The 144,179-nt window shown below is 38.4% G+C and overlaps 1 protein-coding gene across 1 annotated transcript; it reads right to left on the reverse strand.

Annotated features, from left to right (window-relative positions):
* Positions 1 to 9,030: 9,030 nt before the first annotated feature.
* Positions 9,031 to 83,567, reverse strand: LOC110223882 (polypeptide N-acetylgalactosaminyltransferase 11-like). The gene is made up of 9 exons (XM_021009612.2): positions 83,337 to 83,567; positions 72,930 to 73,230; positions 60,436 to 60,556; positions 56,015 to 56,181; positions 45,351 to 45,476; positions 37,707 to 37,956; positions 16,115 to 16,232; positions 14,105 to 14,257; positions 9,031 to 9,320 (listed from the first exon to the last, which is right to left on the reverse strand). Exons 2-9 carry the CDS (start codon positions 73,213 to 73,215, stop codon positions 9,156 to 9,158), a joined length of 1,386 nt encoding a protein of 461 aa, XP_020865271.1. The 5' UTR covers positions 73,216 to 73,230; positions 83,337 to 83,567; the 3' UTR covers positions 9,031 to 9,155.
* Positions 83,568 to 144,179: the final 60,612 nt, after the last annotated feature.

Here is a 144,179-nt window from a genome sequence, read left to right on the forward strand (position 1 = left end):
ATGCTTGTCTAAGGCAGCAAAATGTTAGTTATCTATATTAATTCAAGGGAACTTTTACTTAGGATTTAGTTTTGAGCCAAAGAAGGAGTCCACACTTGCTTTTAAGTTGACCGAGGTTATTTTTTAGAAAGGACACTCACCAAAAACGTGTATACCTGAGTATACCTGACACACAGTCACCGCTGGCCACAGATTCAAGTATATAATGAGATGTATTATAACATAGGGCAACTAAGTAGCCTAGTGGATAGAGAGCTGGGCTTGGAGTCAGGAAGACCTGAGTCAAAATCTGGCCTCAGACACATACTAGCTGTGTGAACCTGGGTAAGTCACTTAACCCTGTTTGCCTCAGTTTCTTCATCTGTAAAATGAGCTAAAGAAGGAAATGGTAAACCACTCTAGTATCTTTTCCAAGAAAACCCCAAAAGGGGTGATGAAGAGTTACACATGACTGAAAAATGACTAAACAACAATTATCACAAAATTATTACATAATGTCTGGTTTTGATGGGAGCTAGTAGTCTTTCATAAAATGACAGAATACATACTTGAGTGGCTTACAGATATAACATTCAGTATTATAATTCAGTATTGGCATTTTCACTCTGGCCTTGATACTCAGCTAGGGAAACCATTGCTTAAGATAAGGTGGTATAAGGGTCTAGATAAATGTGCAGCTTTTTATCTAGTCTCTAGTAGTGTGAAGTAGCGGAGATTATGATCCTGAACTAATCAGCCATTAAGTGTTATGAAGTAAAGAAAAGCATTACAGACTGTCCTAATCAGAGACAAGCATTATAAAATTATGCATTTACAAGTCAATTAGGGCTGTAGAATTACAGCTCATCTCACTGAAAATGGGATAAACACCATCTGGTTTAGGGCAGGGAGTCTTATCTAGATCAGATGGGAGGTGCAAGCACAAAGAACAATTCCATGAAATGCTAGGGTGAGTGCCATGTGTGGTGGAATATGCTGAGTCATGAAGCTAAGATGACCAGTCCGAAAACATGTCTCACTAGGCACGTCAGCCTGTGATGATGACCAGTTCTGGCCTGCTTCACTTATATCACCTACTTCTTAGAGTTGTAATGAAAATCAAATGAGAGAATATATGTAAAGTATTTTTTAACCATTCAATTCAGCAAATAGTTAAGTTCCTATTATGTACCAGGCTGTTCCAAAGAGAACTTGTGAGGCATCCTTTTACAGAACTAGCTCTTCCTTTTTTTTTGCTTTGTTTATATCAAGAATATTATGGTTAGTACAACTTGTTTCTTCCAATATTGTTGAAAGAATAGTATTAGCCAATTATTATTTAGCCTTTGGACAAGGATTTCACATTTGGAGTACCAATAGCTAAATTAAAATTTGTAGGCAGTTTGAGAATTGCTATCATTCTTAGCACCCTGTGCCCCCTTTCTACTACTCTGTCACCACTACAGCATGTGCAGAAGGAGGCTTCATGGCCCGGGGGCCATTTTGTATTTTCTTTGCTTCATGGCTTATCATAGAAATAGCAGAATTGGTTTTTACTGAGTGCCCAAAGGCAACAAGAAACATAATTTCATGGGTCATTTGGCCATCTCATATTGCAGGGCTCATGATAAGCATTTGCAAAAAGACCACCATAAGAATAATTATGTCATATATACCAAAATTTGCTTCAGAGCATGAAGATCCAGAGAAATTCTATGAAAAACTCCCAACCCACCTTTTAAATCAACATAAATTCAACATGTGGTAACTTCAATGTGAAGATAGGAATAGGTGAGGATGTCAAGAAATATGTAGGAAAATATGGATCAGAAATAAAGAATGAGAGTGCCAAAGACTTGTAAACTACACAGAAGCTTCATGCTTATGCAAAACAAATATTTTCTTCAAGAAAAGAATCAGAGAGCTGGACAGAATAAGCATAGAAAAATGTCACCAAAATGAAATTGATTATGTTTTAATAAACAAGAAATGTCTTTAACTAATGTAGGAGTCAGTCCTGAATTAGGTTTCTCTATATACTCAGCCCACCAACTTGCCAGAAAGAAGATTGAAATCAGTACAAAGCTAGAATATATACCTGAAATTTATGGTATTGTATGGTCTGAACCCTGAAGCACCACTCTTTTCCACTATATTGTAGCCAGGTTTCCCAACTGAACAATTATTGCTTTCCTCCCTGCCTAAGAGAGCTACATTTATCAAATAATAACCATTTGCATACTTTGGAATTTCCTTGTTATAGTTTATCATACAAACTCATTTCCAGAATGGTATAAAGGAGGGTGATAAAAATTATAAGCAGTATAATCTGAAAAAACAGTTAAAAAAACAATGCAAGGGAAAAGTAGGCAATTAAAAAGTAGGCAGCTAGGTGGTAAAGTGGATAAAGCACTGAACTTGGAGTTAGAAAAACCTGAGTTCAAATAAGTTGTGTGATTGGATGGACAAGTCACTTAACCTCTCTATCTCAGTTTCCTCAACTATGGAATGTGGATAATAATAGCACCCAGCCTCACAGGGTTGTTGTAAGGCTCAAGTGCTTTGCAAACCTTATAAATACTGTTATTATTTAAAATGTTGGTATGAGATTCAAATAAGCCAAATCATCTCACGATTTAACTGTGGATGAAACCAGAAGATAAATTCGAAATGGAAGAGGTGCAATGTGACGTAATGTATAATGTGTTGGACTTCGGGCCAAGAAAACCTGGGTTTAAATCCTGCCTTTGGTACTCATTAACCATGTGACTATGAGCTGTTCATTTAACGTTCCAAGCCTCAGTTTCCTCATCTGTACAATGGAGACAGTAATACATGTAGTACCTACCTCACAGGGCTATTGTGAGGCTCAAATGAAATAATTCAACAAACATGTTTAAAGTTCCTATTATGTGCCAATAATAATAATAATAATAATAATAGGCATGATGTTCCTATTATTTCTATGATGTAAATGTAGCTTATTTGCCAGCATTATTATGCAAATCTATTCTCATCACAGATACCAGGTAGTGAGTTCCTCCTCAATGAAAATGAAAGGTGAGCAATCATCTATTAGAGATGTTGCAGAGAAGATTTCTGTTCAGATAGCGGCTAGACTGGATGACCATGAGTTCCCTTCTAATCTGAGATTCTGTGTCTGTTATGGTGATACCACTCAATTCAGTTTCTCTAACGGTGCCACATGTGCTGTGTGAGGAAGTGGAAATAGCACGAAGTGGAGGAGTATAGCTGAACTAATGCATACAGAAGATATTGGTGCTTGAGGTGACACAACCTTCAAAGTACTGAGGGATCAGATTTCAAGATATCACAGAGATGAGAGGATGTCAAAAGAGTAACAAATATCGTAGAGAAGATTGTTCCTTTAAAAGAAAAAGTGACCTTGAGAATATCAGCAACTACCAATCCATTAGATTTTCTCATTTATCAAAAATCTTTATGAGATGGTGTACACATATAACCATTGTATTTTTTATGGAAAAAAAAAAGAAATAGGAACATCTTTGCCTTTCCCAGATCTTTTTTTTCCTTTTGTAAAAGACTTATCTTTATCTCACCACACCTTGAGTGAACACCTTATCACCTTAGCCCACTGCAGCTCAGAACTCCCAAAGTTCAGGGATTTGTCATCCTAAGACTCTGGCAAGCAGGATTTACAGGCATCAGCCACCACAAACAGCTCTTAGATGATCATCTAAAGCAGACTGTATCTTCACAATCACTTAACAGTTCCACTTCTAATGTCATGAATCCTAATGAGTCCCTGAGAACCCTCTCCTTGAGCCATCTTCCTTGCTTTGGGGCATTTAAAACTAGGGAGATCTTGACATAGAGTGTACCAGGCAAATACATACCATACTTTTATATGAGTAGTTTAATGTTTTACTTATTTCTAATGTCTTTCTTGGCATGGAATAACATCTCTTTGGTCTTCTGGCTGCCTTTAGTGCCTGTACCTTCAGTAAACACACTGCAATAACTGTCATATCTCTTTTTGGCTCATCACCATGGTGTCATGAGGCCAAAGCACCGTGAGCTGGGCTCCGTACCAATTTTCTTTGTGCACTGCAATAATATCCTTGATTTTTCCACTTATTCGGTAGCGACCCTTTTAAAAGATGTTTTGAGAATTGATCCATCCTTCAATGTCTGGCACATAGCAAGAGAATGTTTATCTAGGTGGGAATAACTTTGGAACCAGCTGTCTGTATAAGTCCTATATGTTAAGATATAGGCACCTTGCACAAAGAAAACTAATGTAGCCAAAATTAGAAGGAAAATAGGAAATTGGGGGGGAAATTTTACAGCAAGTTTCTCTGATAAAGGCCAAATATATGAGGAACTAAGCCAAATTTATTTTTAAAAAAGTTTTTCCCCAATTGATAAATGGTCAAAAGAAATGAACAGGTAGTTTTCAGAAGAAAAAAATCAAAGCTATCAATATTCACATTAAAAAATGCTCTAAATCACTATTGGTTAGAGAAATGATCACCTCACACTCATCAGATTGGCTAACATGGCAGAAAAGGAAAATGATAAATGTGGAGGGGATGTAGAAAAATAGGGACACTAATGTACTGTGATGGAAATGTGAACTGGTCTATCCATTTTGGAGAACAGTTTGAAACTATGCCCAAATGGCTATAAAATTGTGCATACCCTTTGACCTAGCAATACTACTGCTAGGTCTATATCCTAAAGAGATCCAAAGAAAAGGGAAAAGAACTCATTTATAGAAAAACATTTATAGCAACTCTTTTCATAGTGGCAAAGAATTGGAAATTGAGGGGGATGCTCATCAGTTAGGGAATGGCTGAACAAGTTATGGCATATGATTATGAAGGAATATTTATTGTGAAATAATGAGCAGGATGGTTTCAGAAGAACCTGGGAAGTCTTATGTGAACTGAAATAAAATGAAGTAAAGAGAGCCAGGAGAACACTGTACACATTAATAGCAATAATGTAAGGATGATCAACTGTGAAAGAAATAGCTACTCTAATCAAGGAGAATTTTTTTTTTGGCAACTGGGGTTAAGTGACTTGTCCAGGGTCACACAGCTAATGACCGTCAAGTGTTTGTCTAAGGTCAGATTTGAACTCAGGTCCTCCTGACTTCAGGGCCGGTGCTCTATCCACTGCGCCACCTAGCTGCCCTGCTATTCTGATCAAGACAGTGATCCAAGACATTTCCAAAAGACCCATAATGAAAAATAATATCCATCTCCAGAAAGAGAACTGATGAACTTTGAGTTCAGATTGAAGCATATTTTTCTTCCTTCCTTCCATCTTTCCTTTCTTTCCTTCTTTCTTTCTTTCCTCTTTTCTTTTCCTTCTTTCCTTCCTTCCTTCCTTCCTTCCTTCCTTCCTTCCTTCCTTCCTTCCTTCCTTCCTTCCTTCCTTCCTTCCTTCCTTCCTTCTTAGTGTTTCGTTCTGCAACATGGCTAATATAGAAGTGATGTGTTTTGTATGACTTCACATGTATAATTGATATCATATTGCTTGTTTTCTGAAGGGGTGAGGGAGGTAAAGAGTTTGGAACTCCAAATTTTAAAAATGTAATTGGAAAATATTTAACAAAATAAATAGAAAGATATATTAAAAAGATAGAGATAACTATTTCTTGGGATGTTATTCCATATTGACCATCTCCTGCATCTCCTAACTTTTTTCTTGAACAAAGTATTTATACACTTACAACTGGAAGGGACCACAGAGGTCACTTAGTCAATCAACAAACAAGCATTTGCTCCTGTATCATTTTCTTATCAATACTATTTACAGTTAATTGATTTTGCTTCTGCAACTACCTAAGTCATAGTTCTCTGCCTCTGAACTTAGTTCAGAATTCAGCTGGCCTGTAATGGATTAAGTTTAGAAATCCAGTTCTCTTACCAAACAATGTTCTATTCTTGCCCCAAGGAATTCTGCTAACCTTGGGGGATGAAGTTTGCCATAAGGGAGTCAGGCCTAATATCTTTATACAACCAAACCATCCTTCAAAGATGTCTGGTTTGCTAACCAAAGAAGTCTAGGCCACTATCTTGCAGGGAGACTCATACAATGATACTTCTTCATCACGGACAGGAAGGAGGGGGGTTGTGGCTAGCTCCCATTTCCAACTTCCAGCCAATCATATTATTCTCCATGCTTCAGCCCTATAACCAATCATGTTGTCCTCAGCCCCATGATGTCACCTACTCTGTTCTGTTCTTTGTTCTGTACTCCTCAAAACCTATAAAAGGGGAGCTGTCCTTTTGTTCAGAGTCTTTAGCATAAGTGGAGGGAAGCCATGGATCCATTTTATTCTCAGGATTCATACTCTGTGAATAAAATGCTATCTTGCTTGGAGAAATGTACCTCAGTTTACCTTTTTGTTTAATTTCATTCACAACACTACTCTGTGCCAGGAACTATACTAGGCACTAGGGATGCCCAGATAAAAATCAAACAGTCCCTGCTGTTGAGTTTATATTCTATTCTGAGAGAACAGGTCTACATACAAATATAATGCAAAGTAATTTGGGGAAGGGAGGGTAGGGGAAAGGTATCAATACTAGTTCAACTTCCTCTTTTTACAGATAAGGAAACAGAGAGAATAAATGACTTTATCCAAGGTCACCAAAGTAAGAAGGGACAGAGCCAGAATTCAAACTCAGAGTCTGACTCTAAGCCCAGTAAGTATATAAGCATGAATGCCATCTATGGGCATTTGAAACCTTTTGTTTCTTGATCTTGAGCCATGTTTTCCAACATCTTTTTACTATCTTCCTTTATGCCCATCTTTGCAATTAAATCATTATTAGAGTAATAATAATAATATTTAGCATTTATATCAGACCTACTATGTGGCAGATACTGTGTTAAGTGCTTTACAAACTAACTCATTTTGTCCCCATAACAACACTGGGAGGTAAGTGCTTTTGTTATCATCATTTTACATTTAAGGAAACTGAGGACGACAGATGTTAAGTGACTTGCCCAATGTCATACAGCTATCAAGTGTCTAAGGCTGGATTTGAACCCAGGTCTTCCTGATTCCAGGCCCAGAGCTATATCCACTGTGCCACCTAAAGTGTATGTTGATTTAATTTGGAGGAACTTAGCATGTTCTTTATGGAATTTGTGTACAAAAAAACAATTTATGGTTAAAAAAATCCCAAGGTAGATGAGCAATCAACAAATGTTGAATCTATTAAATAATTAATTTCAAGTCCATAAGAACTTAAATTTTTTTCATTGCATTACACACACACACGCATGTGTGTGCACGCACGCGCATGTTGTGTAATCAATCAATCTATATATATAATATATATATTCATATATATATATAGCAAAGAAAGCAGATATGATTCTGTACTTGTCTGTCACTACAACTTTTTTTCTTTTCAAACTCCTTTTGGACTGCTTTGTGGAATCCCAAGATCCCACAGAACACAATTTAATAAATACTGCATTACAGCATATTGCCTCCTAATCCTAGTACTGATCCTTCAGAAATTTTACTTCTCTCTCCAGATACATGTCTGCTTATTCTTACCCTTTGTTTTCTGCCCATATGCCAATTCTATATCCATAATAAAACATTCTTCTAATCCCATTGGTGACTCAATTTTTAAAACAGCCTTTGGTATAGGACAGCATCAGAGGTTTTTCAAAAGTATAAAAAAATTGTATATACTGGTAACTCTTTATCTACATATATTATTTTCCCCCAGAAAACTTTACAGTCGTGTTTTCCCTTAATAAAAACCATAGTCTTCTTTCCAATTGTTCATGTTGATCTAAGTATTAAATAAGCCTATCCTTTATTCTTTTTTCTTTTCCCCCTTTCTTCAAATTATGCTCTTTTTCTTCCTTTTCTCTCATTTTCTTTATTATTTTAGTGAAGAAAAAGACATTTCAAAGGCTTTGTCACTTCCACTAGCAGGCACATAGTAGCTTTTCCCCATGACTTCACCAGCTCTTGATGATGTATGTTGTAAAAAATTTAAACATCTGAAAGTGTGGCACAGTCAGGCAGACTGTAAAAACAATGGATGAGGGAAGCTACATGATGATGTGAAGGGTCAGGCCAGAATTCAGCAACTTTAAGGTTAATCTAGGCTTGGATTCATATAAGTAATGAAGACAGAATAAGCCATGGGTCATTAGGTAGTATATTAAGATATGTATTCAGGGGTCAGGTCAGCAAAATCTAAAACTATTAGTTTGCAAGCATATACATTGTGAGAGAGAGGACAGGGAAAATAAGGAAGGAAACAAGTATCTATGTCTTAAGTACCTACCATATGCCAGACACTAAGCTAAATACTTTAAAAATATTGTCTCATTTAAACCTTACAACAATCCTGAAAGGCATGTGCTGCTGTTATTATTCCCATTTTATAGTTGAGGTAATTGAGGTAGACAGGTTAAGTGACTTGCCCAGGGTCACAGAGCTAGCTAGTAAATACCTGAAGCCACATTTGAGCTTGGGTCTTCCTGACTTGAGGGCTAGCCTTCTATCCACTGCGCCACTTAGCTATTGCTAAACTGAGCTAGGGAGTAGGACAAAGCCAAACAAGGAAACTGACCAGACATCAGTGATCAGAAAACCAGATGAGTAGGCTATAGAAATTGGGAACAGAAACACAAATCTGGGAAAAGTGGTATTAAGAACACAGTCAAAGAAATCTGGACAATAGGTACAAGGTTGAGATGGTAAGAAAGGAGTTTGACTGCCAGAAATTGTTCCCCATATATTTCTGTGGCCAGGAACTTACCGTAGATCACCTGGTCAGATTAGTGAATGAAAATCATTACAGAGTAGAGAAGCGTGGGAACTAATTGTATAGCGTTATCTCTATCCCAACCCATGATAAGACCTAAATGTGAATCGTGTGACAGCCCTACCTGTATATGAAATTTCAAAGTCCTTGACCTTGGAAAGATGAAGTCAGTATCCTTTAGGCCAGAGCAATAACAGGCATTATAGGTTATCATTAAATAAATGAAGTTAACATTTTCTTTTAGAACACCATTTATTGCATCTTTCATGTGTTTCACAGCTTTCAAAATGCACAGCAAGCTCCCTGATAGGATTATTTTCTCATTCTTCCATGTTGCAGAAGATGAGGTCATTTTGATTTCCTCTTTATTCAGAAGGGTTAATTTTCTTTAGCAGGGAGTGGAAATACCTTCAATTCTGGATAGATGTTATCCAAATACCATTGAAATGATTTGCAACCCAGTATTTTTCTCAATTCTACACGCTCACTGATGTTTCCATACTCTTTCCTCCTCAGGTCAGGTCTTTGTAAAAAAAATTGCTCCTAAATTGGAAATTAGGGGGGAGGGAAAATCCAGAGGGTTAAGATTAGGGTTGTATTAGGATTAGAAACAGAATTAGGGTTACAATGTAGTTCTGAGGACATGGAAAAGCCGGAAGAAGTGTATAGGAGGTTAATCAGGATGTTGAGGGGACAAGAGACCATGTCATGCAAGATTCAATGGAAAAGAACTGAGGAAGTTTAGCATAGAGAAGAGAAAAGTTAGGGGAGACATGAAAGCTATCTCCAAGGATCTGAAGGGCTGTTATGCAGTAAGAAGCATCATATTTGTTCTGCTTGACCCTAGAGGGCTGATCTAGGAACAACAGGTTTTAACCAGAGGGGTGGCAAAAGTTTCTAACTTATTAACTCTAAAGCAGAATATGTTGCTCTAGGAGGTTGCAAGTTTCCTGTTACTAGATCTCTTTTTTTTTTTGCTTTTTTTGATGAGGCAATCAGGGTTAAGTGACTTGCCCAGCATCTACTAGACCTTTTTTAACAGAAGTTGGTTAGCTACTTGCTGAGGATGTTGTTGAGGAACCTCTTTTTCAGGTGCTAATTAGACTAGATAACCTCTGAGGTCCTTTCCAACACCGAGATACTCTGATTTGGTGACATATGACCTCATTTTGAAAGTTAAAACATTAATATTGACATAAACTTGAAATACTAGGAGCTCATATTCATGTACTCTGAAATTCTTGTCTGATCGTGATCTTTTATCATTCTATCTTTCCCTATGCTTTACAACTCCAACACTGTTCTTTGCTGTCATTATGATTTCCAATTCCTCCACTTCCAGGTTCTTTCCCAGGCTATCCCTTCCAGACTGATTATACTCTTCCCCCTTCCCTACTTGACTTCTTGAAGAATCAACCTTTGCTCTAACTTTTACATAAATCCCTTGCCCCCTTATTCCTGTTACTGATCAAGTCTTTCCAAACTCAAATGTAGATTACCTATACTATTGACCTGCCTCCTTTGCTTCTTCTTCACATGCTACTGAAGACAGCTGGAGAAAATCATTGAACCATGCTGACTGGGTCTACTACAAATTTGTTAGATAACCTCGACTGGACCTTCACTATGCAAAGCAATCTTTCAATCTCTTAAATCGAACTGTCATCCCATGTGCCATAACTATTCTAAACATTTTCATACCTCTTCAGGGTCATTACAGTACCCCTCCCCCATTCTCTTGGCTGAGGTCCTTGCCTTATATTTCACTGAAAAAATTGAGGCCATTTGCTTAGAGCTGCCTCTTCTCTCTTCTTCTTCTCACATCACTCAGATATCTTCCCCCTCTATCTCTCCCTTCACCCAGCTCTCACATAAAGGGGTAGCCCCAGCTCTTTTTGTGGTGGCAAAGAATTGGAAATTGAGAGGATGCCCGTCAATTGGGAAATGGCTGAGCAAGTTGTGGTATATGAATGTAACAGAATACTATTGTGCTATAAGAAATGATGAACAGGCTGACTTCAGAAAAACCTGGAAAGACTTGTATGGTCTGATGCTGAGTGAAGTGAGCAGAACCAAGAGAACTTTGTACACAATAACAGCCACATTATGCGATGACTAATATTGATAAACTTAACCCTTCTCAGCAATAGAAGGATCTAAGACATCTCCAGAAACCTCATGGTGGAAAATACTATCCGCATCCAAAGAAAGAACTATGGAATTTGAATGCAGATTGAAGCATACTATTTGCTATTTTTTTCTCTTCTGTTTAGTTTTGTTTCCTCTTTCTGGTGGTTCCTCCTATTGGTTCTAATTCTTACAATGTCACTAATGTGAAAATATGTTTAATAGGAATGTATATGTATAGCCTATATCAGATTGTGCACCATCTTGGGGAGGGTGGTGGGGAGGAAGGGGGAGAAAAATTTTAAACTCAAAAGCATATGGAAGTGATTATTGATAAATCAAAATAAATTAACAATAATAATAATAAAAGGAAAAAAGGGGGGTAGTCCTGATTTTTGGCAAGGCAGACCTCTCAATGTATACCCTTAATCCCATTCCATCCTGTCTTCTCCAGTAGGTTGTCCCAACCATCAGCCCCACTCTCCTCCTGCTCTTCAATCTCTCCCTTTCTACTGGCTCTGTTGCCAATCCACATGCCCATATATTCCTCATTTTTAAAAAACACTCATTGATCATTATCTCTCCTTCTCTTCTAGGCTAAAATTCTTGAGTAAGCAATCTACAATCCCACTTCTCTCACTCATTTCTAAATCCTCTATAATCTGGCTCCCAAACTAATAGTGCAATTGAAACTGCTTCCCCCAAAGTTGCCAATGACCTCTTAATTTCCAAATCTGATGGCCTTTTCTCAGTCCTCATCCTTCTTGACCTATCTGCTACCTTTGACACTGTTGATCCCCTTCACCTCCTGGATACTCTTTCATCTCTTGGTTTTCAAGACACTGCTCTCTCTTGGCTCTCCTCCCGCCTATTTGACCATTCTTTCTCAGTCCTCTTTGCTGGATCTTCAGCCAAGTTATACCCACTAGCTGTGGGTGTTTCCCAAGGGTCTGACCTGGTTCCTCTTCTCTTCTCCCTAAACCATTACACTTGATGATATCATCAGTTCCCATGGAACTAGTTATCACCTATATGCAGATGATTCCAGACCTATGCATATGTACCTCTACTTTCCCTCCTGAGCTCTAGCTTTGCATTAATGACTGCTTTTTGGATATCTTAAACAGGTTGTTCTGTAGGCTTCTCAAATCAAAACAATATCTTTCTCCCAAACCTTCCCTCTTCCCAAATTTCCTACTGCAGTTAGGGACACCCCATTCCCCTAATCATCTAGGCTTCCAACTTCAGTGTCATCCTTTCCTCCTCACTTTTACTTATTCTACCTATCCAGTCTGTTGTCAAGCTTTGTCATTTCTACCTTCACATCATTATCTCTTATTCAGGTCCACTTATCTCCATTCACACAGCCACCACCCTGGGGCAGGCTGTTATCCCTTCTTGCCTAAACTATTTGAAGCAGTCTTCTGGTTAGTCTCTCTGCCTCAGTTCTCCCTGCTCCAATCCATTCTGCACTCAGATGCTAATGTGATTTTTTCCTAAAGCACTGGGCTGATCATGTCATCCTCCCTACTCAACAAATGTCAATGGCTCCCAGTTACTTCCAAAATCAAACATAAAATGCTGTTTAACATTGAAAGCCTTTTACAACCTGGACCTTTCCTATTCTTCTGCCTTTTTGCACTTTACTCCCTCCACAAATTCTCTGATCCATCAGCCTATTTGCTGATACTAGCACAGGATACTCCATCTTTCACTGTTTGTCTCCCACATTCGGAATACTGTGCCTCCTTATCTCAGTCTCCTGGATTCTTTCAAGACTCAGCACAGATTCCACCTTCTGCAAGAGGTGTTTAAACACATTGTATATATCTTGTATATAAACTTTTTTACATGTCTTCACCATTAGAATGTGAACTCCTTGAGAAGAGTTACCATGTTTTTTGCCTCTTTGTATCCTTTCTACGGTGTCCAGAATATAATAAATACTTAAATAAATGGTTTTTTTGATTGACTCCTTCCTTATATTCTGGCAGAAACACAACTGATGTCCAGTTACTTTCCACATTTCTACTTATTTATCTAAAAAAATTAGTTTTCAGTTTATGGATCTAATGAAATAAAAATCTCTATGTTTTCTGGGTATGCATTCTATCTGATGGCCAGAATCATGGACTTTAATGGAATATATCAATGGAGATGAGCATCTTGCTCATTTTTGATGCTGTCAAACTTTTGACTATGGCCGAAGGGAAAACAGGTCCTAGCCAGCTGAGGTGCTGGCATTTAAAGATCCTGAGAAGGATGTGGCAGCTAAAAATCCCGTCGGTCAAAACCCCTCCCTCAAAACCCCTCCCTCAGACATAGAGTCCTTTTGGTGAGCCATGGCTGCTTCTATTGTCTACTCTGATGACTTGTCTGCTTCTCCTGATTTTGCCTTCCTTGACTCTAGTTCTGACATCTTGATGAATTATACTCCTGTTGGCTCCCTTCAAGCCTTATTGATTTGTTAGACTTCTTTCCTAGGGTTTGGACTCTAGGGCTGTATCCTAACTATGCTCCCATACTACCTTCCTTCTTTTACATCACAGGGTACACTCTCTAAGCCTCTTCCATGTACTCCTCATTCTCCATCAAGTGACACTTCCTTAGCACCCACTTTTGTGGTTTATTGCCTTGTTTCCCCGCTACTCTTTTGGCTATAACCAAAACAACATCACTGCTGGGGCATTGCTGCCCTCTGCTGGCTATGGAAACTGGAAACATCAAGTTCCAAAACCCATGTGTCCTCCCTTGGGCCCTGGCAGAGAGAAGATGGGAAATAGAAACTAATTAGAGATCCAATAACTGATGGAATGGAGCTAGGCCGTGTTGGCTAGGGATACATTCATTTACTGTGAGGAATAGATCCAAGGGAATAATGCCAAGAAGAGATGAAGTGAGTAAGAGAGAAAAGGAACTTATATTGACCTCTGCCTGACTTACCTCTAAGGAATTTAAAGTTTCTTACAGAGTAAAGTAAAAATAAGAATCAGAATTGACAGGGAGGTGAATAATGAAGATGAATAAGCAGGGAAAATAATGAAACCTCCTCCCCAAAGAGGAGGATAGAAATAAAGAAGATGCCAATCAAATGTGAGCATAAATGGATTTGAAACTGGAAGAGGGAAGGAATAGAAAGCATAACCATAGCAGTTACTGTGCCTCTCACTCCCCTTTTCAAATTAGGCATTAATTCTTACCTTATATTCGTCCAACCAAACATGTACCAGCCGCAGAGAGTTATACTGCAAAGAGTCCACGATTTCATGAGCTTTGTGTGATAACATTTTACGGGAAATGTGTCCAACTCTAGAGCAAGGAATGATGAAGAGCTTGCCCCCACACATCCAGATCTAACCACAAGAAAAGGAACACAAACTAACATCTTCTGACTGTGAGATGCGATTACTGTTCTTTGAAAATGACTCTGATACAGATCCTCACAAAACTTGGCAGACTATTGTATCTAATTATATTGAAATATTACCAGATAATACTCTGAGGGTTGAATACTCTTATATATTATCTTAATCGAATCATAGAATATAAGAGTTAGAGAGGACCTTGAGTTTCATCTTTTCTAATCTCCCAACTAATGCAGGGATCCTCTCTGACAGGAGAAGGGATTCAGTGCTCATAAGATTGCCCATTCCATTTTAAATAGTTTCTAATGGTTAAAAAGCTATTCCTTATGTTAAACTAAAATCGGCTCCCCCATCCCTGTAATTTCCATTTAGTTCTGCCTTCTTCTAAACAAATTGTCTAATCCTTCCTACATATGGCAGCTCTTCACAAATGAGTTTATTAATCAGGGTTGCCTTACATAGCTTATCTAAATCAGCTAAGAGCTCCTCTTATTCTGTTTCTGGGAGTGCCTTTGTTGGAGTGGGAGATGATGTGGGTATAGGACAGTGAGTAGCAATAATATATTTTTATGCAAAGCCCTGGAGCTTCAGTTGTCTACTCCTATCATTTCTACTTCCAAATCTGTCCCTTTCTTTCCACTCTCACCACAACCATTCGAGTACAAGCCCTTATCTCATTTCATCTGAAAATGAAAAGAGCTTCTAACTGGCTCAATAGGTTTTCCTGTGTCAGGTCTATCCCCTTTCTTATTCATTCTTCACGCTTGATGACCTAGTAATTTTCCTCATCCATGGCTCTGATCCAGTCACTCCTCTGCTCAAAAATCTGTAATGGATCCTCACTGCCTAAATAATAAAGTTATTGTCCTAGTGTAGCATTGCCAAGGGTGATAGGAAGGAATGACTTGTGCTTTAGGCAGAAGTCCCAATCTATGATTCTTCAGGCCTCCTTAATCCCCTTCTGAGTCACACTGATGATTTGGCCAGATTTTGACTGACAAACTAACCCCTCCCATCCTAAGGGTAAAGTCAAACCTGCAGCAGGAGTGAGGTGTTAGTATGAAAGAAGTGGGCAGTGAAAAAGGGCACCTTGAGAGCATCCCAAACAACTGGTAGAGTGGTAAACCTGGACAGCAGAAGCAAGTGCCATTCAACTGATCAAAGCTGCAGAAATAAGGTCACCAGCATTGGACTCCAGGTCCAGGAAGTGTATCTGAGTATATCCTATTGGTGCTGAGCTCACCCAGAGGGGCTGACCCAAGGCTGGTGAGTCCTGGCTCTGTCACTTCCTGTTTGCACAAGCTTGGCCAAGTCACTGAACATGTTTGGGGCTTTCTTATCTGCAAAATGAAGAGGCTGAACTAGATAATCTCCAAAGTCCCTTTCAGCTCTAAACCCTATGATAACCTATAAGTGACAAATTACAGAACCAATTTTCATCTTGCTTAGGAGCATTATTAATGACCTGTAGGACAAGATAAGAACTTTTTTTGTGACTCTAATATAGAGCTTTTTCCTCTATTCATAAATTTTGGAGGTTAAGAATAAAATGAACGCTGCTTGTGATCCACATGGTGCATTTGTTACAGAGAAATTTAAAGTCATAAGTATTGTTCCTAACTCCCTTTCCTCTTACTTTTTGTTGTTGATACCATTTTTCTTATATGTAATTAATTACATATACTAGTATAGTTCCAAGATATATATTCACTGGCATCGGCTAAACACAGTTTGGTGATAATAATGTGGGAAAATGAGTAGAAAGTGGGGAACCCTGGATGAATAGCAGACTCTGTTCTCTAACATAGAAAGCTATTAATCTAACAAGCATAAAGTCTGAGTTACCCTAAATGAAATTTCCAAATTTTCTCCTCCCCAGGTATTCATACCACCGTCATACTGTCCGATTTCAAAGAAATACTGTCTGTTTATAGCAAAAATACCTCCAGCCATTGTAGGGGACCTAGAAAGGGAAAACAATTATTAAATAGATTCTATACTATGTATCATCATTATCTTGGCTATTTTTCCTTAAAAATTATGACTTTTGGGGATTAACCATTGATAGTAAAAGTAGATTTTTACTAAAATAATACATTATAACTCTGGTTTAAAACTTAGGATATTTTTTCAGGAAAAGCTACCAAAATATAAATAACCATCATTCACACATAAGTAGCTACTTTCGATTAGCTTGTATCAGATTCTTTCAGGAAAATAAATACTGATTGTCAGTGAAAAGTGGTTTCAGCTTACAAATGAGGGCAATTAAATAGAATGATGCAGTTCAGGTGATGATTCAACTGGCTAATCTTTTACCTCCACAGGCCTTGGGGAAGGAGGGCTGTGCCTCTCACCAGCTGTCTGGCAAGTCCTCCTTTTCCCTTGTCTATAAAATAAATGAGTTGGACTTCTTGTAGGTCCTTTCTAGAACTAACATTCTGATTCATGTGTGTGCATGCATGTATGTATGTATGTATATATGTATGCATGTATGAGGACCACAAACCAAGAGAGTCAAGCTCCTTGACTCCAGACAACAGTAGCCTGGCTAAACTTTTCAAGCAAGCAGCATTGAAATGACGGTGATAAACTCTATTACTTTTTAGTTATTTTACTGCTGAAAGAAATTTATCACTATGTATTTTTCCATGTTTTTTTCAAAAGTTGTACTTAATGTAGTGTTGAAAATTATATAGAATCTATTTACTACTGGGAAAATTCATTCAATTCAGGGTTCTAATTTCCCCTTAGTAACATAAGGTCTAGGCCTGCTCTCAGCTACCCCTGACTAGCTGTGTGACACTGAACGTGCTACTGCCTCTTTTAGTTTCCTCTTCTATAAAATAAGGAGGCTGAACATGAACAAGTTGATCTGTAAGGTCCCTTCTAGTGCTAAAATTTTATGCTTCCATGAATATCTAATAATAGCTATGTAACATTTATATAGTGCTTAAAATCATTTAAAGAAGGGATAGCAATACTTATTTATAATAGCTAATATTTTTTTCCTTAGTATATTTTATTTTCCCCTTAAGTATGTGTTAAAACCATTTTTAAACATTTGGGGTTTTTTTTAAAGTTTTAAGTTCCAAATTCTATCACTCCCTCCATTCCTCACTTCCCTCCTCCCCTGAGATGGTAAGCGATCAGATATAGATAATACATGTGCAATCATGTAAAATATTTCCATATTAGTCATTTCATATAAGAAGACACAAATAAAAGAAAAAGAATGAAAGAAAGAAAGTGAAAAATAGCATGCTTGGGAGGGGCAAGATGCAGTGAAAATTTGGAATTCAAAATCTTGTGGAAGTAAATGTTGAAAACTAAAAATAAATAAATTTATATTTAAAAAAATTAAGAAAATCTTTAAAATTTTAAAATTTTAAAAAAGAAAAAAAGAAAAAAGGAAAATAGCACGCTTCAATCTGTATTCAAACGATATCCATTCTTTCTCTGGAGGCAGATAGTAGGCGTCATCATTAATCCTTTGGGATTGTCTTGGATCATTGCATTGCTGAAAAGAGCTAACTCATTGACGATTCTTCATCGTACAATATTGCTGTTACTGTGTACAAAGTTCTCCTGGTTCTGCTCATTTCACTTTGCATCAGTTCATGTAAGTCTTTCCAGGTTTTTCTAAAATTATCTTGCTTGTCATTTCTTATAGCACAATATATATCACAGTCATATACCACAGCTTGTTTAGCCGTTCCCCAATTTCCAATTCTTAGCAACCACAAAAAAGAATACCTAGCATTTATATAGCACTTTAAGGTTTGCAAAATGCTTTACAAATATTACCTCATATGATCCTTCACAATGACCCTGAGAGGTAGCTACAATTACCATCATCCCTATTTTACAGATGAGAAAACTGAGGCAAAAAGAGGTGACGTACTTGTCCAGGGTCACACAGCTATGAAGTTTATGAAGCTGGATTTGTACTCAGGTCTCCAAATACATGAGCATAAATTCCTGAAATGATGAAGGATGTACCTCTTTGTGTATGTGTATATGTACGTAATATAATTTATATATTTTGTGTATTTACATACATCAATACAATTTTTCACAGACATGGGAATAATGTATTCTGAATGCATTCTAAAGAAGTTCATCTAGATACAGTGAGTAGAGCCTCAGGTAATCAGAAGAGTTATGGGATTTGGTTTTCTGGATAAAGGAATTTTTTGGATAAATGAATATTGTCCCTTTACGTACCAAAACTTTTGTTTCAATTCTTTTTTTGTGAAAACCTTTCTCATGTGTATTGTACACACCCTCACCTAGGTGACATTGAAATTGTTCTTTATAGTTGACAAAGTGCTTTCTACTCATTTGAGCTTCACAAGAGTCTTGTGAAGTGGGTACTACAGGTATTATTAACCTCATTTTACAAATAAAGGAAATGAAGTTCAGTAGCTGGTCATGTAGCTGATACTGGAGGCAGGGTTTGAATCTGTCTTTCCTGACTTTGGTTCCATCTTTTCCCTCTATACCAACTGGCTCCTCTTGGGAAAAAATATAGGAAAATCTAGATTAGCTTGACGTAATCTTTCTGAAACTCTCAACCATCTGAAATGACCTCATTTCTATTTTTTCAAAGCACATTTCCTGGATTCTGTCCTTCTCCAACATTATATGATAAATCCAGAAAGGAAAGGGTATATTATATCTGTCTTTATATCTTCCCCAGTGCCTAGCAGATTGCCTTGCACAAAATAAATGCTTAACAAAACTTCCTTAGGTTAAATTAAAAACCTGGAACTAAGAAAAAACAAATCTTTGGCCATGAAGAAATAACTTAGTACCATACAGCAATCAAAAAGAAGTTGTTCAGTCATTCTGGCTGCTTTTGACTCCTCATGATCTCGTTTAGTCAGGAAAGACAGATTCAAACCGTGGCAAAGACAGTGAGTGGAGTGGTTGGCCATTTCCTTCTCCAGCTCATTTTACAGATGAGGAAACTGAGGCAAACAGGGTTAAGTGACTCCCCCAGAGTGATACAGCTCGTGAGTGTCTGAGGCCAGATTTGAACTCAAGATGAGTCTTGCTGACTCCAGGCCTAGAACTCTAACCACTGCACCACCTAGCTGTCTCATTAAAAACACAAGTCAAATAATAGAAGGTAATGATAAAGTAAAAAGCAATTAGTTGTCTTATTCTCTTACATACTATGTGACGTCCCAATATATGTTCTGAACAGCAGCAGCGTGAGGTACGTGTTCCCGTGTTTAGTCACATAGGAAAATTCTCAATATATCGTAAACAGGTCAGTAAATTTTGTGCTGGCCATTTTTTGCTAAACATCAGTATTGCTCATAATCCTGTTTTCTTAGGTGTTTTTTTAAGTTTGTAGATGTTGGTATGAGTCAATAGAGCAGGCCATTGAGACAGAAAAATCTAGGTTAAGTCTTTTACATGTGCACACACACACACACACACACACACACACACACACACATATACACACACACACCCCAGGGGTCTTTGGGGCATGCCCAGAATGTCTAATGTGGAGGCATCCTGAAGGGCTTGCCTTAGACATATCCAGATAGAACAACAGCTAGATTGATAGATATCTATATAAAATCATATATGTATATATATAGTTATCTCTTCCATACCATGACTTTCCACATCACAGTTTTGATATATTGTTGGTCGACATAAGAAATTAAATGGGACTTTGGGGGGAGTTTTGTGGAAGCTGCAGATGACACATGAAGGCCAGCAGATGACACAGAGCCTATGACCAAATACTTAACCCAATTTTACAATAAGATACTGTATGGGACAGGTAGGTGGATAGAGTATCAGCCCTGGATTCAGGAGGACCTGAGTTCAAATGTGGCCTCAGACACATAACATTTACTAGCTGTGTGACCCTGGGCAAGTCACTTAACCTCATTGCCTAGCCAAAACAAACAAACAAACAAATAAAAACCAAAATACAATAAGATATTGTAAACACCCCACACAAGAAAAAGCTTCAGAGTTCTTCTCTGGTATGAAGGGAGGGCCAAAACAATTTTACATGGATTTTCCAGAATGCGGTGGTGCCATACCCCTAACCCCTACGGTGTGGAAGGGATAACTGCATATGTTTATGTGTATACATGCAATGTGTATATGTATCTATGTGAATGTATATATACATGTACAGATACATGTGTCTATATATATGCAAGTGTGTAAGCTGCATAACAAATGACTTTGCACTGATAGAGGAAATGTCCTTTTTGAGAGTTCCTTCCACCACTGAAATCACTACCCTGGACAAAGAAAAAAAAAAGTTGGCATGCATTCTCTGAAGTATGTCTGGTTTGTCAATCAACTGGATAGTTTTTATTTTGTATGGGGAAGACTAACTTTTATAGCTCAGGGACAAAACTTTCTCCTCTAGTTAAAAAAAAAACACATAAACTTTATTTTGGCTTAATATGGTTGAACAAGATAAGGCTTAGTTTCCTCACTCGTGCTCTATCATTTATGCTAGATTACCTAACCACATGGATCTCATCACACGCTTTTTGTAGCTCTTATGATTTGGAGAGAATAAAATGCCATTCAACAAAAGGACATTTTTGCATAAGAAGTTTATCAAGAATCATCTCCAAGCCAAAAAATACTTATACAACAGAGGGGTCAAACTCATGGCCCATTGGCCACATTGTAGCCCACAACACTCCTGAGTGCTACCCAAATCAGATTAAAATGTAACTGGGGAATATTTAAGAAAAATAAATGAAAATGCAATAGAACATAGATAATGCTAATATGTGGTTTTCTTAGTCAATAAGTGGCCCACAGGGATTCTTATATACACTGTAATGGCTCCCATTTCTATATGAGTTTGAAACCACTATTATACAATATCTAAATTTACCATCACCTATAAGACCTGTTTTATACAGCGAAGTATACTATATACTGTATATAAAAAGTATACTGTACTGAAACCACAGGTAACTTGAAATTTAAATGAAGATGAATGTGATGATTTAGATTGTAATAATGAAGCTGGGGATGACAAAATACAGTGGCATAATGTAGCCTATACAGTTACTTATGCACAAGCTGAACAACAAAGCAAATAGATCTTAGGAGCCACCTATTTGTAATGCATATTACAGACTTCTTCTGGTGCAGGGGTTCTTAATCATTTTGCTAACGAAACCCATGGACTTCTTCCCAGAATACTTTTTTAAAAAAAAATAAAGCCCATTGTTTATTTTATTTATTTTTGAGGCAGTTGGGGTTAAGTGATTTGCCCAGGGTCACACAGCTATTAAGTGTTAAGTGTCTGAGGTCATATTTGAACTCAGGTCCTCCTGACTCCAGGGCCAGTGCTCTATTCACTGCACCACCTAGCTGCCCCCAGAAAAATGTTTTTAAGTACACAAAATAAAACACTTAGGATTTTTTAAAAAGTAAACTAAATATACTGAAATACAGTTATCAATATATATGTAAATATTAAACAAAAAAACCCTCATGAACCCCAGGGTTAAGAACCCCTAAAAGTTGTAAACGGTAAAGAACAAAAATACAAGAATGTTGTACTTTGCAGATGGCTTGAAATGGCCACGCACAGAGTGAAATCTTAATCTTATTGATAAAATCATAAATCATCCATATTAAATAGTATCCAGACTTGGAAAGATCATCTTTTCAAAGGCTTTGACAATGTTGATTTCATTTTGAAGGTATTAGGTTGCTTTGTGTCATAAATAAAGCTATATGTAAGCATCGAGACCAGGTTTTATCTGAGTGATTCTCTGTTAAAAGAGCAGAAAGCTGCCCCTATCTTAGGCATCATGCTAAAGAAAAGACAAACGTGTTTTAACAAAACACTGTTGATTGAGACACGTTTTTGAAATGTGGCTTTGGTGTTTGACACTGAAACATGGCACTAAAAGGTTAGATAATAGCTAGCGGAAACAGTCACCAACTCAAAAGACCACAGAATGATTCCATGACTTTTTTTTTCAGAGAACTCAATTCTGAGCAGTCTGAATATAAGTTAACTTTTTTTGAAAATGCATGACAACTTCTATCTACACAGGTGCTAACAGATCAATTCTCCTTGGATTTAAGCAGAATAAATCTGGGGAGAGTATTGAATAGGCAAATGCTGCAGTTTCCTATTAAATAAAACCTTTTTCTGTGATGAAAAAAAAATATCATCATCCAAGAGCCTTAGAAGGCATTAATAAGTATACCTGTTGTCTACAGAGTATGAGCTAACACGTGAATAAACAAAGGAACGAAATATCTTTTCTGACTAGTTCTATTACCTTTTGGTGCTTTCTGTGAAAGATCATTTGAAAGCCACATTCTTAGCCAAGGATATCAAAACTATTCCATTGCTAGATAATTGCCAAGCTTACTTTAAGGAAGCAGTGTCAGTGTCTGGGAATATACATATAACATGGATGTGTGTGTATGTATATATATTTTATGGCACTATATGTATATATAATATATATGCATGTATATATGTGGATACATAGATAGGTAGATAGATAGATAGATAGATAGATAGATAGATAGATAAATAGATAGACAGATAGACAGACAGACAGACCTTACCATTTTCTGTCTCCCTATGTTTCTGGCTTTTTTTGTTTTTGTTTTTTAGGCAATTGGGGTTAAGTGACTTGCCCAGGGTCACATAGCTAGTAAGTGTCAAGTGTTTGGTCTGAGGCCAGATTTGAACTCAGGTCTTCCTGACTTCAGGGTCGGTGCTCTATCCACTGTGCCACCTAGCTGCCCCTCCCCCTATGTTTCTGGAGTGATGCAATCTAATGGACCAGAATGTTATTCAGAATATGAAATGTTATTTATTACAGATGAGATCTGATGAACAAGTTGATTCAAGATACTAGACTTTGAATTTTGTCATGACATTAAAGATATGGTACTTTCAATGTTGCTTGTGCCTGGAATTCTGTTCCAAGTCACATGTTATTTGTTGGGGGGGGGGGGTTGTGTGTTTTTTTAGGCAACTGGGGTTAAGTGACTTGCCCAGGGTGACACAACTAGTAAGTGTCAAGTATTTGGTTTGAGGCCAGATTTGAACTCAGGTCCTCCTGACTTCAGGGCCGTTGCTCTATCCATTGTGCCACTGCCCCTCAAGTCACACACTAAAGGAAGCTTGGAGGAAATTATGACCTGGCATCATGTTGGTAGAAGTATCGGTCAATTATCATTATGATAATAATAATAATAATAGTTTATATTTTATACAACTCCTTAAGGTTTACAAAGTTTTTCAACACCATAATCTTGGAGCAAGTAGTATAAGTACTATTATCTCCATTTTATAGGTGAGTAAACTGAGGTGAAGAGAGGGGAACTGACTCGTGCATAATCACAAAGTGTCAGTACTAGGATGCAAACCCCTATTTTTTTTTACTCCATGGCTAGCATTCTTTTCTATTATGTCAGATGGATGAATTTATAGATTTATAGATGAGAGGTTATTTGTAGGCTTGGCAGTAAGCTACCTCCCCCACCAAATGCCTGAGCACAAATTTCTGAAATGGTAAAGGATGTACCTTTTACAGATTCCATGAATGAATTTACTTGTAAGTGATGAAAATAGAAACTTATGAGCCTGTGGCCCATTGAGTTTGTGACGTAGAAATTAGAGTAAATATTTTAAATGAGATTGACTAGTCAAAAGACATAATATCAAGAGTGGAGAATAAAATTCTCTGAAGGTTGAGAAAACTACTTAAGAGAAGGCTTTAATAATTGGTCTGATCACTAATTTTTCAGAAAGGAAGCCATGGTAGCCTACGGTTTTGTGGTTTCACATGTTTCTTTCCACCTTTATGAAAAAAAGGTAACAACCAAAAATTTTTTTCAGGAAATCAAGTTTTCAAATTGCTGTAATAGTTTTCATTCAACAAAATATTATAATTCAATAAACACATCCCAAACATAGATATATATGCATGGAACATTGTATTGGCATACCCTACGGTACGTTCTGGGTAGTATTTCCAATTGTCCTTGCCTTCAGGGAAAGGAGAAGAATCAATAGGAATACTTTCCTAGGCTGTGCATTCCACACCATCTACAAGTGATGCTACTACTGACTGTATCAGCATAATAATGCTCACAATGATGGCTCTGAGTTATTAAGAAAAAAAGTGGCTTATATTTATTGTTTAAGAAAGCTGGGAATATGACACATTTTAGATTTCTGTTAAATTGTGAATACCAATGCTGGAATCTCCTATTTATAGAGAAAATTCACTTATCTATAAAGCTGTCAGTACTAGGTAACCAATTATCTACTGTGATGTAGGTGTATAGGCCACTGAACTGAATCTGTACTGATCCCAGGACATATTTTGGAACTTGCTTCCTTGAACAAGAGCCTTATATTAGCTTTTCACCTACATTTTCTTATTTTACAAAAAATCCCTGAAAACAAGCCAAAATACAAAACTCTAAAAACACAATGGAATGAAGAATGTGTCTCATCTGATCTCTGGGCAATATAATAGGTTGCTTTTCAGTGAAATTGCTTATTAAATTATAAACTAAAGAAGCTTTCTCTAAAGCTATTTTCTCCTCCTCAAAATAACAAATTCAACTTCTTTGTCACTGTAATGGAGCTTTATGCATGCCCAGATCATCTAAAATGGAGGCACCCATATAGGAGATACCAGAGGCCTGCTTCTGGGAAAAGACATTCTGCATTCCCCTACCATTTGAGTGGCAATAGCTCTTTCCATTGACTGCCTGTCCAGGTTCTGTCCTTCCAACTACCCAACTGGGACAATGTTTCTCTCTTTCTGGCAATGGTCAGGGGGTGACAGCCCTAGTTAATCATATCACTGGGTCACAGGGCCTAAGTAGGGGAGGTTGCCCTTCCCCATACCCAGCTTGGTTCATGGCATGCTGTGGGTGATCAGGATTGTCACCCTTTTTATACTGCTGGAAAGAGAGAGAATAACTATTACCATCTGCCTGTTTTTTTGGTTTTTTTTTGTTGTTGTTGTTTTGGTGAGGCAATTAGGGATTGAGTGACGTGCCTAGGGTCACACAGCTAGCGTCAAGTGTCTGAGGCCAGGTTTGAACTCAGGTCCTCCCGACTCCAGGGCCAGTGCTCTATCCGCTGTGCCACCTAGCTGTCCCACCATCTGGTAGTTTTAAAGATAGCCTCGTTCACCTATGCAGCATTGAAAGGAAGCTATTCCTCCCCCAAATCCTTAATGTCCTCTCCTGGAAATGAGTCTCTGTTCTGTTACATCACTTTAATTTGACTATAATAATAACAGAAATAGAATTAACTTAGCACCTTAAGGCTTGCAAAAACATTTTACATATATTACTTCATTTGATCCTCACAACAACCCTGTGATTTAGGTGTTGTTATTATCATCTCCATTTCTATAGATGAGGAAACTGAGGTTCAGAGAGCATATATGACTTGCCCAGGGTCACACCAGTAAGTGTCTGAGGTGGTGTCTGAAGTCAGGTCTTCCTGATTTTCTATGCCCAGAGCCACCTAGGAGCCACAGTATAGTTTTTACATATTCTTTCTATAATCCTTAACATTCTTTTATTTTCGTGTTAGTAACATCTACAATGGACTCTTACAATGTCATTTTCAATTCACACCATATGTCATCTTCATTCATTTTTTGATCTAGAAACTGTGACATGTCTTGCTTTATTTGGAACTTGATACTGTCTTAATTTATGGGCAAACATCACAGTCTCGTAAACTTTAACGTTATTGTCACTAAGGACCATGAAATGTAAAGTTATACATCCTTCACATCTTTAGGCCTTCTCCGTTTCATTCCAATTCAATTAAGTATTTAAGTGCCTAGGTACTGTGTTAGGTGCTGGGCATACAAAAACAAAAGGAAAAATAATCCCTGCTTTTAAAGACAGTCCACTGTCCTGACAGGGTGTTCGTTTGACTCACTAACTCCAATTAGGGAACAATATGGAACAACAAAAAAATGTCTCATTAAGGTAAGCTCCTTGAATTTCAGTTCTTGGTCATGTACACTACAAGTTGTTTGAATCCCCTACTGTGTGCAGAGCTATTTCTAGAATGATTTTGGTAAAAATAAATGCCAACTCTGTTTTGGAGCCATATTTTGGCGAGGGAGCTATATTAAATTAGAAGAGCATCAAGAATATTCCATTTGTGAGGTCACCGCACTTTGCAAGCTAACCAAATGATGGATACTAGATTATGGAAGCATCTTCATTGATTTCCAAATACTAGATGATAGGTCTTACTGTACCTTTTGGTTCACCACCATACTCAGCAATAACCTGAACTACATTAACCTGCCTTTTAAAGGTTTGCCATCCACCTTGATTTCACCCTACATACAAAGCTTTGTGTTGAAGGAACGAGTAGACAAATGCTTCAAGGTGAAACTGCCCATCACTGCTTAGAACTGGTCACTGGAGAGCAATGTGGGCAGCAGGAGCCCTTCAGCTGCAAGGAATTTAGAGGGAGCTAGATGTCAGAGCCAGCTACACATGTGCTAACATTAAAATACGCATGAACGGGCAGAATGTTGAGAATGGCAAACTGAGGGGGCGAAACTTGAATTCATACCACCCTCCCACAACTTGCTTGTCTCACTGTCAAATGCTAGAAACCTGATTTCGGACACTTTGACAGTCTGTCCAAGTACTGTATACTAATGTCTGACTCCCATTTATCCTAAGACAATTCTGCCTCCAAACTCCATGACTTTCCTAATTATGTCCTTCCCTTGCTCCCCAATTAAAGAGGCTTCAACCTGCAGCGTGGGATCCACATAGACTCAAATTATGAGACATCTCACTCCCGTTCCTATCCCCACTCAGGAATAGGGTCCAGAGGATCAGAGCAGATCATTCATTCTGAAGCAATAAGGCACCCCAAGAGAGATGTACAGAGAATCAAATGATCATCACCTCAACTACCAATGACCAATCAAAGCAGTCAAACTCAGGACCCTAAGTCAAAGAGTCCTGGGAATAGCAGTGTCTCGCAAACCATCAGCCGTCTTCCACTCTGGGCCCCAGAGCTGTCACCAAGAGGAACAATCACTGCAGAGAAGGGTCCCACCTTCCTGACAACACCAACACTGTTAACCAACTGCTGCTAACAGTCATGAAGCCCAAGAACCCTGAGAAGGACAACGCCCCCACCCCCACCCCCACCCCAGCTCTTGCAACCACTGATCCCAGAAGCAACCTCTGTGGAGGTGCAACCTGCCAGTGGATTCTGTGGGCACTTCAGCCACTGCTTCTTTAGCAGCCACAGCTACAGAAGACCCAGAAAAGAAATGTCTCACCACTAAAGTCCCTGGCATTGTCAAATGGCTTCACATTAGAAACAGACATGGCTTTATCAATAGAAGGGACATTAAAGAAGAAGCATTTTCCACTGAGCCCTAAGGGCCATGAGAACCTTCCACATGACTTGAAGCTAAAACCTCTTACATGTGTTGTCTCTTCCCTATGAAAATGTGAGCTCCTTGAGAGTATGGACTATCTCCACTTTTCTATTTGTATCCTCAGCCCTTTGCAAAGTGCTTTATGCATAGTAAACATAATTTTTTTCATTCATTTATTCAAAAAAGTGTTCTTGAGTGCCTAATTTGTTTGTCATCATATTAAATACTGAGAAGGATGCAAAAGAAGTCCAAGACACTATCCCTATCCCTCAGATGTGAAAAAGACAAAGCGAAAAAAATTGAGGAAATATAAATGATGTTCCTTCCTATTCTTACCATACCTCCCTCCCCAGGCTTGGGCTTTATTTTAATTGTCAGGAAAATTTTAAAAAGTTGGATTTTTTTTACATGATGAATAACACACTTAACATAGGGCTATTTCTACCCACCTTCTACCTGCCCCCCACCCCACCCCATTCCAAACCTTTTCAAAAAGCCATACAGCAGGAATGGTCTCAGCAGAGAGGGCACTGCTCTAGGAATGAGAAAAGCCCTGGGTCAGAGTCTACCATTGTACACTTTTTAGTTATGTGAAAATGGGCAAAACATTTAGTCTCTCTGATCCTCAGTTTCTATGTATGTAAGATGATGATAATAATAGTACTTACAGGATTGTTGTGAGGATCAAATAAGATAGTTGTAAAATGTTACATAAATTTCAGCATTACTGTGTCCTGAGAATAAGCCATTCGAAACAATCCTTAAATGTAACAGCAAGAAGCATTTCTACCTCCAAGGTACTGCCATTTTCAAATGAGACTGAAGAAAGTTTCTGTGTCTTCTTTGCTTGTGAGCTTTCTTTGGTTGCCTTTGGATCAAGTGGTTGGTGGATATTTCTCCCTATACCTAACTAGACATTGAAAAGACTCATGCATCTGTTTACTCCTGTAGAGATTAGAAAAGATGAATTTACTGCTCTCCTTGTTAAAAAGTCTCAGAGAAGAAAAGATAAAATCAATTATTGATTTTAGAGTTGAAAAGAAGCAAAAACCCTAAGTTTTCCTTAAGATCTACAAATGGGTCAACTCATTTATTTGTTGAAAGTTGAGAACTTAAGTTTATCTGAATTCTGAATATTAAACCAATATTTATTTGTTTTAACATATTTTCAGAGTTTGTATAAATGAAGTTGAATTGATCCAGACTAGATTTTTCACCCATTTTTGTCTCATATAAGATAAAATTGTTTATGCTGAACAAGCTACTGGACAAATAAATTTAATTCGTAACTCCTCTCTCACCTGCTTCAGCCCAGGGGGAAAAAAAAACTTCTGTTTGGAAATAATAATATTAAACTAAGAAATATAATGACATGTGAAAAGGTAGAAAAAAACCAAAATTTCAATTTTAAGAAACCCATCAAAATTATTTAAAGAATTATTTCCATAAGCTATAACAATATAAGGTCATTGAAATCTTCTTTAATATTCTAGATTCAGATATATTCACATTTTTATCTTTTAATAAAAAATAAAACATCAGAGGAAACAGAAACCACTGACACTGACCATTCAGAAAAGGAGACTGATTTGATTAGACAGAATTCCATAAGATAAAAGTTCTATTCAGTGAGTTTGGAATTCCTTCTTACCCCTTCCTTTTTGCTTGAGCTCCTTTTATGAAAATGAATGTGTCTATTTGGCATATTTTCAGGACTTAGGGCCCTTTCTGGGAATACTTCTCTTTGTTTTCTAATAGCGCTGATAGTCTCTTCTATTCTCAAAGTTTTGTGCACAAAATACAAAATTCCCTAAACTTTATCAGCTTATGACTCCATTTGTAACAAAACAAACAAAACATTTAAACATAAATTCCATTAGCCAATGTGTGTTATTTAAATAAGCTAATCTAAAACTTGATCATTTTATAAGCAAACTAAATTATGCCTAATGCATTTTTTATGTTTTGAAACTAACATAGTGAATTTAAATCTGGACAGAGCACTAAAAACATGTATTTTATATATATATATATATATATATATATATATATATATATATGTATGTATATAATATAATATGTACATATATATATATATATACTTCCTTTTCCCCAAAACTATCTGCTTCTTTTTTTTTTAACAACAACAACAAATAGGAGAGTAGTTTGTTTTTTATTGACTTCAAAATTTTTGAATATTTTCTTTTTCTACCTAGTAAGAATTTTAAAAACCTTTCAAATTCAGAATTTCCCAAAAAAGAATCTTGGCTTTCATTATTCTATATCTAATTTCTCTAACTCAGGGCTTCTGAAGCTTTTTTCCACTTGTGAACCCTTTTCATGTTCTGGCAGCATTAGTTGGCATAGCGTGGCCTGAGGGCATGCGCAGTGCAAAGTGCGCATGTTTTGTATTCAGAACCAAGGCTGCAGTGAAGTTGTGCAATGCAGTATGGGCAAGCGCTGCCAGAAACACCTTGGATTCATTTCGCTTTTGATTTTTAATTAATTTTTGGTCGTTGCATGTTCAGAAACCTTTTACTGTTGCCAAATTTTTGTTGACCCCATATGGGGTGGCAATCTACAGTTTAAGAAGCGCTGTTCTAACCCACTGTGGTTAGACCCATGGAATCTGAGAGTTAGAGGCGATCTTGGAGGGGATCTAGTCCAACCTTTGCTTGACAAATCATTATTCAACCTCCACTTGAACACTTCTAATGAGAGTGAACTCACTCTCTATTGAACCAACCCATTTCCTTTCTGGCGTCTTTAATTGTTAAGAAATTCTTCACAGAGTTAGAAGGGAACTCACAAGTTATATCCAGTCCAACCTGTACCTGAACCAAAATCCTTCTCTAAATATATTCACTGCAATCCACAAGAAGTGATCATCTGCTCCCTGGCCCTTTCCCCACCACCGTTACCCTTTCTGTGCCCAGAGGCCAGATGGAAAGAACTCCATTCCGTCTGAAGCAGCCAACACTGTTAGACAACGCTAATTGTTAGAGAGTTTTTCATCATTTGGAGCCAAAAGCCTTGAGGCTAACTTTAAGACTTTACTTTATGCCTTCAATTTAGCCATGCTGTCACTAGATGGCAATAATATGATACTCACTGCTACGGTCACATGGTTGGGGGTGAAATGCATAACTTGAGACACAAAATGCTGGCTCTCTGGTTTACCACCTGCACATTTATAAGAATTACTTTTTGTGACAAATTAATATCCCAAATACAGACCTTTCCATTAAGAAAATTAAGCAACTTTAAACAAAATATAAAAGGGAACACTTTAGAGGTAGCCATGCATGCTTTAACTAGTATATGAAATTATTCTGAGTAACATTCATATAGTCAATTAACCTCCAATTCTAGGACATGAAAAAAACACCTGACTTTATTTCATCCCCTACCTTGGAGTGATATTACTCTGGTCTCTGTTGTTATGCTGTGGCTGGAAAAAAATTTACCCTGGTCAGCTGTTCTGCCAACCCCATAGTGTCTCAGATATTTTAAGTGTTGATTATTAGTATAACATTTCAAGATTTTCAAAGAAATTTCCTCACACATTGTGAGGTGAGTAGTACAAATCTTATCACTTTTCACTGATGAGGAAACCAATTCTGAGAAGTTAACTCTCATGGTCAAATACCTTTGGAGTGTTTGAAGCAGGATTAGAACTCAGGTCTCCCGACTTCAGCATTCTTTTCCCTAGGCCACACTGCCTCTAAGTAAATGTTGAGTTGAAATAAAATTTGCCTTTGGAACTGAGTGCTGAATATTGAGAGATTAAAAAATTATGAAAAGTGGTTAATCGTTCTGATATTATAGCTCTTTCCACATTGGTGGCAAGGAGAAGCTTTTTTGTTGTGAGTTTGTCTTTGCTGGTAGCTGTGGTGCAACTAAGAGACTAGCCAGGTTCTGATTAATATGAATAATAAATTCCCCCAAGGAGATCACATTGTTTGAACTTGCACTACATATTTCCATTGGACTGGAACAAGGACCATATTTTACATAATTATAACTTCGAAGCAACTTCAAGTGCAAATTCAAATTCATACAACCACTTTACAGACAGAATCCATTATCGGCAGTAATCAGAACCTATCTGTGTTATAATAGTCCAACTGAGAGGTGATGAGGGCCTGAACTAGGGTGGTATATTAATGGAGAAAAAAGGATATATGGAAAAGTTGTTGTGGAGATAGAAGGAAAGAATTTGGCAATTGATTGGCTGGGGATGAGGGTGGAGAAGCCCTTGATAGAAATAGGGAAATTTGAAAGGCTAATCTAAAATCTGTATCTTCCTTGGCTTTGAACATAGTGGGTGCTTAATAGATTTTTGTTGAATTTTCACTTTTTTATTTTAATTTTGTTATTATTTTTAAACTTTCTTGAAAATAGGAAAATACTACTCTTAATTTAAGAGGAGTCATTTTGAAGAGAAAAATAAGAGTGGTTTTCTGGGGAACTCTGCAGAGAACAAGCATGGGGAATGCATGCTCAAGGATTACAGTAGTCTAGACTTTATAGCCCTAGGCCATATGGCCTCTAGATCTCAGAGTTTAGATGTTTGTCTACAGAAATAATTGGAGAAATCAAGCTTAATCAAAAGGTCAAAATCAGCCAGAATAACCAGCTAACAAAGTTGCTTCAGGAAAATCAATGGCAGACTCAGGAGGGGACCTGCACTTAGGGGTAGAATTTTAGGATGAGGAGTGGTCATAGGCCCTAGATCACATAATGATCAGGGAACAAGTTTAGAAGCAAATAGAACCTACCTGTGTGGTTTTAACCTCAAGAATAGAGCAAGGATGCATTTCTAGCCTCTAGCCAAGTTTGAAGTCTGCAGTAGAATAACCAGAACAACAATCCCAGACCAAAAGGAACCCTGCAATTTGGCCACTCTGGATCTACAGAGTTTTTCAGCTGAATTATAGTGGCAGAATCCAGCAGTAGGGGAACTTCCAACCAGGAATAAGTCTACAGACATGTTGCTGGATCAGAGCTCAGGCCAGAAAAAAAAAACCTAGACATCACATTTCAAGATATCATAAAAGGTAACTGCTAATATCTCTTAGAACGATAGGGCAAGATGGAAATAGAAAGAATCCATTAGTCATCTCCTTAAAGAAACCCCAAAATGAAAACTCCCAGGAATTATAGCCAAAATTCAGAGCTTTCAAGTTAAAGAAAAACTACTGCAAGCAGCTATAAAGCATTCAAGTACCAGGGACTCAAATCAGAATCATTCAAGATTTAGAAGCCACCTATAGAAGCCAGTCAATCAGTATGCATTACTATATTCTAGTGGTGAGGTAGAAAAGAGAGCTTGAGGCAGATGGAGCAAGCAGAATGTGAGATAGGAGATAAGATGCAGGATGTGACCAGACAGAAAAGTGATCAAAGAAAACTATGCATTGGAGCCCCCACTGTGGATTTATCTGTGTGCTTTCACAAAGCACCCTCAATTCCAGAACAATTCTTTCCCCCCATTCCTGTCCTCTTTGTTTATCACCTCCGGACTACTTGACATCCCAGGCATTTTGGAACCATGGTGCTCCTCTCATTCTCTTGTCCCCTTCCTCCTATTACATAAAATTGTATTTAAACCATACCTTTTACCTGGCTAACTGCCTTTGCCTCCTCCGGGAAGCAGGGGCCACTCTGCTCCCTTAGGGGAGGAGAGCCTGAGGTCTATGTGCTGCCAGGCACGTAGAGTAGAGCCCACTGGGACTCTGCCTCACAGGGAGCAGTCCTGCTTGGGTGCATCACCCTAATAAATGCCTTTCTTTAACTTGCAGACTGTCCAAGTAAATTCTTGCAGGATACTAGGACACACATGTCTATTCCTCACACCTCAGGCAGCACCCCAACATTCTTGGGATATGCCCTGAACTCATTACCAATGTCTACAGAGAAAGTATGATGAATTCTTTCACACCTGAACCAGCTCTCCTAACTCTAACCTCAACACTAGGATATTGTACTAATCACTGGGGATATGACAATTCTTGGCCTTAAAGAGTTACAATTTAATCGTGAAAAACCTAATCTGTATCACCATTAGAATGAAACATAGGGCTTGAATTATGTTCCAGAAGGCAAAAGATCTCGGTTTACAGCCAACAATTATTTACCCAGTAAAACTGAATATAATCTTACAGGGGGAAATGGACTTTTAATGAAATAGGATTTCCAAGCATTCCTGATGAAAAGACCAGAACTATGTAGAAACATCGAAATACAAACATAGGGGATAAGAGAAATATAAAAGTTAGCTATAAGTGAGCAATCATAAGAGACTAAACAAGGATACATTGTTTATACTCTAACATATGAAAATAATATACGTATCCCCCTTGGATCTTTATCATCAAGGGTCACAGAGGGAATCTAATCAGGCAGAAAACCTTTTATGTTTTGATGATCTTAAAAAAAAAGAATGGAGGTGGGGGGGAAGAGGAATGCACTGGGGTAAGGAGAAAGAGGAAGGATGGGGAAAATAATCTCACATTATTGGAGTATACAGGTAGTCTATATGAATAAGGAGGAAGCAGAGAGCAGGCAATACTTGAAACTCACTCTGAACTGGTCAAAGGAGAGAATACACTCACATAGTTGTGTACAGAAAAACATTTCACTGGACGGGGAAAAAGGAGGGAAAGTGGTTAAGAGAAATGAAGGAATAAGAGGGAGGGCAACTGAGGGGAGAAATTAATTATAGAAAAAAGCAGTTCTCAAAGAGAAGTTGAGAAACAAAGAGAAGGAAAAATATAAGAGACTAGGATGCAAGGAAATGCATGATGTTTGTGAAAGATGTTATGAGGCCAAAAGGAATAATTTTTGGAGAGCCAATCAGATTAGAAATACCTTTAACAAGCCAAAGGGTCACACATCCAGAACTGAGGCTAAAAAGCAGATTTCAGCATGTCTGAAACTCCTAGTATCCTTGCCAAATCTATTTTGGCTAAAATACCTAAGCTTGATTTACAACCAATGTGGAAGTGAACTGGCTGACTCTATAGACAAGATCTGGAAAAAAGAAATTCAATAAAAAGAAAATTTAAATTAAAAAAGTTAAAGTCTAGTTCCCTGTAACTTTTTAACTTTGCCTTTGGTTTATTATGCTAATTTCCTGTTTACCTGCAGTAAATATAGCTATAACCTGCTTAATTGTTTTCCTACTCAAAACCATTTTACAATGTCATTAATATGGTATGACCAAAACCCACTAACATTACATCAATAGCATTTATATTTACCTTATTGAATGTCCCCTATAATTCTGTTAAAATATGTTTTTGCAGAACCAATTAATGACATTAGATAGAGATGTTTCTGTCATAGTAAAGCCCTTTCAAGAAAAATGTTTAAGATAGCAGAACATGACAGAAGGGTAAAACTGGGCATGTTTTAAAGCTGCATCTTTTCTCTCTGCTCCATATCCTTTCTTCTTCCTGCTAGCTGAGAGAAGAAAAGGAGTAATGATTCTAAATTAGCCTCAAACCCAGAGAGCCACACTTATGCTGAGGAGACATTTGACAACTAGCTAAAACAGTTAATTCTTAACAGAAGTTAGAAGAAGATGTAGTGGCAGCAGTAAAGCAAGCACAATGAACCAATGATTTTGAAGCTTAATGGGAGGAGGGGGAAGTATTACAATAAACTAATGAGCATTTCTAATAGAAATTATAAGAGGTGATAGCACTTTGAAACCTACAACATAAAAGAATTTAGGATATGACAAAAGTAACTCATGGTGGCTCTTACATTATCCTTCAGCTTTTAATTAAAATTATCTTCACTTCTGCAGGTAACTGCTTCAGAATATGAAACTTCTACTGACACAACTCTTAAGGAGCTATCCTTGGTCCTATTTCAGCAAGGTCTGTTAGACTATCTAGCTGCTTGAATCTAATTTTTGCCTGGCACCATAGTTACGACTTTGAACATTGCTAAGCCTGGATTTTCTGCTACTGCCTTAAACTGTCTTTGCACCAGACACTAATATCCAGTACAATGTACCTTTTGCCTCTTATATTTTCCTTCTACCCCTGTCAATTAGTTTTCCTTCTATCATTCCTTAAACTGACTGTATGAAATACACACACACACACACACACACATACATACACACATGCAGATACGTATGTTTTTGTGTTCCCCAATCTTGATTTTAAAACTGGATGAGTTTATCTTTTTAAAACAATATTAAAAGTAAATTGCTTTTTACTTCTATGTAGTCTTTAATTAATCTTCCTCCTTACCCCCTTTGTGGATCAGATAATCTCTGTAGAAAAGTTATGTCTAAAAACAGCATAGGAAGTTCTAAAAATGTGTTATATACTTACCCAAAGAAGATTATACACATTGACAAAAACAACAACAAAAAAACCAACCTTGCCATTTAAAGAGTTAATGCTCATATTTTATTAATTACTCGGGAAGGTGGTTTTCTCTTCCCCTCCTCCCTTCCTCCTTACTATTTCAATCTTCCCCTTCTACTTTCACTTCTGCATTATAGTATTCTCTCCCTCCCCTCAATTTCCTTCTTCCCCATTCTCAGAGAGTAACAGGAAGGATTGGGGGGTAGAGCATAAAATGTAATACAGTTAAGTTTCTTTCTCAGCTAGCCTAAATTTTCTTTTAACCTGTTCTTTTACAGTTTATTATAAAGCTCATATTAATACAATAATCTTGATTAGAATTATCCTTTATAATTCACCCTGTTTTAGCTAGTTGTCAAAAGCCTCCTCAGCACAAACTTGGCTTTCTGGGTTTGAGGCTAGCCTAGAATTATGACAGCTTTGCTCCTTTCTTCCTCTCAGCTTGCAGGAAGAGGAAAGTTTATGGGGAGAGAAGAAAAGATGCAGTTTAGGGGGCTGACATCTCACATCCCTGTGAAGAAAGATGCAAAATCTCTTTCTTGCAAGACAGAAAGCTCCTTGACCAATTCCATATAGTCACAGATGGCCTTTCCCCTGTGCAGTATCTCTGACTTTTACTATTTTTTTTTTAAAGAAAACATTCCTGATCCCATTCCTCTGGTATTTGTTTCAAATCTACATGTAGCTTTGGTGTTACTTAGCCAAGGTTGCCCCCTAGCAATTGCTTTAGCTATAAAGTGCTTTACTTTTTATAGCTTCCATGAGAAGCTATTTCTATCAGAAGCTTTCAGTAACAGAGAAATCACAAACTTCAGACTTAGATCATTTAAAGCAAAGAATTAACAGCAAATTAATTTTTCATGATATATATATGTTTACACATATACGTGTGTGTATATAAGTCCACATACATTATTACAAACAAAATTTACAAAGACAAGAATTAGGAAAATTATATTAACTCCAATACAAACTCTAGGCCATAAATCCTTGATGACAAAGTCTCTGTTTGACCTTGACAAGATGTACCTTTTGTGCAGAATTACAGCAACAGGGCCATATAACTAATTTGATTAATATGCTCACATGCACCTGAATATAAGATCCAAAATAGAGAGAGCTAGGTGACATAGTGGAGAAAACACTGCACATGAAGACCTGAGTTCAAATCCTGCCTCAGACACTAGTTATGTAACCCTGGGCAGATCACTTAGACTCTCTGTGTCTCAATTTGCTCATCTATAAAATGGTAGCATTGGACTCAATGGCCTTTTCTCTGCCTCAAATGATGCTTTAACAATTACTCATACATCTGTGAAATTAGATGAGGCACCAATAGCATGAATATTTTGGAGCATAATGTTCATCTTGAGTTAAACGTGCAGAGAACTAAAGCCTTCCAGGTGGCTGTCAAGTGTTAGGTCAATGCATGTTTCTGGAAAAGTTGTACACCAAGAATTTCAGAAGGAGCAATCCATCTGAAATCCTAACACTTTCTATTCTTTAAGCACAAGAAACTGAAGGAATTGCCTCTGTAATAAATAGTTCATTCTTTTCTATAAAATACACACTAGTTAGTTTTCTATCTATTAAGAGAAATCTTACTTTATTGGTGCAGCAGCTCCTTCTGGTCCTAGTAAGTAAGATCGAGGGACATGTTCCCATTTAAAGTGTAGATTCCAGGTGAACCCTCCACGGAGGATAGGAGATGGCATGTAGTTGAGAGTGTAAGCACTGATTGCATCAATTAGAGGGCACACCACCATTCTGTGGTCTTTTTGGATCGCAAACAATAAGGGCTGTAGCCACATTTTATTCACCTCACAGTGGCTGTCTAGGAACACAAGAACTTCTCCTAGGAACATAAAACCAAAGGTCTAGTAGGTCCTAATAACATTCACCTTGGATGCTACTATTCCTTCAATCCAAAATACCCAGGTTAAAATACAATTAGATTTGGGAAGCTAGGTGGTGCAGTTGATAGACCACTGGCCCTGGAGTCAGGAGGACCTGAGTTCAAATCTGGCCTCAGACACTTGACACTTACTAGCTGTGTGACCCTGGGCAAGTCACTTAGCCCCACTGCCTAGCAAAAAACCCGAAACAAAACAAAATACAATTCGATTCAATGGGCATTCTTGAGCACCTGCTACATGTTGTATTATCAGCAAAACAATAAACATATAGTAAGCACCTGATGTGTGCCAAGCACTGTGCTAAGTGCTGGGGATATGAAGAAAGATAAAAACAGTATCTTCCCTCAAGGAGCTCTCAGTGTTGTAAGAGTTTAAGACAATTATAAGACACAGACCCTGTATTCAAGGACTTTGCAACAGTTAAATAACAAAACAAAAAATGCAAAGTTATATGCCATTAACATTAAGTGCAAAAATAATATAGATAATAAGTACCATAGAGCTTCAGAAAAGAGAAAGGTTACAGTGGGCAGGAATGGAGGAGGATGAAATAGGAATTGAGTTAGGTCTTGAAAGGATTTGAATCAATTAAATAATTAGAGTATTGCCCTAGATGTACCAAATACTGTGCTAAATGCTTTGGAAAATACAAAAGAAGCTTCATAGATCCTTGCTCACTAAGAGCTCATAATTTAGTTATGGTAATATGTCTAACACATATGAAACAAACAGAAAATAATAATGACATTACAGAATGAAGTCTAAACTGTGTGATATGATATAATATAGAAGAGAGAGATCACTCCAGTCAAAGGAGGTTTCTTGAAGGATGGAATGAATGAATGAATTATTGAAAAAAACATTTATCAAGTATCATGAGCAAAGCATTGTGCCAAGCACCAGGGATACAAGCAAGGCCATTTGTGTTCTCAGGGAACTTGCATTGGATGAGAATGGAAGATTTGAGCAGGCGCTTAAAGGATGAATGGGACTAGTTAGATGGCAGAAAGAATTAATTCCAAGTGGGGTAGAGAAAAGAGTAAAGAACATTTTTATGGAAGGAAAGCAAAGGTAACAAGGTAAGAATGAATTTATCTTCTTTAGGCAATATCATCATCAGAGTAGCCTGGCTAGAGTGGAGTTTGTATTAGGAAAGAGTAGGAGATAAAAAATTGGGGGCAAAATGTGGAAGGCTTTGAATGCCAGATCAGAAGAGTTCAAGCTTTGTCCTGTGGGTAATGTGAAGCCCCTGAAAAAAAATTTTTAAGCTGAAAAGTGTCATGGTTAATGAAATCCTCTATTGTCATTCAACTGCTTTTGCATATATGTATATACATATACATATATATCTCAGAATAAAATGTTAAATATGAACAAAACTACCCATCACAAATCAGGTCCAATGTGGGAAGTTTAGTCAAAAATTCTTTCTGAATGGAATTGTTGCTTATACGTTGGCATACAAAACTCTCTTAATGAATTTAAGCCATATTCCAATTTAGTTACACAGGTACCTCTGTGTCTGATTCTTCCAAAGTTCCCATGGCAACATGGAGAGCTAAATGTGATTATTCCTGAGAACTAAGTGACCATAGCAACTGGATGACTGGAAATATGAGAGATTAGGTTAATTTGTTTGTAGTCATGTCAAGCCATCAATCAATACTTATTAAATGCTTATTACATGAAAGAAACTGTACTGAGTGATGGGACACAAAGACTAAACTGGAACAGTTCCTTGCCCTCAAAGAATTTACATTCTAATAGGGGAGACAACTCCTCCGTATATAATATACATGTATATATACATGTTTATATATGGCATATACACAAAATGAATACAAAGTAGTTTGGGGAGGAGGTGCCTTTGTAGCTGGATGGAAAGGGACTAGAAAAGGCTTCATGAAGAAGGTGGAGCTTGAGTGAGTCTTGAAAGAAACCAGGGACTCTGAGAAGTGGAAGTAAGGAGGAAGTGTTTTCCATTTATGAGGACTGTCCAATGCAAATCCATGGAGATATGAGGTGGAGCACCGTGTGTGCAGAACAGGGAGGAGAGGTCAGTAGGGTTCTCCTTAAGTTTCTGGGTAGGCAGCCAGCTGAAGTACTGCTCCCAGGAATCTATAGTAAAAGCTCACCATCTTGGGAAGATGTGGGTCCAATTTAGCTGGTGCTACTTTGAGTTAGACTAACCCTTTCTCCAAGCTCCACAAACTTGTATAAGTCAAAAGGCAAGATTTCCATGATCATAGAACAGGCCAGTCAATTAAAGTTTGTCCTGATTTGGGACTGTGTTTCATAGGATCATAGATTTAGAGTAAAGAAGGGGCCTTGGGAATTATATCAGATGGTGGTAGAGTAGGTAGAATGCTGAGCCTGAAGGCAGGAAGATCTGAGTTCAAATTGACCTCATACTAGTTTTGTGACCTTGGGCAAATCATTTAACCTCTATCTGTCTCAGTTTCCTCAAATATAAAGTGGGGATGATAATAGCACCTACCCCAAAAGGTTGTTGTGAGGATCAGATAAGGTAATACTTGTAAAGCACTTATAATAATAGCTAACATTTTTATAGTGCTTATTATGTACCAGGCACTAACACTTTGTAATTATTATCTCATTTGATGTAGGTACTATATAAATCCTTTTTCCCTTCTCTCCTTAACTCTTTCATTTTATAGATGAGGAGTTGTTGGTCTTTGCCATCTCAGTTTGGATGTAAGCACCCTTTGACAAATTATTCAATTAAAGCCAGCTGATTCCATAATAAACTCTAGACAGGACCTGGAATACATTCATATACTCTACCACTGATTCCAGCACCAATGTTAGAGCTGGCAACTCCTCTGGTTGTCTGACTCCACACAAAGATGGGGATCCAATGTATGTCAGCATCATTTCAGAAACTCCTCAAAGTTGCTAAGCAGCAGGCTACCTCATCAGATAAGAGAATCACCATCTCAGATTTAGAGGGGACTTCATAGGTCTGCTTCATCCAACCCATACCTGACCACGAATTCTGTCCTCAACACTCCTGATAAGTTGTCATCCTGACTCCATTTAAAGGCTTCCCACTACCTCCCAAGAGAGTCCGCTTCCTCCAGAATCAAGATCAGTGTGGAGGGGGATCCATAGAGGTATCAATAGCAATGATGGGGTGCACCAGTCACTGCTACCTCTCCAGTAATTCTCTGAGGTCAGGGACTATGTCTCACATTTCTTCCTTGCTCTCCCTAGTGCTGAGCACAGTAGATTGCATAGGGTAAACACTCGAATGTTTGTCAATAATTTAGGGTAATAGTTGAGGTGTTTCCTTCACTGTTGCATCATGTAAAACTTATGCATTATGTAGACCATTGCATCAATTATGCATTATGTAGGACATAAATGATATACCTACCCTCTTCCACCACTGTAGTCAACTAAAGGGAGTCTAACACAGAGTCAATGTTCATAGAACTATTCTGATTTGCCTAACAATGCTTCTAGATGTGAGGAAAATCACCTTTTATCTTTTTTTTTTAAAGGCAATCAGGGTTAACTGACTTGCCCAGGGTCACATAACTAGTAAGTGTCAAGTGTTTAGTCTGAGGCAGGATTTGAACTCAGGTACTCCTGACTTCAGGGCTGGTGCTCTATCCACTGCACCACCTAGCTGCCCCTTTTTATCTCATACCTATTTAATTTTAGAGAGATTCACTGTTCATGTGAAGTGTTTTTCCAAGCTGTATGTATTTGTGGGGCAGCTCAGTGGGGCTATATATCCAATGCCTGTGTTAGGGATAATTCTTTGAAGCGGTATAAATCTTATTAAAGAAACTATAGTGTTCTGGGGTTTGATGCAATCAAAACAATGTAATCCACAAATAAGAGTATCTGAAGGATCCCACCAGCTAAAGGAAATCCACTCTGTGCAAGGCATTCTCCACGAGCGTGGCAAACATATTTGGTAAGCATTTGTCTCTCTGTTCTATCACTCATTTGTGGGAATAGGGAGAGGAACAATATAAGGACAGTGCAGCTAAATGGAAATCTATATATGTTTTCCATGGAGAAGCAACTAAAGAAGTCCATGGAGTTGGCTCCACTGGGCATACAAGGGTAACAACAAAAATCATTTCATAGAACACTTAGCCATCTTGCCTTGTAATACTCATGATGAATACTAAGCCCAAAGATCACCATGGGGATCATTATAATTTACGTACCAATTATCTGTCGCAAAGGATAACAAGGTAGAGAAATGCTATGAATAACTCAAAGCCTTCTGACTTAATCAAACCTAAGCTATAAAGCTTGATGACTTTGATATAAAGGTGGGCAAGGGGAGAATGGTGAAAATAAGTTGGTAAATATGGCTCAAGTTCAAGAAACAAAAGAAGCAAAGATTTGAAAACTGTACAAAAGCCTCTTGACCCCATGTCTTTGGACTAGTAATTGAAAAAAAAAATCTGTCTTCCAAAGACCCTAAATTATATTGTTATTGTTCAGTCTATCCAACTCTTTGTGATCCCACGGACCACAGCACACCAAGTGCTTCTATCCTCCCCCATCTCTCAAAGTCTGTCCAAGTTCATGTTTATTGTTTCCATTATTTTATCTATCCATCTCATCCTCTGCCATCCCCTTCTCTTTTTGTCTTCAATCCTTCCCAACACCAGGGTCTTTTCCAATGAGTCCCATCTTCTCGTTATGTGACCAAAATATTTAAGCTTCAGCTTCAGTATTTGACCTTCCAGCGAATAGCCTGAATTAATTTCTTTAAGTATTGACTGATTTGATCTTCTTGCTGTCCAAGGGACTCTCAAAAATCTCTAGCACAATTTAAAGCATCAATTCTGCTGGCACTCAGCTTTCCTTATAGTCCAACTCTCACAGTCATACATCGCTACTGGAAAAAACCATAGCTTTGACTATACAGACCTTTGTTGGCAAGGTGATATAGCTGCCTTTTAGTATGCTGTCCAGATTTGCCATAGCTTTTCTTTAAAGAGCAAGTGTCTACTCATTTTGTAGCACTATTTTATGGTTTTAGAAGCCTTGGGAATAGTTTTGCCTCAGGGAAGAAGGGATTAGCATATGTAAATACCCTACTTCTTTCCAATTACCTTTGTTTTTCCTCTTTCTCTAGGCTGGCTTCTTCTAAGTCCTGAGCTGGAACAACCACTGTGACCAACACGTCTAGCTTGTTAGGACCCTCTAACCTTCTTAGTTACATTCCTAAAGGTGGGGAAATCTCCTTTTCTCTTAATCTAAGGGAAGCATACTATTCTTCACTACTGAAATTTCTTCAGTTCCACTCTTGCTCACATTGCCACCTGTTGAGATCTTTTCTATCATTCCAGACTCACTCAGGTGCTGTTTCTATAATGAAGCCCGTCAAAGCTCTCATAACACTTTTTCTGGAACTCCCTTAGACATTTGCCAGTCAGTCAGCCAGTCAGTCAGTCAATAAACATTTATTAAGCACCTGCTATGTGCTTAGTGCACACCTACTATGTACTATTATGTGCCAGGAACTATGCCAAGTGCTAGAGATTAAAAAAAAAAAAGCCCTGACCTCAAGGATCTCATAGTCTAATATGGGAAAGGGCAAACAAATATGTTCAAATAAGTTATATACAAGATAAATAGGAAATAATTAACAGAAGGAAGCACTAAAATTAAGAAGAATCAGACAAGGTTTCCTGTAATAGATGAGATTTTGGTTGGGACTTGAAGGAAGCTAAGGAAGCCAGGAGCCAGAGATGAGGAAAGAGAGCATTCCAAGCACAAGGGATAGCCAGAGAAAATGTCTAGAGCCAAGAGATGGAGTATCTTGTTTTTGGAACTAGGTCCTAATTTGTACTATAGATACGCAGATCCTTGTCATCTCCTCTACTAGACTGTAAACACCTTGAGAAAAGGGACTGGGTTTAATTCATCTTTCTATCTATAGCATTTATCACACAAATACGCAGTACATAACTGTTTATTGAGTTGGAATTTATTCAAGATTAACTTTTTACTAGGAGATGGAATAAACAAACAATACCAAAAACCAAACCAATGATTTTTGGCCAATGTGATTAAAGTCTAACCACATGTTGTTTTAACTGCCACAAATTAATGGGATACTTTTCTTTTTCCTCATTTTAACCTCATCCTGTCTTGGTTAGACTAAGAGGGGAAAAGATTGATAGAATTTTATCTGTAGGATATACTTCTGAAAATGAATTCAACATTACAAAAGGATTATTGAAGAAATAGTTAAAGTCCCAGGCCTTTCTGTTAACCCCCAACAAGGAAATTTTTAAATTTTCAATTCAGAATATCCTTAGGGAATATCAGAATTCAGAAACAAGATTTGGTGAAGGAAAAGCAAAGAAAGGCAGAGAAGTAATAGTAAGCACAGAGGTAGTTTTTAAGACACAGGGTGATAATTTTCCAGTGCATTTTAGGAGATTAAGAGTCTGGATATAGAGGACAATTGAAGGCTAAGAATGGCACACAGCAGATGCCTAGAAAATATTTGATTTGAAAAACTAAACTGAATCTAAGCCATTAAGAACTAGTAACTTTTCTTGCTGTTCAGGCAAAAAGTCATGAAGAGCATTCAGGTAAATGAGTCAAAGAAAGTGAAGTAAAAATAAAATTTCACTTCACGTTAATTTGTTTTCAGACTCATTCCCTCTTCTCTAATCCACCTCCTCACAACCCAATGGCACAGAATCTGTCGCTAGCAATTTGTATTTGGTACAGTTGGCAATACTCTTGCCTATGACAAAAATCAGTCCTATTTTCCAAAGCCTTTTACAATTAAAAACACACTTAAGTTAACTGTCTTTTGGCAAGGATGAGTCAGTCAAATCTTATAATTATCTCTTACTCAGATTTGCATATGAGAGGAATCATGCCTCCAAATGGAAAGCAGATTATCTCTAACTTGGGGAAAGTTGGCCCTAAATGCAAGGTCACAGAATGTATTGGCCATGTCTGAGCAATGGAAGCACACACATTTTAATGCTCCAGATCAACCAAATCAAAGCAACAGTGTTCAGTTACATTTTAGCATTAACTGCTGCTTATTCCAGGTTGATGTTATGTGAAAGGCAAATAATAGCATATGGGACTACTGAGCTTGGCCATGCAACAAATCCTGATTAAAGTCCCAAACATCTATGGGGTGGGCCAGAATCCATTTTCAGAGCTATTCAAAGGTTGGGTGCATCTCCTGATGTCTATCTCTTTAAACGAAGACAAAGGAGGCACTAGTGGACTTTAAATATACCCACACACTGTGTCTGAGATATACATGGCCATTTACGCAAGGAAAAAAATACACAGTACGTCATACCTGTAGCATTAGCTGCTCCGATCATTCTTCCTCGAATCAGTCCCTCTCGTTTGTCATTTCTTATTAATTTAACATTTTCAGGAAATTTTTCTTTCATATATTTACGTAGGTTTTCTTTCAAATAATCTAAAAATAGAAGAATAATCACATATTTATGAAACACAACCACACAGATATTCCCCCGTAAGTATTTAGTATTTGCTGGAATACATGACATAATTAGATTGGTCCACAGACCAAGTGAGTGTTAATTTGTATTAAGAAACTTTAATCTACTTTTAAAAATTTTGTTGAATAACAATAATAATAGCTGGCATTTATATAGCAATTTAAGTTTCGCAAAGTGCCTCACATATGTTATCTCATTTGATACTCACAACAACTTTAGGTAGATGCTATTATTATCCCAATTTTACAGATGAGGAAACCCAACACTAAGAGAAGTTAAGTGATTTGTCCCAGGTTACACAACCGGTAATTGTTTGAGATAGAAGTTGAACTCAGCCCTTCTTGATTGAACCCAATATTTCATCTGCTGTGCCACTTGGAAAAAAGAAGAGGGAGGGCAAGCACTTCAAAAATTTTTAAAAAATGTTTCGCATATGTAGCAATTGTGTACTTTGAGGATTCAATTGAAAAGAAATCCACAGTCTTCAAAGGAGTCCTACTTATAGTGAGTGACTGGAAAAAGGCCTCTATATATACATGTAAAGCCATGAACTGTGGCCATCGGGCCACAGTAAAGAGAGAGGAACCTAGAACTAGTAACCAAGTGAAACCATGACGTTTCAGAGCTAAACTGGGACCTTCAGGAGCTACAATAATCTGGAATTTCAAGCTGAATGCACTGAAAATTATGATATATGCTAAGAGATGTCAGCCAAGAGCTATTACCCTGGGAGTGAGTCTGGAGCAAGAAAATCAGCAGGAGCCATAAGGAAATAGGTAGGTAGAAAGAGGCAGAAGCTACATTCCATCCAGACCCTTGACTCCATTCACACTACTAGAACTTCACCTATTGGTGCTGAGTTTGCAGTGACTAAGATTAAACCTCTTGGGGAAAAAGGAAACTGAGCTCCAAACCAGATAGAGGATTATAACTTGATATTTCAAATATATATATATATATATATATATATATATATATATATATATAATATATATGCATATATATATGTGTATATATATATGTATATATATGTGTGTATATATGTGTGTGTATACACACACACACACACACACACACACACACACACACACACACATATATATATGCTTTGTTTCGGGGGCTTTGATATAGCCACCAATCTTTATGTGTCATTAATAATCTTTCCTATGTTTACTCCATTGGACTCATTATGCTTGCAGAGGACACTTAAGAGACACAAGCCACATTATGAACTTCATGTAACTGAGGGAAATGTACCATAGATATAATTATTAGACAGAACTCCCAAGATTAAATTCAGTCCATCTGTCAGGGAAGAGGGAGCTCATTAACATATAAATCACACATAACATCGTAATTTTAATTAATTATTGGTATCACAGTAGATCAGCAATCTCATTATTTTGTTCTTTTAGGTACCAAATATTTTTCATCTGCTCCTCTCATTACCCTCTTCATTAAACAAATTTAAGAACAAACTAAAAACAAATCCCTCAATAAATATCTACATAGTCTTGTAAAACAAATTCTTGTATTAGCTATGTCTGAAAATGTTTGTTCCTTTCTGCATTGTAACTTCTTCACCTCTCTGTCAGAAGTTAAGTGGACTGTTTCAGCTTCATTTTTTTGGACCTATGGTTTATCATTGAATTGAACAGAGTTCTAAATAGTGTCGAAGTTGTTTTTCTCTATAATATTGTTATCATCATCTAAATTGTGCTCCTAGCTCTGCTCACTGTGCTCTGCATCAGTTCATAAAAATCACTCCAGTTTTCTCTGAGACTGCCCATTTCATCTTTTCTTAGGGCACAATTATAATTCATTACATTCATGTAGCACTATTTGTCTAGTCATTTTCCAATAAGAGGACAGTCTGCTAGTTTCGAATCCTTGGCTACCATGAAATAAGCTGCCATAAATATTTTTGTACATCTAGATCCTTTCTCTCTGTGTGTTCTTTGGGGTAGAAGCTTAATTGTATAATTGGGACAAAGGGCATTTAGAACCTCTCTGAGAATAGTTCCAAATTGCTTTCCAGAGCGTCTAAACCAACTCACAGTTCTACCAGTAGAGCAGTGATGCGCCCATTTTCCCATGGCCCTTCCAACATTTGTGATTTTCTTCTTGGGTTATCTATGTCAATTTGAGAAGCACAAGGTTGGACCTCAAAGTCATTCTATTGGTATTTCTCTAACTATTAGTGATTGGTGATTGGTGATTTTTCACATGCTTGTTGATAGTTTGGATTTCTTCCTTTGAAAATTCATTCTTCATATCCTTTGATATGATATCCATTGAGGGATGGCTCTTCATCACATCAATTTGAATCAGTTCTTTATATATATTGGATATGAGGTCTTTACTAGAGAAAATTGTAGAACCTAACCCGTTTCACTGATCAACCTTTCTTTTTATTAACCAGTATCAAATCTTTTTAATGATTGCCATTTTGTAATAAAGTTTGAGATCTGGTAGTCACATACCCACTTCCTTCCTACTTTTTTTTTTATTATTGCATTTGAAGTTATTGACCTTTTCTTCCATGTGAATTTTCTTATTATTTTTTCTAGTTCTATGAAATATCTTTTAGGAATTTCATTGGTATAGTACTAAATAAGTAAATTAATTTAGGTATCATTGCCATTTTGTTATATTAGTCCAACTTACATATGAACAATTAATGCTTTAAATACTGCTTTCTAAATCCATTCTGTTGTCTTCTCTCATTTTAGAGGTGAGTTCATCCCATTTACAATCACAGTTACGATGGTTAATTGTGTATAAATTAATTATTTAATTTAAATCTAATGGCTGTGTCCCTCCGTCCTGTCCTCTTGTACCTGTACTCTTTATTCCCACCTCCCTCTTTATAAATAAGATAGTGGTAGAAGAGAGGAAATATACTTGACTCATGATCTTGTAAAACAGGCTGTTTCCTCTCTTAACAGCTTTTCTGTTCTCCTTACCCCACCCCAATCCCAGATTTTTACTCTTTTCTTCCTTTCCTTTTAATCTTCCCTTCATGTTCCTTCCTCCAATATGTTTTGTTTATGACTATTCTCTTACTTCCCTTATAACTATCCTTTGCCTTTCTGTTACATCCTTTCTAGCCCTCCCTTGTCCCTGTTCCCATCTATTTTCTTTTTGAATTTAATGTGTTTCTATACCAAGATCACTGTGTGTGATGGAGTAAGTGTATTCAATCTTCTTTTAATTCAGATGAAAATGAGGTTCATGGGATGACCCTTCCTATCACTCCTTCCTCAACAGTTTTATATATATTATATATATATATATATATATATATATATATATATATATATATTCTTCATCTTATGTACCTCTGTTATACAGTAGCAATTTCCTTCTTCCTTCTCCTTTCCTCTCTAGTAAAGACCCCTGCCTGCCTCCTGTTTTTGTCTTCTCCTAAGACCATTAAACACAACAAAACTCTGGAAAGTAGTCTGGCAGAAATTAGGCTTAGATCAACACCTTAAACTAAACTCCACAATATGTTTAAATGGATATGTGACCTTCATATTAAAGCTCATACCCTTTATTTATTATTTACACATCTTAGATTCCAAACCCTTATCAGAGAAAACTGTATTTCAGGTACACAGAGTCATTAAAGAAGGAATAAATAAGGGTATAACTCTGCTACTTACTGTGTGTCCTTGGACAAATCATCTTTCTGGGCCTCAGTTTCCTCAAGTGTGAAATTAGGAGGTTGGATTAGATCAGTGACGTCAAATTCAAATAGAAATGGATCTTGGATCCCTATAGGTTACATATTGACTTAAAAACCACAAATTAACATTGTTTGTGTTGTATTTTTATTTATGTTGTTAAACATTTCCCAATTACATTTTCATCTGGTTTGGGCCTAAATTTGACAGCTCTGGATTAGATAACTTCTAACATCCCTTCTAGTTGTAAATTTGTGATCCTTCTATCTTGAAAGAACTTTTATGGTCTCAGAGTTGATCCTGGGGCTTTATAGTTGATGATAGACACTAGATGGGTTGCAGTTTATGCTGACAGAGAAAATGCCTACATGATGAAATCACATATCCATTGAAATATTGTATCTCTGCATTTATTACAGGAAGTTGAGGAGAAGTTATTCTTTGAGAGCATTTTTATTTTTAAACTGTGTGTCATATAAAAATGAAAATGTAGAGAAATCTTATGGTCTTAGCTTTTTTCCAAGTTATGGTAGAATGGAATTGAATGGCACAGAATTAAGTAAATATGGATTCATCACCCAATTTGTTCAATCAATTTTATCTCATTTAGTTTTCCCTAGTATGATTATGAAATGATATGATGATGATGATGATATTCAGTCATGTCTAACTCTACATGACCTGATTTTGGATTTTCTTGGCAAAGATACTGGAATGATTTGCCATTTCCTTCTCCAGTTCCTTTTACAGATGAGGAAACTGAGGCAAACAGGGTTATGTGACTTGCCCAGGGTCACACAGCTAGTAAGGGTCTGAGGTCACATTTGAACTCACCAAGATAAGTCTTCCTGCCTCCAGGCCCAGCACGTTATCCACTGCATCACCTAGCTGCCCATGAAATGATATCCAACCACCTATTGTTCAATGAGTTCTCTGAAAGCAAGGTTGGGGGCCAAGTAGGGTCCTATTGGTAAGGTAATACAGACATTACCAAAAGCAATAATATAGAAGAGATTTTGAGATTCTTTAAATTTATGCATTTGAAGAAAAAGGAGGAGTATTGGTATTATTTTTGTCCTCTAATTTTTAGTTTATTTAAAGTTATCCTAATATTTCTATAGTGACTTAACAGCTTGTGTTGAATGAAAAAAAAATAAAAATGGGCATAGCTTGTGGACAAAAGCAAAATATACAGATTAAATATTACAGAAAACTGGTGCTACAATAGTAGAAACCAAGTTCATCAAAGGCCCATTGCCAGATATAGATATGGAAGAGAAGACTCAGCCTGATTCAGAGAGGAGGACAAAGGTATTCAGTGCTCCAATGAGGGGAGAGAGTAGAGAAAAAGCCTTATTCAGACTTGGACAGTGGCTTACAGTTTGAACCACCCATGGGACTCTAAAAGAATTAGCACAGCTGGACCCATATACACCAAAAAACAACCAGGTGGGTAGGGCAGCTAGATGGCAAAGTGGATAGAGCAGTGGCCCTGGATTCAGGAGGACCTGAGTTCAAATCTGGCTTCAGACACATAACACTTACTAGCTGTGTGACCCTGGGCAAGTCACTTAACCCCATTGCCTAGACCAAAAAAACCACCAAAAACCCAAAACAAAAAAACAAAAAACAACCAGGACCTATCTCTTCACAAGTAATGTGAGTCATGTGGACAACATAGGTCCAGAAAGAAGGTGGGACCCACAAGGATGGAGAATCGCTTGATGCCCCCTGGAAAGGGGAAAAGACCTTTCCTAACTATAGATTAGCACAGGTACTATTTCCTTCATGTTTTTGTCAGATGAAATAAAACCTGTCTTACGACCATTACTTTATTAGTCTGAATGCTTGCAGGACCCTTTTGGGTAGAGTTGTGAGTCAAATTTTGATGTCCAGGGAAATTGCGGGTTGTGGGAAAATTGAGCAATAAAGATTATTGAAAGTGGCACCCAAGGCAGATCAGATCCATCAGTGTCAGGGATTGGGATCCGCATGACAGAAAGGTGACATTTTTCTATTTCCCAGGAAATGGAAACCTAGTCCTCTGTCATTTTTCCAATTTTCACTTCATTCTAAGTTTTTCCTTAGAGACCCTGTTGTTGGTCACAATTGCTTTCAGTTGGTAATTTCAGCAGTCTGTTTTCCTCAAGTTAGCTAAACAAACTAAATGACAGTTACTCCTCCATGTGTGTTTGATTGTGTGTGTGTGTGTGTGTGTGTGTGTGTGTGTGTGTGTGTAAGAGAGAGACAGAGAGACAGAGACAGAGAGACAGAGAGAGAGACACACACACACACACACACACACAGAGGACAGAGACAGACAAAGAGACAGAGACAGACAGAGACAGAGAGAAGACTTGAGGACGAAAGACAAAAACCCTGTTGAGTGCAGGAGGAAGAAGACCCGGGAGAGAGAACATGAGAAATCAGAGATGCAGGAGAAGAATCAGTGCAGCAGAATAGAAGCCACATCATCTATCAATTTTTCAACCGATTCAGGAATAAGCCAGAAGTAGAACTACATGATCCATGCACCATGGCTTTAAAAATGGTTGGATCTTCTCATTTTTAAGCTTCTCATGCTCAAGGTAAATACAAAAATTATCACTTCAATTCTATGGAATTTAAATCCATATATTATGGGCTTGAAATTAGGGAAGTTAAGACTGTAAAGCAGAAGTCATATGGTCCAATCTTTTGCCATTGATATGTGCATGTGAGCTATGTCAGTCCTTTAAAACAAGTCTATTTACTCCTTGGAATTCAGAGCAGCCGTTTGGAGCTCTGGTGTTCACTGTTAATTTCCATACAGCTGTGGAAGAAAATAACCTGCCAGGGCACTTGGAAACAGCTGCCTACACATCATAACTGTAGTCATGCTGCCAAGGAGTCACTTGAACCTTCCAGAAATGATTGTGGTGTTTTAGGTAAAAAAAATCAAGCATGGTGTCCCCAGGATACTTTCTAGTTAGACAGAGGGTTGTTTGCAGAGCTCCTTCTCCTAAACAAGATGGTGCCAAGGGGTTTTGGATTTGTTCTACTGCAGCAGGCCACCCATTAGGGTTTATTGGTCAGGATCCCATTTATGTTGCATCACAAGTCTGTGTTTCCTTGTGGATGAGAGTCCTTGGAACTGGCCCAATGGAAATGGATTTAGACTTCTCTTTTCCCAGGAAAACAGAAGACTCTTGAAGTCATATTCTTACCATGTATAATGGCATGTGTTTTCCATGCAACATGAGAGGAGTTGAGTCAATTCAACAGACATCTATCAAGCACTTATTACTGTGATCTATGCTGAGGATACAAAGGCAAAACAACATAGTTCTCTCCCTCAAGAAAGAGGCATACAATATATATATACAAGTAAGGCAGCAGAAAATCTAAGGTGACTTCATGAGGTAGCATGAATAACAAAGCTGAATACCAAAGAAAGAAAAGTATTTGGGTAGACAAGGGATAAGGGATAGCTTCTATGTGTACATGGAACCAGGAGATGCTCTGTTGAGCCTGAGGGACAGCTGGTATTCAATTTGGCTAGAATTTAAAGCATACACCACGGAATAATATGAAATAAGGTTAAAAGATAGATTGAAGCCAGATTATGAAGAATGAGGAGTTTCTATTTTATTCTAAAGTCAGTAAGAATGCACTAAAGGTTTTTGAGCCAAGGAAAAACATGGTTAGACCTGTGACTTAGGAAGATTATTTTGGTCCATCTGTGGAGTTTTGATTGCGAGAGAAGAGTAGAACGGAAGGATAAACTAGGCACCTCTTAAAATATTCTAGAAGACTACAGGTGACAAGAATCTGAACCGGGACCGTTGCTGTGTGAGTGGAGATAGGAGGTTGAATATTAGAGATGCAGAGGGAGAATTTGAAAGCACTTGTCCACTGATTGGACAAGAGAAGTGAGGGAAAGCATTAAAGGTGGTTCTGATGTCATTAACCTGAGTGACTGGAGGGATAGTGGTGCCCTCAATAGAAACACGAAAGTCTGAAGGAAGGGCAAGTTCAATAATAACAATAATAGATAGCATTTATACAGTGACTTCAAGTTTGCAAAGCACTTTGCATACATTATATTATTTAATTGACAACCACCCAGTGAGGTAGGTAGCACAGACACTACCATCACTTTGCATTTAAGGCAACTGAGGCTCAGAGAGGTTAGATAGCTTGCCAATAGATGATGTTGGATGTGGAATCCAGACCTAAATCGCTCGATTCCATAATACGATACTTCTTCTAAATAGGTTTTTTTGGTAAATGAATTCAGTTTTGGATGCTAATCAGATATCTAAGTGGAGATGGATAGAAGGCAGTCGGTGATGTAGGAGCTGAGTCTCAGGAGAGATATTAGTGCTAGATACATAGATTTGAAAGTTACTTACATAAAGTTATAAAATTGAATCCATAGGTTTGAATGAGTTCAACAAAGACAAGAGCAGAGAGAGAGAGAGAAGAGGATAGAGCCTTGGGGGAGACCCATATTTAGGGAGTGGGGAGATCCAGCAAGGTAGACTGAGAAGAAGAAATCAGAAAGATAGGAAGAAAACCAAGGGAAGATAGTGTCAGACCATTGGGGCAGTCAACAAGCATCAAAAGCAACAGGAAAGGCAAGGATTGAAATGGTCATTGGATTGAGCAGATAAGAGGTTAGTGTAACTTTCATGGATATCTTCCAGATTTCCCTGAGTTTGAAAAGAGGGGAAGTGTGAGAAGAAGAGTTTGTTAATAGTAGCGTAGGGGGGATACCCATCAATTGGGGAATGGCCAAACAAGCTGTAGTATATGATTATAATGGAATATTATTGTGCTATAAGAAATGATGAGCAGGATGCTTTCCAAAAAAACTTGGAAAGACTTATGTGAACTGATGCAAAATGAAGTCAGCAGTACCAGGAGAACATCGTACATGGTAACAACAATGTTGCACAATGATCAACTGTGAATGACTTAGCAATTCTCAGCAATACAATGATCCAAGATAATTCCAAAGGATTTAGAATGAAAAACGCTATCCATCCCCAGAGAAAGAACTGATGGAGTTTGAATGTAGATCAAAGCACACTTCAAAAAATTTTATTTTCCTTGAGGTTTTTCAGTCTGTTCTTTCACAACATCTCTAATATGAAAATATGTTTTGCATGACTGCACATGTATAATCTATATCAAATTTCTTGCCTTCTCCAGGAGAGGGGAGCAGAGAAAGGGAGGGGATTTGAAACTCAAAATTTTCAAAAACGAATGTTAACATTTGTTTTTACGTGTTGTTGAGAAAAACTAAAATAAAAAAAAATAAATAGGGGTTCTACTGTAGAAGTATAATAGAAAAGCAGTCGGGAGATTAGGCTAGTGATTGGGGAGTGAGAGGACCGAGCAGGCATAAAGGGTTTGGCAGTTAAGGACCCTGAATTACAAGGTTTAGGGAAAGCATTAAGAGACAAGTCCTGAGCTGAAGGTTGAGTTCACCCACCCTCTGCTTATTAAAGCTGACCTCAGGATAATCCACTGACTAATGTCTAAGAGTCTGTGGTTAAGGCCCAAATGTGTCTGGCATTAGAGCAACCGGAGAAGATACAGTACACTCACAATGAGAGATTTCACATAAACCACTTTAGTTTTTAAATAACTTCTAAGTTAAAAAAAAATCCTAATGTTTAACCAAAAGTTCCTTTGACCTAAGTGGATAATCTTGACTTTGACCTAAGATAACTATTTAGAAACTGGTGTCCTATTACTATGCTATCTTCATCTTCTTAATAAGCTAAACTTATCAGATCTTTTCATATTTTATGAGTTTGAGTTTTCCGATTCTTATGGCTGCTACCTCTTGGACCTCTCCCAAGATATATGTGTCCTTCCTTCTCAAAGACTTTTTCCTAAATCAGACACAGTACAATGCAGTCAGACCACAATTTGCAAGTGGTTTTTGCTTCAAAAGTTTGTTTGGAAACTCAGAATAGATTTTTTTCTCACAAGAACAATATTTTAAATAGTGACTCATTACTTAGCTTACCCCATTAAAGCATATCTAACCCAGAATGTAGCTGAAATTACTTATTTTTCCCCTCTGATTTGACTCATCTATTGTCCCTACGCTTTAAAGTCCTTTTTTTAACTCCCTCATTCTTCTGTGACTTCTCCTTATTTTTAACTTCCTTCTACTTCTCCTTCACTTCCCACAACACTTCAGGTACAATATGGGCTTTTGTGGGCTAGCCTGGAAACCTAACCACCATAGGGTCTCAGTTTGCTTAATAATAATAGCTAGCATTTTTACGGCACTTTAAGCTGCCATAGAAATACCTTACAAATGTTATCTCATTTATCCTCACAAACAACTCTGAGAGGTTAGTACTTTTATTACCTCCATTTTACAGATATAGAAATTGAGGCAGACAGGCAATAAGTGACTTGCCCAAGGTCACACAGCTAATAAGTATCTGAGGCAGGACTTGAACCTGGAGTCTTCCTGACTCCAAGTCTAGTGCTCTATCCACTGGGTTACCTAGCTACTTATAAAATGAGGAGGGTCACTAGATGACCCATAAAGTCCCTGCCAGTTAGGAATCTATGTTACTAATAATTCGATACCCTGATTTCCTTAAAACTAGTGGATATGCAAGTTCTTGATTGCACCTGGTCCCAGTAGAATCACTGTGCTGGACAGGAGACAGTCTTTTATTCATGCCAGCTGTGTGAATGTCAATTGTCAGAGAAAGAGAAGCCAAATGCCTCAGGGATATTGCTGCTGTCCAAGGTGGATGTCAGCTTTTATTTTTAACATGAGAGTTCCTTACCAAATTCACTGTGGTCATCTATCAAAATGATTTCATGAAGGAGATGCCATGGAGTATGATCAATGACACTGTGCACTGTCCGAAGCAAGGCAGAAAGGACTTCATTGTAGAAACAAATAATAATGCTGGCAACTGGGAGATGGTAGGGATAAGACTTAGCTTGACATCTGTAGACATAAAGATAAGAAGAAAAATAGTCATTAAAAAACCCTGAATGGTTCAGGCTCCAATTTACCAAATTTTCAGATACCCATTTCTAACGTCCTCTGCTTGTCTTGATCTCATTCTATTTATGATGATAAGAGAAGCTGACATTTGTACAGTGGTTTACTGCTTACAAAGGGCTTTCCTCTGAACAATCCTGTGATGTGAATAGTACAAGTATGAATATTCCCATTTTAGAGATAAGAAAAAGTGAGGTGTAAAGAGGTTAAATGACTTGTCCATTGTCACAAGTTAACCTAGGTCTTTTGCTTCCCAAGCCAGTGCCCTTTTCACTAGGCCATCCCAGTTCATTAAATAATCATAGGGTATAGAGCGCTGGACCTGAAGTCAGAAAGCCTTGAATTCAAATCCTGTGTGCTTCAGATGCTGACTCTGAGTCAGTCGCTTAACCTGTCTGCCTCAGTTTCCTTAGCTATAAAATGGGGATAACAATAGCAGGATTGTTATGAAGATAAAATGGGATAACATCTCTAAAGCTCTTATAAATGTTAGCTAGCTATTTAATAAGCTTATAAATAAAGTTATTTATAATATTCATGTTACAATTATTTATAAGTACTATTAATAAGAATTTATTAAAGCTAGCTAGCTATTAATAAGATTAATAATAAGCTATTCACAGCTATTAAAAGAAAAAGAATATGAGATCACTTAGCTTTTTCTAATATTTTCCAAACAATGTTTTCTCTTGCTATGACTATGCTGATTGTTTGGCCTTGTTTTGGTAAACTTCAGAACTGGAAGGGGCTTTAAAAATCATCTTACCCAATCCTTCATTTTACAGAAGAGGAAAATGAAACCCAAAGAAGCAAACATATTTTGCCAAGATCCTACCTATTTTCATCCCAAACTTTTTGCTATGGTGAACTTAATGTCTCATTTTCATGAGGTGGAAGACAGTGGGAAAGGAGGTTATAGAAGGTCAGCCGGGTGTCCAGCAGCATGTCAGTGAAGAAGCAAGAGAAAAAAGCATCAAGAAGAAAAAAATTGAATGAAAATTTTCAGTTTTAACAGTTCATAAACTTCAGTGTGGGACAGTAGAAAGAGTTTTGTAGGCTTTGGAGTTAGCAAATTTGAGTTCAGATCCACTTTGGACGTTTATCACCCTTGTGACGTTGAGCCCATCATTTGACCTCCATGGTCCACAGATTCCTCATCTGTAAAATGAAGAAGGTTGGACTAAATGACTTCTGAACTCCTTTCTAGCTCTAGCCCTATGATTCTATAGTTTTAATATAGCATTCTTTGTCCTCCCCAAACTGACAGGTTTTTCTATTGACATGTGTCCCTTCTTTCAGTCTGTCCTTCCCATTAGATGCAAGGGAAAGGAATTTACTCTCTCTGGTTTCCTTTTCCTTCCTCATGCACTGTGAAAGGGGATTCTTTTTCTTTTGACAGACACAATTATTTTCTGAAATAATTTGAACATCCTTAAGATTTTTCCTCAATCTCATTGTATTTGATAATTTACTTTTTTTTTCCATGGAAAATATACTTTTTAAAAGAATTGTTTTGGTCCCCATTTAAAAATATGTTCTATAGTTCTAAAAGGCCTTTCTCCAAATTAGTCAAAATGATGACAATTGGGTTTTATACTTTGACTCATTTATAATTTGTGTGTCACATCAACTTACAAGCAAACTCTTGGAACATAATCCATTTATAAATTGGAGACTGCCCATTCTCATCTGCATCTAAGTTAGAAGATAGATTTTTGAGTAGGATATCTGGGAATTCTGAGGATATGGAAGAGTAAGAAGTTGCAAGGAAACCAGGTTCCTCACATAGCCCTCAAAAACAACAATATAAATTCAGAAAAAGAGAAATGAAAATGAGTAAAATGAAGGGCTCTGCTGAACACATAGCTATCTCTAGAGCAACACAGATATATGAGATCAACTAAAGCATATACCAAAGCAGTACTGACAGGCAAAGATGATGCAAAACAACCAAGAGATGACCTCAAATGTATAGATGATATATTTAATGAATTAGAGCAACAATTAACACTGGGAAAAGAAATCACAAGTTGAAATGAAAATAGAATTTGAAGCTATTTAAAAATCATGGTAGGAAGTGAAGTGAGGAATTGAATGATGCTTTTAAAAAAAAAGAGGTTGGGAGGAAATAATAAAAAAAGAACTAAGATTATGGAGAATATAATAGAAAATCTGACAATGTTAATAGACAGAATCAAGGACTGAATTAATACAGATGAAGATAAAGTCATAGACAACACAGTGGAAATGAGGAAAAACAGAAAATGATTTTTGGAGCAGGAAATGTAACATGTTAATGAACACTAGAAAACTTGTTCAAATTCTCTCTGAGGAATGTATTTAAAATCACTTTATGATGGCACTTTACACCTATCAAACTAGCCCCCCAAAAAAAGGTTTAAAATGATAAAATTCAGTTGGACTTCAGCTTCAGTGAAGCAATACCAACAGTCCATCCATCACACAACTGATCATCCCCTCTGACTAACCCAGAGATTTCACTGCTTGGACTTTATCTTAAGGATGTTGAGGAGGGGAAAAGACCTCTCTGAACAACAGTATTTATTCCTGTTTTATTTGTAAGGGCAAAATGTTGGAAAGAGGCTATTTACCTAACAACTTAGAAATACCTGAACAAGATGATATATTAATGTAATAGAATACCATTATACTGTACACAGTGATAAATTTGAAGAAGGCAAAGAAGTATGGAAAGATCTAGGTGATGCAAAGCAAGGGCTATAGAATAAGAGCAGCATACAGTATGTATTCACTGCAACTACTAAAAATACACACATAAAGACAACAAAACTTTATAGCTACAGAGATGGATTTGGAAGATGATATAGAACAATCCATTATTATTTTGTTAACACATATTACATTGCATATAGCATTTCATATTATGTTATATTACATTATATTATGTTATTTTTAATTGCTTTGTTACATTGTATGCTATATTATATCATATTGTGTTATGGTGTTATGTTATATTATATAATATTGTTATTTTTTCCAGCCAAAATATAAGCATCTTATTTTAAAATTTTATTTGGAGCTTTACAACATCAATTGAATTTTAAAAATTTGTGAAGTGTTACTAAGTTTCAATGGGAAAAATAGATCACTTTTTTTTAAAAGGACACATGCACATCTATACCTTGGAAGGGGCCTACCACTAGTCACTGCATACTACTAACTAGTGACCAGCATCCCAACTAAAATATTCTAGTATTTAGCCATACTACAATATTAACAGGAAAAATAAAGTTAGATCATGTTAAACTCTATATCTTCATCATTCTGTGTGGAAGGTAAACATTCAATCTGAGAAAAGGATTCTCCATTGCATTAGACTTGTAGATTATTTACTTCTTTCTTGTATAATATGGTCAAGAGATATTTTTCAATTAGGTATAATTATCAGTCTTCTCTTATTTGCCATCTAATTTGTGATTTTGAACAAAATAGGAAGTCTTGTGGATTCCTGGATTCAGGATTTATGGTTTCAAATTGGAGGTTCCATGGTTTCAAATCATTGCTGCCCTGGTGCCATCCTAGTCCTGAGCTTGGAAACAAACCTCCTTGATAAAAGGGAGATTAGCATCCCTCTTTAGCTGAAGACCACCAGAAACTACAAGGTGTTACAAACAGGTATAGAGGTATTAATCAATCAACAAGCCTTCATTAAGTGCCTACATGCCAGGAACTAGTGAGTGTAATCATAAAAATTGTAAGAGCATTGAAAAGGAAAGCTATAGAGAGAAATATGAGGGCCGCTGTTTTATGTCTGTGATAAATGAAATCATAGACTTGAAGTTAGAAGAGACCTTGGAAGTCATCTAATCAAAACCTTTTATTTTGCAGATAAGGAAACTGAGGTCCAGGATGGTTGTGACTTGCCTAAGGTAGACAAGTGATAAATGTCAGGGCCAGGATTCAAGTCCATGTCCTCTGACTTCAAATTCAGCACTCTTTTCTACTGGCCCACATTTAAAACAAAAAAAAGTTGCAGCTGAAAATACAATCTCAGACGATTTCACTTGAAGTACTATAGCACCGGAATTCTTTCTCAGAATTTCCTAACAAGTAATTGATGGTTAACTGCAGGATTTCAATGCCACTCTCATGACTTAATTAAAAGGGCCCCCCAAGCATAACGTTAAACTGCATTTACAGAAAATAGCAACATACTTCATGCTCCTTGTATCTGGCACGTGTCTATGATAGCTCAGCTGGTTACTGATAAATACGTTGAAGCCATGCTGCTGGAAGCCCAAGTCTCTGATCTGAACGTTTTCATTAAAAATCATATCTGCAGCGGAAAGACATGCGTCAACTATATTATAGAAGCAAAATCAAGCTAGATTTACAAAAATTATTTGCATTTCTATTCTTGTGACACACTAGTAGGAAATATAGTAAGAACAGTCAAATATCCCTCCAAATTATCATACTTGAATGGGAATTTGACTTGGGACACAAGATAGTCACTCAAAGAAAATTATATGATACTTCCAGGAAAAACAAAAGATGACATGAAAAAAATACAAAGATATATTTTCATCCTGAGAACTGAGAAATAAAGCTGAGAATATTATATGTTTAAAGATGACAACACTCTTGAAATTATAGATTTAATATAATGTAGAAATTTAATATAACAAATTTAAAATCATATAGTAAATAGATTTAATTCATTAAAATACATGGAATATTTTACAGAACTTGACATACTAATAATAGCTAGCTTTATGTAGTACTTTAAGGTTTGCAAAGCACTTACAAATATGACCTCATTTTATCCTAACAAAATCCCTGGGAGATAGGTGCTATAGTTCTCATTCTACAGATGAAGGAGACAGAGAGAGAGGTCAAGTGACTCGTCCAGGGTCACACAACTAGTAAGTATCTGAGTCTGTATTCGAACTCAGGACTTCTTATTCTAGTCCAGCATTCTATCCATTGTGCCATTTAGCTGCCCATAAGCTTTTGAAAGTGAAATGGTTCTATAGGAATAATTGTACAAATCATGTCCGGTGGACAGTGGCAAGAGGAGGAGGAGTGACCTATACATGATGGAATAAGACTGTTTCCCTCTTCCCCTCTCATGTTACCCCCAATAATCAGTTGGCAAGAATGTAATACAATGTTTAGGTAATGATGATGGCCTTAAGATTTGAATTAAAAGCAGGAAAAAAATTGGTCAATGGAAAAGAATATAAGTTCCAGAAACAGACTCAAACCTTCTGAGACCTTCAGATAGGACAAAATAGAATTAAAACAATGAGAATAAATATTGAGATAAATGGATAAGATTTGACTTGGACCCATACTTCATTCCATAAACTGCAATAAATTTCATTTGGTCAAAGAATCAAATTTTTAAAAAAAAACAGAATAAAATGAAATAGCATTGATCTCAGCTATGCAGGGGAGACTTCTGAAGACTGCAGGAATAGAAGCTATCAGATTATTCAGATATACAAATTAAAAGGCACAGTGGAGTTCCATAAAATAAATATCAAAAAGAAAACAACAGGGTGGGGAAAATGGGGAAAATGAACAACAAGTATTTATTAAGTGCTTACTGTGTTCCAGGCATGTGAGGGCTATGCTTTATGCTAGGCTATAAGGGCAAAAATACAAATGAATGAGACAAAACCTACTCACAAAAATGATGAAAAGCTTGCCATCTGGAATATACGGAAAACTGATACAAATATTTAAAGTCAACAATGAGATTCCACGTATCAAGTCACAGAGCTATAAAATGTCAGAACTGGAAGAGATATTAGAAATTATCTAGTATAGGGGTTCATTCTGTGTGTCATTACCAGACCCTTTGACTGTTTGGTAAAATCTATGTATGGTCCTCTTCTCAGAATGCTTCTAAACACACAAAATAAAATGCATAGGATTAAAAGAAAACCAATTTATACTGAAATGCAGTTATCAAATTAAAAGAAAAACAACTAAGATCTCTTGATCTAGTCCAATCTCTTCATATAAAGATAAGGAAACTGAGACCCTGTAAGGTGAAGGGACTTGGCAAAGATTGGATAGCTATAATTGGCATAGCTGGGAACAGTTTACACATGAAGAAATGCAAATAATAAATCTCCATGGAAATATGACATGAAAGAACATACAGCACTACTGGTAATTAAAGAAATGCAAATTAAAAGAGATTTAAGGTACTTATAAACAACTAAGTTAGCAAAAATGAAATGCTTAAAAACAGTATTGGCAAGGCTATAGGGAAATAGACACACATATGTTGCTGATGGCACTGCAAATTATTTTAATCTTTCTGGAGAAAGATCTTCCAATATTTATCAGGAGCTATAAAATTACTTGTTACTCTTTGACCCAGAAACCTACCTCTTCATTCATTTAATATTTATAATGTGAAAAGTACCATACCAGAGGGTAGGGAAGAAACAAATATAATTAAGACATGGCACTTGCCCTTAGGAGCTTCTACCCCAAGGAAATAACCCAAAAGAGAAAGAAAAAAATTGTGCAAGGTGATGATGGAAACACTGTTTATGATAGCAAAAACTTAGATATAACCCAATCACTCTATAATACAGCATTACAAAGCAAATTATGATGCAAATGACTCCCAGATCAATGTATATATATATATGTATCTCTCTTCCTCCATATTTCCAGCCACCCACTGGACATTTGAATTAGATGTCCCATAATGATCTCATATTTCGCAGGTCCAAAACAGAATTCATTATCTTTCTTCCAAAATCTATTGTTGTTGTTGAGTTGTTTCAGTCATATCTGACCCTTCATAACCCCATTTGGGGTTTTCTTGGCAGAGATACTAGAGTGGCTTGCCATTTCCTTCTCCCAAAATCTACCCCTCTTCTGAATTTCCCTCTTTCTGTAAAGACATCACCAGCCTTATAATTATTCGGGTTTTCAGACTTGGAGTCAGTCTCAGCTCCTCATTCTCCTTCATCTCATACAGTCAGTCAATTGCCAAGTCTAGCACCTCCCTCTTCATTTCTGTCTGATAGAATCCCAAGCTTTCTTCAAAGTTTAGCTCAAGCATCAGCAGCTACTAGAACAACAATGTCAAACTCATTGCAAGCAACCGGCAAAATTCCACAATGTGACCAGAACCAGATTAAAATGTAATTGGGAAATGTTAAAAAAAATAAATTAAGATGCATCAAAGATCATGTTAATTTGTGGTTTTCTAAGCCAATGTGTGGCTTGCAGGGATTCATTTCTATTTGAGTTTGATACCACTGTGCTAGAGCATCCCCCTCATACTACTTGGAATTTACTTTGTGTGTATGTACATATATACATATACATATATATATGTACACACACACTTGTATGTATACATGTAATTTTCTTCACAGAATGTAAGTTTGAGGACATGAACTATTTCATTTTTATCTTTGCATCTCCTGTGCCTGGCATGGTACCCAGTATAGAGAAAATGCTTTGTTGACTGATTAATTGATGATGACACATAGCTACTTAAATGTCATTTTTACCTCTTAGTATCTATTAAATAAGGAGGTTGTATTATATATCTCTAAAGTGGTTTCTAGCTGTAATTTTCTATAATCTATAATGTTAAATTAGTAGAAAGGGGATTGGGTTGGAAGTCCTGAGATAGCATCTCTGGGTTGGAAGGGGCCTCAGAGTTTTCATCAGCCTCAATTAAGATAGGGAATCACAGAATCACAAGATCACAGGACTTTAGAGGTGGAAGGGACCTTAGTGACCATCTAGTACTACCTGAATCTGAAAAAGATTATCTAATATAACACGCCCATCAAGTGATCACACAGCCTCCTTTGGAAGACCTTCAGTGAGGGAGAACCCAGTACCACCTTAGGCAACCTATTCCATTTTCAGATGGTATTTTAAAAAAGAAGTAACAAGGTAAAGTGGAAGGATAAATTGATAGGATGGAATCATAGGGCCTGAGTTAAAATCCTGCCTCTGTCACTTAGATGTAGTAAAGACTATTGGCCCTTACTACAAGATCACGGACAATTTATGTAACCTCCTTTCTTGTCTGTAAAAATAAAAGGGCAAGACTAGATGGCCTCTAAGATCCTTTCCAGGTCAAAATCCTTGATCCTGTGATGTAGGGACTCTGTGACCTGATGACCTGGTTTTGAATTAGGGCCCTGCCGCTTATACCTGTGTATCTTTGGGTAAGTCACACACTTCTGTGTGCTTCAACTTCCTCATATGTAAAATAAGAGGGACAGGTGACCTCCAAGAGCCATTTTAGCTCAAAATTCTATGATTTAAGTATTAGGAGATTTGTTCTTCCATGCAGCTGAAATTTGCTTCTCTGAAATTTCCATCGACTGTACTACCATGTGGGGCCAGCTGGCTTAAGTATAATCCTTCTTCCACATGATAGCTTTTCGGGAATGTTTTATTTTGTTTTAAATCTTAAAACTTTATAAGTCTTAATGCAGTTCTAAAATTTTTTTCATACCTTTAATTTTTTTATCTTTGATAATATTGTATTTTTTCCAATTATGTGTAAAGACAATTTTAAACATTCATTTTCCCTAAAATTTTGAGTTCCAAATTTTCTCCTTCCTTCCCTTCCCTCTCTCCTCCCTAAAACAGTAAGCAATCTGATATAGGTTAAGCATGTGCGATCATGCAAAACATTTCCATATTAGTCGTGATGTCAAAGAAGAAACAGAACAAAAAGAAAAAAACACACACATACACACAAAAAGTGAAAATAGTATGTTTTGATCTGCATTCAGATTCCATCAGTTCTTTCTCTGGGTGTGGATAGAATTTTCCATCATGAGTCTTTTGGAATTGTTCAAGAATGTTTTTGAAGACGGTTACCATGCACTGGGAGTGAGGAGTGGGTTTGGGAGGAGGTGGAGAAAGAGAGCATGGCCTTTTCTTTGGCAACTTCTTTCAACCAATCCTTGGCACGGACTTGAGGCCCTTTACCGTCCTAACTGCCCTTCTCTTGATATGCTCTAACTTAACTTTGTCCTTGAATTGAAAACAGTATTCCTGCTATGTCTCTAATCAGGGCAGATAAGTCAAAACTGTCAATCAACCAATTAATAAACATTAAGTGCCTATCTTCTGCCAGACACTGTGCTAAGCATAAAGGAAACTAATATAAAAAAGAAAGACTGTCCCTGCTCTCAAGGAACTTACAATCTAATGGGGGAGGACAATACACACAAGGAAACTGAAAAGTGAAGGGTGGGGAGGTGGGCCCTGGGGAAGGTACCCTACAGGGAAGGCATCCAGTGGGGAAGGTATCCAATTTGTGGGCATGATGCAAAAGTCAGAAAAGTATCAAAGTCGTGCTGCTAGGTGAGAAATGAGATGTTCTTAGCTGAGCCCCTTTAAATGGAGATTTTGGAGTTTATGGCTCCACCTGCCAATCAGAGAGACAGAGGGATACGTCTAAGATGTCTGGAACTTAACTCCTCACTTAATGCAGGCCAAGATTGCAAGAGCTTTTTGTGGTTGCCATATCACATTGTTAACCCACATTGAGCTTACAATTCATTAAACCCCTTAGATCTTTTCTCAGATAAACTGCTGTCTAACTCTGTTTCTCATATGTCACATTTGTAAAAACAATTTGTACATTTATTCCTATTAAATTTCACTTCATTGGATTCAGCCCAATTCTGGGGCTGTCAAGATTTTTTTGGAGTCCGACTCTGTTATCCAGTGTTAGCTGTTCCTTCTAGCTTTGCATCATTGGAAACTTTGATAAGTATGCCTCCTATGCTTTTATCCAAATCATTGATAAAAAAAATGTTCAACAGCACAGGGCCAAGCATGTACCCCTGGGGGGACTCCATTCCTTCCAAGCTGACATGGTGCCATTAATGGTCGCTCTTTTAGTTTTACCATTCAATCTGTTTTTAATCCATCTGAATATGCTCTTGTCTAACCCATACTGCTACATCTTTTCCACAAGATTAGCATGAGCTATTTTATCATATTCTCTTCCAAAAGCTAGATATCTCTAGCTGTAGTATTCATCTGACCTACCAGTTGAATACTCTGTCAAATAAAGGGAATAAGGTTAGCCTGTGAAGACCCATTCATAATGAAACCATGCTTTATCATCTCTGCTTCCTTTTCTAGATGTTTGCCAACCATTTCGTTATTAATACATTCCGGAATTTTCTAAGGAATCAAAGCTTATCTATAATTTGTAGATTTAAATCTCTTCTTTGAAAATGGAGGCAGTATTTGAACTCTAGTTCTACAATATCTCTCCTGTTCTCCATGATCTTTTAAATACTACTGATAATGGTTCATCAATTGGAGCTACCAAGTGTTTTCAGCACCAAGGATGTAATTTATCAAGGTCCAATGACTGGAATTCATTAAGGGAAGCTAAATGCTATCTCCTTATTTATCAAGTATAAACTATCCATTAGCCAATTTTGTTCTGTTCTTTCCAGTCCAAAGGTCATTCTCCTTGGCGAAACAAAGCAAAAGAAGCAAAACAAAACAAAGAAACAAAAGGAATTAATTAGCTTTGCTTTTTTCTCTGTTGTTGGGAAAAAAGAAATGAATTCATTTCAGAAAAGCTTCTAAAGCACAACATGATAAAAGTCAAGACTTTCACAAAACACCTGAACTTTAGCAGCTTCATCTGCAAAACATACAATGTGAAGTATTGTATGTAAGATACATTATTTCTTACAATGTAAGACCATATTCGGAAAAACCCTAATCTACACAGTCCCTAGTCACTAAATGGAGTCCAGTAGACTAGACCTGAAGCATCTATGATACAAGGAATAAAAAATCCAATCTTGGACAATTCAACAAGTATTTGTAAATACCTACTAGGTAGTGACCACTGTGCTAGATTTTGAGGACACAAACAAGTGAAAATAGGCTCTTTTCTCAAGAAGCTTACAGCATACCAGAGGTACGCTATATGAACATAAGTACATGCACGATAATTGGAGAAGGCAGGAAAGAGCACCAGTAACTAAAGAGATCAAGCAAGCTTTACTGTAGGACATGATTCATGAATGAAGCTAAGAATTCTATGAAGTGGAGGAGAGAGTACATTCCACACATGGGGATAAAAAGTGGAAAGCCTGTGCAAAAAAAAAAAGAAAAGAAAGTGGAAAATGGAGAAGCAAGCCTGAAGAACAGCAAGTACTATAGGTCATTTTAATGTGTAAACTTGGAAAGGTAGACTGGATCCAGATTGTGAAGACTTTAAATGCCAAGGTGAAGCATTTGAATATTGTCCTGGAGTCAACAGGGAGCCACTTAGGTCTAAGACTAACTCAGATCTGAATCCAGTCACCATAAATCAGATTTCATAGAGACTACTAGAGCAGCACAGAATGGATGTCAAGAGAATACAAACTACTTGTTAAGGTTGAGTACTGTAATAAACTATTTTCTAATTAATAATTTTACAAGATTTTATGTGCATCTACCAAAAAATAAATCTAGTTCACCAACACGCCTCAAAGCTCTCATACTAATTTTGCACCTTTTCGCTAGACATATCACCTTCCAGACAGCATCCTGATAAAAGCAGTGTTCTCCCATAGGTGTTTTCTTATTGTTAAATTCCTTCCAAAAAAAAAAAGATAATTATTGAACATTTAAAAGAAGACATCAGGCCAAACACCAAGGTTAGAGACCTTGAAGCCAGGAAGACCTGAGTTCAAATCTTGGTGTGCTAGACACTTACTGGTTGTGTGACCATGGGCAAGTTACTCAATCTCTTTTAGCCTCACTTTCCTCATCTGTAAAATAGAAATAACAGTAACACCTATCTCTCAGCATTATTGTGAGGATCTTAAAGTGCAACATAAAGGTTATTGTTTTTATCATCATAAAAGATCACTGAGAGTGACTCAAGAATCAGATCTGCCAGTTCTTTTGATACTATGAGCCAGATGACCTGAACTCATCAGGGGTATTGTGGTATAGTATACAGAATTCTGGAGCTGGAGTCAGGAAAACCTGGGTTTGAATCCAGACTCTGACCCTTACTCATTTACATGCACGTAGGCAAGTCATTTAATCTCTGTAGGCCTCAATTTTCTTATCATTACAGTGGAGACAATAATAGTCATTGCACCTGTCTCACAGGATTACTGTGAGGATCAAATGAGTTAATGAATGTAAAGTCCTTTGGAAACTTTCAAGGGCTCTATAATGTGGCTTTATTATTATCCCCTTATTTACCTTGGGTAACAACTTCCAACCTAAACATTGTTGTTCTGCCCTTTCCAGTCCAAAGATCGTTTTCCACAAGAGAACCAGAAAAACATCCATCGTAAGCTATCAGCCAGAGTTGTCCTACAGTGTTTCTTTTTAGCAGCAGAGGCATGAGCATTTTAATATATTCTAAAAACATATTTTGTTCACTACTTTAAATCATCCATGAGAGAACTAGAAAAATATCCCCCCCTTGGTTATTATTTTTCAGAATTTCTCAACTGGTTTCTTTGGAATAAGAAATCCCCAGCCTGACTGTTGCTGAATATTTAAGGTGTCTGAGAGAATAATATCCCAAGAAAACAAAAGAATTTGAATGAGGAAAAAAAAGTTTGCAAAAAGTATTCAAATGGTCTATCTGTAATTTTAATATCAGCTCGGAGCCCAAATATACATACTTAATATGTGGAAAATTTCAAAAGACACAATACTCTTAAAATACAAAAATTTATTTAGAAACAGTTTAAACCTATAGGGAGAGAAAAGGTAGAGTCTGTTTTCCAAAGTAAAATAAAATTTAGGGTAATAGAAGTCTAAAAGCACTTCTAGGATTATGGTCCTAGCTCTGCTATTAGACATGTGACCTTGGGCCAGTCATTTTATTTCCTTGGAGCTCAACGAAGAGTTTGAATTAGATGATCTCTAAGATACTTGACAGCTCTAATCATGTGAGTTGATGATTCCAAATTATTTTGTTAGATGGTCTTTTGTTTTCAGTTAGGCTACATAATGTTATTCTCTGGTCTTATACTTTAGGACATCATTCTTCTGCCTTCAGGTCTTTCAAGGACAAACACAAAATTCATTCTAAAATATTAAACCTAATTGCTCTTTGCTTTTTACTAACTCTGGCAGTATTCTTCTCTTTGGCCTTATCAACATAGTTGTATGTAAAGTTCAAAGGGCAAAATATGTTTCCATTATTGTACTCCAAATGCATTCCTGGTAGTCTGGGAAGAAAACTAGTAGATGCATGTCAAAATGTAAAGCAAGAAAATGTTTCCTCTTAGTTTCTTGCCTATTATTGAATAAATTCTTCTCAAAAGTATAGAAATTTAGTAAACCCCTGAGAGTTCCTTTCTTGATAACTGAATTCATATTCTAAAGAATAAGTCTATACAATAATCATCTGTAGGAGAGACTGTTGCCAGGAATTGAAGTCAAGCTCAATGAACTATAGTTTTCCACAATCAGGTTATTTGCCTTTCTCCAGTCCTACTAGCTCCTTTTCTCTATAATCTTTCAAAGATCACTGGCAGTGACTTAGCAACTACATCTATTACATCTTTGGGGACCCTGAAACTTACATGTGTACGTGTATACATACACACATACATATACCCATGTGCATATGTGTGTATATATATATATATATATATATTATATATATATATATACACACACACATACAGGCATGAAGTGATAGTGCAGTTTAAAGCTTTATTAGCTCTTTGAACCTGCCATATTGTTCAGTTCTGCAATCCAAATATCTTTCTACATCTTCAGCAGAGAAAAAAGAATCAATATTAGAGTTGGGTGGTTCTGTCTTCTCTCTACTGACTTTTATCATCATTCCATCAATTCTGGGCCTTTGTTCCTGTCTCTTCTTCAATCTTCCTGGTTTTCAAAATAGCTTTGAGGGCAGTTTTCATTGACCATAATTTTCCTCCTCAGCTTCAGCTCATTCTGAGTGTTAGTCTACCTATCACTCTTGTTACAGGAGTATGCCACATGTTTGTATTCCCTGTCATCTTCATGTTCCATGTCTTTTTAAAATTGAAGTTGTTTTCGGAGCTCCCTACGTACCCATTAATCTCTTTAAACGTGTTGCCAGTTTCCTTCTCGTTAGAATTGCTTCTCTTTGTGTCTTCAGAATTTAATTCTTGAAAGCATTCTGTCCTTCCTGGATAAGTTCTGTAGAATTTTAGTCCTCTGGATCCTCCTATCCTTTCTCTGAACCCTCCGAAAGCTGCTCTTCCAAAATCTGGAGCTGTGTTAAACTCGACCTGGCTTTCCCCTCCTCGATTACGATTTCTAAGATGTAGTTAGCACTTCTCCAAGGTTTCCAGGATTTCTACTTCAACAACCAGTTCCTCTTGGCTGGTCAGAATCAGGTCTAGAATAGCAATTTCCCTCTATGGTTGTTCTGCCTTTGAAGGATGAAGCTATCATAAAGACAAGTCAAGGAATTACTGGCTTTTCTTGCTTTTGACAGAGAGAGCTATAGCAAGTTTTTGGATCTCTCAGACACCACCGCTCCCATCACTGCTATAGCATGCTTCAGGATAGACTTGTGATCTTTTTCCTAAACTCTTCTTCTATTTCCTTTATCTGTCTAGTTGCTCTATAGTATATTCTGATGACGACCACTTTTATTTCTGTCCCTACTAATCTTTACCCAAATGTTCTCCCCCATATAGCTACCCTCTAATTCCTTTGTGTGCATACGTATCTATGCATGTGTATGTGTGATATATGTGCATATGTGTGTATTGCCCTTCTCCCCCCTTTTTTTTTTAACCTATCCCATTCCCTTTGAATAAGGTATACTTTTCCAGTCATACTCTAGTTATGGGTACCATCCCATAGTTTCAGTGATACCTATAAGGTTAAATTTGCTCCCAGATTTAGGATCTCTGCTCCACCTTGCTTGTTATCCACATTTTATACATTTGGGTACAGACATCTAAGGCCATGGATTTTATTGCTTGCTTTCTTGAATTTTGTTTTGTGTCAATTTCTGGGCATCTCTACTACTATTCTTCTTACATTGTGGTGGATGGATGTAGTTTTTCCTTTCGTCCTTTCTTTTCAGCTTAAATCCCCTTTCAAAGAATTTGTTTCAATCCAGACAAATAGTTTTACCAGCCATCCTTGACCAAATGCTTATTATTCCTATATTATAAGCTATGGTCCAGAAACCTAAATCTCATTCTCAGATGCCATCTTCTTAACTAGCTCTTCATTTCCTAAATATCTTTCTCCTTTAAAGCCCATGCCTTTAATTAGCAGAAATGACAAAAACACTACATGCACCCCTAAGGTCTTTGGCCTCTTGTTTAAGACTTAATGATCCTAATAATTTAATTGTAATTTCAAATTGCACTCTGTCATGAATCCACTCCCTTAGTGATATTTTTTGGTAATACTATATGGCCACAAATTGGGGAACAGTCTAATCTCAAAAGAATTAAAGTTATGAATAACTCAGAGGGTGATGCAGTGATGCATGGTAGATACAAGTAGGCTAAAAAAATGTTACCAAGGACAACGTGCTTGAAAAAAGTGACATAAAAGAGATTACAGAGCATATGTACGACCATAAAATATATATGGGTCTGTCAGGTAGTAAGAACAGACAACTCAGATGGTACATCAGTATTCTAAAACATATTTATAGGGCAGAAGGGAAACCTCCCTGGCATTTTAGTATATTCTCTATGGAGGATTTATGAGAAAACTTGGCTAAGATTGATTGGCAAGGTATGATCTATATCAAAAGGAGAAATGAAGTCATGGCTTGTTGAAAGTACCAAATTAAATATGGTACCTAAATTATCACAACTTCAATTTATATGTATTTCATTCTACCTCACTGTCTGTCAAAGCTAACTAAAAGTCATTAAGTCATCTTTCCTCAAAACAATTCTCTTTTCTATCCCTTTTATTGATTTTGATTTTTTTCCCTCTAAATTCTTATTAGTTTCTCCTCATCCAGTAAGGGCCAGGCTGGCATTTGCCATGTGAGGCTGTTGGTAGTCTTCCAGGGTGACAGCTGAAATATCTCCTTGCCCAGCCCTAGAATGAGTTGATTGCCAGAAGCCAGAGCTTGTCTGGAGCAATACGGGAGCCAAAATAAAAATTAAAATTGTAAGCCAAAGCAACCACTCAGCAAATGGAAAACAAAACAGGCCAAGAGGAGATTCTTAGTAGTTGAAAAGAGCCAATCTGTTAATCCCACCTTGTTAGGAACTTTTTGGAATGTTAAGGTAAAGGCCAGGGTTCTAGGTCTGTTTCCCTCTCTGCTCCCCATGCACTCCTTGTTGGACAATTGTTATGAGTAGTATCAGCTTGCCTCCCTACTCTCTAGAATGTAGGAAGGGAGAAGTCAAGTATATTAGGGTCAATGGACATATTACCATTCATCAAATATCAAGACCAGAATGGGACACAATTCTCTAATTAGAGTATGAGAAGCATGGAAGAACTACTTCATGATGACTATATAAAATCATAGAAATGCAGTCATATAATGGAGAATATGAAATCTAATTTTTAGAAAGGCAAGATGAGTTTTTACTGTGATCAAAAGGATAAACTCCTAAGCAACATTGAAAATACAATTTAGAAAAGTATTTTTTCCTAAATCTTCCAATGATTAAATTATACTCTCAAAATAGCTAATAATGGAAGTTAAATCCACTTACCCAGTTTAGGAGAAATCATTATGTTATTTGTGGCTTTAATATTCTGATCTAACTTATTCTCAACTTTTTTGGTTTTTAACTGTGGTCTTATTTGCTTTGAGTTATTGGCAAAATTGGAAGAGAATTTTGTAGAAAACGGCTGATAGGGTCCAGCACCTTTGAGGGGCACATTCTTGAGAAGTTGGTTCACTTCGATATAATTCAAATAAATAAAGAGCAACAAAGTCCAGATCAAAGATGTAAAAATGCACCCATGGCCAAAGTGGTGAGTCCTGATATTTCTCATTGTAATTTCAATTTCCTGAAAGAGAAGGAAACAAAAGTTTTTTTTAGAAACTTAAATGTCCTTTTAAATAAACCATTAAACTCCAATTCAATATTTTTTTTAAAAGAAAACACCATTGTTTTGAAGCCAAATGAAAAAACAATAATGGTTCCAGAGAATAAAAACGAAGCAAAACTGCCTAGCAGAGAAGTGGGGGCCGTGGACAGAATGTTGCATACATTGTCAGACATAGCTGCTGCATCCGACGTCTTGCTTGGCTGTTTCTCTTTGCTACAAGGGAAGGTTCCATTTCAGGGGGTATTGTGTGGTATTGTGTACATCCAGAAATGACTGTGATGTAGATACAAAAAGCACCATTGGAACTTATTTTAAAACACACACTCACATACTTTTACAAGTTACCATGTAACATTTACAAATCTGAAGGCTTTTTTTGTTTCCACCTTAAATAATTCTTTCTATTTATCAATCTATTTACCTATTTATCTACTCACACATATACACATATGGTATCTCCTGTGAACAGGGAACTATGTAGGGCTCCACAAAGGATGTAAAGATTATTGAGAGCCCCTCAGGGGGTTTACGGTCTAGATGCCTAAGGCAAGTAGACAAATGCCTATTCTCCTTCAATGTAGCCCTTCCCCCTTCAGCTATGCTCAGGTTCATGGTTTCACAGTCAGAGTTCTGTACCATCTCCACCACCACAACCACCAATGTATCTCTATGTACCAGACCATGTCATGTGACAGATTAATTCAAAGCCAAATGCACAAATGTAGTGAGGCTGACAATTTGGAGCCCATTCTCAGATCCTGCACACCAGACTCTGCCTGCTGCCAAACCATGTAGATATGGTTGGTGAGCCTGCTTCTGGGAGCTCATGCTAATGTATAGTGGAAGGGTCTTGGTCTCAACTTCAGAGCATGCATAGGTATTCTATGACTGATTCTTGCTCCTGAGCCAGAATACTGTGAGATGCAGAAGACAGCAGTCTTGTAAATCACACTCTTTCTTGGTGGTGAGTGAGGCAGTAAGAGCTGTAAGGCTCCAGGTGGGGAAACAGGTAGTAGTAGTGGTGACAGCAGCCTCCTGCTATGTTAAGTCACATCTAACACTTTGTGACTCTATTTGGGGTTTTCTTATCAAAGATACTAGAATGGTTTGCCATTTCTTTCTCTAATTCATTTTACAGATGAGAAAACTGAGTCAAATAGGGTTACATGACTTGCCCAGGGTCATATAACTAGTAAGTATCTGAGGCTAGATTTGAACTCAGGAAGATAAGCATTTTTAACTCCAGGGCAGACACCCTATCCACTGCACCCCCAACTGCCCTGCAGCCTCCTGCTACCAGCTGCCTATTTCTCCACCCAGAGTGATAAGTGTCCATGAATATGGTACTCTGCTTCTTTTCCTCTTTGCATTTGCTCTTTTCTGCTCTTAAGTGGAATATCAGAGACAGAATAGACTATACTACATCCTTCTAATCCTCCAAGGTCCGGAGAACTATTAGGAGTCCATGAACTAGAGGCTCTTCCACAGTTTCTCAGTAGCTAAGCCAGGTGACAGTACCATACTAAAAGAGAGGTACAGGCAGATTGCTAGTGTAACAAGAGCACGAAATCTCACTGATACAATTCTCCATATGGAAGAGTCTGGGGAGCCTGATTCTGAGGGAGACAATAGTATGTAATGAATGTGCCTTGGAGAGACTTGGGAGATGTGTAGCTATTCCATAAGAGTTTCTTCATTTTAGGTAAATGAGATTAATCTGTTGGCCACAACATTGTTGAGTTTGAAAGGTCAGAGCAGTCTGGAATCCTGGAGTTCACGGGTCTGGGAGTTGATTCTATGCTAGGTTTTGCAGTCAGCTTTTTATTAATTCCCCAAGGATCAAGGAACGACTTTGAGGACCCATGCCACTGGTAGCTGAGATGAGGACTCAACTGTCAGCAATGTCCTATCTGGACATAAATTTGGTGGGACCAATGGTATGTAGAAACTGTGATAAATCTGAGCCCACTTACTGGCCCCAGAGACTCAGTAGGCGTTAGGAAGAGGAAATGTTTATATTTCTGTTCCTGCCATATCTTCAAAGGAAATATCACTTTGTAAAAGCTAACTGATGGTTAATTGATTAAATGGAACTGGGGTGTTCATTACTGATGACTAATTATGGGAAGACAAAGGCGTGAGCCCATAGCATTAAAAAGGAGACATCCAACAGCCCAGGAGTACACCCAGGACTCTAGGGGAAGATGAAGTCAGCCTGGTTCTGGGATAGGGAGACCAGAGAGCATATCCACTACAATAGGATGATTCAGAGGAAGAAAAACATATTGCATCAAGTTGAAGTATCAAAGGAAGACTTTAATAAAGAGATAGCATCTAAGCTGAGCATTGAATGATGAATGAATTTTTGACAAGGGGAAGATACTGCAGATAAAGGGAACAGCATGAGCAAAGGGTATAGGTACAAGAAAACACAGAGTGGGCATTAAGGAACTGTGTGTGAGTGATCCAGGTGGTCCAGAGTACAAAATGTTCGGGGAGATAAGGTTGTAAGAATAGGTTGGGTCCATCTTAAGGAGGGCCTTCAATAAATTACTCTTAAATTACATCATCAGCTCCACAGTACAAACTCATTAAATAGAGGACTACTGATCAAGATAACATGATTAGCTTTGGATGAAGAAGTTTCATTTAAAACCACAGACACTTTGTTAGTGCTCTGGCAACCACATTCAGCAAAATAGATGAGTTACATTCATTTATGCTTGGTTGACTTCTGGTTTGTTTTTCTTTCTAACACATTACTTTTCAGAGAGAAAAATAAAAACATAATCATTAACTTATTACAGTACATAGTCTCTTTTTTTTAACCCATGGAACTCAAAGAACTTTGGTTTGGCAAGCAGTGTTCACTCCCAAGACAATCTTCTATTATTAAAAAATGAGTAGGTGAAAGAACCCACCATCTGACTTCTCCACCTCACATATTTGCAGAATCTCAGAGCTATAGGGGTCTCAAAGACCATCTAGTCAAAACTATACCTGTCTAGGAATTCTTTATAAAATATCCCCCAAAAATGGTCATCCTTGGTTAACAGCCTCCAATGAGGGGCATCTCACCATTTCCCAAAGGCAAACAACTTTTGGACAATCCCTCCTCTCAAGATTGTTGTTATTGTTTGTCCTTTTTTCTCGAAGAGGAGCATGACCTCAGTAAGGTGATGCTATGACTTGCAAATGAATTGGATTTAAGTGAGGGAGGGCTATGCAAGGGCATCAGCCTCACTCTGTCCTCCAGAGCCTTCTGGGTCCAGTGGCAAGCTATAGATCAGGATGACTGGAGTTGGCCCTCACTCTTAAGGAGCTTACATTCTAACAGGGGAAGACAATGCTTTAAAGGGAGCTGAAAAGCCGGGGTGGGGCATGGAGTGAAGCATGGCTAGTCAGTCAGTTAATAAGCATTTATTAAATGCCTAGCTTATGATATGCTAAGCACTGTGCTAAGTACTGAGGATACAAAGAAAGACAAAAGACAATCCATGCTCTTGAGGGGCTCACAGTCTAATGAGGGACAGAACACGAATATAACTGTAAAAATGTGTGTGTGTGTGTGTGTGTGTGTGTGTGTGTGTGTGTGTGTGTGTGTATGTGGTAAAACCTGGAGATAATCAACATAGGGAAGGCACTAGAATTAAACAGAATCAGGAAAAACTTCTTGTAAAAGGTAGGATTACAGCTGGGACTTCAGGGAAGCTAGGGAGGATGGGAGACACCCAATGAAAATGCCCAGAGTCTGGAGATAGAATGTCTCTTCACTGGGTTGAGAAGACTGGAAAGGAGCAGGTTGAATGACAAGAAGGATTTCATATTTTATAATTATAGGGAGCCACTGAAATTTATTGAATAGGCGGTGTGTGACATGGGGTGGTGGATCAGATGTGTGCTTTAGGAATCAAATGAGGTAATATTTATAAAGTGCTTAGCATAGTGTCTGGCACAAAATAGGCACTATGTAAATGCTTATTCCCTTCTCTTCTCCTCTTAGAAGCTGTTCCACTTAACAGTTGAGTGGAAAATGGATTGGAGTAGGGAGAAACTTGAGGCATGGATACCAAACCAGAAGACTATTGCAACAGACCAAGTGTGAGGTAATGAGGGTCTGCACCAGAGTGGTGGCAGTGTCAGAGGAAAGAAGCTGAGGTACATAAGAGATGTTTCAATGGTAAAATGGACAAGGTGGTTCTGGGAGGCGCTCACCAATGGGACAAGGCAACGTCAGAGGCTTCTGAATGGTAAAGTTGGCTTCGTGAAGCACATCTGGTTTGGGCTTTTTCCTCAAAATGGAGGTCCTGGGAAAAAACTCACCAATGGGAGAAAGTGGCTGCAGGAAAACCAATTTATTGCTACCAGCACTTGAATGTGGTAACATGTCAGGCCAGGGAAAAGAGAAATTCCAGGCTATTTACTCTGACAAAGAGTAATTTGATTCAATTTTATTTAACAAACATAGAATGCTTATGATGTGCAAGGCCCTATAGTAGCCACTAGGGGTATAAAGTTGCAAAAAAACCCCAAACCCACCTGTAGAGTCTCTAGCCTTAAGGAGCTTATGCCGCTCTGATAGTGGAAATATAACATGTGTGCAAAATAAGTGTGACACAAGGTGAAATGTGACAAGGACAAAGGAGAAATCCAGATAAAGTAGTCTAGGAAATTCTGAGAAGAGAAGATCCCTTTTGTTTGGAGGGATCAGGGAAAGCTTCATGGAAGAGGTGATACTCAAGCTTCGATTTGAAAGAACAGGAGAACATAGTGAAGAGAATGTGTTCTAGGCCTGAGGAATAGTTGGGTACAAAGGAGGAGAGAGCAGTTTGAGGGAAAAGCTAGTAATCCACTGAAATATAGAATGAGTGAAAGGGAAGAGTCTGAAATAAGGCTAGAAAGATAGTTTGGAGGTAGGACTGGATATACAGGATTATAAGTGCCTGGCTGAGAAGTTTGGAGTTTATCTTACAGGCAAGCAGGGAGGCACTGAAGGTATGGGGACAGTGGAATGACAGGGTTGATTCTGTGTTCTCAACCAATGAGATGCAATGGGACTGGATCTGTGATTTCCATGGATATAGAATTCCCCGGGAAGAAACTTCCTCTACCCATACAGGTTGACATCTTCTCTGCAAATTACAGCCTCTTACAGTTGCCTGAGAGCAGTGAGTTGCCTTGTCCAGAGTCACACAATTAGTACGTCAGAGGCAAAATTTAAACCAAGGACCTCCGACTCTGAGGCCAGCTGTCTATGCCACACTGCCCGCCTCAGTGAATACGGGCCACATAACAAGAGCTTCTTCTTTCAATGCAGTCCTATGATTAGGCCTATACTCTCTAGTATCCCTTTTCAATACCATGAATATAATCAGGCAGATGGCATATGAGTCAAAGATACCTTAAAAATTCAGAGGTTTGAGTGACTAATAGATGGACAGGAATGCCCTCTCTTGCCCAGATAAAATGCATTTCATTCTGCCTTTTTAATATCTTCTGCATCAACTCTTGACATTATATATCAACCCTTCTAGGTTTTTGTCTTATTATGTAGAATAGGGGCAGGAAGGAGACCCCTTCCATTGAGAGTCCATCCTTTTGACTCAGTTATCAATCACCTTTTAAAAACATTTATTTTATTTTTAATGTACGGAATAAAACAAACATTTCATAACATAGTACAATAAAAAGATGATTATGCATGAAGCTGCAAATCTGCTATGCACAACTTACTATTCCTTTAAGATATACAATAAAATTATTATGTAAATTTATTTTTTTTCCTTTTTTTCTTCCCTTCCCCCAGAGATGACTAATATTAGACACAAATATATATACATATATAAAATCATTCTATACATATTTCTATTTATTAGTTCTTTCTCTGGAGGCAGATAATGTCTTTCTTCATATGTCCTTTATATTTAATTTGGGTATTTATAATAGACAAAATAACATTATTTCCTCAAAGTTGTTCTTAAAACAATATTGCTGTTACTGTATAAAACATTCTCTTGGTTCTGCTCATTTTGTTCTTCATTATTTGTGCAAGTCTTTCCATGTTTTTCTAAAATCATTGAGCTCATCATTTCTTATAGCACAATTGCATCCCATCACAATTCCAAAGACTCAACTAAAGAGTTAGTTGAAACAATGATAATTTTAGCAAAGTAGCAGGATATAAAGTAAATCCACATAAATCATCAGCATTCCTATATATCACAAACAAAACTCTGCAAGAATGAATAGTAAAAAATACCCCACTTAAGATAACTCTAGCCAGTATGAAATACCTGGGAGTACACCTGCCAAAACAAACTCGGGAACTATATAAACAAAATTAAAAAGAAAAACTTTTTATGCAAATAAAGTCAGATTTAAATAATTGTAGAAATATTAATTGTTCATGGGCAAGCAGGGCCAATATAATAAAAACAACAATTTTACCCAAACTAATTTATATACTCAAAGCCATCTCATTTAAATTACCAAAAATATTTTACTGAATTAGAAAAAACAGTAACAAAATTCATTTGGAAAAACAAAATGCCAAGAATATCAAAGGAAATAATGAAAAAATGTAAAGGAAGGAGGTTTAGCAGTTCCAGATCTTAAATTATATTATAAGGCAGTAATTATCGAAACTGTCTAGTACTAGCTAAGAAATAGAAAAGTAGATCAATGCAATAGAGTAGACATACTCTGTTTTGAACATGATCCATACCTTCATTAATTCTCCCACACAAGATACTTCATTCCTTTAATGAGCCTACATGACAAAATCCATGCCTTAAAGATATAATAGCCAAATCTCACAGAGGATGCAAGAGACACTACTCCTTAGTCCTCATTAAAGGTGCAAGGCAGCGCTGTTGGCTCATTACTATTCTGTTAAAGAAGTTAGCTCTAGAGAATAGAGATTCTTTCAGAAAATGGAATATTTCTTTGGATTTCAATTGATCTTTTGCTGTTCAAGAGCCTCCAAGCTTCCTGAAATTTCTCTGGAGGTTCACAGATATCCAAGAAATAATTTTCAAACACACTTTCTGCTCTTAAATTCTGTTAAGGAAGAAGCTTGGCACAGTGGATAGTGTGCTGGACTCTGTGTTCCTCAGGGAACTCCCTAGGGCTAATCTATTAAATCACAGACAAATTGTAGTCTGTTTTGGTGAAGGAACACCCATACTGGATTTCCCCAAGAGATCCTTTGCCTGGTTCCATAATTTCTGCTGATAAATGTCTAGTGATCAAAGATGATTAGTGTAATACCTTGCACATAGTAATTGAATTGAAATTGTCTGAGCTATGAACAGTATGGAATTTTGAGGGGCAAGAAGACTTTAAGAAATGTGTTGCCAATACCCAACCTTTAACTATTTTTGTAACCTAATTGAGACTTGAATGAGAAGACCAAGAATACATAGAATTCACATCTTAGTTCTCTTATTTTATTGAAGACTTCCAACATCCCTTTGGGAAACTAAATGCGAAATCAGAGGATGTTACAGTTTCAATGATACCAAACTTTTATTCCAAATATCTCTTTCTTGGTAAATTGCAGTCATCCTCTTTCAATTTTACCACTAAATTTTGTTTCTTTCCTTTTCCACCATAATTACCTTCATATCTTCTGACCTGGTCTTGCCCTGTTTTCCCTCCACCCTACCCTTTTCACTAAATAAACGCCAGGCTCCCCTAGTCTTCATTCCATTCTACCCATTCCTTTAAATTCTAGCTTTATTATCTGCCACTTAAAATTCTCTAACTCATGGCATATTTAAAGCAGCAAATTAGAAGGAGAAGGGGGAAATGGAACTGCCAGAGGCAAACATATGGACACCAGCAAAGAAGCAAAAGCTGACAGCAAAAGTAGACACACAAAATCATCACAAAGAGACCCAAGAACTACGGATAGTCTGGGGCCATTTAGTGAAAGGACAAATTGCTCTCCATACCTTGATAGTCTCTGAGGGATATAAATGTATTATAGCACAAGAAAATAATTAATGCTCGCAAGAATGATCTTAAATTCTTGAAAAAGTTCAAAGTATTTTTGGTATCCTTTCTTTTTTTAACTAAAGAGGTAAAGTCTTTAATATGACTTGTTAGAATGCCCATACTAATGTTTTGAAATGTGGTGGGGTTTTGGGGTTTGTTTGTTTGTTTTCTTTGGCAGGGACTAAAGTAATACTAGAAATGTTTCTTATGTACTTCTTTTCCCAGATTATCTGGAATACTGAATATAACTTTTGCAATTCTTTAGCACTTCTATGCCTTTCAAAATGGGAAGTCCTCAATATTTATTCAGAACCAATTTTTCTAATTAAAATACTCTAATACAAATCCTCTTCCATGGGTGGGGAAATACAGAGATAAATGAAATACGGAGGAAAAAAAAGGTGTGGGGTGGAAATAAAAAGGTCATGCTTGGTGATCTGCTTCCTTTCTAATAAACTGAAGGTTTGTGAACTGAAGTTTGTTGTTGTTGTTTTTAATCAGTATGGAAATATTTCCACCTTAGAGAATTACCTGGAGCTTTGAGAGCTTAAATGACTTGTCCATGTAAGAGTAACTTAGCCTCCTTAGGATTCACCTATAAAGTAAGTTTACATTAAATGACCTACGGTACCCACCTCTATATCTATGGCCCTGTGAAAGTACTATGCAATTTCCAAATGCATTAAGCTCAGCCTCTTCTTCTGACTCAATTCTGACTCAATGCCCAGCTCAACGGCAATGCTTTTCTGAGACACACATTCATATGTGCTAATTCTACCTACTTTTATGAGTACCAGTCATTTTTCACCTATGTGAAAAGAAGTAGTTTTCCAATGAAGATGATTCAATCAATTTCTTATGCATTATTATGAATTCTACAATAATTTTTTGTAAAGTAAATAGAAGCACCTCCAACAATTTTTAAGAAATCTAAAGCTTTATAGAATCTTTGTTAAAAGTGTACATACATTTAGCAGCAAAAATCAGAATGTGCCTGGGAAAGTAAAAACAAGTTATTTTGCTTTTGAACCAGTGTTTTCAACTGCCATACATTCCAGTTTTCATTCAACCACCAGTCTTCCAGTTTTCAACCGGAAATCCCTAATAATAATTTTAACACCACAGTTGTGACCTTCTGATAACATACAGGACGTGTTCTGTGCAAAAACTAAAAATGCAAAAATTCATATGAGCCCAAAGGCAAAGGTCTAGTTGTCTTCTGAGGTGATGTCACCTTGTGTAATAGCCAACAGTACCCTGAATTCAGCAAAGGTCTTGGGAATCCAGTCTCTTGGATAGCTAGTATCAGCTTCCATGATTCAGTCCAAATATGCAAGCGTTCATACATTTATATGTGCGTAAGTGGATACACACACACATATTCATACACACACAGGTGAGATCCTAAGACCTTTGTTGAATTCAGGGTGCTGGTGACCCTCAGACAAGATTGTATCACATTGTGAATATGAATCAAGAATTATCACCATCTTAGAATTGGGGGTGACCCAAAGAATAATAGGAAGACACATAGTGGGTGTTGGGTGTTGGTTGGCTAGAGTATTAATAGCAAGGACTTAGAGAAATTGCATCAGGCACAGCATCCAGAAATTGTATGATTAGAAAAGGATGGTAGCATGTTGCCCTAAGAAAGCTAAAGGCCTAGAGAAAAGCTATTAGCATGTTGGACAGGTCCTCTGTAATAAAGAGAAAAGAGCCCTGGATTTGGAGCCAGAGAACCTAAGTTTGATTCCTAGTACTGCAGCTTACTTCCTGTGTGACCTTGGACAATTTACTTCACCTCTAAGAGCCTCATTTTCCTCAATGGTAAAATGAGGATTGGACTAAGTGACCCCTAAGATCACTTCCAGATCTAAGTCTATGACCCCATGATTTATAGAAGGGTATGGAAAAGCAGGTGAAATGTGGATGTACCATTGTAAGTAGTATCAATGAGATCACAGATAAATTATAATACATATACATGGCATGGAAGTGAGAGGGGATGGAGGGTTATTTCCCCAATATCTCTGCCCAACCCTCTCCACCACCCTGACCTCACTTACAGTTAAGGTGACCGCTTGGCTTGAAATTCTATTTTGTGGTCAAAGTAACTTCCAAATAGGGTGGAGAGTAGACATTAGGGGAATGTATAGTATAAGATGCCAAACGTGATTCTCCCTTGGGTCACGCACTGCTGTCTCTTGGGGCCCAAACAAATGCTATGACTATATTTCAGTGGCTGACCTTGCCTTTCTGGTATTGGATAAAGCCCTAGGATCAGACAACCTCAGATGGTCTTAGTGACATCACAAAAGACATCAACAATCACCGGAATCCTAGTCCACAGGTGGAATCATATAATGTTAGAGGTGGAAAGAGACATTAAGAATTACGTAACTCAACCCCCATAATTTTACAGAAATGAAAACTGAGCCCCAGAAAATTTTAGGGGGCAAGAACTAGAATTTGCCTAACTTCTTTGGTGGAAGAGTCCAACCAAAGCTAGCCCCTTCAAGTTCTGTGAGTCACTATAGGAACATAACTGATCAATCAATCAAAGAATATTTATTGAGCACCTATCACGTGCTAGGTTATGTGCCCTAGGTATGTTAGGTGCTCTAGTGAATACAAAGAATAATAAGTTAAGGTTCCTGCCCTCAAGGGGTTTAGTTAGGAAGACAAACCACAAACACATAAAAAGACAGAGATAAAACTCTTTTCTTTCCTCTCTCCTAGAAAGGGGTGCCACATCTATCTTTGGACTTTCCTGAGGGATAAGGGAGAGTCATTTCCCTTAACCTGCCAAAAATGGTGAGCTGCTCACATATGGCAGCTAGCCCATGTACTGACCTAGGTGAACTTGGGACTGTATCTCAAAGTCCTAGATATTCCTTCTACTTTATGTTTCTTTACTGAGCATAGGTACCTTTATGCCAAGCCAGAGGTTGACATTTCCATCCTTGTGTATTTGACAGGTGGAGAAGGGGCTTCTGGGTCCTTCAGAAGATACTGGCTACTCTATGGAAAGTGCTTTCTAGATCCATTGTGGCTCTTCTCAGAAAAGTTAACCCCAGTCAGGAGGACGAGCCTAAGCCATGGCTTGAAGTGACAAAATACTACTGAGTGAATTGGAAGATGCAAAGCCAAGGTAAAGGTAAAATGGCTATTCAGCATGTCTATAAAATGTTATATGCTTTGAAATTTTATGTATCAATCTTTTGGGAAAGTAAAACAGGAATTAGAACTTACTGTCTCATGTTTTACATCCTTGTCCATGCATAATTTCTATTCTTGTGTTTTTAGCATTTAATCTATGTGGAAGAAATAAATAGCTGTGCTTTTCCTGGAAAAAAATGACAGTAGTATTAATTTCTATAGCACTTTAACTTTCAAAAATATTTTCCTTACAACAATCCTGTTAAGAAGACTTTGTAAATCTTATTATTTCCATTTTACAGATGAAGAAATTAAGACTTGGAGAAATTAAGTGAGATTCAAATACTTTGCCTGCTACTTATTAGTTGCATGGTCTAGAGTAAGTCCCATCCTCTTTCTGGACCTCAGTTTCCCCCTAAGTAAAAGAGGGTTGATCTAGATGCCATCAAAGCTCCCTTTCAGCTCAAAGGCTATGATTCTGTGATCAAGAAGACTTCTGGTTCTAATTGCATGAGCATGGGAACAAAAATGGTTAAGGGCATAGGCATAAAGAAGCGTAGACTAAAGAGAGGAGAATAGCAAAATTATGCTAATGAACTAGAGAGAACCCCTAGATCAATGATTTCAACAGGAAGAACTACTGCAAGGGATATATCTGTTTTCAACTTTATCTTATTTTCAGTGATTAATACCTTTTATTTTTACACCACATTCATTTCCATAAAGGATAACCAAGGGGTGCAAATAATCTACACATTGCGTAAAGAATCTCTGACTAATACTTTGAAAATTTCAAAGCCTTGTTCCATGGATGGATTTCAGCAACAGGTGAGCCATGGCCCCTATTTGATATATTGTAGTTTCTAAGGACTTCCATGAGGGAGAGCCATAGAACATTTCAGAAGACTGTCAAGTCTGAAAATCGAAGGCAATCTTTTGAGGCAGAAAGCTGGTGAAGGCTTTCCCTTAATCATGGTTTACTTAGTTTCACTTCCTGCACTGTTTGCTCTAACACAGGCCCTCTTTGCAAGGTTACACAGCCACTGAGCAATTCCTATTGTAATAAGAATGAACTGGAGGCAGTGGTGAAACTTTATTTTAGATACATTTGTCCCTTTGCATTTCCCATTTGTTCTATATATAGCTTGCCTACATGTACTTATTTGCATGTTGTCTCCTCCGTTAGATTGTGAGGGAATGGATCTCTTTGTTCTTTCTTTGGATCCCTCAGGCTGGTTCTCTGATTGGTCAACAGTAGGTCCCAGGCCAAGCCCCATTTGGTCATTATTTGGGCCTTGATTGGCTCAGAGTGAATGTAAATAGGAATTAGTTTTCTTTTGGTCAGAAACCCTGAGGGTCTTGTCCTCCCAGATCTATTTTTTTTTTTGACTAGGTAATAAAGGCCATTCTCTGCCTCCTTTCTTACCTAGCCTTAATCACTGAATGGGCATTGCCTCAAACTGTGACCTGGGAAAGACCTTAGCTTCAAAAGGCTGAGGTCTCCCACTGTATCCAGGGCCATCCCCAGTCGTCCTGATCTATATGTCGCCAATGGACCCAGATGGCTCCAGAGGAGAAAGTGAGGCTGGTGACTTTGCACAGACTTAAACCCAATTCTCTTACAAGTGGTGGCATCACCTTCCTGATGTCGTGGTCCTCTTCGAGCACAAAGGACAAACAACAACAAGCACCTAGCATAGTGCGAGGAACATAGTGGGTGCTTAATAAATGTTAATTAACTGAAAAAATAATGTAGATTAAATTTTTTAAAAAGAAATAATTTATATCCAAAATATGTTAGAGATAAGTCATAAGACGAACAGTAGGAAAGAATGAAGGGGTACAAAGACAAAAAGATAGGAAAGTATAAGAGGGTTTTTCTACATAAATAGAGGTGCAAGGAAGAAAGTTCCCACAAGGCATAGCACAGTAGAAAGAGTACTGAATTTAGAATCAAAGGACCTAGGTTCAAATACCTCACCTGACGCCTATTAGCTGCATGATCTGGAGTAAGTCCCATCCTCTCTCTGGACCTCAGTTTCTCCATTTTAAAAAAATGAGGGTATTAAGCTAGATGGCATCAAAGGTCCCTTCTAATTCAAAAGTCACGATCCTGTGATTGCTAGGAAGCCTTCTGCTCTAATTTCATGGGTTTATGGACAGAGAACAAAAATGGTTTCTGGAGCCAGGCTTACAGAAGCACAGAACAAGGAGAGGAACAGGGGAATCGGGGGGAGAGAGAGACCAAAGGATAGCAAAGCTATTCTAAATCTGTGCTCCTATGCACCTTCCCAACCCAATGCCAACGACAGAATAAATCATATTACTACTTTTCAATGCTATGGTGCTTAATAAAATGCTATGCTATGGTGATTAATAATATGGAAATGCTATAGTGATTAATAAAATACAAATCCATTTAAAAGCATTTCGTTGTTGTTGAGTTGTGTCCAACTCTTTGTGATCCTATTTGGGGTTTTCTTGGCAGAGATACTGCAATGGTTTGCCATTTTCTTCTCTAGCTTATTTTATAAATGAGGAAACTGAGGCAAACAGGGTAAAGTGACTTGCCCAAGGTCATACCTAGTAAGTGTCTAAGACCAAATTTGAACTCAGGTTTTCTGACTCCAGGCCCAGCACTCTATCAACTGCATCACTTAGCTGCCCTTCTTAAAGCCATCACTAAAGTCAAACTAGCTTTTCTCAGGCATTTTCTCCCAAATGTCAGAAATGAGAGCCTCAGAGGCTATCCAGGTCCTAGGCCCTCAGATCTCAGATCTCACATCTCCCAACTCCTAGTCTTAGCCCCCAGGTTACTTGAGTTTTTTAGTCTCAATGCCTGGATCTACCTGCTTCAAGAGACAGAAATTCAACCTATCCTTTAAAGTCAGTGAACATTTATTAAGCATCTACTATGCATCAGGCATAGGGCATCTCAGTAGTACAGTGGACAGAGCACTGGGTCTGGAGTCAGGAAGACTCCTCTTCCTGAGTTCCAATCTGGCCTTAGACACTAGCTGTGTGTCCCTGGGCAAGTCACTTAACCCTGTCTGCCTCAGTTTCCTCATCTATAAAATGAGCTAGAGAGGGAAATGGTCAACCACTCCAGTATCTTTGCTACAAAAACCCCAAATGGGGTTATGAAGAACTGTACACAACTGAGAAACGACTAAACTGGAACTTCTTAACCCCAGAGCTGGCATTCTATCTACTGTACCACCTAGCTGCCCCAAAGGATAGATACGTGTACCATAATATTCAGGTTGAATACCACTGCAGAGAAATAGCAGAATCCTGTGGCTGGAGGTAGATGGGTTTGGAAACAAAAGCTAGGTTTGAATCCTGACTCTTCTAGGATGACCTACTGCCTGGCGAATCATTGAACCTTTCTGGGCCTCAGTTTCCTCATCTGTAAGATGCCGTGGTTGGACCAGATGGCTTTTAAGGTCCCTTCCAGCTCTAAATCTAAGATCTTATGCTAACAATAATAATGATTATAATGACCAGCATTTATGTAGCACTTTAAGGTTTACGAAGCATCTTACATATTTTATCTCATTATCCTCACAATGATATGAGATAGGTGTTATTATTGTCCCCATTTTAGAGATGAGGAGAATGAGGCTGAGAAATCAACTTGCTTAGGGACATACAGCTAGAAACTGTCTGCAGCCAATTTGAACTTGGGAAATTACAATGCTATTGAGCCCAAGAATAATAATAATGACTATGTCCCGATAAAAGATAATGTAATAACAATAATTTAGAGTAGTATGGATTTTAAAGAAGAAAATTGTTTACTCCAAGTTTTAGTATAGTGTTTCTCTACCCCACCCCACCCCACCCCCAACACACACACACACACACACACACACACCCCAATCTGGCCAAAGAGCTGGATAGGCTGAATACTTCCAGAAGCTACACTCTTAATTATGTGATGGAAGCTAAGAGCAAGGTTTCTTTGTTCCCATATTGTGTGCCAGACTCTAGGTAGATCGGAGCCAAGAAAAGTCCTGGAAAATATCAGGCTAACAGACTCCCCCGTAAGGAATATAGGCCATGGGTTGCTGAAATATTACTATAATGCTATTAATAATTTTATTCCCTTTGTGGTTTGGGTGGGTTTCTTTTAGTGTTTAATACTTTTGAAGTTCCAATGGTTGTAATCTGCAAGGATGTGAAGGATGGGAAGAACTGTCTCATGAAGACACATTCCTCCCTATCTGTTTATTGATACCTCACCCAACACAGTCATGCCTCTGCCACATTTACAGTCATGTCCCCTTTGCCTTACATAAGAGATAAATCATAAAAACATAAATCCTGCCGCCAGAAGATTCCAAGGGTGTTCAAAGTCACCTAGCCCAGCTCTCAACCAAAATAGTGACTAGCATTGACAATATCCCTGGCACATGGCAGGTTGATAGCCTAAAGAATTTGGTGAAGTCCTTTTCCAGGCTACCTACTAATAGTCAATCAATTAATCAACAAGCATTTATAAAGTGCTTAGATCATTTCTCTCCAGGATGCACTCAGATCTCTTCTACCATACCTCAGTTCTACATCTTGAAGCCTCACTCCAACCCCGTAATTTATATGTTGGAAATATCCTTCGCTTTTGCAGCTTCTCCCTCTGATTGAATGATTGAATGGCTCCTCCATTTAAGGAGAGCCCCTAGGCCAGCCATGTCTCATTCCTGTCCAGACTTCCTCTACCATGCCCCTCCATGGGTACTTTCTTCCCCCACTCCCTCCCCTTTTCAGTTTCCTTTTATATGTTGCCTTCCTCCATTAGAATGTAAATTCCTTGAGAAAAGGGACTGTCATTCTTTCTACTTATAATTGGGTTCCCAGCACTTAGCACGGTACCTGGCACACAGACTTCCTGTGATGGGAATCTCACTACTTAATAGATGTAGCCCATTCTAATTTTGGACAGCTCTGGCTTGTAAGGAAGAGCTAAAATCTGCCTCATTTAATTTCCATCCATTGGTCCTGGTTCTGTCCTTTAGGACCAAGCAGAATAAATCAAAACTCCCTTCCACATGACCATACTCCAAATATGTTATCATGTCACTTCACCCCCTGATCCTCTCATGTATAGCACGGTTTTGAGATTCCCTACTGTGATAGAAGCAACATTAGTGGGACCCATAGCAGTAGACTCCATTGTGTAACTCACTGCAAACAGTCCAAGAAGAATGGAAAGTCCTTACCACCTAGACTGGTTTGTTTGTTTGCCTTAAAGGCAACAAACCCACCCTTGAGAATTAATTTGGTCCAAAGGATTAAGGTCTTTCTTGTTGGCTAAAGTATAAAACTCCAGCCCTTGGGCCAAGACACTTTTCTGACTCCATGTGGCAGATGTGGTGGCCAAGAGGAAATATGCCTAATAGAACCAACACTGTATTTTTGCTGCATATCCTTTCCATGTTATCGCAAACTTCCTCTTTAATTTTTAAAACATTTGAAAATGTTTGTTAGTTTATTCATTTATTTTTGATGAATACCCTTTCGTTAAATACTGTATGATAATAGAGCATGGCCCTATAGCTCTTATTTAATGAGAAGGTGCCGTTCTCTGTAAACGAAGCAGAATTGCGGTAGCTCAAAAGAAATGTGAGCTACACAAGTTTAGAGACCTCTCCATTCCAAGCGTTCCTGTGAATTATTGGTGCCTAATCTGTGGTAGAGCTTTCTGAGCTCATATTGGTCTGATCAGTCACAGTCGGACACACTGCACCTTGACCCCGACATAGTGATGTCAGTTTGATCCGCTTTGAGCACGAAGGACAACCACCACCACCATCAACCACCCAATACGATCTATAAATATCTGATTTTACACTAATCCTGAGCCTGAACCACTGGACCAGCTGCGTCAGGCTTCTTCTTGTCGTTGAGTTGTTTTGGTTGTGTTTCATCCTTTGTGAGCCCATTTGGGGTTTTCCTGGCAAAGATGCTGGAATGGTTTGCCATTTCCTTCTCCAGCTCATTTTACAGGTGAGGAAACTGAGGCAAACAGGATGAAGTGACTTGCCTAGGGTCACACAGCTAGTAAATGTCTGAGGCCAGATTTGAACTGCGCAAGAAGACTGTTTGCTACTCTAGGCCCGACACTCTATCCACTGCGCCACCTACCTGACCCCTGACCAAAACAGTGACCATTCCGGCTACCTTGCCTTTACGCACTTTAGCTGGTTAATGTTCTTCCTAAAGGTTCGGAACCAGACTTCATATTCCACATGTGATTATGCGGTCTGACTAGCACAGAGTATAGAAGGACTATCACTTCCGTTGCTCTAGATCCTGTATTTCTATTAATACGGCCTAATATCAAATTAAGTCTTTTGGCCACTCTATTGACTCATTGATCTGGAAATCCACTAGAGTTGCTGGGTCTTTTCTTTTTCTTCTTTCTTTTTTTCACAAAAACTATCATACCCCCAGTCATATTGCTCCAGTCCCATACATGTGCAGTGGATTTCTTTTTGAAGCCAAATACGGGAGTTCATATGTATCCTTATTAAGTTTCAACTTGTCAAACCATCATCCTAGAATTCTGAGACATCTATGAATTCTCATTTGGACATTCCTTGTGTTTTCCATCTTTTCCAGCTTCATATCTCTTACAAACATGAAGTCAAAGCTCTCAATGGAGACATTACTAAAACTATGGTCCGGGACAGGATTCATCAAGTAAGGGGAACTACCTCTTCCTTTATCTTCCCTTTGCTGCCAACAGAGCTAAAAAAATCATTGGTATTGTGTCTGGAACTTAGCTCAATGTGCTGTTGGCTTCTCAACATTATTCTTATCACTGTTCTGTTTATCCTTAATTATCTGCCCTTTCCTTCATTTTTCTTAAAACCTGAGTTCATCAATTCAATCTCACTCTTCTTTCTTCTGTTCCTCTTGCATTCAGTTCTACTTGACTGAAAGAACAAGAGGGTGGGAGTGATGGTGGTACCAGTGGGGTAGAGGTAGGAAAGGAGAAATATTTTTTTTTCCAGGTGGGTCTTTTAAGGTCTCCTCCAGTCATAACATACTGACAGCCTATGCTTTGGTTCTATTTCCACTAATCTACTTTTCTTTTCTATGACAGCCTCAAATTCTCACAATGAATACTAAGGTAGCCCCTGCCATCAAATGTGGTCTACCATGATCTATCAATTAGTGAATCAATCAATCAAATATTTATTAAGCACTTCCTACATGTCAGGTACTTTTCTAGGCCCTGGGGGTGCAAGTACAAAGAAACAAGCCTTACTCAACCAATAATGGTTATAATTACCTACTGCTCCCTCCATGACTGACTTCCAATACCATTCTTCATTCTTATAGGGAAAGTGAAGGGTTCCTTTTTGCTTTTTGCTCCCATAATGGAGTAAAAAAGTGATACAGCTCTTTTTGGAGGTCCTCTCTGGTTTTTCTACCAATTCTATGTTTAGATTTTGTAGGGTGAAGAATCTGTGGGTCACATCTACCTAACGTGAAATAATTTCTTCCCCTTTCTTCTACCTGTATCTTTATAAGACTTTTTTTTTCCTTTTAAGGAGAAGGTGGCATCAGGGAGGGAGTTTAGGGTCCTTTGAAGTTATCACTTGTTTCATTACATATTAACATCTGTCCTTATGAGAAAAGGGCATGCTATGGTCCAAGGGAAGCTAATTATTGACCAGGTTGCAGAATCACTTCATTGATATGGTATATTTCAATGTTTTGCTCAGGATGTGAGTAGAATGGTTAAACTTTCAAAAATCTAGTTACTAAGTTGAAATGAACAATTAATATTTTCCTAGTAGAAATGGGTTTTTCAGTTTATTTTAACTAGCCTGATCAATGTCATATTTTCAAGAAGAGAAATCAGGCTACGCTAAGAAATTATGCTACACTACAAAGCGTCCCTGCTGGTCGTGGAAGGAAAAAACACCTGTCTCCAATTCCTCTGGTTTCCACAGGTGAAAGGCTTGAGTGGGAAATGGTCACCCTCCTACCAATAGCCTAATTATAACTGCTGGCAGTCCAGAGAATTTGTCTTCGAAGCTGACCTAACTGAATTCTTGTTGTCAATATACCAGTCAATCAATAAATCAACATTCATTTATTAAGTGTTTATTATCTATCTGCCAGGCACTGTGTGGGGTATGTTAGAGATGCAAAAACCGTTCCTTCCCTCATGGAGCTTACATTCCATGGAGGGAGAAGACGTGTACATTAAAAAGTACATACAAAATACAGGGAACAGGACTGGCCCTAGTGCAGTTCAGCACTTTCTATGTAACTTCTAGTCATAGAAAGTGCCCTAGGACACTGAGAGGTTAAATGATTTGCCCGTGGTCACCCAGACAGTAGGATGTGAATCCAGGCCTCTCTAACCCTGAGGCCACTTCCCTACCTACTACACCTCACCATTATTGTTGTTTTATCAATTAGTCGTGTCTGACTCTGTGTGACCCCATTTGGGGTTTTCTTGGCAAAGATACTGGAGTGGCTTGCAATTTCCTTCCTTCATCTTTACAGATGAGGAACTGAGGCAAACAGGGTTAAATGACTTTCCCAAGGTCACACAAGTTAAAAGGCTCTGAGGCCAGATTTGAACTCAAATCCTCCTGACTCCAGGGCTGACATTCTATTCACAACACCACCTGGCTGCTCCTACACCCCACTGCTTTTAACAAAATACAAAATATATAGAAAATAAAAAAGAAGGTAATTTAGGGGGTAAGGGAAGGGTACACCAGCCATTAGGTAAACAATAGGATGATGGTATTACCTATCTCTGGTCACTAGGTTTGACTGTAGCATGCCTTCATGAGCACTCTTTCTGGACTCTGCAGATGGGAATGGGTACAAGTAAAGTCACCCTATAAAATTTCACCCCACCCACAGATAAGTTTTTCCCTCTACTTAAACACTAGAATCTTATTACATGATCTCTATGCTCCAGTAATCTAGGTGGTTCAGTGAATAGAATCCAGGACTTGGAGTCAGGAAGACCTGAATTCAAATCCTGCCTTAGTCACTTACTATCTGTGTGACCTTGGGGAAGCCACATAAATCTCTTTGTGCATCAGTTTCATCCTCTGTAAAATGGGGGATAATAATAGCACTGACTTCATAAGGTTATTATGACGATCAAACAAGCAAACATACATAAAGCACTTTATAAACCTTAAAATGCCATAAAAATGCTAGTGACTATTATTATTATTGTTATTATTACTATTGTTACTCTTGTCAAAAGGGGCTACTCTTCATTCCTCCGACCCTTTGCACCTACCCATTCCCCATCCATGGAATTGACTTAACCCAATCTGCTTTTTTTTCTTTTTTAAATTTTTCTTTATTTTATTTTTAATTTATGGGGATAAAACAAGCATTTCCATAACATAGCATAATTAAACAAAAAGGTGATTGCACCTGAAACTGCAAATCTATTATATACAACTTGCTATTCCTTTTAAATATATAATAAAGTTATCATGTAAATGTCTTTTTTTTTCTTCCTGCCCCTCACCAAAGATGACTACCATTACAAACAAATACATATATATGTACAATCATTCTGTATATACTTCTATTTATCAGTTCTTTCTGCTTACATTTATTGACATCCTTCCTCTCCTCAATGCCTGGGTTAGGTGTTCCCTCCCCGTTAGATGTTATCCTTACCTCATTTAATCTCATGGGTTATTCTGTTTGACCTTTCCTATGCACTCGAACATTTTTTAACTTGTGTTATAGTTACTTGTGCACATTTCATCTCCCTACTATTTACTCTTTGAAGGTAGTTCTATGAATCTATGAAATTGTGTCAATTTTTTCATTATACCCACAGCCTTGCACTCAGAAGATGCTTAATAAATGTTCTTTTAATTAAATTGTATGGAATTGAATTAGAGGCACTATTCAGTATTTAGATAGCACTTGATATTTACAGAGCACTTTGTCCAATTTTATTAGAGGTAGCTCGGTCTACTGCAAAAACAAAACAAAGGGCTGGGCTAAAACCAGGAAACCTTGGATTGATTCCCAGGTCTGCTGCTGACTTGTGGGATTTTATGAAGGTCATTTAAATTTTTCTGAGCTTTAGTTTTCCCTATTGTAAAAGAGCTATTGTGATACCTACTCTTTTCTTCCTACATTAGGGAGAGAGGTGTTGTAAGATTAAATTAGATCATATCTATAAAGTGCTTTGAGATCCTAGTAATGGAGTCAAAGTATGTACTTGTGTTATTGCATTTCAATGAAATAAGTCAGTATCATGAAAACTATTTTATAGCTAAGAAACAGAGACACAGACCTTAACCTAGCTCTTGTGCATCAGAGAAAAAGCTAGACTTCAAATTCAAAGCCTAGGTTATTTTCCATTTTCCAGAGAGATCTATGGCAATGAACGACAGCATGTAGCTCATTGCACAGAATAGGGAAGTCCTTCTGAATTCCCTTTTTCTGTTATGGACACCACCTCCGTCCTAGTCTCCTACTCCGAAAACCTTTTAGTCTCCTGTTATCATTTAATCAGTCAGCAGATCTTTTTGATTCTTTCTTAAAAACGCAACACAGATTGTCCCCTTCCTCTGCATTCTGCTCTCCACCATTTTAGTTCAGGTCCTTGTTATCCCATGCCTGAATGCCTGAATTACTGTGATAACCTAGGGGATGGCAAATTAGCCAAACTAGCCAAATGGGGCCCTTTGCCTGCTTTTGTATGGCTGGCAAGCAAAAAGAATGGAAACCATTCTTCACTTGTCCAGCCACACAAAAACTGATGGTGGGCCTGATTGGGCCCTTGGACCATAGTTGGCCGACTTCTGCATAACCTCATGGTTCTACCTGATTTCAGTCCTTTTCAGGTTAATCTGCCTTGTACAATGTTGACTCTTGCTAGAATATTGATTATTCAAAAACTTTCAAAGGATCTACATTACCAAAATAAAGTCCAAACTAATTGGCACTGAAGACGTCTCAAATTCAACATGTCCAAAACTGAACTCAATTAGCTTTCCTCCAAAACCCATCCCTATTCTAAATTTCTCCATTTCTGTTGAAGGCACTACCATCCTTCTGGTCTCCTGGGTTTACAACCTCAGCATTATTCTACTTAGACTCTTCACTCTTCCTCTCACTCCACAGAGTCAATCAATTACCCAATCCAGCCATTTCCAACTCCACATGTCTTACATAGATCCCTCCTCTCTACTCACACAAAGCTACCACCTTTATCACCTCTGGCCTAGATTGTTGCAACAGCTTCTTCATTGGTTTTCCTGCTTCAAGTCACTTCCCCTTCCAGTCTCTTCTCTACAAAATTGCCCAAAATGATTTTCCTTAAGTGCAGATCTGATCATGGCATTTCCCATCCTCAGTAAACTCCAGTGCCTCATTATTGCTTCTAGGATCAAATATAAACACTTGTTTAGTTTTTTTTTTCTTTATACAATATTTTATTTTTTTTCCCAATTACGTGTTTTGAATTCCAAATTCTATCCCCCCTTCTTCCCTCTCTACCCCTTCCCTGAAACAGTAAGTAATCCAATTTAGTTTATACATGTGCAGTCATGTAAAACATTTCCATGTTTGTACAAGAAAACTCAAATTAAAAAAAAATTAGCATGCTTCAGTCTGCATTCAGACAGTATCAGTTCTTTCTCTGGAGGCAGATAGTATGCTTCATTATTAGTCTTTGGGATTATCCTGGATGATTATATTGCTGAGAATAGTTAAGCCACTCACAGTTCTTTGTCATACAATATTGCTGTTCCTTTGTACGATGTTCTCCTGATTCTGCTCACTTCACTTTGCATCAGTTCATGTAAGTCTTTTTTTAATATAAATTTATTTATTTTTAGTTTTCAACATTCACTTCCACAATTTTTGAGTTCCAAATTTTCACCCCATCTCCCTCCTCCCCCCACCCCAAGATGGCATGCATTCTGAACATCCCTTCCCCTAGTCTGTCCTGTCTTCTATCTCTCTCCCCTTCTCTTATCCCCTTCCCCTTCTATTTTCCTGTAGGACAGGATAGACTTCTGTACCCCATTTCCTGTATTTCTTATTTCCCAGTAGCATGTGAAAACATTTCACTTCCGTTTAGTTTTGAAGGTCTTTTACAACCTGGCCCCACCTATTTTTTCCAGCATCATTGTAAACCATTCCCTCTCTTACACTTTGCAACCCACCCCAGCCAGCCTTTTCTATTATACACATAGAGCACCCTACCTCCTGTCTTTATACCTTTTCACCATTTGTCTCCCATGCCTGGAATGCACTCCCTCATTACCTCTATCTTAGAGAATTCTTCTTTTCCTTCAAGACTCAGCTCGAGCACCAACTACGTGAAGCCTTTCCTTATCCTATCTGCTAGACCGGACTACCCTGTGGTTAATTATTTTGCAATTATTTGATTTTACATGTATACATATATATATATATATATATATATATATATATATATATATATATATATATATATATATATATATATATATATATATATATATATATATATCATATACACACACACACACACACACATACACTTATTTGATTCTTTATATACTCACATATGTATGTGTGTTCTCCCCTATGAGGATGTGAGCTCCTTATGAGCAGGGATCATTCATTTTACTTTTCCCTTCAGAGCCTAGCACAGTGCCTGGTGTGCAATAGGAACAGCAGAGACTAAAGATTGAAGACCACTTCTGGTTATATAATCCCATCTTCCATAACCCTACCCTAGCTGAAATCTGAGGACTGATTATAATGATGGTAATGTTTATTAACCATTAAATACAGCATCTCTGGGCTGAAGGACCAAAACATCTTCAATGTTTGTAGTCATAAGATTTTGGTTGGTTAGAAAATCTGACATGGATAAAATGTCTCATATGCAAAATCAAATCCCTTCTGGATTTATCAGGTTCTATTTCTAGATCCATTCAGTAAAGTCACAGATGGGATTAGAAGTGGCCAAAACACTGTCCCTGACCCCTACGGCTTATGAGTTACTGTTTTTCAAACTGTTAGAAAGAACTAGGGAATTAGGGTGAGTAAGTCAGGAGCCTGTGAAAGAGACAGAGTTACAGTCTGTGGTAGCAAAATCTCAGAGCTGTAAATAAGGAGGGCTGACTGGGGCTTTGGTCCAGGGCATCGAGTTTTAGAGTTGACCACAGGTACCTCCCTATAAGATGCTTATATCCCTAAACCTTGTATCTCCTTAGCAACAGCTTATCTTTCAGGAGCTTGGATATTTAGGCTGTTTCCTTCCCCTCTAGAAGCCTCGCATTAGATGAATATCCTCTCTGTGTGCTCACCCCTCTCTCCTATCCTCGTTCTGTTCCCCCTTCCTACTACCCCTATAATTATCACAATTTCTTGACTCAGGTGCAACATTTTCTAGTTATATTTCCGCAGTATCTACAGGACAGAAGAAATAAGCATGGGAACATCTAGAGTCCTTGGGATACAGGAGACCCTGGGCTGGGACAGGGGAGGCATTTAGGAATTTTAGAGCTGGAGAGCAAAGACTACATCAATTCCTTAATCATCATTGAGTTGTTTGTTTCAGTCATTTCTGACTCTTTGTGACCCCATTTAGAGTTTTCTTGGCAGAGATACTAGAGTTGTTTGACATTCCCTTCTCTAGCACATTTAATAGATGAAGAAACTGAGGCAAACAGAGTTAAATGACTTGTCCAGGGTCACACAGGTAGTGTCTGAGGCTGGATTTGAACTCACAAACATGAGTCCTCATAGGCTTATTGTCCTAACTACGATTTGTTTGTCTTCAGAGTAAAAATTAAGCGGTACGGCACTCATTTTGAAACATTGCCACAAATAAACAAGGCAGTAGACAAAGCCATGTCTTAGAGTGTGATTGCAGGGACTTGGAAAAGGGTTCCTTGTGTATAAATCTATGAGAAATCTCTGCCACAGGGGACAATGTCTTCTACAGCACGAAGACAATGATCCACGTTTTTAGGTTTACAAAATAGTTTACTGACAGTAACCTGGGTATGATAGGTATCCCAATCCCCATTTCATAGAAGAGGAAACTCAGGTTTGGAGACGTCAAGTCATATAGTGGCAGCCACTCAACTAGGAAGTGTCAAAGTCTGGAGTAGAACTTGGGTCTCTTTTAAATGGAAGTCTCATATCCTTTCCTAGGGTTTTCTGGCTGCCCTATCAAACTGTTGATACAGAGCTTTCAGTCATCTAAAACTCCCAGATCCTTTTCAGGCTAACTGCTGTCTAACCATATGGCCTTCATCTAGAACTTGAGAATTTGATTTTTTTTTTTTAGTATAAGTGTAAGACTCGTCCTCCTCCTCCTCCTCCTTCTCCTTCCTGAGATTTCATCCATGTGGGAACTCCCTCATGTGGAAACTTCCTCCACTGACACAAGTTGGCAACTCCTCTCTACCTTAGTCTTAGAGAATGGCCTGGGATAAGGAAGGAGGGAAGCAAGGAGTGAGGTGGGGTTTTTTTGTTTGTTTGTTTTTAAGTTTATAGGGTTTTTTTTAATTTTTTGTTTTTAGGGAATTGGGGTTAAGTGGCTTGTCCAGGGTCACACAGCTAGTAAGTGTCAAGTGTCTGGTCTGAGACGGCATTTGAACTCAGGTCCATCTGACTCCAGGGCCAGTGCTCTATCCACTGCACCACCTAGCTGCCTCTCCCAAGTTTACAGGTTTTAAGACCTCCACTACAGGCTTGCTCTGATGTGTCATTGTGACATGGAACTGACTTTTCCAGTAGAGGGCCCCCTCTGGTAGGTCCTATCAAACTGGAAATGGCCTGTATGTCCATTGTCTGAGAATTAAGCCTAGACTAGCTAAAATCATAGGATCATAGCCATAAAGCTAGGAAGGTCCTCAATGGTCATGCAGTCCTATCCACTCATTTTACAGATGGGGAAAGTGAGGTCCAAAGGAGGTAAATGATTTACCTATGGTTATCTGTGGTCTTCTTTTAATTTATTTAGTATTTTATTTTCCCCAGGAACATGTAAAAACAATTTTTAACATTTGTTTTTAAAACACTGAGCTCCAAATTCTCTCCCTTCCTCTCTCTCCACACCCCCCATATGTATTGGTAGTGCTTGAAGCCATGTCTTCCTGGTTCCAAGGTTGTGCCATGCTGCCTTTCTTTTTCTTTTCCTTTTTAAATAAATTTTTGTTTATTTGTTTTTAGTTTTCAACATTTACTTCTATAAGATTTTGAGTTCCAAATGTTTTCTCCCTCCCTCTGCCTCCCACTCCCTAAGAGGTGTACAATCTGACATATGATCGTACACAATGTGCAATCATACTAAACATATTCCCACAGCCATGCTGCCTTTCTAAGTTTGACATTTACCCCTATTAAATTTCATCTTATTGGAGTCAGCTCAATGTCTAGCATGCCAAGGTCTTTTTGGATACTGACCCTGACATCCAGTATGTTATCTAGCCCTCTCAGCTTTATGTCATCTACAAATTTGATCAGGATGCTGTCTCTGCCTTCCTTCAAGTCATTGATAAAAAAAAAAGGATAAACAGCATAAAGCCAAGTACAGACCCCTGGAAGGGCCCCACTGGAGATCATCACAGCTGGCCTTGAAATAATTAGTGACTAATCTTGAGTCCAGTCATCCAATCAGTTCAGATTCCATCTAACTGTACTCTTCTCTGGCTGATATCTCTGTATCCTTTCCACAAGAACAGCATGAGATAGCAAACGCCAGGAAAATTAGATCTACAGGAGTTCCCTGATCAACCAGACCTACTAACCCTGTCCAAAAAGGAAACGAGGTCAAGCTGGCCTGAGCTCTTCTTGATGAGGCTATGCCAGCTCTCTCTGATTATTGTTTTCTTTTCTAGATGTACACAAACTATCACTTGAATAATACGTTCTCTAATTTTGCCTGAAATCAAAGTCAAGAACATTGGCCTGTAGTTTTCAGACTCTATTCTCTTCCTTCTTTTGCAAATTAAGGCAATATCTGCTCTTCTCCAGTCCTGTGTTACCTTTCCTGTTCTCTGTGATCTTTCAATTTATGTTTCTCAGTAGCTGGTGCATAGACCCACACTGGTCCACAGCCAACTTTTATTAGTTGACAAAACTTTTGCTAGCAGAAGTTCTTATTTCTTAAAATTCATACTTCAACACTTAAGGACCTGCAATGTTGTCATGGTGGGTGCTCCCTCCATCTGCACAGAAAGGAATACATCTTTAATTTAGTAGACAGCCTTTGAGAGTTAGTGTGGCCAAAAGAATTCATTGCCCAGTATTCAACCAAATAATGAGCCTCTCTGAGTCAGAATGGTACAATGGCAAGCTTATTGGTTTTGGAATCAGAATACTGTGATTCATGGGGCAGCTAGGTGGCACAGTGGATAGAGCACCAGCTCTGAAGTCAGGAGAATTGAGTTCAAATCCAGCCTCAGACACTTACTAGCTATGTAACCCTGGGCAAATCACTTAGCGCCAATGGCTTCCCAGAAACCAAACAAAGCAAAAACATTGGGGTTTAAATCACCTCTGTGACCTTGAGCAAGTTACTTAACCTCTATGGGCTTCAGTTTCCTCATCTGTTAACTGAGGATACTAGAGGTTAACTGAAGTTAACTAGATTACCCCTGAGGTTGCTTCCTACTATATATCTATGATATTATGAACTTAGGCTAGTTCTTGGACAAAAGACATATAAGGCAGGACCTGAGACATCACTGTTATCCTCAGACAATAGATATGCAGGGTGCCATCAATCCTATGACTTTAACTAGACTAGTCCTGAGACGATAGACATATAGGGCATTGCCAAGGTCATTTCCACTTTGTTAGGACCTGTCAGAGCTGGAACTCTGCTGGAATAGCTTCTGACAACTCAAGGTCACCTCGTTCCACAATGAAACATCACAGCAGGCCTTTACTGGAGATTTTAGAATCTACAAACTTTAAAAAACTGACTCCTTCCCTTCCCTTGTCCTTCATTCTAGTCTTTCAGCTGCCAGATCTCTCCTCCTCTCCAACTCCAATTCTCTGTCTGAGCTTCTGAGAGTAACTCAGAAGGAAAAGCCATTTGCAGTAAATAAGTTACATGGTTTTGCCAAGATGCTTTACAGTTTGGTTGGGAAGCGCTATCCTAGCAAGTTTAAATATTTCAAGGAGTCAAGCATTCTATGAGTGAACCCTTGGGAGTGTAAGAATGTAGTCTGAGTCTAGGCAGAGTCAATATCTTGTGTCCAGATTGTAGGAGCACCTAGGGTAGGGCACATCATAATTAGGACTGCTTTCTAATGTAACTCTAGAGGACTTTAATCAAGTTCCCTAAAAGAACTGTGGAGGGCCATGGCTGCCACCAGAGGGCTCAGCAAGGATATGGTTCTGAGCTGCCCTCCAGGGTGGTGCTGAGAAAGTGCCACTGAGCTGTCCAGGTGCTGAGGGACCAAGGAATAGTTGGAGGAGGGGACAGAAGGCGCCCAAAAGGAACCCTGAGGCATCTTGCCTTTGCCTTGCTTAGCCACAAAGTCAGCAAGGAAGAGGTTTTACCACTGGGTAGAGACTAGAAGGCTTGAATCACCTATAAAGATTATAAACTATAACCCAGCAGCCCCACTCTTTCTTTTCTCAGTAGAAAAGATGGTTAGAGAAAGGTTAGTTAAACTTCTTTTTATTGAATGCCTACCATGTTCATAGCACTGTGCTAACAGCTGAGGCTGTGACAGTATTCACAGAGAAATCTGGAAAGGCCTAGGTGGTACAATGGATAGAGCCCCAAGCCTGGAGTCGGGAAAACTCATCTTCTTGAGTTCAAATCTGGCCTCAAACGCTTACTAGTTGTGTAATTCAAGCCTTCCAGCCCTTTAATGCATGGGTTGGACTAGATGGCCGCTGAAACCCCTTCCAACTCTCAAATTTAGTGATTATGAGGTTCTGTCATTTTTGTTGAAACTTTCTTATTTGTTGGATGTTTTTTAAAAACCTGGTACTGTAAATCAGTGTAAGATCCTCAAATTCATACTCTGATTCAAAAAGAGAAAGTAACTGCATTTATGAAAAAATTAAGCTATGGATAATAAATTTACAAATAGCATTTTAATGTTTCCCAATTGAAAGCTACTTAGCCTACAAATGAAATTGAAATTGAAGAAAATATGGAACTGGTTAATCACTTGATTGGTTTACAGAAGTAATTTTCATTTTATTTTTAAAATATTTTAAAATATGAAAGGATAAGGAGCTCATTTGTTATAGACAAATAGACTACATTTGGTGTTATTCTATCTGAATAAAAATGGTTATTAAGCTTGTGATGGTAAATTGAAATAAGTACACTGTAAATTTTACCTCCTCATAGAATCAATCTCTCACTTCCTTCAAGACACAACTCAGGCACCATCTTTTCATAAAGACTTTTCTGATCCTCTAACTGCTAGTGTCCTCCATCATAACCACCCTGTATTTAACTACTTTACATTTGTTTTGTATTAATTCTTTTTATAGTTATTCTTATATACTTGTAGGTGCACATGTTTTCTGTCCCCAAAAGCTTGATAGAGTAGGAATTGTTTTATTTTCTGTCTTTGTATTCCCAATACCTAGTGCTGTCCCTGGAATATAGTAAACACTTGAATACTTATTAATTGATAGATATATTTTTGGCTGAGAGTGAATAAAGAGTTCTCTCATTTATCAAAGTGATACAAATTTTACTACTGTTCATAATATCTTATTTGTGTGAAGTGGGGTCTTCTGTTATAAAGACCAAATACTAACATTGATTAGAGCTTGAGAAAAGAATTAGAGTGTCAATATCAAGACCATATTTTGAAAACTTTGTGCTGAAAAATAAGCCCACCAATCATACTAGTAATATTATTATGGTTGATGTTTTTAAATTTTTTAAATATGAAAATCACAAAGACTTTTATAAATAAGTGCCTGTGTTACTATATTTGTGTCTTATGTTTAAAATTCATCTGTTGTTGTAGGAATTGTGATAAATGCTTAATTTTGTTTGAATAAAATATGAGGTATGAAATTTATTTGCATAAACTGTTTTATGAACGTTATGATGAAACACCATAATTTTTAATTAAAAAGTTTGGAAACCATTGCTGTAGACAGTGGGAAAGGATTAAAGGATTTTGAACAAGAGAATAACAAGACAAAATTAATGTTTTAGGAAGTGAGTTGAAACCAAGGGATAAGAGTCTTGGAAATAGAGATTCCTTAGGGGGTTGTTGCCATACAGTAGTATAAGTACAAGTTGAGGAGAGACTGAACTCAACTTGAGTAGCACTGGGAACAGAAAAGAAAGGATATGAATGTAAAATAAAATTCTCTCATCATAAGAAAGGACAAATGTGGAGAATTCAGAAAGTCTTGGGAAGATTTGTATGAACTGATGCAGAGTAAAATAAACAAAATCGAAAAAAATTTTATCCCAAACTACAATAATGTAAGAGAAAATAACTTTGAAAGGCATCAGTACTCTGATAAATTCAGTAGCCAATTTTAATGTCAGAAGACTGATAAAACCTTCTTTCAGCCTCTTAGCAGAGGGGTAAGGAAGGACAAAAGGTGTATGTAGTTGGAGATATATATTTTCAAACATGGACAAAATGTTGATTTGTTTTTCTTAACTATATTTACTTATTACATGCAAGGGCTTCTGTTTGAGGAAGGAGGTTAAGGTAGACAGGTAGTGATAGAGATCCTCTCCACCACTGTCAAACAGCATCATAACACTTAAAAATACACAGAAGAAAACAAAAACGTTCAATAGGGGACACAAGCAAAAAGATCACTTTTATTATTACCTTGCTAAATTTAATATATACCTTTAAATTGCAAACTTGTGCAAAAGGACTCTCTGGTTTCATACACCAATCCTCTTCTCTGTTCTTTGTAGACTGTAATGTTTGTTATTGGTGATTGTTAACTTTCTAATAAGAATTTTTTCTTTAAAAAAGAGCCGCTCATGAGAGATGCTTCCAAGAATTGATAGGATTTAGTGACTAATTGGCTATGAAGTCAACTTTAGAAGTTCTCAAGAATATGAAATTGATATTGGTTAGACTTCATCTGGAGTTCAAATGTTGGCACCATATTGTAGGGGAGGGCACTGACAAGCTGAGAGCAGCTAGGTGGCACAGTGGATAGAGTGCCAGCCTTTGAGTCAGGAAGACCCATCTTCCTGAGTTAAAATCTGACCTCACTTACTAGAAAGACATTTAACCCTGTTTGTTTTAGTTTCCTCATTTGTTAAATGAGCTGGAGAAGGAAGCGGCAAACCACTTCACTATCTTTACAAGAAAACCCCAAATATGGTCATGAAGAGTCAGACACCACTGAAATGGACTCAATAATAATAATAATAATAATAATAATAATAATAATAAACCCAACGGATAACTGAAGAGTTAGCAGGGGAGGGCAACCAAGAGGGTGAATGGCCTCTAGTTCACACTATATGAGGATCACCTGAATGAGATGGAATGTTTAGCCTGGAAAAGAAACTACTTAAGTGAGACATGATAACTGTACTCAGGTATTTGAAGGGTTGCTATTTGAAATCCTTAGACTTGTTCTAATCAGTCTTGGAGTACAGAACTAGGAGCCACTGGTGGAAGTGACCATAAGGATTTCAGAGTTAGCAACAGAGAAGTGATCTTTGAAGCCATGACACAGGCTTAGGTTGAGGAAGAAAAAAAGAGACGAGCAGAGAGCCAAGCATGAGACTTGGGCAATCAGCAAAGGAAACCCAGAAAGAAAAGAAAGAAAAAGAAAGAAAGAAAGAAAGAAAGAAAGAAAGAAAGAAAGAAAGAAAGAAAGAAAGAAAGAAAGAAAGAAAGAAAGAAAGAAAGAAAGAAAGAAAGAAAGAAAGAAAGAAAGAAAGAAAGAAAACCCAGAAAACCCAGTGTTTTAGAAGCCAAGGGCAGAGAAATTTTAAAGGCATGAAGAGTGAAAAGTATATCAATGGTATTCAATGCTGCAAAGAATTCAAGGAAGATTGGGACTTCCTTGAGGAGAGATTAGTAGAAGTGACCATTAGGTATGGCAAGGAGGTCACATGGGAACTCTGAAGTTTTAGTTCAGTAAAGTGATGAAAGTGAAGCTACAACAAAGAGGGTAAAGAAATGGAGACAGGTATAGACCACTCATTCAAGAAGCAAAAGGAAGGAGATAATTGGTAAAGCAGTTTATTGGAAACAGCAAGTGGTGTTGCTTTTCTTGAGTGTTTATTATTTTGGGTCTTTGTTTGGTTTTATTTTTGTATTTATTTTTGGAGACTAGGTCTCCCTATGTCACCTACGCTGGAAGTGAAATAGCTACTCATAGGCCTGATCCCCTTACTGATCAGCATGAGGGTTTAGACCTGCTCCATTTCCAATCCAGGCTGGCTCACCCCTCCTTAGAAAGTCTAGTGCTCAGCTTAGTGTGGACATTCAATCAGCTTTGGGCACTGCAGCTCAGAACTGCAGAACTCTGGCTAATCCGCCAGCCTCAACCTTCCCAGCAGCACGGATTAGAGGCATGAGCCACCACATCTGAGCTTGTTGTCCTTTACTTATTTATTTTGTTTACGTTTGAAGGCAGAGGGGAAAAAATCAGAGATTAGGGAGAGATTGAAGATCCCAAGAGAAAGAGAATCAACACATACTTGACCTAGAGGAGAAGACATTTTTTCTCAAATGTTTATGCACTGTTTCTTGAACCTGAAGCCTTGATTATGAAGGCTATCACAGCTCACTATTTCTGGACTCATCTGTAGCCTCATTCTGAAGATATCCGTATTGTCTTGCTTTCTTAGAAGAGACCCCAAATGACTAACATGTGTGTTGCTGTTTAAATGCATTGGTATCATCCACAGCTGGTGAGAAATCACCCCCAGCAAAGACTCATGTGTGCTTCCTGCCTGTGCAGCTGTCTCCCTGAATGAGTCCCTTTCTCATACATCCAGCTTCCTTGGTATACCGTTTCTCTACTTTTTTGGACAAGTGTCAACTTCTTGATTCCTAATACGAGATGCTTTCCCTTCTGGGATCTCTAGAGATTTAAAATAGACTGCAATTAAATTGTCTGTCTCTCTGCAGAAATGAGTGAAGACTGATCACCTGGTAAATAAACGGATTTCAGGAAGACCTATTCATAAGCTGGATGGCAGCATTTGGCTGGGAATCTTGCTGTAGTCAGAGGAAAGAACTAATGCATCTTTCCCTGTTAACAGGAATTGTATTCCTTTTAAATCAAGGACTTATTCCTATAAAATCAAGAATTTTAGAAAATAAGTGATGTTTGGAGGGGGATTGGAAACAAAGATTGAACTGGAGGGTAATGCCTTGGCTTGATTCCACCCTTCCCTTTTTTTTTTTTTTGTCTATCTTGTCTTCATTTACATGGAAGACCCAAAGAATCATGGGGAGACAAGACATCCATAGGGCCTCAGACCCAGACAACTTTATGTGGTTTATTAGAAGACTGTCCCTAAAATCATTAATAGGAGACACAGGCTTGTAATCAGCCATTAAACAGGAATTATAAGGACTTTCTAGTTCTACGTCAGATAAAGGCTTGGAACAGAAATGTTTCTCCTAATGAGCAAAAGGACGCATATTTAAAGGCAGACTGATGACCTACAAGTTCTGTGATTTGCTAGCCGTTCTATGTTCCAAAAGAATTTGATCCCTGGAGGCTCAGGCTCATTGTGCTAACAGACCCCTCTTTTTATGGAGAGAAAGCAATCTAGATTCTTTCCCCAAGGCTGATGACCGGGTGAGTAGAGGGCCTACATTTCTCATGGAAAGAATTGAAGCTTAAGCCTCTGGGCTCTAAGGTAAAGGAAAGGTGACAAAGCTCACTCCTCCTCTTACAACAAAGAAGTATATCAATGGAGGACTCCAGCTAAAGCCCAAAGCCAGTGGCAAAAAAAGCTCCAGAACCATACCCAACGGAGATTTTCAGCAACCACAAGACCAGTGAGAGCAGAGAGCACCAGTCCTGGAGTCAGGAGGACCTGAGCTCAAATTCAGCCTCAGACACATTATACTCACTAGCTGTGTGATCCTGGGTGAGTCACTTAACCTCGATTACCTCACCAAAAAGAAAAAACAAAGTTTAAAAAAAAAGACCAGTGGGAGCAGCATAATAGCATCATCAGAAGATAGTGACAGATCCGAGTTGCTCTTTATGTATGTGTCTGGGTCCTGGCCACTGGCATTCCCTACATAGATATGTCTTCACACATGTGCCCCAGACACATACTTTCCCAATGAGTTTGCCTCACCACACATATTCCCTAGGCATGTCTACTCTTTCCACTGTTGGTCTGTGTATTTGGGGAAAAGTTTGTTCCAAGTGGATGGGGAAAATGTTCTATTGATGCTTTCCTAATAGGCTATTTTGTTAAATGCCTGTATCAATAGAAGCCTGGGAGCTATGTTTTTGAGTGAATGCAGACCCACAGAGTACTTTAAACTTGGGAAGATTGTCCAGAAGGCCCTACACACCAGTGGTAGTATCCCTAGTTGTTACAACACCTGTTGATTTATCTTTGCAACATCTCTCAACTATGCCCTCATTTCTCTCTAACACTGCCACCACTGTAGTGTAGACGCTCATCACCTCACACCTGAATTATTACAATACCCTACTGGTGGGTCTGCTTGCCTTAAGACTCTTCCTACTCCAATCCAACCTTCACTCAGCCACTAAAATTATTTTCCTAACGCGTGGGTTTGACCAATGCCACACCCCTACTCAGTAAACTCCCATGGCTCCCTTTTGCCTCTAGGATCAAATACAAAATTCTCAGTTTGGCATTCAAAGCCCTTCATAACCTAGCCTGTTCCTACATTTCCAATCTTCTACCTTATATCCCAACGCGTACTGTTCCATCCAGTGACGCTGGCCTCCTGGCTGTTCCACAAACAAGACACTCTGTCTGTCAGCTCCAGACATTTTCTCTGGCTGTCTCCCATGCCTAGAACTCTCTCCCTTCTCTGCTGTAACTACTGATCTCCCTGGCTTTCTTTTCTTTTCTTTTATTTTTATTTTTTTTCTCCCTGGCTTTCTTAAAGTCCCAACTAAAATCCCACTTTCTATAAGGAAGCCTTCCTCAACCTGTCTTACTTCAAATGACTTCCCTCTGTTAATTATTTCCTATTTGTCCTGTACATAGCTTGCTTTCTCTATATTTGTTTGCATGTTGTCTCTCCCATTTGACTGTAAGTTCCTTGAGCACTGGGATTGTCTTTTGATTCTTTTTGTATCCCCAGCACTTAGCACAGCATGTGGACATGTTGTTGTTAAGTGTTCAGTCATTTCAGTCATGTCTGACTGTTTCTGACCCCATTTGTGGTTTTCTTGGCAAAGATACTGGAGTGGTTTTCCCTTTCCTTCTCTAGCTCATTTCCCAGATGAAGAAACTGAGGCAAACGGGGTTAAGTGACTTTCCTAGGGTCGCATAGTTTGTAGTATCTGAGACCAGATTTGAACTTGGGTCTTCCTGACTCCACACCTGGCACTGAGCCACTTAGCTTTCCCATGCTTGACCATAGTAAGTACTTAATAAATGCTGATTGACTGATTGCATGCCTGATCTACGACCTTGAAGACAGTAAGCCATAGAACCATAACATGCTGAACTTGGGGAGTGGAGTGGGAGGGGAACCTTAGAAATCATCAAGTCCAGCCCTTTCATTCCTAGATGAAGAATCTGAGACCCAGAGAAGTGACATCATCCAAAGTAAGCTCACCTAGAGTGTAAATGGCGAAGCTGGAGCTCAGACTCCCACATCTCAGTTCATGCTTTCCCCACCACATCCCACTGCTTCCCCTTTTAATTCTATGTTTCATTTACTTGGGTCAGTATGCCTATCCTATATGTTTCAGTTGGAGTAGTGAGAGAAGATACTGTGGAATCTAATGCTTCTCCTGAGAAGTACTTACCCACCTCTACCCCAGAGTCAGTTTGAGTCCTCAGAAGCTTTGTCTAAGCCCCTGTATACTTCCCATACCCCAAGAATGGGTCAAGACTGAACCTCTCTTTCATTGAGGAGAAGCCTCAACCCAGTTGACCTGGATATCCAGGCTGGATATCCAATAAACATTTATTGATAGTAATGATGATGATGATTTGTTAGCCAACTTTGTGCAAAGTTAATCATTTATGGAAGATACGGCACTAGGTGGTGTCGAGGAAGACTCATCTTCTTGAGTTCAAATCTGGCCTCAGACACTTACTATCTGAGCAAGTCACTTAACTCCCTTTTCCTCAGTTTCTTCCTCTGTAAAATGAGCTGGAGAAGGAAATAGCAAACCACTCCACTATCTTTGCCAAGAAAGTCCCACAAGGGGTCATGAAGTGTTGGACATGACTGAAATGGATGAACAACAATAATCTTTGCAAAAAAATAAATAAATGAGGTCACAAGAGTGGACATGACTTAAAAAATGATTGAACAACAACAGAGGGTAAAATGAAGTATGACACCTCAATTTCCTCATCTGTTAAATAAGAAGTTCAGCATGATAGCCGGTCCCTATAGCTCTAAATCTGTGATCCCATGATCCTAGCATGCCAATGTGTACCATCAAGGAACTTAGAATCTAGCAGAGGCATAAGATATTACACTAATATGTTTGGCTTGGGGGTTTCACAGAGAAGAACACACTTAAGCCAGTGCTTGAAATATACGAAAGTTTCAAAGAGTAGATGGGAAGGCAGGGCATCGTATAATTTAATTTATAGGATAATTTCAGACAGGGTAACAGAGCTATCAGGGATCTCAGAAATAATTTAACCTAGCCCCTGCATTTTATAGATGAAGAAACTGAGACCCAGAGAGGTGATGTGACTATTCAAAGTCTGATAGGCAATAAATCTCAGTCCCTGGGTTTGAACCCAGCTTCTCTGACCCCAAACCCAGAATCTTTCTACTATGCCGTATATAAAGGCCTGGGCAAAGACGTATAGGGAGTTACAGGATAGACTGGTTTAGCCACGTCAGAGGATTTCTATCACCAGGTAGATAAGACAGAAAAAAAAAAGCAATTTAGAGGGAGATTGTGTAAGAACTTGAAAACCAAGCAAAGAGGTTTAGATTTTGCCCTGGCAACCATAGGGGAACCATTGATGGGTTTTTTTTTTTAAATAAGGAAGTAAATACCGTGATTAAAGCAGCATTTTAGGAAGGATTTAGGATAGAGGAGAGATTCAGCTCACCAGCTGTTCCTTTGTTGAAGTCATGGCTGTTACCGGGAATCAAACCTTGCTATTTGAACATTTTAAGGCTGAGAAATTTAAAAAAAAAAAAAAGAAAGAAAAAGAAAAAAAAAGAGGGGGAGCAGAGAAGAAGTACTGCAGCCTGTCTGCTTTTGACATATTTACAGTGCAAAAGAGTTATTCTGAAATTTAGCAGTTGCCATGGTAATGTATAATCGCCAGGTCTTTACTGGAAATGTGAACAGCTGCCCTCATACTAATTATTGATCTACAGATCCTTCATTTCTTCCCCCACAGATGATTTTTCTTGAAGACAGGTATGTCCAAGGGAAACAGCTTCATCTTGACAAGATTCATTTCCTCACTGTAAAACACATCTGCTTGGTTGAGATGAAGGATGGGAAATAAAAACTTCAAGGGAGAGACAATTGAAATTCGTTACCAAAATGTGTTGAGTTCCTGGCTTCTGAAAATAGGCTACAGTGCCCAGGCATCCTAGTCAGATCTTCCCATGCATCATCGAGTTTAATTTCAGACTCTGGTGCATTTACGTCTTTGCTTTACATCACAATACCATGTGACCACGCTGGGAGAATGAATGCTTGTTCCATGTCGTGATCCTGCACTGTGCTTGACTTCTAATGTTTACCCTCAGCGTCCCTGTAAGGGAAGCTAAGCAAAATGTGCTCTAGGTCATTCCTAAGTAATGCTGTTGAACTTCGAAAAAGGATAGCTGACAACCAGCAGCAAAGGATAACATCTTCAAAATGAGTTGACCACAATGATCTTGAGCAGCAGTGCGGCATATTAATGAATCAATAAGCATTTATTAAGTGCCTGCTCTGTGCCAAGTACTGTACTAGGTGCTGAGGACACAGAGACAAATGAAATAGTCCCTGCTCTCAAGAATCCTACATTTTAGTAGAAGTTTATATTCTACCATAGTATGGTAGAAAGAGTCCTGAACTTGGAGTCAGGAGAGACCCAGATTAGAATCCAACACTTCCTAGTTGTATTACTATAGGTAAGTTACCTAACATCTCTGTACCTGCTTTCTTTCCAATTAAATGGCATTGGATAATCCCTACCTCACAGGGTTTTTGTGAGGAGCAAATAAGATGATGTATATAAAATGCTTTATAAGTTTTAAAGTGTTAAATTCACATAAATTGTCATCATTATCTTTGAGGTTCCTTCCAGCTCTAACATTCTGTGAGTCCACAGTTCTGTGAAACTTGCTAAATAATGTGAAAATTGAGATCTATCACTCAGGGGGATGTCTTTGTATCTCTGATGAGTTAGATTAGTTTGCAACTTTCCCTCATTTAGAATGCTAATGCTATCGTTGTCTTTGGTGGTGGTGGTGGTGGTGGTGGTGGTGGCGGTGGTGATGGTCCTTCATTTTCGAAGAGGACCAATGACATCACAGGGGTGATGTCTTGCTACCCTCCACCCCTATGCCATTCTCTCTATGTACCCATAGAGAGTTATAACGTCTCCCCCCCAACTTCCACCCCAACCCCCCCCACAGCCACAATACAATAGTAATCTATATAGATGGCACCATTGTTTTCCCTAGCCATAGCACAGACCGAACAAACTACTACCCATTTCTGTTCTTTGAATGGCAATGGATTAGACAACAAGAAACATCATTTACTGTGACATTAGGTCAGCTTCAAATGCCACCATGCATTGCAGAGAATAAAACACTTAACAAGATCCATCAAATCAGGCCAATATTTTCTAGGGCTATGGAAAAATAAGTACATTGTTACACTAGTGGTGGAAATGGTGCCATCTTTCTGAAAAGTAATATTTTAAAATTTTAAAGAATTGCCCATAAATTTTTATCTGATGGTCTCACTATTTGGACTATACTTGAAGGGATATGTGTGTATACACATATATAGATATATACACACACGTGTACATATTTACTATACATACATGTGTGTATGTATACATGTATATATACCATATGTATTGTGATGTATATGCACATACGTAGTACACATTTGTATATAAACATAATATATACATGTGTGTATGTGTGTATATCTGTATACCTACACACATACTGTGTATTGTGGTGTATGTGTATATATGTTTGTGTATATGTGTATGTGCATACACATATGCACATATGTGTATACACATACATATACATATACAAATACATATACATATACGTGTAGTCTGGACCTGTAATCTCCTTTGTGTGGGGAACTCTTGACGTGGAACCTCCATTCACCGACATAGGTATGCAACTCATCTGTACCTTATAGTCTTAGAGAGTTGCATGTAGCAGTGAGGTTAAATAAGTTACAGTGCTGGTTCATGTCAGAGGCAGAATTTGAGCTCAGTTTTTCTTGAACTTAACTCCATTACATTCTACCTCTCTCAAACAGAACATCAAAAGAAAAAAATAACCTATCTCTAGACGCATTCACATCAGCTTTATTAGCAATAGCCAAAAAAAAAAACCCAAACAAAAAACTAGATATAGTTCATTTGCCCAATGATTGGGGAGTGGCTGAATGAATTGTGGATTATAAGAACAATGGAATATATGTACTATAAGAAATCATAAAGATAAAGAATAAAATGAAATGTGGCAGAACTTTTAGGAAGTGATGCAGAATGAGGAAAACAGAGTTAGGACATCATATAAAGAGGTTATGACTTTGTGAAATACAGCAACAGAATCTTAAAAAATAATACACAGGAGAAAATGAGATTAGCAGGAGATATGATGGAAACAAACATCATAGGATCATAACCTTAGAGGCAGAATGGACCTTCAATGTCATCTAGCCCAATTCACTCATCTGACGTATCACTGTCACTATTTTGTTAGAATTAATGTATACTGAAAACCTATGAATAGCTTGGTCATGGCTTAATGTATGGTCATTTGTTTACCTGAATGCTTTTGTTAGTGTTTACTAAATTTTAAAATAAGTTTGGACATAATTTAATTCCAAATTCCTTGATATTCAGGGACTTAAATATAAAACTGAGCACAATATAAAACTGAGGACCACAGGATGGTGAAAAGCGTATTGAAAAATACTTTCAAAATTGTTCATCACTTAAAAAGCATATGAAATTAAATCATCAAATAAACATGTAAAACAAAGACTAAAACCATACTAAGATATTTAAAATACAACAGCATTTTAGTAGAACAAAATCATATAAACAAAAACCAAACAAAATCATAGAGTGGGCAATAAACATTTATCTTCCCCTTGGTTTTTCCTGTGTAGATAATTAGCCAAAGTCTTTTGAGTAATTATGTATCTCATTTAAGACTCTGCAATGATCTGGGTCTTAATATAGATCAGTACAATAGCATCACTTGAAAACAGGAACAACTCGAGGACCTTACCACCTAAAGGTAATCAATTGTCTGTTTGTATCCTCCATAACAATAGCTAAAGTTACTTTTGTTATTGCATCTTTCAGGGATCATGGGCTTAGAGCTGGAAGGGACCTTACAGGCCATTATGTCCAAACTAATCATTTTTATAGATGAGAAAACCGAGGGAGAGAGACTTTTAGTGGTTTGTTCAGCATCACACAACTACTAATTGTCTAAGAAAGGATTTAAACTCAGGTCTTCCTGATTCCAGGGGCAGCTAGGTGGCACAATGAATAGAGCTCTGGGCCAGGAGTCAGGAAGACTCATCTTCTTGAGTTCAAATCTGGCCTCAGGCACTTATTAGCTGTGTGACTCTGGGCAAGACATTTAACCCTGTTTGCCTCAGTTTCCTCATCTGGAAAATGAGCTGGAGAGGGAAATGGCAAACCACTCCAGTATCTTTGCCAAGAAAACCCCAAATGGGGTCATGAAGAGTCAGACACGACTAAACAACAATGGCTTCCTGGTTCCAAGTCCAGTGTTCTACTAAGCCCAAAAATCTTACAGGATTTAAACACACTTATGGGAGACACTGTGTTGGAATAAACGAATAGCCCACAGAGTTGGTATGTTAAGATATGTACTTTGGATGAATGTAGAAGACAGACAATGAAGTGAGCCCAGTATTGAATAGGATGAGGGCTGAAGGTTGGACTACTTTTAGAAGATTGCTCAGGGCTTTTGATTACCCCAAGCTTCTCCCAGAAACAAAGGATCATTTTTTCAAAACACTGAAGGACTTCTAGTGATCCAGTATGGTTATAGGTCATAGACCACGGCAGACTGCAAAGAATTAAAGTTGGATGACATCCTTCTATTTATAAGGTTGTTGGTGTTCAGTTGTTTCAGTCGTGTATGACTCTATGACCCCTTTTGGGGTTTTATTGGAAAAGATACTAGAGTGGTTTGCCATTTCCTTCTCCAGCTCATTTTACAGATGAGGAAACTGAGGCAAACAGGGCCAAGTGACTTGCCCTAGGTCACATAGCTAGTAAGTATCTGAGGCCAGATTTGAACTCAGGAAGATGTCTTCCTGACTCCAGGCCCTGAACTCTAACCACTGTGCTACCTAGCTGCCCTGGATGTCATCCAAAGGACAAGGCAGGTACATTGTGGTTATGAGTAGATTGTAGCATATTGTTAACAAAGAATTGCATGGATGATGCTATTGGAGACATATATAATCAGAAAAGGAGGAGATGTGTCCGTGTTCTATTAAGAACAATGGGTAACTGATGAACATCCCACGTGCTCTGTTGGTAACCATACGATGCCAAGAGGCCCAGTACATTGGATGGATTCCACCTTCCCCCATGAGAGATTTATGGGAGGACTTGAGCAAGAGTACAACTGGCTAAGAAGTCATGGATGACCATAATTACTTTATTATTATAAATCCTACTTGGACATAATAGATAATTTTGATGTATTATTATATTTTTTAATATGTTTACATAAATATTCATTAATAACATTGGACTATAATTTCTCAGCCTTGCCTTCGTCTTGTTTGAATCAGTCTATATACTATTATAATGGGCAGCTGGGTGGCTCAATAGATGGATCGAGGGGCCTGGAGTCAAGCGGACTTGAGTTCAAATATGACCTCAGACACTTCCTAGCTGTGTCACCTTGAGCAAGTCATTTAATCTCTGTTTGCTTTATTCCACTGGAGTGGCAAACCACTCTGTATCTTTGCCAAGAAGACTCCAAATGAGGTCATGAAGAGTCAGACATGACTGAAAAACTACTGAACAACAACAAAATATGGTATTATCTTGGGACCAATTTCTTTTTTCAGTGGCTTTTTTCTCTTTCTGAAATTGGATCTATTTAGGTTATTAATTTCAGTATTTCAGAATTTTAGTAATTGTCTCCCATTTCTTTTAGATTTTCAATTTTATTGACACAAAGCAAAATATAATACTCTCATGTGTTTCTTGTTTTATTTTGCCTTCATTATAATTGCTTCATTTTTGTTTCTAATTTTGGTCTGTGGGTCTCTTTTTAATTGGTTGTGCAACTTATTTATCTTGTCTTTAAAAACTTGTTCTTAGATTTACTTACCAATTTGTTTTCTTCTCTTCTATTGTATTGATCTCTGCTGACTTTTATTTCTCTTGATGTTTTTCTACATGTATATGGCTTTCTTATTTTTCTAGGCTTTTTAATTACAAATTCAATTTCTTAAATTTCTTCCTCACTTTCTTATTGATATAGGTATTCAGTGCACCAAGTTTTCCTATGAATATATTGCTTTGGCTACATCCCATAGATTTTTATACGTAGTATCTATATTCTCATCATCTTTGACATTACCTGCTATTGTTCTTCTGAAAGGGAGACATAATTAGCTGCCATCAACTACTATATTTAAATGACGTCAAGGGGAAAAGTCATTAAGTTTGTTCTTTTTGTTCCAGAGGACAGACCTAGGAATACTGGGAGGAGGGGAAAGAGGAGCCGGTACAAGGGGAGGGAGTTACAAAGAGTCAGTTTTAGGTTTGATGCCAGGAGAAATTTAATAATAATTATAGTAGTCCAAAGGTGAAATACACTTCCTTACTAAGGCAGTGAGTTCTCTGTCATTGGAAGTCTCCAAGCAGAGGCTGAATGACCTTTTGCCAGTCATGTGGCAGTGGGAGTTATTTTTCAGGTACCCAAATTGGACCAAATGTCTCTAAAGACCCTTTCAGCTTGAAATTCTGTGATTCTGTTGAGCACTATAGACAATACTGCTAGTAGTTTTATTGTGGAAGGAGACACCTTTGTGCACTGAAGTGGACTGAGCTGAACAGGAAAAAAATTAATGGAAAGAATTTCTACTAGGTGTCTGGCTTGGCACTTACTTGATTTTTTCAACCTAGGAGAAGCCCAGGGGTTGGGGGTGGGGGTCCCCACTATCTACAATAATATTGGAGAGAAAAGAAACATTTCCTAGGCACGAGAGAAAGTGGATTTTTCCTTATCTTCCTAGCTGTTAGAAGTCAAATTAAAACATCCTCAGAAAGAGTGCTTGCACCTTCCTGGCTGAGCCAATATTCTGAAGTTGGTAGCTGTTTGCTCTCAGAAAGCACTCCAAGAAAAGGATAGAGGAAATAGAGATTAGTGATTATTTCCAACCCAAAGAGCGTCTGGCCATGACACAGAGAAAGAGCAGTGTCCCAACGAGGCAAAGTGGAGAGATAGACAACATTATAACTAGGCAGTAAGAGGTGGTTTGAGGAAGTCAGAGTCATAAGTGTGTGTGTGTGGGGACATTCAGGGCTTTGTGCTAGGGCAGTGTCTTCTAGAACTTTCCATAAGAACACTGAAGCACTCTTCTGGAGGTGAGAAATTCAGTTTCTTCCTGTAGTAGTCTAGAAATCCTTCATTGTGTTTCATGGTCCTCCACTGGTTTGTACCATGCAGCCTATCCCACTGGGCTTTCCACCCAAGGTTCCCTTTGTCATAGCACTGCTACACCAAGGTTTGGACTATACTCTGTGGTTGATGCCCCTAGCCTCTTCCTTCCCCTGCTTCAAATATTTTAGGGTTTCAAATCACTGTCATATCTATTTCTTACTTCATCTTCATGACAAATTTGACATGACTAAGGCAGGGGTTATTATCCCATCTTACAGATGAAGGAGCTAAGGTTTAAAGTGGTTAAGCCTTTGCCATCTTATCTGTCAGTCAATAAAGAATTATTAAGCACCTACTTTGTGTCAGGCATTGTGCTAAGCGCCCGGGGATACAAAAAGAGTCAAGTCAGTCCCTACTTACAGGGAGCTCACAGTCTAACAGGGGGAGATGACATAGAAACAAAATATGTACAAAGCAAGCTATATACAGTATAAATAGGAAATACTTAAGAGAGAGAGCATTAGAATTAAGAGAGGTTGGCAAAAGCCTCCTATTAAAAATAGGATTTAAAGGAAGCCAGGGAATCCGTTAGACCAAGATGAAAAGGGAGAGCCTTCCAGGCATGGGAGGATAGTCAGATGTAACGGCTGGAGCTGAGAGATGGAGTGTCTTGTACATGTAACAGCCAAGAAAGAGACCAATTTCACTGGATTGAAGAGTATAGGGCATAGAGTAAAGTATAAAGAGCCTGGAAAGGTAGCAAGGATCCAGGTTATGAAGGACTGAATGCCAAACAAAGGACATCGTATTTGATCCTGGAGACGAAATGGAGCCATTGGAGTTTACTGAGTGTGGGATAGCCATGGTTGGACCTGAGCATTATAAAAATCACTTTGGTGGATTGGTGAATTTTTTCTGTAAAACATGAAACAAAGTTCTCAGCTGAGAGGGTGGGAGAGAGGAAGCCATGAGAGGTTTCAAGAAGGCTGAAAATGTTTGAAATCGTTTCTGTGGAAAGCGGGACGGTCGTTGAGGAGGGAGGGTTAGGTAGGACTGCCTACCACAAGTGAGGACCGCTCAAGATTATCTGAGGGCCCACTTGAGGTTGTGTAACATAAATTTGTAGTGGACTCAATTTGAACAGTTGCATAATTTTCTACATCTTTATTCAGCAGCACATGCATAGGAGCAAATGGTAGAAATGATCCAAGTCTGAGGCTTGGCTGGGCATAATAAGCAATATGGTAAGTGAGCTAGGGACTTACGGTAAGTGTAGAATTGAATTGGTTCACTGAGGGGTCAAATTGAGGAAAAGAGGAGAGAGTGGCTAGTACAGGAGAAGTGGTCTGGAATCTCAAGAACTGAGGGGTCAAGGGACTGGAGCTCATGCTATGGACAAAGGGAAGGGAAGACAGAGGGAGAAGTGGAAAGCCAATAGATCAGCAGATAAGGGGATTTCAGAATTCTTAAATAAGGATGTAGTACATTTGTGGGTGGAAAGATCAAGGATATGACCATATTTGGATGTGGCCGAGGTGAGGTGGAGAAATAGGTCATGGGAAATGAGTAACTTGAGGCACTGAATAGTTACGGTGTTTGAGAGAGAGTCAGTACTTATGTTGAAGTCTCCAGTATGAGGGCAGGAGTTGGGGAAGAGAGAAAAATTGTGAAAAATTATCTGTGTGGCCAAGGCTACAGAGCTTGTTAGTGGTTAGGATAGCTGACTCTTAATACAAGTATTCTTTAGAAGGGTCCTTGAGAAGAAACAGAAAGAAACAAAAGAAGGGAAGGGAACAACTGAAAAAGAGGGAAATTGTACATTTTCAGAAGCAACTATAAGCCTAATAATAAAGAAGAGAAGGCTTTATTTAAAAAAAAAAAAAGAAAAATGTGGTGGTGAAAGGACAAGAAATAGCAATGTACTATTGGGACAGAAAGAATGCAGAGCCAGGGTCAAAGACAGATTAATAAAAGAATCCCCCAAAGTAAAAGGGAACGAAAAAAGGACTTTATCCAGACATGAAATAAATAGGAAAAAATGATTGGCTACAATGAAAGCTATAAAGTCTTCAATTAAATCAAGGAATTATGTGACCCTCTCTTAGCTGTAAGTTATAAAATGTTGCTTGTGCCCTGCCAAGAGTGAAGTCAAGTAGCCAGGAAGAGTATAGTTAGCATAGAGTTTTTTCAGTAAGAACAAAATATTCCTGTGATATGATGAATGTCACATCTCATATTCATATTCTCTACAGGGTAACAATATTATGTTTAAACATTCAAACAGCTATAGTCTACTGTGAAGAAAGAATAATTAGCAAAAGCGTGACCTACTTTTTTCTTTAGTCTTTGATTCCTAAGTCTACTTTTCCCCATTTGAGTAAATTAGACTTCTGTTTGATTATATTTGTTAATAAGTGAAAATATATTGGGGTTTGATAGTAAGCTATTAACCTCCCAAGAACCTCACTTCTGTAATAGAGCTATGTACAAACAACTCTTTGCCATAATAGCCACAGTCAACAGTTGGGATTTTAGCTATTTGAATTTGGCAACTCATTAGGTTATTTGCTTATGGTGTTGTTACGTCATCTTTCAGTCATGTCCGTGTCCAACTCTTGGTGACCCCATTTGGGGTTTTCTTGGCATAGATGCTGGTTTGCCATATCCTTCATCAGCTCATTTTACAGGTGAGGAACTGAGGCAAACAGGGTTAAGTGACTTGCCCAGGGACACACAGCTAGTTAGTGTCTGAGTCAGGACTTGAACTCATAAAGATGAATCTTCCCAGGGGCAGCTGGATTGCCCAGTGGATAGAGCTCTGGCCTTGGAGTCAGGAGGACCTGAGTTCAAATCTGGCTGCAGACACTTGACACTTACTAGCTGTGTGACCCTGGGCAAGTCACTTAATCCCATTGCCTAGGCAAAAAGCACACACACACACACACACACACACACACACAAAGATGAGTCTTCCCGATTCCAAGTCTTGTGTTCTATCCACTGTGCCACTTAGTTGCCCTTCCACATGGAGGAAGTTAGGAGCACGGCACACCCGTGATCTGAAAAATACATGTAAAATTTTTTTGGCCCTCCCTTCCTACCAGAGAAGAAATCTGAATTATTATGATATCAAAAAATAAAATATGTTGATGTTATACAATACTATACATATACTTCATGCATTTCTGAGTTTCTAAACCTTTTCTGTCATCTGATGGCCTTCATGTGTTATTTGTGGCTTCTGCAAAATTCCCATTTAATTTCTGATGCCAACATGTGATGTGTTGAAACCACAATGCGGAAAGTCACAATGTGAAAGGTATTCGCTTGTAGTAAACCTCAAAGCATACTAATTTCCCTTTCAAAATCATCCTCCATGCATTAGTTAATAATTCATATGTAACCAGTGTAAGACTTACGTGGCTTAAACTTAGCCTTTTCCATGTTCTGTGGGTCCAGGTAAAATGAATTAAGACTAAGGTATTGGTAGAATTTGTAGAGGTGATGTTGGATTGCTGCCAACCTAACATCTTTTGGAAAAGGTGCCCCCTTCCAATGTAGGTATTGTCAACGCACCACTTGGGTATCACACACCGCAACTGCCTAAAACTTGAAAGGCCTGCCATCAACCAATTATTTTGTCTGTAGAATGCTAAATCATTGTTGGAAATTCAAGTGATTTTTTATTAATTGTCAAATCATTTTTTGACTGAATTCATTTTTCTCATAATAACCCTATACAGTAGCTGCCTCTAAATTAGATGATCTCTAAAGTTCCTAATATCTGTAAAGCCTTTAGCCCAGGGCCTGGCACATAGTGAACGCTTAATAAATGCTTATTCCCTCTGCTCTCTTCCTCCCTATTCTGGTTCTGAACCCTATAATCTTTAATAATGATAATAATAGCTAGCATTTATATAGTACTTTTAGGTTTGCAAAGCGCTTTACAATTATTATCTTACTTTATCCTTACAACAGCTGGGGGGTAGGTTTTATTATTATGCTGTAAAATGGGGGATAATGTGTTATTATTCTCCATTTTATGCTATTATTATGCTGCTGTTTGTCCTTCATTCTTGAAGAGGACCATGACATCAGGAAGGTGATGCCATGACATGCAAGTGAATTGGATTTAAGTGAGGGAGGGCTATGCAAAGTCACCAGACTCACTTTCTCCTCCAGAGCTATCTGGGTCCAGTGGCCAGATATCCATCAGGATGATTGGAGATGGCCCCATATGCAGTGGGAGACCTTGGCCTTTTCAAGCTAAAGTCTTTAACAGGTCTCAATTTGAGTGAGGCAATACCCATTCAGTGATTACAGCTTAATAAAATGAGGCAAAGAATGGCCTTTTTAATTAAAAAAAAAATAGGTCTATGAGGGGAAGACCCTCAGGTTTTCTGGTCAAAACAGAAAAAAATTGTTATTTACACTCGTTCTGAGCCTGCTATTATTTCTCATTTTACATATGAGGAAACCTAGGCGGACAGAGGCTAGGTGACTTCTTCAGGGTCACCCAGCTAGTAAGTGTCCGAAGCAGGATTTGAACTCAGGTCTTCCTGACTCTAAAGCCAGTGCTCAAATCCATCAGAATACCTAGCTGCAGGAATGAGCTATGGCTACTCCTCCAGTTCATTCTTTCCATTGTATTGTTTTCTTCTGGAGTTTTATAATTTAAGGAATATAATTTATAAGCTAAAGAATTACCTTGCTCTAACACTGGCATAAGCAGGGTATCCCAAAATTCATAGCAGTTTTAAGCTATTAAAGCTTAATATATTTGGATATATACATATCTATTATATATGCTTGTATATTCATAAACATACACATAATACATGATGCCCCCAAAGTCTTAGAGTGGCTTTTAAGTTATTAAAGCTGAAAACTCTTGTAAGACTTTAGAGACACCTTGTATAACACACACATACACATACTTCTATTGTAATAATAATGTGTATGTACACAGATATGTGTGTATAAATGTGTGCATATGTGTGTGTCTAGTTGGACACCAACAGAGAAGTTGATTCACATATATGCTAAATTCTGTGTTCTTGGACTCTGTGGGTCTGTATATGTGCATGTATGTGTTTAAGTGTGTTTAGTTACTCATAGGGAACTATAGGGCCTGGGGATACCACACTTCTTTGGGGCCTGCCTCATCCAATAGCACACTTACAAAAGTGAAATCTGGTCAAAATGAACAAGGTAGGAGGCATAGTGAGAAAAAGGGAGGCCTGCGGTTATAGATGTTAAAGGGCAGAGGGGGCTGCTTGCCTTGCTTTGAAAATGAAATATTAGCTATAATATTGAACATTTACATAATACTTTAAGATTTACAAAATGCTTTCCTCACAAACAACCCTAATGAGGTAGGTAGTGGGCTATTATCATCCCTATTTTACATATGAGGAAACTGAGTCCCAGAAAATTGAAATTATTTGCCCATGGTCATCTGGCAAGTATCATCAGTTGTACTACAATGGGGCATATGAATTCCCCAAAAACATAATGATAGGCAAAATTCTACAGTAAAAACCATAGGACTTAATGGGGAAAATGAAGTTAGGAACACAATTTAAAATCTCCATCAGTGACAAGTTAAAAAAAAAGATTGGAACCTGATAAAAAAAAAGATAGCAGAGTTTTATACATGTGAAATGGTTAATAAATGCAAAAATAATAATAGTGGCTGAATCAGCAGCCTCGGGCTGGGCCTCTGCATGCACCCCAGAGCCTAGGTCCTGGCAGAGCTGTACAGAAAGGGGGGGGGGGGTTCAGGCCAGCCCTTGTTCCAGGGGAAATATAATAAATATGGTGCTTTACCTTGACAAAGATCTGCAGTTTGCTTGTGGACATGGGCATGATGAGGATGGGAGCTAAATCCCAAAAAGGAAAAACCCTGGACTTTCCCACATGGCCAAATCTCTGGCGTTTGCCTGAGGCTATAATCCCATCAACTAGCCTTTCTTTGTGGCTATATCCAATCTCTCAGTTCTGTTACCCTTAACCTAGCCTAGCCCTCCCTGTGGCCCCCCGCCATTTCCCACATTGAATCCTAGCTGGGCTCCATTATCCAGGTCCCCGGAGTCCTGTTCACCCCAGCTTACTGGACACTCCCATTTAGACCTTCATTAGACCCCTCCTGCAGTCACTCCAAACTACTTGGCCACTCCTAGATCCCTCCCACAGTCTTTCTGTATATAAGGTCCATCTTGTCTCTATTAAGGTGCTTAGATTCTTGAAATCTAGCCACTGCCCAGATTCTTAGAATCTAGCCAATACTTGCATACTCCTAGATTCCTCTAGAGTCTGGCAACATGGCGGCTCTTTAATAAACCTTGTTTTTGGCTGAAAGAAGGCTTGGGTCGAATTCTTTCAGACGAGACCCTAGTGTCATTATCTCGGGGTCCCAGCACCCCTAACCTCTAGACCTCATCAGGCAGAGTTACAGATTGTGAGCAGTTAAGAAATGGGGCAGTTTTCTGCATTCTCACTGTTTCTTGAAGAAGAAATTGAGCAAAAACAAACACGAAATTTGACTTAGGCTTACAATGTTTCCTACTATATCAATCACATTAGCAAAATTCAAGTTTTAAAAACAGGTGTTATACAATATCGTGTGAAGATTCAAACCCACATTTCTTGACCCCAAAATTAATGAGGAGCCTGAACCTTGGAGGGCTTTTTTTTTCCCATCTCTATGCGCCTCAGGCACCTACTTAGGATATATCTAGTAACATTATTATTATAGGGACAAGGAGGGGGTTTGACTTTCTAACCTCAACTTTATTTGCTAATTGTATTCTTTGGGCAGCTCTGAATGCCTCATTCCCACAGGCATATTCCCTTTCGGTCAATAAAAATATGAGGTTTGGAGTGATCATCTTCTTTTGCCTTAAACCGTAGCTAGATAGGACAAAGAATCTCATTATAGCTAGACTTGTTATTATTATATTACTACAAATAAATCTCAAGTCAAATCATGTCTCCAAAACATAACACATCCAAACATTAGGACCATCATATAGCCCAGTTGGCCTCTGAGGCAGATGCATTCCTATCCCCTAATGCCAACCATTGTAAAGAATCTCTTGGATTACATAGTGCATTGATGAGATGTAGTCATTCTCTGGCATTAGGTTGATATGAGTCATTTTGTGATTTCTAATTAAGACATAAACATGTTAGTTCTAAATTGGGTTGCTATAGTATTGATTGCAACTTGTCTCTTCTCTAATTTCTATTTGGAATGAGGGCTATCATTCTCCTTACACTTAGCATTGTGAGGCAAGACCTAGCCCTGGAGCAGGGAACCTGCAGCCTTGAGGCCACATGTGGCCCTCTAGGTCCTCAAGGGTGGCCCTTTGACTGAATCTGAAGGTTCCCCGCTCCTGACCTAGTTGGTACCTTATGCTCCACAGAGAACTAGAAAGAGGGAGTTTGAGTCTTAAATGGATTAAAGTGTTGTGGTTTGACCCAAATCTTTACCAGATTTTCATTTTTAAAATTCTGATATTGTTACCTCTTATGTGACTAGATGGGATGTCAAGTTTGGCTTATACTCTCTGCTTTCTGGGTTGGGCCCACAGACTGTATCAACCCTGAAGACAGGCATGTGAATGGATGTTATGAAAATGTCCTTTCTCACTGGTCAGACAGAATATGAATAAGTTCTCTTTGTACCTCAGTTTTCTCATATGAAAAATGGGGACAATATGGCTTGCAATCTCATAAGGCTACTATGGAAAGACTGAGCTCAATGAGGGCAGGACTTTTTTTTTTAATTCCCAGTGCTTAGTACAGTGCCTGGCACATAGTAGGCACTTACTGAACGTTTATTGACTAACCGACTGGTATAGGTAGAATACTAGAACTGGATTTGGGAGGTCTTGATTCAAATGCCAGCTCCAACACTTACTAGTAGTGTAACCATGGACAAGTCACTAAACCTAAGCCTCAATTTCCTCATCTGTAAAATGGGGATAATAATATTTTCACTCTCTAACTCATAATTTTCTGGGAAAAGTGCTTGGTAAACTTTAAAGTGCTATAGCAAAATGGGTTTACAAGTAGTATAAAAGCAATCAACATTGAAATGTTTGCTCAGAAAAGAAAGTGAGTCAATTGTGTTGGGATGGATGGATGGATGGCTGGATGGATGGAAGAATCAAAAAGGATTTATTGAGCACTTACTATGTATCATACTAAGTGCTGGGGAGAAAAAAGGAGGAAGCAAGACTTTCTATCCTCAAGGACTCACATTCTAAGGAGGGGAGAAAATATAGGGGTTCCAGCTGCAAATCAAATGGAAAAGCCCTATGGTCCTTAGGGTTCAGCTACAGGGCAGATGGTAATTCATGTTCTTACATATTATTTCCCAGGATAAAGTCATATCCATTTCTGATGCTGAACCATTTATCAGTGCCAAAGGCAGTGACCAGGTAGAATGTCCACAAGGGTAAATTTCCCTGGACAATGGATGGTTGTGGGGGCTGGGCTGGAAGCATGACCAATCCTGTGGAAGGTGCTCTGGGTTCAGTCTCCTAGGCTTTCTCCATCAGGATCTGATGAAGGAAGGTGGTGGCAATGCTTTGATTGGCTTGGCACATGCGACCCACTGTCTCTCCCTCAAGGTATCTTGGTTCTTCTTCTTCAGCCCTAGCTGCGGACAGAAATGACAACCCAAATGTCGAAGGGTGACCTCTGAAGGTTAAAACAAAATATTTGTGGGAGTAAGGACATAGATAAGCATGACAAAGATAAGAAAACAGGGAGAGTTCTCAATATATTCTGGCAAAAATAATATCCATTCCAGGGAGGTCTATCAAAATTTTGAAGAAACACGGGCTTTTACCTAATACCAAATTGCTTGTCATCTCAGAGAGATGGGAAAGGAGGGAGGGAGGGAGAGAATCTGGAACTCAAAATTTAAAAAAAAGATGTTAAAAATTGTTTTTACATGTAATTGGATAAAAAACAAAATATTTGAAGCTTAAAAAAAGAAACAGGTTACTGTTATCAAATGAACTAGTGAATGTAAAAACACTTTATAAGCTGTAAAGCACCACATATATGTGAACTATTAATATATACCAACTCTTTGGCAAGGCTTGGGATGGCTACAAAGACAGTGGAAATTGTATTTTTTTTACCCCCATCCTAAGAAAAGAGAAAACTAAGGTGAGATCAGGACTGGAAGGTTGGTATTTTTTCCTATACTCAGCAGGAGTTTTTTTTTAAAGAATTTATGGAGGAGTAGCTAGGTGGTGCAGTGGCTAGAGTACTGGCCCCTGGAGTCAGGAAAACCTGAGTTCTAGAAGACCTGAGTTCAAATTTGACCTCAGACGCTTGATGCTTAATGTGTGACCCTGGGAAGTCACTTAACCCCAATTATCTTGCAAAATAAATAAATTTTTTTAAAAAAAAAAGAATCCATGGAGGAGAGGAGAGAAGATAATAAGAGGAAAAGAGGAAAGTAGTGTGATCATCCTTCCCCTCAACACGCTGAACAGCAGTGAGTCAAGTGAACAGAGATAGAGACATCTGTAATACCTTTCTTCATACCAAACCTCCTTTAGAGACCATCAGAAGTGAGCTCTAGGGAACCAGCAGCACATTGTACACAGCAGCAACAACATTGTGCAATGATCGACTATGACTGACTTAGCTCTTCTCAGCAATACAATGATCCAAGACAATTCATCAAGGACTCATGGTGGAAAATGCTGTCCACATCCAAAGAACTGATGGAGTCTGAATGCAGATCAAAGCATAATATTTTCACTTTATTTTTTTCGTGGTTTTTTTCCCTTTTGTTCTGTTTCTTCTTTCACAACATTACTAATACAAAAATATGTTTTACATGATTGTACATATATAACATATAAAATTGCTTACTGCCTTAGGGAGGGGAGATGGGGGGGGAGAAAATTGGGAACTCAAAAATTTTATTAAAAATGACTGTTAAAAAGAAAAAAGGAAAAAAGAAGTATGTTCTCAATAGATGAGGAAAGGTATACAGCTTTGGGGGTTTGGGTTTTTTTTTTTTTAATCACAGGTGGTCACTCTGGTGGTTGGAAGGAATGCTGAGTCATAAAGAACAGACAGTCCCAACCTCTCTTCTCTCTGTCTTATGGCAAGTGGGTGAGACTGGAACCCATTCCTTCTCATATCCTTTTATTCTGTTAAAGGCTGAATTTGACTGATCTAATACGACTTCCCAAAAATATCTGCGGTTGATCTTGTCCTTACATTTCTTTATGTATCTGATTGTTCCCAGTATGAGGTCATGAGGCAGCTCTGGGAGCCACATGCAAGTGAGTGACCCTGCTGGAAATCACCATTTTGCTCCTACCTCAAAGCAGAGGTTCCAGTGGAGAAGAAATGCTCATGGTCACACAGCTTCCCACAGTGAAGGAGATAATAGTTATTTGGATGGATAGTCCCTACAAAGCCATTTTATAAGCCTTTCTGTCCTTCAAGACTTAGTTCAAATGCTCCCTCCTCCATGAAATCTTCCCAGATCATTGCAGCTGGAAGTAATCTCTCTCTTCCTTGAACTCCATCAGGAAATACTCTTTTGAGTTAGTTATTTTTGTGCGTGTTTATCTCTTCTGCTGGACTGCAAGCTCTTAAGAGCAGGGAATATATCTTACATATTTTTGTATCCTTCCCAAATGCCTTAGAAGCACAGTGCACATATAGTAGTCACTCAATAAATATTTGAATTAATTTTGTTCCACACTTGTGACTTTATTGGTGCAGGGACCTCTTGGTGTGGAAACTCCACCCACCAAAGCAGATCAACAATTTATAATTTCTTGTTTTTGTGAGTTGTCTGGAGGCCCTGAGAGGTTTAGTGACTTTCTCTTGGTCACCTAACTAGTATCTAGCAGCACTTGAACCCAGGTTTGTTTTTTTTCTGAAAACATTATGTTATGCTATTTCTCATTTGAAATGGCATGCTTATTTAGAAATAAATGGCATAACTTCATAATGACATCCTGTAAAATTATCTGCATCTTGAAAGGACTGCAGGCCCTGGAATTATGCTATTATGAGTTCTTTCCCATTTTCCCCATTGGAATCAGGGCTGGAAACATGAATCAAGAGGAACTGATGGCAGAGGGGCCATACCAGATAATCTTTTGATGTCCTTCCAGCTCTCAGCTGTATGATTCTGTGAAACAGGAACTGAGAAAGGGAAAAAGATATTGGGGTCAAAGGAACTAATGAGGAAAGAAGAACCCCAAGGAACAACAGGTTATTGTATGATAGATTCTGGTTAATTCCATGAAGTGGAAACCTGACCATTTTATAACCATCCTCACAACCTAGTTGTCTCATCCTGCCTCTCAGCCCATATTCACAAGCCGTGAGTTCTCCAGTTACAATGCTATGCCGTGGGATTCCGTCATAAATAATTAAATCTAAATTATGTCTGGCTAAATAAATGAGCAAAGTATATTCGGTAAGACTGAAGTCTTAGCTTCTGTAATTGCTCTTGGGTTTTTTGTGTTGTGTTGTCTTTTTTTTTTTCCTTCTCCTTAATTTACAGAGTTGCTAATGGACATTGATAATCCCAGTCATTAGTATGCTTTAGTCAGGTTTTCTGTGACTACAAAGGGGAAAAATCTCTTCCTGTACAAGAGGATTTATGCACTCAAATTCCATTAACACCAGTTAGCATCTAAATCCCCAGACAGAGTGTACAAACATCTCATGCCTTTTCTTTAGTTAGGCCTCTTTCTGGAAATGACAATACAGCCTATGCAAGATTCTAGGCCAGAAGAGAAGAGTATATATGCTATGGGGCAGATGGACAGTCTGGAAGCCTTCTCACCCCTTCTCAGCAAATGGATGGAATTGACTTTATTAGGAAACTATTTAAGGTGCTCTTAAATAAAAGACTCTCCGTATGTGATTCTGGTCCCTTCTCTTTAAAAAAAAAAAGTGGTGTTTTTTTTTTCCAATTATCCCTTCTCCTCTTCTGCTCCCCACTTTTAAAAATCCCAAATCCTTTTAACAAATATTGATAGTCAAGCAAAACAAATTCCCAAATTAGCTATGTCCAAAAAACAAAAACAAAAAACAAAACAAAACAAAAAAAACCACCTCTCATTCTTCATCTTGAGTGTTAGTTCTTCCCATGCCCCAAGAATTAAAGGGCATTGTGTAGCAGTGGATAGAGAGGAGCTTCCTCAAAACCAGGGAGACTTCTTTTCAAGAATCACCTCTGATCCATTAGTGAGCCCAGGCAAATCACTTAATCTCATTGTTCTAAGACTATAAATCATAGAGAGAGTTTCTTCTATACTGGAGGTGTCAAACATGTGGTCTGCAGGCCACATGTGACCTTCTGGAGTGCTGCCAGAACCGATGAAAACGTAATTGGGAAATATTTAACAAAACAAATAAAAACACAATAAAACAGATAATAGTAATGCTTGGGTTTCTAAGTCAATAAGCTTACCTTCCGCAGCAGCTAGGTGGTACAGTGCATAGAGCACCAGGAAGTCAGGAAGATCCGTATTCCAATCTGACCTCAGACAATTTATAAGCTGTGTTGCCCTGAGCAAGCCATTTAACCCCTATTTGCCTCAGTTCCCCATCTGTAAAATGGAGACCCACTGGAGAAGGAAATAACAAAGTTCGTCAATATCTTTGCCAAGAAAACCCCAAATGGGGTCACGAAGAGTTGGACATGATTAAACAACAACAGGGATCCTTATGAACAGTTTAGGGGACTCTGCTTCTGTTTGACTTTGATACCATTGCTCTATACCACTAAAATCATAGGTCTAGTCTCTATCCTCTTTTTTTTTTTTAATGAGCCAATCTGGGTTAAGTAAGTTGCCTAGGATCACACAATTAGTGTCTGAGGCTGAATTTGAACTCAGGTCCTTCTGACTCCAGGGCCAGTGCTAGTCCCTATCCTCTTTAGACACTTTGAGATAGAGACTTGGTCCTGTTCTGCCTTCCAAAAGAGGCAATCAGCACAATACAGGATGGGTGGGTCATTTGGAATCCAAAGCCTAATTTACTAAAACAGGAGGAAACTGGGGATCAGGCTATAACAGATAAGTAAATTATCATTATTTAGCTCAGTCACAGATTCTATTTGTCATAGTTTAATATGCATTTGGATTTTTCATGTTCAACTAGTTTTATTTCCAAACTGTCCAGCTACCTAATGAAACTGGGACCTTTATAGATGAGCTCCAGGCCCAGCTTCTCAGTCCTGGGTTGAGTCCAAAGTCACCTTAGCATTTAGATTCGCTGTCCCACTATCCCACTATGGTCCCCTAGATTCTGCATCAAGAAACCTTTGAACTCTTTTATTTCCTGAGACCCTAAGACCAGTTTCCCAAAAGTTATCTTCCCACTCCTAACTCTAGTTTGAATGCCTGGTCTTTCTTTTATCTTAATCAGAACTGTTGTTACAAATTTTTTGCACCCGGACAAGTAAGACAAAAAGTGCTTGGGGCAAATAGGAAAGAAGCCAGCTTTGGCGGGTGTGTCTGTGAGTAGAAGGGATGGGGAGGGAGGAGGTGTAGGCTTCTTTCCTTCCCTAGGGAAGAAGACAGAAATCCTGGGGCTGCAGCGAGGGAGGAAAAACAGGGATGGATAAGGAAGAAGTGCACTCCAGCAACCCATTCGGTAGCTTCCTCTTTTAAATAACTACTTATAGTAACTAAGTGCTTGGCCCTTTTAGCTTCTTTGCTGCTGAAGGACTGCAGATGATATCAATGCCTTCTAAATTAGGAGCCCTGGAGCAAAGCACCATTGCCTTGGCCTAGTTATGCTGTTTATTTTGATTTCTTTCTATGGCAATTACTTTCATCCCTTTCTCTGGTTCTTAGGAAGAATCTAATTTCCTATTTTCTAGTTCTTCAGGTACCAGTTTATCTTTTTGTAGTCCTCTCTCCCTGCCAGTCATTATGGACCATTAATTAAATGAGCCTCCCTCAAACCAGGAGTGTGCTGGTAAATGTTTAAAAACCAGCTCCCTGAAAAGTGCACACTTTGAAGTTTGACCTGCATCATTAGCATTGTCTCTATCACTTTTTTAGTTTTAGAAATTTAAAAAAAAACCCACACACAATAAATCAAGCTCTCACTTGAAGTTATCTCTGACTTCCAAAGTGTCAATGCTTGCACTGAAAATTTAATAATCGGCTCTCCCAAGCCAGTACAAGCTGGCTCCAGCACACCCCTGCCTCAAATCTACATATACATCCATCATTTAGCATCATACGCCTTTGTTCTGCAGAAGAAAGACTGCAGATTTAGAATGGAAAAGGGGACAGTATTTAATCACTGGCTTTTTAACTGAAAAATAATTTTTACTATTTACTATTTTTACTATTTACTATTTACTATAATTACTAAATTAATTAATTTACTATTTACTATTTAATTATCACTAGTCCAAAATGTTATCTTTATTGTAGTGGAGAGGGGGTTTGTCATATATGACCTCAGACAAGCTATTTAATCTTTCTAGGCTTCATCCTTAGATTGGATAATTTCTAAAGTACGTTTCCAGGTCTAAATTCTAGTCTTAACCATCTCTCCTCACATTAGTCTTGAGTCTGATGCTCATTCAGTCTTGCAACATTTGATACAATCTGCCAGACATCCAATCCCTGACTATACTCTCCTACAGGTAGTGACTGATGAGGAACCCTCATCTCTTTGCCAAGAGGAAGACACCAGGATGCGGCCTTTCTGTCTCTAGCTACCATAACACTGCCCAAGTGGACCACATTAGCCATCTTATGAAAGGGGATAGAGCAAGAGTTCTTAACCTGGACTCCTTGAGGGTCCATTGACAGATTTCAATGAACTTGTTTTTTAAGAAATATTTTGATAACTGAATTTCAATACAATTGGTTTCCTTTGTAACCCTATGTGTTTTATTTTATGCAGTCAAAAACATTTTTCTGAGAAGGGGTCCAGAGATAGAGTACTAGGCCTGGAGGCAGGAAGACCTGAGTTCAATTCTTGACTCAGACATTTTCTGTGTGATCCTAGGCAAATAATTTGAGTGCTGTCTCACTTTCCCTAGCTGTCAAATGGGGATAATAATAGCACCTACCTCCCAGCATTGTTGTGAGGCTCCAATATATCTGTAAAGTGCATAGCACAATGCCTGGCACCCAGTAGATGTTTAAGAAATGTTTGCGTCCTTCCTTCCTTCCATTAACTTCACCTGACTGCCAAAGGAGTCTATAAGACTAAAAAGGTTAAGAACTTTTGGGTTAGAGAAAGAGTTAGAAGGTAAATTCTACTTCCCAACCAAGGGATCCGTCCCCACCACATATTTTCTTAATCTTGGCTAGATCTGGAACTCACTGACACATCACTTCCTGGAAAATAAGAGCTTTCTACTAAGGGCAGAGAATGCCAGAAAGCAGCGTCCAGAGGCCTGAGGAATAACCTGAATGCTTTGCATTTTTCCAGAGGATTCTAGTAAGCCACAGTGACCTGTAGTACCCAAAGCCTGTGGCCTGCTATAGTGGGAATCTGGCCATCTTGCTTTGTGTATGTTGCCTAACCCTATCAGAGTGTCATACTCTCGAGCCTTAAAAATCACAAAATCAGAGCATTGTTTAATTTCAGAGTTGAAAGAAACCTGTAAGGTCACATTTTTCAATTCTTATCTCATGCATGAATCCGGTCAACAACATACTGACTTGACCAATTGGGTTCATTATAGACAGTAGGTCATGATTTGAACCCAGGTCCTCTGAATCCTAACCCAATGCTCTTTCCATCATGCTATCTCTATAGCAATTTTCATATGTTAGGTTTGGGATATACACTGAGTTATCCCTTTGGTGGGGATAGATCTATATGTATTCATCTATATTCAGATTAGTAATAATGACTCCCATTTATGTAGTGCTGCACAGTTAGTGGACCACTTTACATGCATTATCTAATTTGATCCTTAAAACAATTCTATGTGGTAGGTACAGTTCTTATCCATATTTTACACATCAGAAAACTGAGACTGACTGAGGTTGTTAGCAAGTGCCTCCAGTCAGGAGTCAAACTCAGGTGTTCCTGACTTCAAAGACAGCCTTCCATCTGCTACCCTATTGCCTTTCTGCAATCCTGTTTGAGGCCAGGCTAGGTGGCCTAGGTTGTACAGCTTGAGGCCATGAATGAGGCAAAGCTACAATACATGACTTTGGCCTATTTTGCACTGTGTTAATCATTCAGACATACCAGCATGTAGAGCTCTATCTACCTCAAGGGTAGATACGACTCCAGCCGTGGCCCAGGTACAAAGAGAGCACTGGCTCTGAACGTGGGACAGTCACAGTCTGTCCAAAAGCGTCTTCTGATCCTACCATCGTTCACGCTGTCGGGGGAGGGGAAGAATTGAGAGGAGGCAGACCTGTGATTTTTATCACTGTAGAGAACTTCCAGACAGGAAATACCATCCATTGATTCAGATCAGCAATTCTTTCTAATCTGCAATATTAATTGACTGAGTGTACTGAGGGGTGACTTCCTCATAGTCATACAGCTATTACACACACACACACACACACACACACACACACACACACACACACCTATATACATACATACATATATCCACATACACACATGTGTATATATAAACACATATACACAAGTATGTATGTGTATGTATGTATGTGGACATATACACACACATAAACATATATATACACAAATATGCATACACACATACTTATATACCTATACATACATATATCACACATGTGATTATAAATACACATATATGTATGTGTATATATATATATATATATGGATATATACCTATACATATAAACATATATGTACATTATACATGTACAAATATACATATACACATACACATATATGTATGTATAGCAGCAAGGTGGTGTAGTGGATAAAGCACAGGGCCTAGAGTCAGGAAGACTCCTCTTCCAGAGTTCAAATCTGGCCTCAGACACTTACTAGGTGTGTTACCCTAGGCAAGTTACTGTTTACCTCAGTCTCCTCATCTGTAAAATTGAGCAGAGAAGAAAATGGCAAAGCACTCTGGTATCTTAGCCTACAAAACCCCAAATGGGGTCACAAAAAGATATGACTAAATTAACTGAACAATTATGTATATGTGTGTATACACACACACACACACACACACACACACACAGAGCATTTGAACTCAGGTCTTCTTGGCCCAAGGCTAGCTCTCTATTGACTATACCACGTTCCCTCACCTTCAGGTGAAAAGGTATGAATAATTTTGAAATGGCCCTGGTCTTTGGGGAGGGGCATAGATATTAGAAATGTAGGGGAGAGAGATTATAATTACAAAGAAGAGAACTAAGGTGGAATATTTGCAGGGGCTTAGAAACAAAGTCAAACTGCATAAATTTAGTAGTTCTTATGTGTGTCTTTCTTGCTACTGACAAGATCTACACATAGGATGCTCTGTTTTCATGTATTATGTCTGGTCTAGGTCCTTAGGGAAGTTACATAATTTCTCTAAGCCTTTTCCATTAGTTCATAAGATCCTTGAGGGCAGGGACTGTTTTCAGGGGTTTTTTTTTTGGTATCCCCAAAACTTAGCACAGTGCCCAGGACATAGGATTACTTAGTAAATGCTTGTTGATTGATAAACCTCAGTTTCCTCATCTGCAAAATGGGAATAAATATATCTGCCTCCCTTACCTCCCAGGATGGGTACTAGGATTAAATGAGACAAAGTGTGTAAAAGAGCTGTGCAAACTCAAATGTAGATTCAAATATAAGGTATCACCATGTTATTTTTTTTGGTTTCTAACTAGGTTGCAAGCTCCTTAAGAGAGGGAGCCCAAACTTGTACTTTGCATTAGAAATTAATTATTTATTAATTAATTAGGAGTAATTAAACTTGCTTGGTAAGCAGTGAATATATAGCTGATAGCTTGAACTGAATTTGAATCAAAACATCGAATTCATAACCATCGAAGGGCCATGGTTATGAATTCTACTTTGCTATGAGACTTTTAGCTAGATGTCAGGCCTGAATTTCCTCCTCATCAGATGAAGTGAATTAGGGACCGCTGAGAAAGTGTCTCCCCAAGTCCTCCCTAATTCTGTTTTCAGGGTTTCATTTTTCTTTTCGCTAAAATGCAACCTTCTCTATTCCCAGGGACAATAAAGAGCTTTGCAAACTTTACAATTTATATAAAATTCAGGATTTTGTTAAAGTTATTATTAATCATTTTCATCTCTCTGTGAATAAAGGATCCTGGAATAGATCTGATGTTTTTAGGGCGAGGGACTATGGGAGAGAATGAGCATCAGGGCCCTTGAGCCCCTAGAGTGGGGAGGGACTCCCACCAAGTAAAAACACCATTCTATACAAAACCACAAAGCTTATGGGGAAATGAGGCACAATGCTCAAAAACTTTGTCAGTGATACATTAAAAAAAAGAACCTCACAAAAATAGTAGTGCAGTTTTATACATGTCGAATAGCTAAGTAATACTACAACAAAGTGGCCAACCATGGCTTTGGTCAACTTCTTGGTCTAGGCTCTAACCTGCAGGAAGGTAGCCATGGTGGAAGGCGATGATAGTGGGGATAGGGGTGGGCTTGAGGGTGGGAGTAGGAGGTAGCTTGGACCAGCACCTCCTTCACCCACAGCTCCTCTTGCACCAGGGGATACACAACGAATATGGTACTTAACCTGAAATTTGCTTGTGGAAGCAGGCGTTGGGCATCTGAAAGGTTGTAGCTTGCGAGGAACTTTGAAGTGGTGCAGTTTTCTGCATGTTCACTGTTTCTAGAAAAAGAAATTGAGCAGAGACAAAGTCAAAATTGGAATTCTGAGCAACACATTCCCTAACATCTCAATCTTATTGGAACAAGTTTGCATTTTCAAAACATGCTAGCAGAAGTGACTATATCCCCAACTACCACCTGGGGCAGTAGAGAAGGATGGAACAGAGGCAGGGGGAGGGGACAGGGTCCTAAAGCATTATTACAGATAAAAAGAATCTAACATCCACAGGATGCTATCTGTGGGAAACCGTCTCAGGATACAGTCCACTTTACAACAGGGGCATGCTGATAAATATTTAACTATAGGCTCACTAAAAAGCCAGGTACCCACAACACGAGGTTATGTTTAATCTGCATTATTAACATTTTCTTATCACTTCAAGTCTAGGCAATCAACAAAACAATAAACCAAGCCTGGATTTATAGTGCTTGTCAACTGCTGAGGCAAAAATACTCAAATTGAAAATTTAACAATCGATTCTCTTCAGCCGGTTTGAGCTGGCTCCAGCACATCCCAAACTATGAGATAGTTTAAAAATGTGATGATAATGAGATGAGGGTGTCTCCAAAAGATCACTGTGGTGAAGCAGAAAGAGCAGTGGATTTAGTCAGAGGACCTGCATTTGATTTCCAGTTGTGCTACTTATTACCCATTCAACCCTGAGAAAATTTCTTCCCTTCTCCGACGGCCAGTTGTCTCATCTGTGAAAGGAGACTGTTGGACCAGAAGTCTTCCAAGGTTCGTTCCATCTCTTGAGCCTATATGACCTTAAGGTATCTCCCTAAACAAGAAGAATAAACTACCAAAAAAGTAACAACATGAAATAAATTGTAATATAAGGCCAGAAGCTTTTGGTGACTGGTGAGGAATATGGAAAAGGGAGAATTATAAAAAAAAGAATACAAAATTCATTGTCCAGCATAGGCCAATTGGGAGGGGGAGGTAAAATCTTAGAGAGCACTAAAAAGATTCCTTATTTAGTAAATCAGAGACAATCCACCAAGCTCTAACACCACCTGGTGAAATATCTAAAAGATGATTAAAACTCCCTCTGCTCTGATTCTCTTCTCACCAAGCAACCTTTCGATGCCTAATTCCATTTTCTAGATACCTTGTTGCTTAGAAGAGGCTTCCCTAAATAGCAGATGTGAGTATTCTGGTCACTGGAGAGGTATATCCCTCCTTGTGAATCAATCCAGGTCACTCCCACTAACCCTGAGTGTTCCCCAAGTGTCTGCCCTGGGTTCTCTTCTCCCTCTGTACTATCTCATATGGCCATCTCATCAGCTCCCATGGGTTCAATGATCCTATCTATGTGTATGATTCCCAGATCTATATGCCCAAACCTAATCTTTCTCCTGACCTCCAGTACTTTTAGAAATCTCAAACCAGACGTCCCATAGGAATCTCAAACTCAAAATGTCCATAACAGAACTCACTATTTTTCCCCCAAACCACCTTCTCTTCCCGGCTTTCCTATGGCCCCCTGTAAAAGGTAAAACCATTCTCCCAGTCACTCCGGCCTGTAAGCTTGGCATCATCCTCTGCTCCAAACTCAGTCTCACCCCATGTTTACAATCTGTTTCCAAGTCTTGTTTCTACCTCCACAATATCTCTTCTATATTTCCTCTTATCTCTATTCACTCAGCCACCATATTGGTGTAGGACCTCATCACTTACACTCTTGCCTTCTGGTTGATCTCCTTGCCTTAAGTGTCTCTCCATTCCAATCCATCCTCCATTCAGTGACTAAAGTGACCCTCTGATTGCGTCACCACCATTCCCACTCAGGAAACTCCAATGGTTCTCTGTTACTTCTAGGATCAAATATAAAATGCTCTGTTTAGCATTTAAAGTCCCCTTACTACTTTTCCAGTCTATCTCCTCTACATATTCTACAATCCAGGTACATCGGTCTCCTTGTTCCTTGCACAAAATACTCCCAAAATACTCCAAAAAAATCTCCTGACTATGCAGTTTTACTGTCTGTCTCATGCCTGGAATGCTCTCTCTCCTCATCTCCATGTCCTGGCTTTTCTGGTGTCCTTCAGGACTCAGCTCAAATTCGACCTTCTGCAAAAGGCCTTTCTCGTCCCCACCTCACGCCCCACGCCCAGATAACTCTGCATTTACACTATATATTTTGCATATGGTGATTAGCATGTGGTCTTCCCTATTAGAATGCCCTTCAGGGCAGAGATTCTGTTTTTTGCCTTTGTATCCCAGTCCTTAGTACAGCCTGGCACATAATGATGATTTAATAAATACATATTGACTGACTAATAAAACTGTATTCTTGCTTATAAATCAGTTTCTTATGAGCTTGGTTTGTTTGGCTCACTTCCTCAGAGGTTGATCACCAGCTCCTTGGCAAAAATAATAAAATAAAAAGTCTGTTTTCTGAACCTGAAAAACTCAAGAGCTGATGCTGGACCCATGGTGACTCTCTCAAGTTTCAGATACTCCTCAGAGTTCTTTCTGAAATTGCATTTCTTGACCCATATTAGTTTACAACTGAGGTAAAGAAAACTTTGCCTGCTTTGCAATTTTGCTAAGTAGAAAGCCATATTATATGCCTCAGAAAAAGTGGCCAGAATTATATACAGTATGGTAGTGTGAGAATGGACACTGGATTTAGAGTCAGGATCGGATTCTACCACTTACTATTTATGTGACCTCAGTTCCCTTGTTTGTAAAACCAGGAGGTTGGATTAGATGGCTTCTGGGGCCTCTTGGAGCTCTAAATCAATAATCCTACATCAGAAATTACTAACTCACCTCATCTCATGAAAAAAATCTGTTCGTTTCAAAAAATCTTCCAAATGAATAGTGCTTTGTTCCCATCTCAGTAAGTTACACAGGGAGTATGTTGCAGTAGAAGGGTTACTGGCTTTGGAGACCTGAGCTTTCACATGCAGCCTTGGGAAAATCATTTCACCTTTGTGTATCCCAGGTTCCTTGTCTGTGGAAATAAATGAAGAGTTAAGTTTCCCTCCAATTCTACATTCTATGAGTCTAGGAACTAGGACTAGGGTGGGACAAGTTCCAAGAGAGGCTGAAAATAGTTTTTCCAACAGGTCACCTGGAATCATGGGCTGACCTTTGTAAATGTCAATCATGAGTTTCTGAATTTAAAAGGGCAAAAAAAAACCAAAAACAAAAACAAAAAAAAACCAAAGGGCAAAAATGTAGAAAAGAATGGGTATAAGGAAACTTTCCAAACCCTTGGACCGCTCTGTCTCTGCCCCACCCCCATCCCCATCCCCCCCACCTCTTCCAGTCTTTCCCTCTGCCTCAGCAGTGTTATAGGAAGGATACCTCTTAATACAAATCCCTGGTTGGAAAGTACTCTCCTCTCCCCTACCCCCATCGACCTTGTGCAACATAATTATGCTGAAAGCTATATTAGGAACTTTTTACCAAATGTCTTTTGACCCAAATGATATAAATACATCTGTCCACTACCACTATGCTCTGTTTGCAAGCAAAACCTTGGACTGATCATCTTTGCCGGCCCATTTTGTGGCACTGAATAGATAAGGATTGATTGTTGTATAGAGGAACAAAGACATGAAGGCAGACCTAGGTTCCTTGAAGCAAAGTTTTCAAGGGTAAATTTTGAGGACTATAGTCTGCTTTGAGAGTCAGGACAGTAGCAGCCTCTCTTATGCAAAGGTTAAGCCCTCCTCCCCTATCCTAGAAAACTGGCATAGTATTTCAGACACACATACATACACACATGTGTGCACACTCACTCAAAATGCCAGAAGAATATTGGTCAGAACTTTGGCACACCACTGCTAAGAGGTGACTAATCTTTGCTGTAGTGTACATAAATGTAGTATTTTTGTGAATCCTTGATGAATTAGCATAACTGAAAATCACAGCCCAGACCACTAGATCTGGTGACCATTTGTAATATCTGCACATAAAGAGGGGCAGCCACCTGGGTGCAGCTTCCAAGATTCAGGGCAAAAGGCAAAAGCTCTACCACCACCCCTTTAACATTGTTAAGTGAAGCTCCAGGGTAATTGGTATGACCCAGATACTGGTTGCCAGGGGGCACCAATGGGGGTTCAAAGGAATGTACCCACTTCAACCTAAAAGAGCAAGGAGGTAAAGAAAGACTTTAGGGAAGGACACTTTTCTGTGCTGGCTGGGTATGGTTATAGAGTCGATTAATAAAAGGGGTAAAATAATCCTAGGCATGGACAATGGAGGAAAAATGTTCAAAGTTCAATTCAATTCAATAAACACCTGCTGCGTGCCAGATGAGAGTTCAGACTTGTTTTCTAATGACTGAGTATGCAAAAGACTCCCAGATGTCTGCTGGGAGGCAGAAGGAAGTAATCCTGGGATTCAGAATTTGCCAAAAATAAGAAATAGCTGACATTTATATGGCGTTTTTGTTTTATGTACAGCGTCTCATTTGATTTCCCTAAACAACACTATGAGGTAGGTAATACAGGTAATGCTATCCCCATTTTAAAAATAAGGAAGCTGAGGTTCAAAGAGTACCCCATGTCCCACAGCTTCTATGCTAAGGGAACCTGAGTTCACTATTATGGAAGGGTCTCAATCATCATTCCCTGAAGCCTATTCTCCCACTCTGAGTCTGCCCTGAGACAACTGACTGGCTCATTTTTTCTTTTTTCCTAGTGGTATTCACTTTCTTCTTGCAAACAACTAAGATCGCCAGATCATTTGAGCATATCAGAAATAGGAAGAGGAATGGTGATAGGAAGTGTGCTCCACACCGAACCCACAGACTTCCTCCCCTGCTGTTCAGGTCGCAGTCAACACAAATTCTCAAATACTAGTGAGTTAGGTGCATTGCTATTGCAGGTGCTGGGGATAGTTTAGCTAAGCTGCCTCTGTCCCAGCCTTTACCACTTCCTATCCTACTGCCCTGGCTTTCTTGTAGCTAGTTCCCAGTCATGGCTCAGGAACTTATGTTCACTATTCCACCCCCCATCCCCACCCCACTACTATCACCTGTAGCATCTGTCCACTTGCCTCAGCCACTCCTGGTGCTTATTTTTCAGCCACAGCCTCAACCCACTTCTTTCCTTGCCAGAACCTTCTGGAATCTTTTTCTTTCTTCCTTATGATTTTTCTTCCAAGTAATCATTCCTTGGTATTATTCTAGGCATGCATGCTGAGTCCACAGCATTATGGGAAACCAAATCATGGTGTCGTAGGATTATAGTTTTAGAGATAGAGAGCACCTTAGAGCCTATCTAATGCCAACCATTCATTCTACAAAAGCTCATACAGTGCTAGGATTCAAGCTTGATTCTGTGACTACAAGTACTCTAGGTCACACCATCTTTTCCCATCAACACATGAATCCTTCCACCTCCTGTCCCTACATTCAAATGGGCAATGGGAAAGAGAAAAGAAAGAAAGGTTCACACATGCTTGCTGCAACAGAACCCAGGTTGTCTGACTCCAAGTTCCTAATGTAATCCTTTCCACTACACTAATGTATTCAAAATGAAAAACTAAGTTGAGTGACCTATCAAATTCACTAAACCCTACTGACTTGTGGTAGCATTCTATAAATGAAGAAACCAAATCTCTCCAGCTAGATAGAAAGCAGTCTTCCAGCCTCAAATTAGATGATAACATCTCTTCTGGAGCTACACCCCAAATTTGCACTTGCACTGGTAATTGGGATACCCAATGAGTGGCTGCTACTGCTCTCATGGTTCGAGGGGTACAACCGAGGGGCTGGGTTTATAGTACAATCACTCACAAGCCATCACCAGTGTGCTTCCCATTGGTAATCACCTAGACTTTATTATTACTATTATTATTATTAATTACTAGAAAGGCATTTACTAAGGTGGTGTAGGAAGAATAGTTTATACAAACCATTCCCCTAATGTTTGGGGCACTCTCTCTCACAAGTACTCACAAGTCAATGAGAAAATGGGCTCTAACTGTCCAGAAAATATGTGGTTAAAGGGCAAATTTGCAACTCCTGGTTATTGGAAGTCTTTTCCCAAATCCATAGCCAACATTCTTCTCTGGTTCAAGGTATCACATTCCTCTGAACTGCTTCTTCTCTTGCTTGGCTATGTCTCTGCTTCAGTGACTGTCTGTCTTTGTGCTCAGCAATTCCTTGATGTGTCTCTCTGCTCTTGGATAGATGGGTTGTTTCCTATTGGTTCAGTCTCTCTTACAGTGGTTAATGGAGGAATGGGAGCAATGAATTTAACATTCCCCTTAGACTCACTTCTCTGCCCCCCTCCCCTTTATTGCCCTCTGATACCAGAGCAAAGGTATCTGTTGACTCCACCTGTTGTCCACTCTGATGAACTGAGCTCTGCTGAAATTCCTTCAGCTATTTAAAGTCATTCAAAGATGTGCTTAGCCCCTTTGGTTAACCAATAAGCTATTCCTTGCTAGACTTGATCAAAAAGGTTCATACTTTGGAAAGAAATGACAGGGAATCAACCATAATGTTTGCACATATAAAAAACTTTGTTTATATTATGCAAATTGAGGTGGGGATATAATACATCCCCAACTCCACTTTCCTTATAATAGAACTATAGACTGTCACCATTGCAAGGGGCCTCAGTGGTCAAACCATATCTGAATAGGAATCCTCCTTACAACATTGCTGACTAATCCCACATGGAACCTCTCTATAACAGTTGACTCAACAAAAGAACCCATTCCCAATCAGTATTGTTCTCAGGACCGCTATCCTTAGCAAATAAAGGAAGGTGATTGTTTGGGATTACTCATTCCTTTATTTAGCAAACAGATGCCCCACAGTTGTACAAAGCTGCCTAGCTTTAGCCTGTTTGCTGAATCAGGCATTCTTCAAAACTGCAAAGTTTCTCTTCATTTCCAGAACTGGTTGATATACTTGCTTATTCTCTAAAGAAAATAAGTGGCCAGAAAAGCCAACATTTGGGAGATTATCAAATATTTCACATTCTCATGCTCATTATTGCTTCAGAATCCTGGGGGAGTTCCTCTTCCTTGGGTGTGTGTTATACAATCAGGACTGTTGATGAGGATGGCTGGTATCAGGATTGGGTGGGAATCTGAGACAAAAAAGAAAGTAGTTTCCATGCCAAACCCCATGGAAAGTTAATGGCAAAGCCAGGACAACACCGCAGATTGGTAAAAAGCCGTCTCCCTTCCTCCCTCAATATTAATAGCTCCATTTACATAGAGGAAGGAAGGATATCAGGAGGGGTGGGCAAGTAATCAATGCTTAAGCTAGGAGAAAAATGACCCTGGAATCTGACTCTCAGCTCAGTGTTCCAGTGATTAGATAACACTCCCTCCATTTGGGTAACAGGGTGTTATATCAAGTGGTTTATCAAAGAGTACATACCATGTGTGGGGGGTTGGAGGCTGGGGGTTGTTTTTTTAAATTTACTGTTGTTGATTCACCAAGAGACTCTTTTTGGGGATCCAATTCCTTCGGGATTTTTGTCAAGGAAAACTGGTGATACAGAAAGCCCCCTAACCCCATTTCCCAGACAAACAGAGATGTCTAAGAGATCGGACAAGTTATCACTTGCTCAGGGTCTCCATAAATGATCAGTGGATTAGAGTACAATTTAGTCATTAAGAAGTTTCCTCTTTGCTTAACTTTCAATAGGCAGGGCAAAGTCAGCAAAAAAAAAAAAATTGAGGGAGCTGACTTGCTGCTCAAGAAGGAAGAAGGAAGGAAACAAGGACTTATTAAGTGCCTACTATGTGCTAAGTGCTTTACAAATATTATCTCATTTGATCTTCATGCAACTCTGGAGGTAGGTGCTATTTTGATCCCCATTTTATAGCTGAGGAAGTTGAGACAAAGGTTAAATGACTTGTCCAAGGTTACACAGCTAGTGTCTGAAAGTACGTTTGAACTCAGCTCTTCCTAACTTTTGCCTCAGCCCTCTCTTCAGTGTGCTACCTAGCTGCCCCTAGGACTTGAATGA

The sequence above is a fragment of the Phascolarctos cinereus genome, unplaced genomic scaffold, assembly GCF_003287225.1.
Source record: "Phascolarctos cinereus isolate Bilbo 61053 unplaced genomic scaffold, phaCin_HiC Scaffold_1;HRSCAF=81, whole genome shotgun sequence".
NCBI lineage: Eukaryota > Metazoa > Chordata > Mammalia > Diprotodontia > Phascolarctidae > Phascolarctos > Phascolarctos cinereus.

Coding starts and splice junctions, on each gene's coding strand:
- LOC110223882 (XM_021009612.2), bottom strand. CDS start 73,215: ATGAGAAATATCAGGACTCACCACTTTGGCCATGGGTGCATTTTTACA. Junction 56,182..60,435: donor CCAGATACAAGGAGCATGAA/GTATGTTGCTAT, acceptor TTATGTCTACAG/ATGTCAAGCTAAGTCTTATC. Junction 9,321..14,104: donor TTTGGTTGGACGAATATAAG/GTAAGAATTAAT, acceptor TTTCCAATTTAG/GAGCAATTTTTTTTACAAAG.